The following is a 144,179-nucleotide window of genomic DNA, read 5'->3' on the forward strand; positions in this document are numbered from 1 at the left end:
TTATAACTGGCGTTGCTAAGTCCGTCACAGTCCTTGTCTATAAAATGGAGGTTATAATAGGATTTAAGCTGTTGTGCATGTGTGCTCAGATGCTTCAGTCATGTCTGACTCTTTGTTCATGAGATTATCCTGATAAGAATACTGGAGTGGGTTGCCATTTCCTCCTCTAGGGAAACTTCCCAACCCAGGGACTGAACCCATGTCTCCTGTAGCTCCTCATTGGCAGGCAGATTCTTTACTTCTGAGTTACCTGGACTTCCCTTTAAGCCATTGGGTTGTTTTAAATGAGAGTGCTTGAAAAGTTCTTATCACTTTGTCTTATAGTTACTTACGGTATTTCTTATATGCCTAAGTACTACCAACACTTTGTTTTTTAGTTTGTCTATGTGTATATGTGTGTGTATGTCTGCATATATTAGTCATTCAGTCATTTCTAACTCTTTGTGACCCCATGGACTGTAGTTCATCAAGCTCCTCTGTGTGGAATTTTCCAGGCAGGAATACTGGAGGGGTTTGCCATTTCTTTCTCCAGGGGATCTTCCTGACCCAGGGATCAAACCCACAACTCTTGTGGCTCTTGTATTGCAAGCAGGTTCTTTACCCAATGAGTAATCAGGGAAGCCCCTAATACCTACTAAGGTACCCCATGAATACTGTAACTAGTAATCACAAAAATTATATATGGAGAAATATAGTTATTATGATAGCTTTCCCTCATATATGACTGGAATCTTTTCTTCTTTTCAGATGGTACTATTTCTCCATTTTAGTAGAATACATATTTTCAAGTAATTTCTCTAAAAAAGTGCAATTTAAATTTCAGGATAGAGTCTTTTGTAGAGAGACAAATATACTCTTCCACTGCTATTCACAGGTGTAGATCTCTCAAGAATATTCAAATCAGTCAACCAGGACTCCTCGACTGAAAAGCTCAGTTTGTTTAATGTGCAAAACCTCAGAACTATTGTTAAAATTCCAAGCAAACTAGAAGTTATTTGAGCCAGAAATGACACAATTGTATACAGACCTCCAAACCAGTGGTTCTTCCCTAGAGCACTTTTAATCATTCTAAGAGAAAATAGTTTTATTTTAAAAAGCTTAAAACTTGGAACTGTACAGAGTGTTGGGAAAAGAGACTGACAAAGTGACCTTGCAAAGTGAACTCTTCGCCTGCAAGTGACCACCACGGGCAAAGCTTCCAGAAAGCTTTTAAGTCTATAAATGGAAAAATCTGGAATCATAGGTACCAGAAATATGCAGTGGCTTAAGTAAAGATCAGTTTTATATGATTATTATTTTTGAATTTGAATCAGAAAAGCCTCTGTTTTTTAGTAGTTAGGAACTTCAAGAACTGAGATGTGAATACTCAGTCTGACCATCTTAGTTTAAGTATCTTATAATAAAAAGAGGCACAAGATCCCAATAAAAGTGCTAAAAGAAATTTTTTCTCAGCAACTTGAAAATTTTATTCTAAAGCTTTTACAGAAGAATAAACAATAAACAATAGTATCCAGGGAAACTTAGACAAAGAACAATAGAGGATTGACAGAACTAGGTACTAAGATATACCACAAAATATTCGAAAGAAAAATGATATTGTACTCAATATGAATAACCAGGTAGACCAAAAGAATAAAAATTCCAGAACTAGACTCAAATACATATGGGAAATAAAAATATGATAAATCAGGCTTTTCATATCAATAAGCTTCTGATGCACTTTTAAATAATTGGTTTTGGAACAACTGAATAGCCACTTGGAGAAAGATAAGGCTGGACTGATCCCTCACTATATATTCCAAGAAAAACTCCAACAAAGAATACATATATATATATATATTTAAAAGAAAACCATATAAAATATGATATGAAAACATGAGTGAATTGTCTTATTACTTTCAACTAGGGAAGACTTTGCTAAATATATAAATTCCAAAAGCCATAAGAGAGAAGACTGACAAAGGAAAACACATGATATTAAACACTTATACATGTCAAGAATTGGGGAAAAATAGTATAAGAAGATTGCAAGACAAATAACACATTAAAAAAAAACTTGCAACAACTATCAAAGACCAAAGTAAATTTTCCTGATATGTGAAGAGCGACTAGAAAGTGAAAAAAGACCAAAAATTCCTGACCGAGCTATGAGGGAAAGATTTGAACAAAGAGTACACAGGAGGAAAAAAATGCCCCTTAAACACACTAAATGATGCTCAACCTCACTCATATTAAGAAATGTAAAGTAAAACTATAGCAACGTACCATTTCTTATTTACCAACTTGGCAGAAAAAAGGTCATATCATTGGTGGGAAATAGAATGATGCTACTCCTACGCAGAAGAGTTTCACCACCTCTAACAAAATTCCAGATATTACCTTCAGTTGGGGAAAACCCAGTTCCAATAATTTATTCTACTGATATGTCTTCACAAGTATGAAATCACATATACACGAGGGTATTCACTGCAACATTGTTAGTAAGAGCAAAAGCTTGGGAAAAAAGCCCCAAGTCTCTAGCAATAAAAAAAAAATTAGTTGAATAAACTCTGATATAGCCACTCAGTGCAATACCAAGCAGTTTTTAAAAAGGAAGATCTGCATGCACTGATGTGGAGACATTGCCCCCATATATCCTTAAGCAAATATATGCAAGTACAGAGGAGTATCTATCTTATGCTATATTTTGTATAAGAAGGAAGAAAAATGCAATGAGTATTTGCAAAATAAAACAATGAAAAGGTAAACAAGAAACTAATAAAATTGTATATCTGTAGGGAAAAGGTCACAGAGTAAGATGGAAAGGGTTAAGTAAGTAAAAGAAAGAAATTAATCAACATATAGTTGAGTATTTAGCAAAGTCGGCATCAGGGGTGCCACCCTCTATGCAGTCAAAAATCCACATATAACTTACAGTTGGCCCTCCTGATGCACAGGGCTTTCCAGGTGGCACTAGTGGTAAAGAATCTGCCTGCCAATACACAAGATGAAAGAGATGTGGATTCCATCCCTGAGTTAGAACGGCATGGCAACCCACTCCAGTATTCTTGCCTGGAAAATTCCAAGGGCAGAGGCGTCTGGCAGGCTATAGTCCATTGGGTCACAAAGAGTTGGACACAACTGAAGTGACTTAGCATGTTTGGTATCATCGTTTCTTATATCCTTGGTTCTGTGGTATTTGCAGATTCACCCAACAGTGATCATGCAGTATACTACTGTAGTATTCACTACTGAAAAAAATCTGTACATAAGTGAACCTATGTAATTTCAACCAGTGTGGTTCAAAAATTAATTGTAGAGGGCAAGGGAATAAAAATGCAAGGAGCAGGGATGAAAGCAAAACACTGTGTATATATATGTCTATACAATTTTAACTTTTGAATCATGAAAATGCATTATTACTTGAAAAATTTTAAACTAATTATAAAACAACTCCCTAAAACTGAAATTAATTGTCTATTGATAGTCTAAAAGCAATGTCAGCTGAATGAGTACCCAAAGCATCCAGATTTTAAACTCTTTTTTCATCCTCGAAAAGATCAGATTTTTTTGGAAAATTTCAATTTTAAAATTGGGATAAAGAATAAAGAAGGCCTTATGTGAGCCTGGAACACATTTTTTGTGTGTCAGAAATAAAGAAGCTTTCCAAAATCGGGGGTTATGGGGGAGGTCACACTGAGTGAAGCTAAAGAGGAGCTAGTCTGAAAGTGTCACACCAGCCAAAACTGTGGGTAAAACAAGTAAAACAAAAGACGATTGGTAGCAGGGTAACTATGGAGGCCTTCACAAAAAAAAAGCTGACTTTTGAGCGAAGATCTATAAGAGGAAACTTGTACATTAATATCTGAGAGAAGAATACTCTAAACCCAGAGAGACAACATCAAGGGCTCTAAGCTAGGCAGGTAAATGGAGTCTTGGAAAGCCAGTGTGGCTGGAGTACAAGCAGCCGTGGGGAGGCTGGGGAGAGACGGCATCAGGAGCAGCAGTCAGTGCAGGTCACAGGAGGCGCATACAGCGCTGGCTTAAGGGCCGACTGACAGTGACGCCTGTTGGACACTGGGAAGACCGAGGCGCTTGCTATTCTGCGGCCAACCATCTCAGAACTGACACGTCTATTACTTGGAAAGCCAATCAACTACCTTTGAATCTTTGGTTCAAAGGTGAGAAAGTTAGAAAAATGTTAAAAGTGTGGTTGATTTTTACTCGATGCAGGTAGCAATATTTCAGAAGAAAGAATAAGCGCGGGCAAGAACTGGCTGTTTAGAAGCAGCAATTAAAGGAAATAGAGGTTTGAGGCCTCAGAATGCTAGCAAAGCTCATAGCTACCAACTCAAAACAGAGGAAATACAAATAAAAAGTCCTTAAACAACACAGCCCCATTAAGATTCAACTCTGTGGCAATGATCAGATTAAGGGAACGGTCTTCTCCCTTAAACTAATGGCTTCAGATCTGGTGACACTGTGTGGAGAGAGTGGCCTAGAAGCAAGGAAGTAGACACTGGGCTTGACCAATATGTCTAGGGAAGTTTGTGGGTAAACTAATGATAACAAATCAACCCAACGCCTACTAAGTTTTCAAGGGAATTGTAATGACAAAATAAAACAAACCTCAACTGAAAAGCACTTTGAGTTTTAGGGCCAAAAAACAATTCTTGGGGTTCCAACTGTGTGCCAGGATGGAGTGGGTTACAAAAGTTTTACAGCCCCAGAATTGACAGTCCCTTAAATCCACTTCAGTTGTGGCCATGGAGGATAATAGGCAAGGACAAACCACCCAGAAAGTGGAACCAGAGTTCACAAAGAACAATGAACAAAAGCATTCCTACCAGAGAGCAAACTAGGTCTAAGAGAGGAACTCCATTCACCAGGGGTCACAGCACTGACAATGCTCACCCCTCAGGCTTTCATCATGGTTGTGAATCTCTCTTTTCAAAGCACAAATTTGAATTGTAATTATCTTGTCCCTGCTTAGACATTGTGTTGTGTGTATGTGTGTTTGTGCCAGAAGATGAATTGGAAGGGTAGGGGCCATAAATCTGTCTTTAGCCTATAGGCCTCTAGAGCTATGTTTAGACCTAATGAATAGTACTATGCAGCACCTACAGATCCAGACCTTTGCAATGGATGCAGTAAATGAATGGGACTTTGGGTTATTCCCTCCTGGAGAGGATGAGTGTATGGGGAAAACAAAAAAAGAGAGCAAGTTGGTGCCAGAGCAAAGACTGAGACTAGTTAGCTATTCACTAACTAATTACCTTCTTCCTGGGTACTCTCCACTAGACTTAGTCTTAGTCTCCCTTCCCACCTCAGAAAAACATTTTTCATGATCCTATTCTCTCTTTGCTGTCTGCCACTAGGACACTGACCTCAACAGTGTCCTTAGAAATCATATGGTGAAGATAGAAGAGCATACATTGCCCTGAATCTGTGAATGACCACACAGAGCAGAGTCTCCCTCTTCACCACCATCTCGAAATTAACTCTGAATAAAAATAATCCACTGAGATTATTGGATGGGGGTCTGTGAAAAAGAAATCTAGGAAAAAACCCATGCAACCTGCAGGCCTAATGATGTGAGATGCATGAAAAGAAAATGTCCATCCTTGGAGAGATCCCACTCTTGGAGGGCACACACAGAACCTTGTGCACATCAGGACCCAGGAGAAAGGAACGGTGACCCCACAAGAGACTGACTAAGACTTGCCTGTGAGAGTCCAGGAGTCTCCGGCAGAAGTGTGGGCTAGCAGTGGCCTGCTGCAGGGTTGGGGGAACTGACATAGCAGTGTATGCATTGGTCCTTTTGAAGGAGGTCAACATTATCTTCATTACCTCCACCATAGTTGGGCCTCAGGTCAAATAACAGGGAGGGAACACAGCCCCACCCATCGACAGAAAATTGATTAAAGATTTACTGAGAATGGCCCCGCCTATCACAACAAGACCCAGTTTCTCCCTCAGTCAGTCTCTCCCATCAGGAAGCTTCCATAAGCTTCTTATCCTTCTCCATCAGACTGAAAATCACAATCACAAAAAACTAATCACACTGATCACATGGACCACAGTTCAGTTCAGTTCAGTTCAGTCACTCACTCGTGTCCGACTCTGAGACTCCATGAATCGCAGCACGCCAGGCCTCCCTGTCCATCACCAACTCCCGGAGTTTACCCAAACTCATGTCCATCGAGTTGCTGATGCCATCCACTCATCTCATCCTCTGTCATCCCCTTCTACTCCTGCTCCCAATCCCTCCAAAAATCAGGGTGTTTTCCAATGAGTCAACTCTTCCCATCAGGTGGCCAAGGTACTGGAGTTTCAGCTTCAGCATCAGTCCTTCCAATGAACACCCAAGGACTGATCTCCTTTAGGATAGACTGGTTGGATCTCCTTGCAGTCCAAGGGACTCTCAAGAGTCTTCTCCAACACCATAGTTCAAAAGCATCAATTTTTCGGTGCTCAGCTTTCTTCACAGTCCAACTCTCACATCCATACATGGCCACTGGAAAAACCACAGCCTTTACCAGACGGACCTTTGTTGGCAAAGTAATGTCTCTGCTTTTTAATATGCAATCTAAGTTGGTCATAACTTTACTTCCAAGGAGTAAGCATCTTTTAATTTCATGGCTGCAGTCACCATCTGAAGTGATACTGGAGCCCAAAAAAATAAAGTCTGACACTGGTTCCACTGTTTCCCCATCTATTTCCCATGAAATGATGGGACCAGATGCCATGATCTTAGTTTTCTGAATGTTAAGCTTTAAACCAACTTCTTCACTCTCCTCTTTCACTTTCATCAAGAGGCTCTTTAGTTCCTCTTCACTTTCTGCCATAAGGGTGGTGTCATCTGCATATCTGAGGTTCTTGATATTTCTCCTGGCAATCTTGATTCCAGCTTGTGCTTCTTCCAGCCCAGTGTTTCTCATGATGTACTCTGCATATAAGTTAAATAAGCAGGGTGACAATATACAGCGTTGATGGACTCCTTTTCCTATTTGGAACCAGTCTGTTGTTCCAGGGCAGTTCTAACTGTTGCTTCCTGATCTGCATACAAGTTTTTCAAGAGGCAGGTCAGGTGGTCTGGTATTCCCATCTCCTTCAGAATTTTTCACAGTTTATTGTGATCCACACAGTCGAAGGCTTTGGTATAGTCAATAAAGCAGAAATAGATGTTTTTTCTGGAACTCTCTTGCTTTTTTGATGATCCAGTAGATATTGGCAATTTGATCTCTGGTTCCTCTGCCTTTTCTAAAACCAGCTTGAACATCTGGAAGCTCTTGGTTCACATATTGCTGAATACCCCTCGTCCAAGGTAAGGAGCAGTAGCTGCGCTTTGCTGGAGCAGCCGTGAAGAGATACCCCACGTCCGAGGTAAGAGAAACCCAGGTAAAACAGTGGGTGTTGCCAGAGAGCATCAGAGGGCAGACACACTAGAACCATAATCACAGAAAACTAGCCAATCTGATCACAGGACCAGTCGTGTCTAACTCAATGAAACTAAGCCATGCCGTGTGGGGCCACCCAAGACGGTCAGGTCATGGTGGAGAGTTCTGACAGAATGTGGCCCACTGGAGAAGGGAATGGCAAACCACTTCAGTATTCTTGCCTTGAGAACCCCATGAACAGTATGAGAAAGCAAAATGATAGGATACTGAAAGAGGAACTCCCTAGGTCGGTAGGTGCCCAATATGCTAATGGAGGTCAATGGAAAAATAACTCCAGAAAGAATGAAGGGATGGAGCCAAGGCAAAAACAATACCCAGTTATGGATGTGACTGGTGATAGAAGCAAGGTCCCATGCTGTAAAGAGCAATATTGCACAGGAATCTGGAATGTTAGGTCCATGAATCAAGGCACATTGGAAGTGGTCAAACAGAAAATGGCAAGAGTGAATGTCGACATTCTAGGACTCAGCGAACTAAAATGGACTGGAATGGGTGAATTTAACTCAGATAACCATTATATCTACTACTGTGGGCAGGAATCCCTTAGAAGAAATGGAGTAGCCATCATGGTCAACAAAAGAGTCTGAAATGTAGTACTTGGATGCAATCTCAAAAACAACAGAATGATCTCTGTTCATTTCCAAGACAAACAATTCAATATCACAGTAATCCAAGCCTATGCCCCATCCAGTAATGCTGAAGAAGCTGAAGTTGAACGGTTCTATGAAGACCTACAAGACCTTTTAGAACTAACACCCAAAAAAGATGTACTTTTCATTATAGGGGACTGGAATGCAAAGTAGGAAGTCAAGAAACACCTGGAGTAACAGGCAAATTTGGCCTTGGAGTATGGAATGAAGCAGGGCAAAGGCTAATAGAGTTTTGCCAAGAGAACGCACTGGTCATAGCAAACACCCTCTTCCAACAACACAAGAGAAGACTACACATGGACATCACCAGATGGTCAACACTGAAATCAGACTGATTATATTCTTTGCAGTCAAAGAAGGAGAAGCTCTATACAGACAGCAAAAACAAGACTGGGAGCTGACTGTGGCTCAGATCATAAACTCCTTATTGCCAAGTTAAGACTTAAACTTAAGAAAGTAGGGAAAATCACTAGACCATTCAGGTATGACCTAAATCAAATCCATTATGACTATACAGTGGAAGTGAGAAATAGATTCAAGGGACTAGATCTGATAGACAGTCTGATGAACTATGGATGGAGGTTCGTGACATTGTACAGGAGACAGGAATCAAGACCATCCCTATGGAAAATAAATGCAAAAAGTCAAAATGGTTGTCTGAGGAGGCCTTACAAATAGCTGTGAAAAGAAGATAAGCGAAAAGTAAAGGAGAAAAGGAAAGGTATTCCCATTTCAATGCAGAGTTCCAAAGAACAGCCAGAAGAGATGAGAAAGCCTTCCTCAGTGATCAATGCAAAGAAATAGAGGAAAACAACAGAATAGGAAAGACTAGAGAGCTCTTCAAGAAAATTAGAGATATCAAAGGAACATTTCAGGCAAAGAGGGGTTCAATAAAGGACAGAAATGGTATGGACCTAACAGAAGCAGAAGATATTAAGAAGAGATGGCAAGAATACACAGAAGAACTGTACAAAAAAGATCTTCATGAACCAGATAATCACAATGGTGTGATCACTCACCTAGAGCCAGACATCCTGGAATGTGAAGTCAAGTGGGCCTTAGAAAGCATCACTACGAAAAATGCTAGTGGATGTGTTGGAATTCCAGTTGAGTTATTTCAAATCCTGAAAGATGATGCTGTGAAAGTGCTGCACTCAATATGCCAACAAATTTGGAAGACTCAGCAGTGGCCACAGGACTGGAAAAGGTCAGTTTTCATTCCAATCCCTAAGAAAGGCAATTCCAAAGAATGCTCAAACATGGACCACAGTTTTATCTAGTTCAATGAAACTATGAGCCATACTTTGTAGGGCCACCCAAGATAGATGGGTCATAGTGGAGAGTTCTGACAAAACGTGGTCCACTGGAGTAGGAAATGGCAAACCACTTCAGTATTCTTGCCTTGAGAATCCCATGAACAGTATGGAAAGGTAAAAAGATAGGATACTGAAAGATGAACTCCCCAAGTTGGTAGGTACCCAATATGCTACTGAAGAAGTGTGGAGAAATAACTCCAGAAAGAATGAAGAGACAGAGCCAAGGCAAAAACAACACCCAGTTGTGGATGTGACTGGTGATGGCAGTAAAGACCAATGCTGCAATGAGCAATACTGCATCAGAACCTGGAATGTTATGTCCATGAATCAAGGCAAATTGGAAGTGGTCAAACAGGAGATGGCAAGAGTTAAAATAGACATTTTAGGAATCAGCCAACTAAAATGGACTGGAATGGGTGAATTTAACTCAGATGACCATTATATTTACTACTGTGGGCAAGAATCCTTTAGAAGAAACGGAATAGCCCTCATAGTCAACAAAAAGAGCCTGAAATGCAGTACTTAGATGCAATATCAAAAATGACAGAATGATCTCTGTTCGTTTCCAAGGCAAACTACTCAGTATCACAGTAATCCAAGTCTATGCCCCGACTAGTAATGCTAAAGAAGCTGATGTTGAACAATTCTATGAAGACCTACAAGACCTTCTAGAACTAACACCCAAAAAAGATGTCCTTTTCATCACAGGGGACTGGAATGCAAAAATAGGAAGTCAACAGATACCTGGAGTAACAGGCAAATTTGAGCTTGGAATACAGAATGAAGCAGGGCAAAGGCTAACACAGAATTGCCAGAGAACACACTGGTCATAGCAAACACCCTCTTCCAATAACACAAGAGAAGACTCTACACATGGACATCACCAGATGTTCAATACGAAAATCAGACTGATTATATTCTTTGCAGCCAAAAATGGAGAAGCTCTATACAGTCAACAAAAACAAGACTGGGAGCTGACTGGCTCAGATCATGAACTCCTTATTGCCATATTCAGACTTAAATTGAAGAAAGTAGGGAAAACCACTAGACCATTAGGTATGACCTAAATCAAATCCCTTACGATTATACAGTGGAAGTGACAAATAGATTCAAGGGATTAGATCTGAATGACAGAGTGCCTGAAGAAGTATGGACGCAGGTTCCTGACACTGTACAGGAGGCAGGGATCAAGACCATCCCCAAGAAAAAGAAATGCAAAAAGGCAAAATCGTTGTCTTAGGAGGCCTTACAAATAGATGTGAAGAGAAGCAAAAGGCAAAGGAGAAAAGGAAAGATATACACATTTGATTACAGAGTTCCAAAGAATAGCAAGAAGACATAACGAAGCCCTCCTCAGTGACCAGTGCAAAGAAATAGAGGAAAACAACAGAATGGGAAAGACTAGAGATTTCTTTAAGAAAATTAGAGATATCAAGGGAACATTTCATGCAAAGAGGAGTACAATAAAGGACAGAAATGGTATGGACCTAACAGAAGCAGAAGATATTAAGAAGAAGTGGCAAGAATACACAGAAAAACCATAGAAAAAAGATCTTCATGACCCAGATAAACAACATGGTGTGATCACTCACCTAGAGCCAGACATCCTGGAATGTGAAGTCAGGTGGGCCTTAGGAAGCATCACTATGAACAAAGCTAGTAGAGGTGATGGAATTCCAGTTGAGCTATTTCAAATCCTGAAAGATGACGCTGTGAAAGTGCTGCACTCAATATGCCAGCAAATCTGGAAAACTCAGCAGTGGCCACAGGACTGGAAAAGGTCAGTTTTCATTCCAATCCCAAAGAAATGCTATGTCAAAGAATGCTCAAACTACTGCACAATTGCACTCATCTCACATGCTAGTAAAGTTTGAGCTAGCAAAGCTAGCTCAAATTTCTCCAAGCCAGGCTTCAACAGCACGTAAACCATGAACTTCCAGATGCTCAAGCTGGATTTAGAAAAGGCAGAGGAACCAGAGATCAAATTGCCAACATCCACTGGATCATCTAAAAAGCAAGAGAGTTTCAGAGAAACATCTACTTTTGCTTTATTGACTATGCCAAAGCCTCTAACTGTGTGGATCACAACAAAATGTGGAACATTCTTAAAGAGATGGGAATACCAGACCACCTGACCTGCCCCCTGAGAAATTTGTATGCAGGTCAAGAAGCAACAGTTAGAACTGGACATGGGACAACAGACTGGTTCCTAATTGGGAAAGGAGTCTGTCAAGGCTGTATATTGTCATCCTGCTTATTTAACTTATATTCAGAGTACATCATGAGAAATGCTGGGCTGGAGGAAGCACAAGCTGGAATCAAGATTGCCGGGAGAAATATCAATAACTTCAGATATGCAGATAACTTATGGCAGAAGAAAGTGAAGAAGAACTAAAGAGCCTCCTGATGAAAATGAAAGAGGAGAGTGAAAAAGTTGGCTTAAAATTCAACTAAGATAATGGCATCTGGTCCCATCACTTCATAGCAAATAGATGGGGAAACAGTGGAAACAATGAGAGACTTTATTTTGGGGGGCTCCAAAATCACTGCAGATGGTGACTGTAGTCATGAAACTAAAAGACGATTGCTCCGTGGAAGAAAGTTATGACCCACCTAGACAGCATATTAAAAAGCAGAGACATTACTTTGCCAACAACGGTCCATCTAGTCAAAGCTATGGCTTTTCCAGTAGTCATGTATGGATGTGAGAGTTGGACTATAAAGAAAGCTGAGCACCAAAGCATTGACACTTTTGAACTGTGGTGTTGGAGAAGACACTTGAAAATCCTTTGGACTGCAAGGAGATCCAACCGGTCAATCCTAAGGAAATCAATCCTGAATATTCATTGTTAGGACTGATGCTGAAGTGGAAACTCCAATATTTTGGCAACCTGATGCAAAGAACTGACTCATTTGAAAAGACCCTGATGCTGAGAAAGATTGAAGGTGGGAGGAAAAGGGGACGACAGAGGATGAGATGGTTGGATGGCATTGCCGACTCAATGAACATGAGTTTGAGTAAACTCTGGGAGTTGGTAATGGACAGGGAGGCCTGGCGTGTTGCAGTCCATGGGGCTGCAAAGAGTCAGACACGACTGAGCAACTGAACTGAACTGAAGAAACTGGAGGATCTGGAACTGAAGATCCCAAGGCAGAGAGGCTGTGGTTGCTCTAGAAACTGCTAGTGTTGAGAGGCAGCAGCAGGTTAGTTCTTCCCAATGACTCCTGCTGATGGAGATCTGGAGTCAAATCAAGTGTAGTCTTACTTAAAAGTGATGCAGTGATAGCCTAAAGAGGGGAGGTCTTACTTCAGGTCTTATAGAGGCTTGATTTTACTCCAGTCACTCTCGTCTCTTCCTAGGATAAACTCTAAATCTATTCTTTGAGTGTTCTCTAGGTTTCCCTAGAAATTTCATCCTCCATATTAAAAGTGTTAGTCATGTCTGACTATTTGTGACCTCATGGACTGTAGTCCACCCTCCAGGATCCTCTGTCCATGGGATTTTCCAGGCAAGAATACTGGAGTGGGTCACCCTTCCCATCTCTAGGATCCATATTAAAGTTGTATATTAATGTTTATCCTTGCATATTATAAAGTTAGGCAATGTTTTACCTTCTTCTCAAAGAGTAAAATGGATCTCAAAAAACGCTTTAACCAACCCCATCTCCTCATTTGTAATTATATGCTGTTGATATCCAGTGTTTTATTCCATGCTACTTAAGAAGTTATTTTTATATTCTTAAATAGTCAACATTTGTTTAAATCTACACTCTTGTGTACCATTTTTGTTGTTGTTGTTCATCTTTCCTTTCTGGATTTCAGACCTTTCTTCTGGGATCACTTATTTTCCCTTAAGTACAATTTTTAGAAGGATTTTTAACAGTCATTGGACTATCAGAGTTTGTTTGTTTATTCTTTGTTTGATTAAAGATATCTTTGCTTGGCACATTTCTAGAAACACCTCTTTTGCACGATTTCAGATGAATTGTTATTTGCTTTTATAACTTTGAATAATTATTCTGTTTTATTCCACTACTGCTGTTGAGAAGTCAGTATCTGTTACTCTCTTGTATTTTTAAATTTTATTCATAAAATAGTCATCTAGTATTTGCCACATGCTAGATTCTAAGTACTTAAAAAGTAATAACTTATTTATTCCTCATAACAACTCTGTGAGTTTGATGCAGATACTCTAATTGTTATACCTATTTTCTTTTGTTATTTTTAAGCATAGAGAGTTCACCCTTTTGCCTAATGTTACCCAGTTAGTGAGGGTCTGAGGCAACATGTGAACGTAGGCTTCTTGATTCCAGAGTTGTTGTTCTTTTTTTTTTTTAATTTTTAATTTTTTTTTAATTTTTCAGTGGGTTTTGTCATACATTGATATGAATCAGCCATAGAGTTACACGTATTCCCCATCCCGATCCCCCCTCCCACCTCCCTCTCCACCCGATTACTCTGGGTCTTCCCAGCCCACCAGGCCCGAGCACTTGACTCATGCATCCCACCTGGGCTGGTGATCTGTTTCACCATAGATAATATACATGCTGTTCTTTCGAAACATCCCACCCTCATCTTCTCCCACAGAGTTCAAAAGTCTGTTCTGTACTTCTGTGTCTCTTTTTCTGTTTTGCATATAGGGTTATCATGACCATCTTTCTAAATTCCATATATATGTGTTAGTATACTGTAATGGTCTTTATCTTTCTGGCTTACTTCACTCTGTATAATGGGCTCCAGTTTCATCCATCTCATTAGAACTGATTCAAATGAATTCTTTTTAACGGCTGAGTAATATTCCATGGTGTATATGTACCACAGCTTCCTTATCCATTCATCTGCTGATGGGCATCTAGGTTGCTTCCATGTCCTGGCTATTATAAACAGTGCTGCGATGAACATTGGGGTGCACGTGTCTCTTTCAGATCTGGTTTCCTCAGTGTGTATGCCCAGAAGTGGTATTGCTGGGTCATATGGCAGTTCTATTTCCAGTTTTTTAAGAAATCTCCACACTGTTTTCCATAGTGGCTGTACTAGTTTGCATTCCCACCAACAGTGTAAGAGGGTTCCCTTTTCTCCACACCCTCTCCAGCATTTCTTGCTTGTAGACTTTTGGATAGCAGCCATCCTGACTGGCGTGTAATGGTACCTCATTGTGGTTTTGATTTGCATTTCTCTAATAATGAGTGATGTTGAGCATCTTTTCATGTGTTTGTTAGCCATCTGTATGTCTTCTTTGGAGAAATGTCTGTTTAGTTCTTTGGCCCATTTTTTGATTGGGTCATTTATTTTTCTGGAATTGAGCTTCAGGAGTTGCTTGTATATTTTTGAGATTAATCCTTTGTTGCTTCATTTACTATTATTTTCTCCCAATCTGAGGGCTGTCTTTTCACCTTACTTATAGTTTCCTTTGTTGTGCAAAAGCTTTTAATTTTCATTAGGTCCCATTTGTTTATTTTTGCTTTTATTTCCAATATTCTGGGAGGTGGGTCATAGAAGATCTTGCTGTGATTTATGTCGGAGAGTGTTTTGCCTATGTTCTCCTCTAGGAGTTTTATAGTTTCTGGTCTTACATTTAGATCTTTAATCCATTTTGAGTTTATTTTTGTGTATGGTGTTAGAAAGTGTTCGAGTTTCATTCTTTTACAAGTGGTTGACCAGTTTTCCCAGCACCACTTGTTAAAGAGATTGTTGTTGTTCTTTAAGTGCTACTCAGAAATGCCTTTCTTCCTTTCCTTTTTGTCTGCTTTAAAAATTCCTTTGCCTGTGGTATTCGGCATTTTAACGAGACCACGTACACATTGTTTCTGTCTTTAGTCACTTTTATTTAAGACTCGGGCTTCCCGAATCCATGTATTGGTTGGTATCTTTCATTAATTCTGGATATTTTTTCAGTTACTTTTAAAGACAGTTGCCACTCACTCATTCTTTCTGGTTGTTCCTTCACTTGATTATATGTACATTGAATTTTCTTTCTCTATCCATCATGTCTCTTAATGATTCTTTGATACCTTTTCTGTCTTCTTCCTGTCTGGACTATATTTTTTATACTTTCTTCATATAGGTCTTTCAGTTGATTATTGAGCTGTGTCAAATCTGCTGTTTAGTTATTCCAAAGGGTTTTTATAATTTAAACTATTTCATTTTTAGAAATTTTATCTAATTAATTTTAATCTCTTGTTTTTAAATTATATTTTAAATGTCTTCATTCATGCAAACATAGTGAGCATACATTCAGAGAAGGCAATGGCACCCCACTCACTCCAGTACTCTTGCCTGGAAAATCCCATGGATGGAGAAGCCGGGTAGGCTGCAGTCCATGGGGTCGTGAAGAGTCGGACACGACTGAGTGACTTCACTTTCAGTTTTCACTTTCTTGCATTGGAGAAGGAAATGGCAACCCACTCCAGTGTTCTTGCCTGGAGAATCCCAGGGACAGGGGAGCCTGATGGGCTGCCGTCTATGGTGTCGCACAGAGTCGGACACAACTGCAGCGACTTAGCAGCAGCAGCAGCAGAGCATACATTATATCATAGTTTTAATCTCAAGTATCATGGTTCTTGCAAATTGGACTCTGTGCTTTACTGTTTCCATGACTCTCACTCGTAAAATTTGTTTCTTGTGAATGAGTGTTTTTTTAATGGTGAGATAATGTAATTGTGAACCGCAGTCTGGGAGAACTCTTTGAAGTGTGGGTTTGAAATTTATTCTCTCTCCAAAGAGTGAACATTTGCTTCTGGCAGATGCCTAGGAGGACTATCAGTCTAGAGCTACTTTAAATAATGTTTTCAAGTGTTTTTTTTTAAGTGTCACACCAGGCAAGTATGAATTCTGACTTCCAACCTGAATGGGTGCAGAATAGGGATGATAAATTCTCTGGGGGTTGTTTTCCATATTCTGCCATAAGCAGAACTAAGGTATATATTGTCACTTTCCACCTCCATGGGTGTGGGTTTTGTTTCATTGTTTCTTGGGGTCTTTCGTTTACCACGAGGAACGTCTCAGTGATCAGTGAAGATGTTATCTTTCAGAGGACTGTTCTTACATGGAAATCTTTTACTTAATCTCCAGTCTGGCTTTGACTTCAGCCTTTGTCTATGTCCAGTTTTCACATTTGGCCCATTATAACTCACATTCTAGGCTTTAGAAAATGGGCATGTCATTTGAGGAGAAAAAGGGATCTTCTAAACTTCCTTAATTTTTTTCCATGTGAATCATGCATTGAAGATTTTCTTTAATAATTTATGTATTATGCAATAGTATCAAATGAATTATGCATAGTATTCTCAAATGTTTATCATTGTTTGATGTGACTTGAATATCAGCATCACCAACATTCAGTAACAGCAAGAATTCTATGAGTTCTTACTGTGTGCTAGGCACTGTGCTGGATACTGTGAGATACAGAAGGAAACCAAACTAAGTGAAAACAAAAGTGCTGTGACCTCATGGAGCTTACAGTATTGCTAGGGAAAAAAAGAGCGTTAAAAAAAGTAATTAACTGTTGGTGGGAAAGTTAGTTGGTGCAGTCACTATAGAAAATAGTATGGAGGTTACTCAGAAACCTAAAAATAGAATTATCATATGATTCAGCAATCCCTCTCCTGGGCACATATCTGGACAAAACTAAAAATTAAAAAGATATATGCACCCCGATGTTCATAGCAGCAGTATTCACAATAGCCAGGACCAGGAAGCAACCTAAATGTCTATTGACAGGTGAATGGCTAAAGAAGATCCGGTACATATATTTAATGGAATACACTACTCAGACATAAAAAAAACAACAAAATAATGCTATTTTCAGCAATCTGGATGCAACTAGAAATTATCATACTAAGTGAAGTAAGTCAGAAAGACAAATACCATGATATCACTTACATGTGCAATCTAAAATGTGACAGAAATGAACCTTTCAATGAAATGGAAGCAGAATCATGGATATAGAGAACAGACTGGTGGTTGCCTGGGCGGGGGAGGGGGCTGAGGGAGGGATGAAGTGAGAGATTGGGTTATTGGAACTAAGCTTTCAAATATAGAATGGATAAACAACAAGGTCCCACTGTATAGCAAAGAGACCTATCTATATTCAATGTCCTATGATAAATCTTATGGAAAAGAACATACTAAAAAAAGAATGTATATACACATATGACTGAATCACTTTGCTTTACTGAAATAATTGACACATTATAAATCAACTATACTTCAATAAGATCAATGACAAAAAGTAATTAAACCACACTATGATTAGTGTGGTGAGTTTTATGACCCTTGTATTTTGACTGACTTTAAATAGTTGTATCATGTCATTGATCTAAAGGCCTTTATACTCAGTAAATATGTACATGTAAATACCCAAGGAGCTAACTGGAACCAAATGCAAATTGTGAATCCAGAAAATACTGGTGAGACTAGAATGGCCTCTAAGATATCCTAATGCACGTGTGCTAAGTTGCTTTAGTCATGTCCGACTCTGTGCAACCCAATGGACTGCCTGCCAGGCTCCTCTGTCCATGGGATTCTCTAGGCAAGAATCCTGGAGTGCGTTGCCATGCCCTCATCCAGGGAAGGGCCTAATACATACCTTTAAAAGAAAAAATGTTGCATTTAAGGGGAAAGGGAGGCATCAAAAGGAAGAGAAATTCAGAGTGTTTTATTTTTTAGAATTATCTGAGCTGGTTCAATGTGACAAATGTAAAATGGGAGGAGATGCAATAAACAAAAACAACACTGGAAACTAGGAAGAAATGCAGAGGCCCCAAGGAAGATGACACTAATTATCAAAGGAGAATGTATCTCACCTGTTTAGTGCCAGCAAGGAAAAAAGCAAGACCATAAAGAGCCTGTAAAGGAATCCTGTGGAATTGTAGTTGAAACTCCTCTGGCAACTGCTTCAGGCCAAAAGTTGGCATTACCAGATGTCTGCCTTCTAAAGGAGAAATTTGTGTGTCGGGCACCAGGGGTTTCCCACCACTGATGTTTGAACTTAGTTTATATAATTCTATCAAAGGACTCTCAAACATCCAGGATGTCTCCATTTCTTTTTTACCTTTTCCTAAATTATTCTAAATATATAACAATATTTTGACAATTAGCTAAATATATGACAGGGTTTTTAAAAAGTGTAGTTAATTCATTGCAAGAACAAATCTAAGGGGTTTTTATCCCTCTTTTGGTCCTGCCGTGTGGTGATTCTGCTCCTTTTCAGATTATTTTGGAATCTTAGAAGTGGAAGGAAATAAGTAAAACACTTCACAGGTTGAAAAATAATTCTATATAAAATATATAAAGAATTCTATATATTCAAATCTACATAGATTTGAATAAAGAACAGATATAAAGTACAAGAGGTACTTTTTTTTTTTTAAGTATCATTAAACATTCCTTGAATTCCAAAAGCAATCTAAGCAAAAGGTATACTTTCTGATGACACGGTTTACAATAAGATTAAAATTAAACAAAGCAAATCTGAAAAAGTATGGAACATATGAGTTGGTTAGGGCAAGTTTAGGTAACTGTAGCTGCAATGAGATCATTACTTGAAAAAAATTATTCACAGTGAGAACATGACATTAAAAAAACATTATCTAGAATAAGGATAATACTGTTGGAATAAATTCTCAAATAACACGCTACATTTATAAGCTCTCAATTTAAAAGTTTTCAGAATTTGAAACTATTTAATGATCTAGCCCTATTCTATCCCCTTTGTTTTATGAATGAAAACACTCTCATTAAGTGACTTTTCAGAAGTTGCACTGAAATTCTGCAGCAAAGACTTTTTTCATATATACAAGCAATTCAGCCAAACATGGACAGGCTAGAATTTGAAGGAAACATTTGCTCACTTTATAGAAAATAAAAAGTTCTCTTCTTGATCAAGGGTTATTTGTTTACAGTGAAACATGGGCTTGAACAAGGACTGGTTTGGAGAACCTGATTGAAGGAGTCTTAGCACCAAAAAGGAACTCAGATAACAGTTTCAAACCCATGTTTAACATCCATCAATCCAAATGCAAGTATGTGAAGCCATAGGGACTGAATTCCAACTGGATATGTACCTAGGTTTAACGAAACAGAAAAAAATTGATCTCAGAATGAAAGAAAATAAAGGACCATGCTTATAGACCTCACAGATGTGGGTGTCTTTTCTTGCCAAGAACATGCCTTCCAACAACAGGATAAGGCTTGTGATGCCTGCTTTCATGGCATCACTCGGAATTAACTTATCAGCTGAGCCAATGAGAGGGATTAGATCAAACAAATTTTGATTTAGCCTTCATCAGATAGCGGAATCGCATCCAAAATGACACTATTATCTTTGTTTGCCAAGGGCTCATTGAAGAAATTAAAGTATAATTAAGAACTTGCATTCTGTAATCATTTTCTTAGTGAAAGAAATATCAAAAATATAAATATTACATTCGCAACTCATGATGGGAATTTAAGTTGTGGGTACTATCAAAAACACGGACAAAGTCTTTCCAATTTCTATCACTGAACTCCTTTCCAGACCACTTGAAAGGAACAACATGGGTGAAAAGTATTCTAATTTTCCTCTTTTTTTCCTTTTATCTATGCCATGTGTATTTCCCTTTTGGAGACTCTAAGATCCCTATCAGCTAAAAACCAAAAATGTCTTTAAAACATGATTCATACTTAAAAATAAAAAGAAGTATCTTGATTTGTGATGGATGGATTACTGGATACATTTTCTGAGTTTTAAGAATAATCACAAAGAAACACATCTGAGACAGTCATCGTAGAGCCCATCATTTGAATCTTGAAATTATTTACTGAAATGTACTTTTTATGTCCTAAAGTTACCAAATACCTGTTACATTATATTAACAGAAAAGATATTTATTTGGGGATTATGCTTCATTATTTGTAATAATAGGGAAGGCAGCCCATCACAAATAAAAGAAACAGAAAATCAAAACCGTATGTTGGTCATTTGTCCCTACAGTCTTCCACTATAATTATGCCAAGATCTAAAATTATCCTTCTCTCCTCCTTTTGCCTTCCTACTAGCCATTCCTAGAAGTCATGACATGCCTAGCCATGTTGTAGTGGTGCTCTGCTGGGAAAAGCTTGATACATGACTCATGATGACACAGACATAATCCGAAGAGGAACGACAGTCCAGAGTCTGGTCTGGAATTCAGAGCACAGCTGTTTTAAAACATGGAGAGATGCTGGGAGCTCTCTTCAGCGGAGCACCCAAAGAGCCCCTATGTCACAGCTGTTCGTAGGCCATGTCTTCCCCAGACTGTAAAGACACGCCCATCAGCTGAAGGCCATCCTTCTTTCACCCCCGCCCCCAATTCTTTCCTAGACAGTGTTTGGATGACAGTGCTGACTGCTACACATCAGCCTGTTTCCTAAATTTCATTTGCTTCTGCCTCAAGATTATTTGAAAGTTCCACAGTCTTACCCCAATCAGTAGCCCAGTTTTCCTCCACTCCTGCCTTTGTCCAGAGGTTGACCTTGAACTGAACTGACTCTGCGACAACCAGTGAGCCCATGCACAACAACTCAATCCATGCACCACAACTTCTGAAGCCCAGGTGCCCCAGAGCCCGTACACAGCAACAAAGGGAGCCACACCAATGAGAAGTCCACACTCACAGCAACTAAAGAAAAGCCCACACAGCATCAAAGATCCAGCACAGGAAAGATAAATAAGTAAAGTTTTTTCAAAGTACACAGCTTAATCCTGTTTTTCAGAATAATGTAGCCACTGTATACTCTTTTCTATGCTAATCTTTCAGGAAATTAAACATGTACTTCTGCACTAACCATGAATGCATGACAGTATTAACATACTAATGGTCTGAATTAATTAAAATAATCTTGAAAGAATTTATAAAGAGAAGGGAAACATAAAACTAAGACAAATATTCTCAGCTACAGAAGGATATAAATATCTCTCCTAAATACATACTTTTCAAAAAGGACCTTGCAGGAGATCTGTTGATTTTGCATTTTCAAAAATTTCGGTAGGAAATAACAAAACTTAAACCATTGCTACCTGCTAAAAGAAAGGTACACCTTTCCAGGGAAACTTATAAATGTGTGTTTGAGGAATTTACCAAACAGGTAAGGAGAGCCAGAAAGACGTATAAAAGGTAAACCTGCAAGTTGTCATCCTGGGTAGATATGTAACAGAATGGCTTTGTTTTGATCACTATCATCAATTCATCCCCAAAAGAAAAAAATGGCATTTTCCCATTTTTCTTCTTTCTAGATGGCCCCTTTTATCATCTACCTTTGGCCACAGGTAGAACAGAGATATGTTTTGGAGAATGGCTTGATGCAAGTAGGATACCTGCTCAAAGATGCCATAGGTAGGCATGATTTCTGTGAACATTTATGTCAATCATAAGAATTCATTCAACTATTAAAATAAATGTATTGAGTTCTACTAAGACTAGGCACTACTCTGAGAGCAAATACCATACTTAAAAGTATTGCTAACAGGGGAGAATCCTTTAGATAAATAAACAAAGATGAAAACAAGCAGGGTCCAAGATAGAGAAAGGGGAGGGGCCTTTTGTTTACTCTATTTCACCATGAAAGCCTCACTGAGAAGAAGATATTTAAGCTAATTCTTGAGGAGGAATTAACTATTTAACAACAAAAACCAAAATAAGCAGAAAAACAGAAAACCAAAAGAAGAGATAAGAAATAATTTAGCAATGAACAGATAATAATGATAATAGCAATAGCTAGTATTAGTAAATATTACACATTCTGATATGGACATCACTTATATTATCTCATTTAACCTTCCCAATAATTCTCTAAGAGAATTATTATCATTCTAATTTTACATAAATTTGTTTCAATTAAGTAAACTATCTAAGATCACAGAAGACATAAGTGGTGGGAGCAGGAAAGATCTGAGCCTTTATCTGTCTACCTGCAAACATTGCTCAGAATATGTGATTTGAATATCTGATGAAATCTCTAGTCATTTACCCTTGAAAACACTATACATTTTCATTCCCTAGTACCACCTCCTCTTCCTCCATATTTACCTAATCCTATTCATCTTCTAAGCTTAGTTTAGGTACAACCTTCTCCTCTGCACCTTAACAATAATAATACATTAGCTGCAATTTCCAGACGTCATTATTAAACATCCTGAACAGTCAGTCTTCATAACAACACACAACAAGGATCCTGAGAAAGGGTTTAAGTTGTGGTTCTCAAACTTCATTGTGTGTCAGTATCCCTTGGATGGTGTGTTAAGATAAAAACTGTCCCTACCCTCAGAGTTTCTAACTCAATAGATATAGAGTAGGGCCTGGGAACTTGCATTTCTAAGCTGTAGGAAAGCTGATGCTACTGGTATGGAGACTCTTTGAGAACCACTAAGCTAAATAACCCAGGTGGCACTAGTGGTAAAGAAAAAATCCGCCTGACAGTGCAGGAGAAACCTGTGATGTGGGTTCAATCCCTAGGTCGGGAAGATCCCCTGGAGGAGGGCATGCCAACCCACTTCAGTATTCTCGCCCGGAGAATCCCATGGACAGAGGAGCCTGGCAGGCTACAGTCCATAGGGTCACAAAGAGTCTTACATGATTGAATTTACTTAGCATGCACATACAAGCTAAATAACTGTCCAAATTTACTGAGTCAACAAATGGCAGTGTCAGGTAGGATTTGTATTCAGATACACCCAAAGCTTGCATTCTTACCTAGTACTCTAGTGCTAAAATGATCCTTTCCAATTGGGTTTTTGGTGAGCATTATATATTTGGAACTTAGTGTATTTCATACTGTTTATTATTTTCCATCCCTCCAATCAGAGCACATATAGAATAAGCTCCCCTTGGCATCCCCTGTCCACAGCAGAGCTCTGCACGATCATGAGCTCTGTAAAGGTTGGTTTGTTGACAGTCACCTCCCTCTCTGCTTGGTTTAGGTTATTTTGACTGCAAGAATTTATGACTAGGCTAGCTTTTGCAATGGGAGTTGATTAAAATACGTGTGACAGCAGGAGAAGAGGAAGTTTGGCAGGAATCTAAACCCAGTTTCATGGATACTGAATCTGATGATCTTGCTAGCTCTATCAGCTCCATTACCATTTCATAGCTATTTTGGATGTGTGTGTCTCCCTCTATAGCAATCTACTTTTATTCCTATTGCTATCTAGTTGATTCTTTTCATGCTCCCTGGTCAAACCCTTGAAAGAAAGGACATTTGATAGGTCTAGGTAATTACTGCTGTCCTTATTTGGACTAAGCTATTTATGCTTGACAAAGGAAAGGATTTCTTCCCCATCTATGGATTAGTAACCCTTATGTCTGGTGCCTATGCCTGGTCCAATCAGTTGTTGTCATTGAGAAGGGCCCCAGGCTCCAGAATGCAGCTTGCCATAGCTGCACTTTCATTTCATGAGAGTGGGCACATTCCATGTGATTGACATGTCTGGTACAAAAATTCCTTTTTATAAAGTTTCCTTGTATTATTTCTAATCATATAAAGTATTTAGTAAATGACATGAAGACTTTATAAATATATTCTGAGGTTCATAGAGTTTTCCTTTCTTACATCTTTTTGTTCATTAATTCTTCGATGCAATTTCTGCTGTAGTTTTACATGTAATGCTATATTCTCAATGGAGCATAGTAATAGAGCTATAAAGAATGAGAAACAACAGTGGAGAACTATTAATCCCTTATCCCAGAATGTGAGAATAGGATCTTAATCCCATATCTCAGAGGGTGAGAATAGATATGGGAGGAAAGTTCTGTTTTAAGTAAAACGACACTGACAGTCTCATAAATTCAACTGTCTGCTTGTGTTTGCTCTCTTGGCAGAGTAAGAGTGTAATAATTGAAACCTTTTATTCTTCAAACATAACCTATATTTTCAGAAAAACTTGGACAGAGATTTTGTTTTACCTTGGATAGTTTATACATTCTTCTAATTTTTTTCTTCGTTTTTTTTTTTGCAAATAGAATACTATATATTAAGTTTCCATAGTCTGTTAGGCAAACATATAAAATCTAAACCAACTGTACATTTCTAAAAGATTTTTATCTTAAAAATTGCTACCATTATTAACCCACTAAAAAATCCAGACTTCTTCAAAGCAAGGGTCCCAGCTGTGATTTCATTTGCTATTTGGTGCCCTGAAATTCATGAAGACCTATCTCAAATTTCAGAATTTCATTCAGCCATAAAATACTGGTTCAGAATTACTTGTGCCCTAAAATCAGCTACTACACTAATATACTTTATTGACTTTCCTTTTCAAATTTCTCTTCTAAATTAGAAGCATTCTGCTTTGGGATGTAACTCTCTATCCTACCCTCTTTATTTTCTGGGGGTTATTAGTTTATTCAGTCATCTTTCTTTTAACTTATTAGGCTTGAATTTCTACAGGGTAGTCTGGGTGTTTTACCTTGGAAACAGTGATAAGAATTTTCTCTGTTAAACTATATCTGTGTTTTATTTTAACTTTTCAGGTATAGGGCAAGATCCACTTGCTCACTCAGTTGTATTCAGTGGGGATAAGATCATAAGGGAAAACAGTTTATGGTGCCAGAGAATTACTAAATGTATGTGGGTTTTATGAACACTCTTCTTTCTTGCCAGAAGCATGTTTCATAAATAAATTTCTTAAATATGTGCTTTGAAGTTGGAAAAAAAAAATTCTAGGAGAAAGTAGCCTGTTATAACTCTGAGACATAATTGTCTGAAATTAGTCAAGAAAAAAAATAATCTCCACACAGTTAAATTAAATCACATTGAATAAAACTGCATCCTACCACCTAAAGTTTTGGTGATCATCCTGGTGTCTACCTTCCTCTCAGAGAGCAGCATAACAGAATAGTGTGTCTGTGTGACTAATCAGAGGCACAGAAGGACAGACTTGAAATGAATCATCTCAAATATAACTAATTCTTAAATGACATCATATTGAAAATGGTGCACCTATGAGAACACACAGAATCTAGTCAGAGAAGGTAAGAAGTCAGCCTTGAAAGAGAAGATTTTCCTGTGCTACTTCAAAGAAGATGTTGAAAGTTAATTTAATATTACCTTAGAAGTAAAAAAGTTTCCTCTCTTTTAGGAGGCACATTATGGCCAGCAAGATATTCCGTGAAAACCTTTATGTGAGGTAAGGGGCAGGGTGAACATCTGGATTCCCTCTGTATCATGAAAAGACCCAGGGTTTGGCCTCTTAGGAACTTATTTATTCATTTTCCCAGTCAACCATGAGATTAAAGAAAGGCAGGTGAATAAGGGGTGAGAAAAAGAACTTTGACATGACTAAAACTTCTTTCTAGGACTTCCTTGGTGGTCTAGTGGCTAAGAATCCATCTTGCAACACAGGGGGCACTGGCTCGATCCCTGGTCTGGGAAGACCCCACAGGCCGCGGGGCAACCAAGCCCGTGCGCCATAACTAACCAGCCTGTGCTCTGGAGCCCATAGCCACAGCCACTGAACCCACGCGCCCTAGAGCCCAATCTCCCGACGAGAGAAGCACCACAATGAGAAGCCCCTGCTGGCCGCTAGAGAAACCAGAGCAAAGCCCGCGCGTAGCAACAAAGACCCAGCAGTCAAAAATTTAAAAATAAACAGCAAAAACAAATAAACAAGACTTCTTTATGATAAGAATGAATAATTATGACCAAGTGAAAATAAAGATAAAACGAGGAAGCAATATCAGAAAGTTATAGAAAACAGTTAACAAGCTCTGTTCCTTCAATCATACACCAAAGTCGCCTTTTGGCCTTTATTTGTTTAGACACATACATGAATCTGAACAGAATACAAGAATCTTTTTATTTACAAAGAACTGATGTTCTCCATCTGGACCCAGCTACTCCTCATTGGACCTGAAACAAGAACTCTAAGAAAAGACAACTTGTTTTAAACTGGAAAGAATTAATTGTATCATATTACCTTATTTGTGACCCGGTGAACTTTAATTATTCAGTTCTGCAATTCTCAAAGTTGACATGTAGAATAATACACTATAGAGAGCGGGAAACATTTCCTAGGAGTCTCCTCGTCTAAGCTTGCACTATCTAATTTAGCCTCAATTAACTTCAGGGGGATAACGGAATAGAAGAGGCAAGCTCTGTAATTTCCAGTACAGTTTCAAAATAAAGATCACATTCAGAAAAGCTTTCTAATAGTTTTGCCTCCTCCTGAAACTGCCAAGCTGGTACTGGTCATGTTTTGCTGTTTTCTCCATAACAATATTGAGACTATCTGAGACCTAAAGAAGATCAACTTTGCCTTCCCTGCCACTGATATGACAGAGACAACAGGAATAACTTTGGGGATGGTAACTCAGGATTACGATGAATCAGAGTGGAAGTGGATGAAACTTTTGTATTGGTATGACTCTCTTCTACAGAAGAGTATGCATTAAGCATCTGCCATTTTAGGTATAATAGAAATGTGTTATTACTTTTTAATCAAAATCTCTTTAGGACCTATAATTCAGACCTGAACACTAAAAAACATAATAGCCATAATAGTTATCACTGATGAGTATGGCCTCGGTGTTGCAGAAATTGTATCAGGCACTTTACAGGACTCTCAGAACTGCAACCTGTGCATTACTGACTCTTTACAGAATAGGACACTAAGGCTGAGGAATGAAGGAATTTTTCCATCACCAAACTTGTAGCAGCACTGAGGGCCATACCTACTTCATTACAAAGCTGAACTGTTTGCCTGTTCTTGCTTCAAAAATCATTAGCATATGACATCAATAACCAAATAAGAGTAATTTACATTGGTGGTTAAGCCAATCTTGATGGGGCTGGGGGTTAGAGTTTCCATTCACTTTCAAACCATGTGGAATAATACAACCTTTATTTTCCTAATATAGTCCTTGCAGGAGATTAGATTATATCCTCCTTACTAGAGGTTAAACCTGCTTTTAGGAAAAATGCAATTCACTCTTGAAAAACTCTAAAGCATAGCAGGGAAATTTAAGCTTTGCTTTCAAAGCCCCATTAAACTACGCATATACAATTTAGGTTTACATATTTGACATCCTTCTCTTTCCAATCTATCTCTAAAACTCTCCTTTACCCTAACCCCTCATCTCCCTTCACCATATTTTAGAAACAGCTTAGACTTTTAGGCAAATTAAATTTCCTTTAGATTACAAAAAACTTTCATTATTGTACTGTCCATAACAAGAATAGAACAGCAGGAATTTAACTCCCTTTCATTTTGGCCCAGGTCCAGGTTGGTGATATTTTCCTCCCGTCCTTTTCCCTGTTGTTAAATACACTGGGCTCTTACAGAGCCAGACTTTGGCGGGACAGCACCACTTTCAATCTGAAACAGCTGGAGAAATGTTCAGAAAATTCTGTGTCTAATGATTAATAGCAAATTTCAAAAAGGACAAAAGATTAGCCAACAAATCCCCAGGATTTCTTTGGATCCCTCAAATTCAACATTATCAGAATTCTGTGTTTTCTCCTAATAGTCTTCTAAGTATATGTGTTATAAACAAAACATAACAATAAATTATGTTCTCTTTTAACCTTTGTTAAATCTTTCATGACTTATTTATAATTTATAAAGCTATAGATAATAGGACTTTGACTTTTACTGATGAAAACACACCCACAATTGTTATGTAGAAACTTTCAGTGGCTAGAACCTTAATAGTCTATCATCCTTGAAACGAGCCATTTGTTTCAGCCTGTCTTTCTGTGAAAGAATCTAAATGAATCTATTAGTATTAACTCATCAAGAAAGAAGAGAATGCATTGTATTCATTTCCATTTTAATTCACTAAATTTACAGAGAAATCTTTCTGGTGATGTGTATACCTTGATTAGTAAGACAAAAGAGCAGTATGTAACACAATTAACATTTAGATATAATGTAATACCATACAGGGATCACTAAAATATACCAAGATCTCTTAAATTCTATTTAGTAAAAGAATTTCATTAAGTAGAGACTGTTTAAGAACCTTGTGCCTCTAAATTAACACAAGTGGAATTTGAGATTTAGAGAGTTTAAATAATTTACTTAAGGTCACAGAGCCACTAAGTAATGGACCCAGAATCTGAACCCTGTTCTATCTGACTCCAAATCCATGCCTTTAATGTCTGAGTCAAGGCATTCACATAACTAACTATAACAGGAGACAGAAAAATAAACATCATAAGAGAGGCATGCAAATCAGTAAAGGAAAAGGTCATATTAAATTGGAAAGTATAATGGACATAGTAGGTCATGAGCTGGACCATGTAGGATGGAGAGGATTATGAACTTATGAGAGGAGTCTGTGTCTACAGTAATCCAAAGCAATGGCATTTAAAAATGCGTAAAAGAAAAATGAACATGGGTGATGCTTGGGAACAAAGAATTCTTGCTAAGTGTCCTGCTTTCCCAATAGTGGGTGCTAGAGAGAGAGAGAGAGACTGTGAGGCTGCATGAGGGAAGGCATTTTTTGTTCCTGATTGCTTTCTCTTCTTGTCAGGGTAACCCCAAGAATGTTTCCTCAGTCTGGAGGCAGCTGTTTGGTTCTGGAGGAGCAGTTTGTTGTTTGCCACAGTACCGGAACCAACTTCATTATGTGTATATGTGCTCAGTTACGCGGTGGTGTCTGACTCTGTGCAATCCTACAGACTGTAGCCCGCCAGGCTCCTCTGTCCGTGGGATTCTCCAGGCAAGAATACTGGAGTGGGTAGCCATGCCCTCCTCCAGGGGATCTTCCTGACTCAGGGATCGAACCCACATCACAGGTGTCTCCTGCATTGGCAGGCGGGTTCTTTAACACTAAGCCACCTGGAAAGCCCCAACTTCATTATAATCCTTTGAATATAGGTATCTGGGACCTCACTCCATGGGGCCCCATCTTTGCACATCTAAATTTAATAATTTCAACTTTTTCTCTTTGCTTCTTCCTGCAGTTATTTCTTATACAATACTTGAGTATTCTACTTTTGCCTCTTCAGTTCTCCAATCCTGATTAGTCAGTATGTTAAATCTCTCTGTTGTAATAACAGATATAGTTTCTGCCTCCTGAATATACCCTTACTGATACCTATTATTCCTGTGCTAATGCCAAAAGCAACCACTGGTGAGAAAAACAGAATTACCATAATGTTTATTATTATTAACAAATTTATAATAAATAATAAAAATTTTTACTGTTAATAAAAATTCAACTTTGCACATAGAGAAAGACTCATGAAGTATGTGTGAAACAGTATCTGAATAAATTTTGTGGAGGAGATTTCTATCAGTAAAGAGGAAGAGGGGAAGAGCTGTCAGGGAGACGAGTAACAGTGGCAGACAAGGAAGATTAGTAGGAAACAGCTAGATGAGGGAAGGGAGAAGAACATTCTAGGAAAGAAAATGAGTTGTATGTGGGAGGGACTCAAACTGGGAGGGACTGAGATTTATTCAAGAAACTGAGGGAAGTAGAGTGTGGCTGGACTGGTGAAAAGAACAGGGAAAGGGAAATCAGATGAGTCTAATGAGATTAGATTCAAGAAAGAAAGAGTTTAGGTGGTCTGGGGAGTGGAATCCAGAGTTCAGAAAATTAATAGTGAAATTTACAGAAATAGGGATGCTAAGAAAAGAAAAGTAAGATTCATGGCATATCGAATACAAGGGGTTTGGCTGCAGGAGCACGTGACTTTAAACTTGATACGAGAAATCTTGACCCAGATCCTTATCTTCATGGCAATGAAGAAGCCACAAGAATAATGCAATAATAATGTAAAGAGAAGAGAGAAACTACCATCAAACTTTGGAGAGAATTTTAGGTATGTGAGAAAGGATGTTGTGATCAGAGTAAGGAGTAACAGATAAGACTGAACATTTCTCAAGAATAACTAGGTCAAAGACAAATATTACCTGCCAAAGGCTAAAGAAAACTGGAGATAAATTAAACAGAATTAAGGGGGGTTGGATGGGCTTCCCAGGTGATGATACTGGTAAAGAAATCCCCCTGCCAATGCAGGAGATCCAAGGGATGTGGTTTCAGACCCTGGATGGGGAAGATACCCTGGAGAAGGAAATGGAAACTCACGCCAGTATTCTTGCCTGGAGAATCCCATGGACAGAGGAACCTGGTGGGTTATACTTCATGGGGTCCCGAAGAGTTGGACACGCCAAAACAAAATCAAGGCTGTTGGATAGTCATGAGGCAGAGTGCCAGAGAGGTCAAGAATCTGGATGCTGAAGTCATGAAATAATGAACAATCTGTGATGGGAAGGATCAAGGGGTATACAGTTCACCCCTAATATGTAAGATTAACTGACCAGTAGTTTGAAAGAGCACATAGTTCATTGTGACTCAAGTCTAAAGAGTAGCAATCATTTGGGAACTGAAACAATGGATATTTAGATGAATGCTGCAACTGGAGATTTTACTGAGGGTTTAATACTTAGTTCAATAGTACTTCTTTTCGTGTTTGTTCTTTATGGGTTTTTAATAGTGTTTTGGTTATCTCGTTGTTGTTCAGTCACTCAGTCATGTCCTACTCCATGACCTCATGGACTGCAGCACACCAGGCTTCTCTGTCCTTTACTATCTCCCAGAGTTTGCTCAAATTCATGACCATTGAGTCCATGATGCCATCCAACCATCTCATCTTTTGTTGTCCCCTTCTTCTCCTGCCCTCAATCTTTCCCAGCCTCAGGGTCTTTTCCAGTGAGTCAGCTCTTCACACCAGGTGGTCAAAGTATGGGAGCTTCAACACCACTCCTTCCAGTGAATATCCATGGTTGATTTCCTTTAGGATTGACTGGTTTTATCTTCTTGCTGTCCAAGGGACTCTCAGGAGTCTTCTCCAGCATCAAATTTCAAAAGCATCAATTCTTCAGCACTCAACCTTCTTTATGGTCCAACTCTCATATCCATACATGACTACTGGAAAAACCATAACTTTGACTATACAGACCTTTGTTGGCCAAGTGATGTCTCCCCTTTTTAATATGCTGTTTAGGTTTGTTGTAGCTTTTCTTCCCAGGAGCAAGTGTCTTTTAATTTAATGGCTGTAGTCACCATCTGCAGTGATTTTGGAGCCCAAGAAAATAAAATCTGTCATTGCTTCCATTTTTTCCCCACCTGTTTGCCATGAAGTAATCGGACTTTTGTTGCATAACAACTATCCCAAAACTTAGTGGCTATAACAACAATTTTACCATATTTCATTATTTTTTGTGACAGAATTCTAAGCAGAACTCAACTGTTGATTCTTTGTCACCATCTGACATCATCAGCTGACAGAAATGAGGAAGTTGCTTCCAGCTTCCTGGGCTTGGCTGGGCATTTCTCCCTCTTTATTCCTTCTTAGGATCTCGCCACATGGTCTTTTTCAGAATGGTCTAACTTCTTTCATGGTGATTCCAAGTGCTGAGAATGCTTGTTGCGGAAGTCAGGCAGAAGCTGTAACCTGGCATTGGAATGTGATTTCTACCCCACTGATTGGTTAAGAAGTCGTGAAGGCCAGCCCAGAAACAAAGATGGTGAAGGAATATATTCTACCTCCTTACAGGAGGAATAGAAAACAATTGGTGACCATCTTTAATCTCCCACACCAAGATAAGTTTTTAATGCCTCATTTCTTTTAACCAGGCAACAAACCTTCACTTACTCTCAGAGTTGTATGATTTATTCAAGGAAAAAGCAGCATGAGATGGAACTGACACCAAGGAACCAAAGAGATATTTTTGGCTCTATTATGAGCTATTTGCTTTAAGCAAATCATTTAACTTTTCTATGCCTTTTACCTCATTTTTTAGTAAATGTAATATATCTACTTCTTTCTTATAAGGATCATATGACCATCTATATAGAAGGTATTGACAATAATGAACTCATGTTTTGCAAAGTGTAATCATTATTTGTTGGTGGCACTGAAATAAAAACAAATCTTGATGGCTTAATCCTGCAAACAGGATTAAGATGTACAAAACATTTTTTTACACATGTTTTTCAGTCATGATATCTATCACCTGTTTTAAGAAGACATGAATAGAGAAAGGTGAGAGTAAAAAAAGGGAAATATATGGAAAGATGCTGTCCGCCTCAGAAGCCATTTGAGGATAACTCTGAGACTCATAATTTCCTAAATCCGAAATAGGATGAATCTTGGGGTAACTACAGATTTGTCATCAAGGGTTCCAGATCTTCTAATATTTTGCTAACAATTAAAGACAGTCTCTCAGAGTCCACTGACAAAATCTGCAGACATAACCTTTGCTCCTCTAAAGTTACCACCCAAATGAAAGTTACATGTTGGGAAGGAACTACATTTCAGCTTTCCTCTACAGAAGCCTAATGTATCTCTCCACATGGACAACACTTTCCAAGGTTAATGTTGCAAAGACTTAGGCCCAAGCTCAGGTCATTTGCTAGCAGAGACATTAAATCAGTTAGTTGCTCCCCTTTTGACAGAGAAGTTGGTTTAAAGTTGAAATACTGTAGCAATACAGATACTATAGATGATCATTATTAAGTAAAAATAATGGCACACCATATAACATTACTCTTGAAGTTGATTTTTATTAATGGCTTAGATCATGTTGTAGACGGTTTAATTTCTGACTATCCAAAGAGCCTTATTTTATGAAGGTCTCTATGATGAGGTAGTTTCTTTTCTAAGCACAATGTACAGTCTGGGGTATCACCTAAGAAGCGAGTTAAAGAGTTATCATTACAGCCTGTATTCTTCAGAGTCAGAATCAGTGGGTCAGGGAGGAACACAGGCAACGGGAACTTTTTACTGGAATGTAAGGTAGAAGTGTAATGTAAGACACCGAAATCAGATTGATTATATTCTCTGCAGCCAAAGATGGAGAAGCTCTACACAGTCAGCAAAAATAAGACCAGGAGCTGACTGTGGCTCGGATCATGAACTCCTCATTGCAAAATACAGACTGAAACTGAAGAAAGTGGAGAAAACCACTAGACCATTCAGGCATGACCTAAATCAAAGCCCTTATGATTATACAGTGGAAGTGAGAAATAGATATAAAGGACTAGATCTGATAGACAGAGTGCCTGAAGAACTATGGACGGAGGTTCGTGACATTGTACAGGAATCAAGATCATCCCCAAGAAAAAGAAATGGATAAAAGCAAAATGGCTGTCTGAGGAGGCCTTACAAATAGCTATTAAGAGAAGGGAAGCAAAAAGCAAAGGAGAAAAGGAAAGATATACCCATTTGAATGCAGAGTTCCAAAGAATAGCAAGGAGAGATAAGAAAGCCTCCTCAGCTATCAATGCAAAGAAATAGAGGAAAACAAAAGAATGGGAAAGACTAGAGAGCTCTTCAAGAAAATTAGAGATACTAAGGGAACATTTCATGAAAAGATGGGCTCAATAAAGGACAGAAATGGTAGGGACCTAACAGAAGCAGAAGATATTAAGAAGAGGTGGCAAGAATACACAGAACTGTACAAAAAAGATCTTCATGACCCAGATAATCATGATAGTGTGATCACTCACCTAGAGCCAGACATCCTGGAATGTGAAGTCAACTTGGCCTTAGGAAGCATCACTATGAACAAAGCTAGTGGAGGTGACGGAATTCCAGTTGAGCTATTTCAAATCCTGAAAGATGACACTGTTAAAGTGCTGCACTCAATATGCCAGCAAATTTGGAAAACTCAGCAGTGGCCACAGGACTGGAAAAGGTCAGTTTTCATTCCAATCCCAAAGAAAGGCAATGCCAAAGAATGCTCAAACTACCGCACAATTGCACTCATCTCACATGCTAGTAAAGTGATGCTTAAAATTCTCCAAGCCAGGCTTCAGCAATATATGAACCGTGAACTTTAAGATGTTCAAGTTGGTTTTACAGAAGGCAGAGGAACCAGAGATCAAATTGCCAACATCTGCTGGATCATTGAAAAAGCAAGAGAGTTCCAGAAGAACATCTATTTCTGCTTTATTGACTATGCCAAAGGCTTTGACTGTGTGGATCACAATAAACTGTGGAAAATTCTGAAAGAGATGGGAATACTAGAGCACCTGACCTGCCTCTTGAGAAACCTGTATGCAGGTCAGGAAGCAACAGTTAGAACTGGACATGGAACAACAGACTGGTTCCAAATAGGAAAAGGAGTATGTCAAGGCTGTATATTGTCACTCTGCTTATTTAACTTATATGCAGAGTACATCATGAGAAACACTGGGCTGGAGGAAGCACATGCTGGAATTAAGTTTGCAGGGATAAATATCAATAACCTCAGATATGCAGATGACACCACCCTTATGGCAGAAAGTGAAGAAGAACTAAAGAGCCTCTTGATGAAAGTGAAAGAGGAGAGTGAAAAAGTTGGCTTAAAGCTTAACATTCAGAAAACTAAGATCAGGGCATCTGGTCCCATCACCTCATGGGAAATAAATGGGGAAACAGTGGAAACAGTGGCTGACTTTATTTTTCTGGGCTCCAAAATCACTGCGGATGGTGACTGCAGTCATGAAATTAAAAGACACTTACTCCTTGGAAGAAAAGTTATGACCAACCTAGACAGCATATTAAAAAGCAGAAACATTACTTTGCCAAGAAAGGTCCGTCTAGTCAAGGCTACGGTTTTTCCAGTGGTCATATACAGATGTGAGAGTTGGACTATAAAGAAAGCTGAGCTCAAAGAATTGATGCTTTTGAACTGTGGTGTTGGAGAAGGGGATGACAGAGGGTGAGATAGTTGGATGGTATCACCGACTCGATGGACATGGGTTTGGGTGGACTCTGGGAGTTGGTAATGGACTGGGGAGGCCTGGAGTGCTGTGGTTCAAGGGGTTTGCAAAGAATTGGACATAACTGAGCAACTGAATTGAACTGAACTGAAGATGGAAATGACACAGGGGTTCTACATGAGAAAAAGACAGTGTCAAGATAGGGTGAAAGGGATGGTTTACACTTGGGTTAAAAAAAAAAGCTAAAGATACAGAGTGATAATGTTAAAATGAGTCCTTAACTTTCTGCTGATAGTAACTCAAGGCAAAGAGGTATGACTGTTTTCTCTGAGACTTCTCCCTAATTAACTAGGGTATAATGGGCTACTGGTAGGGGCCTCTGTATTCATTTTAAAGAGGAAACATCCTCCCCAGTTCATGTCCTTCATGTTTCCGAAAACATCTCATACTCTTCACTGTCATAGCACCTTTTACACTGTGTATTAACTGGCCACTTTCGACTGTCTCTTCCACTAGACCATAATCACCTCAGTATTTTGGACACGCTCTCCTTCATTATTGTTTTTGATCAAGATCTGACACTGTTTCAGGCATTTAAGAGGTGTTTAACATATGGTTGGGTGGATAAAAATAATTAAGACCAGAGAACTAAAACGTGTTGTCTATGGATCTAGTCTCCCAGTTTGCAATCCAGTGTTCTTATAACTACATGTTTCTGTTCAGTGGCTTTCTCATATAATGCATAAAATAATGCCTGGCGCATTGTAAATGTTCACTAGCATATTGTCTGTCTTATTTTATTTTTATGTGAAATAAAAGAGAATAGTTTAACAGAACAGCAATTAACAGCTTAGAGTCTGAAATCAAAAAATCTGGCTTTGATGTTCAGCACAGAGATACCAACTCCCTTACTCTCTTGTTATGAGACTTTGAGAAAATCATTCAGTAATCTCTCTGCAACCCTTCCTCCTCACACAAAACTAAAATAGCATCTTTCTCATAGAATTGATCATATACTAAAGGAATCAACATAAGTAAAGCATTCATAGCAGTGCCTTTTACATACTAAGTGTTCAAAAAATTATTATTACAATTTTAAATATTTTGCATGAGAAGAACGTTAGTACAACTCTGCACTATTCCTCATTATGCAAGTGGGAAAGATGTACTAAATTATTCTAAGCTAGTTATAAGTTTTGATCCATCCTAAAAGGAGGAAAATCAGTGTGGCAGATGCTAAATATTTGAAAATAATTTCCAAAATACCAGTTTTTGTACCAACACATCTTTTTTACACATTTTTTCAGTCATGATATCTATCACCTGTTTTAAGAAGACATGAATATAGAAAGGTGAGAGGTAAAGGGAAATATATGGAATGATGCTGTCTTACTCAGAAACCATCTGAGGATAACTCTGAGACCCACACTGCCTAAAACATTCATTCTAGCCTTATTCAGAAATTCAACAGATATGTATTAAGCCTGTACTGTGTACATTTCTAGGCAGTCTGAAAACAGAAATAAAACAGGCAAAATTTTCTGATTTCATGGCGCTTAGATTCCAGCAGGGAGCAACAGACAGATAAACAAATTAGTAGATTACATATTCTTCCAGATTTGCACAGTGAATCAGAGAAAGGGATAAATAGTTGTCTAAGATTCAAGTTGAACAAAGGTCAGCGTTTATCCAGTCCAATATGACAAAGACTGGGAAGGGCAAGAGAACTGAGGACATAGTCAAGGAAGTGAATATAATCTTGTACCATGGAATCTAAAATGACTAAGAAGAAAAATGAGAATATGAAAAAATGCACTGAGCGATAGAGACATTGAGGCAAGGACTTGAGTGCAGGCAATTCCAGGACACAAGTAAAGAAATGAGAAAGTGGGGAAGTAAGACAAGGAAAAAAGTAAATTCAGTAAAGCTGAGCAACAAGAATTTGGTCTTAGAGGGGACTATCTGAAAACCACGTAGGATGTGCCTCAGAATTGTCCTACCAAAGATAGGAAGACTGTGATCTTATCCACTGACTCTATCCCTAATGGCTGATGATTTTCCATGGGACTGTTAAGTGCCACTTCCCTACTTCTGGGGTGTGCCTACACATACTGGGAGAACTTCCTGTGACATCAATTGTCCTTCTCTGAGAAAGCCTTCAGAAAAGAAGAGAACAGAGAGAAGAAGATAGGCACAGGTGATTGAGATGGAGTGCTGTCAGTATGCTGGGAAATCTGAACTCGGGTGAACACAGTTGGACCAAGGGGACATATGGAACATAAGTAGTCTTTGCTTCAGGTTCTTGGAGGAAATAAAGGAGAAAGGAAAAATAAGGGGGTGGGGGATGAGATGCTTTAAAGTGATATCATGAAACTTATTACATGCGTGCAAACTAAGTCACTTCAGTCGTGCCCAACTGTGTGTAACCCCATGGACTGTAGCCTGCCAGTCTCCTCTGTCCATGGATTCTCCAGGCAAGAATACCAGAGTGGGTTGCCATACTCTCCTCCAGGGGATATTCCCGACCCAGGGATTGAATCCAGGTCTCCTGTGTCTCCTGCATTGGCAGGAGGGTTTTTACCACTACCACCACCTGCAAAGCCCATGAAACTTATTACTAATAACAAGATCAAGGATATGACCAAAGGATTAAGAGCCAAGGCATGGCTGATGACAAGATGAGTTGAGGAGAGAGATGAGGAAATATAACAGTGCAGAACTTTGGAAAGAATATCTATGAGGATATTTATTTCACAAGAAATTTTGATGAGTGGTGTTGGGAAAAGTGGCAATGAGTCAAGAGCCAAAACTTTTTGAACACTGAAAGAGTGACCAAGGGAACTGTAGATGAAATCAACAGAGGGATAATGTCTGATATAGTTTAAAGATATGAGAAGCAAAGTGATTTTAAGAAGCAATGTGAAAAGAATGATGAAATATCAGTAAAGATGCAAGGAGACAATTAACCAACACTGGGCCCAGTCATAAAGGAATGTGAAAGAGAGAATAGAGAGGTTTAGGCAATAATCTGCAGGAAAAGAAAATCTTCACTTTACAAGGTTTACACAGGAAAAGAATTTTATTGATGACTAATCTTAGTATTCAGGGAGTCCAGAAAGCAGATTTATAAAAAATTTTTATCAAATAATTATGAAAATGAAATATATCAAAGCTTTTGTGATACATCTAAAGCAGTCCTTCGGAGATAATACATGGCCTAAGATGTCAATATCAAAATTAATAATAATTAAAATTAATGACCAAAGCATAAAGCTAAACATATAGGTCATGTATGCAAAATATAAAAAATATAAACATAAAGATAGAAAAAAGGATATGATAAAAAGAATCCAAATTAATGAAAAGAAAGGCAAATATATAAACATAAAGCCAAAAATTTTTTCTTTGAAAACAACTGTTGACAAAATATTGTGAGATTATTTAAAGACCAGTAAAAAGAGGAATAAATAAATATATTTAATATATTTAATATATTAAATAAATATATTTAATAATAAGATTCTTAAAGATATACATGCTGCATACAGGTAATAAAAAGAATGTTATGAACACCTTAGTAATAAATTTGAAAACACAGTTGAAGTGGGAAATTCTTGGGGAAAATATAACTTGAAAAAATTAATTCAAGGAGAAACAGAAAGCCTGAGCAGTCTTATAATCATTAAATAAAATGAATCAATAGTTTACACTTTTCCTACAAAGATGGGAAATGACTCTCAGTAAATTTTACCAAAAATCTAAGGAACAAATTTAATTTTTACACAAACCTTTTCAGAGACTAGAAAAAGGGAACTTTAAGAAGATAACATTGAAGAATACAACAATAATTTTAGGGCAGGGAAAGCATCTCAAGCAACAAGGAAAGCATTATTTTCAAAGAAAACATTGACAAATACGACCACATTAAGATCAAGATTTTTAAATTGATTTTTAAATCAATGTACACCATAAAGAGAGTGAAAATAATACAAGGTACTGATTTGTTTCGTTTTGCTGTACTTAAAACTGACAAACAACTCATTTCACAGATACAAAAAGAACTTCCCTACATCAAAATGGAAAAGAAAAAGATGCCTCCCCAAACAGATAAAACATTTGAACAGACACATCTAAAAGAGAATGTTTAAATAGAAAATAGATACAGGGAAAGTATCCAGCCTCTTTTGCCGTTCAGTCACTAAGTGGTGGTCAACTTTTTGGGACTCCATGGACCGGAGCACACCAGGCTTCCCTGTCTTTTACTGTCTCCTAGTTTGCTCAAATTGCTTTTCATTGAGTCAGTGATGCTATCTCATCCTGTCTCCCTCTTCTCCTTTTGCCCTCAATCTATCCCAGCATCAGGGTCTTTTCCAATGAGTCAGCTCCTCACATCAGGCGGCCAAAGTATTGGAGTTTCAGCTTCAGCATCAGTCCTTCCAGTGAATATTCAGTGTCGATCTCCTTTAGGAGAGGCTGGCTGGATCTCCCCAAGGAGATCCTTGAGTCCAAGGGACTCTCAAGAGTCTTCTCCAACACCACAGTTCAAAGACATCAATTCTTCGGTGCACAGCCTTCTTCATGGTCCAAATCTCATATCCCATACATGACAACTGGAAAAACCATAACTTTGACTATATGGACCTTTATTGGCATAGTGATGGCTCTGTTTTTTAATATGATGTCTAGGTTTGTCATAGCTCTCCTTCCAAGAAGTGTCTTTTAATTTCATGGCTGCAGTCACCATCTACAGCAATTTTGGAGCCCAAGAAAATAAAGTCTTGTCACTGCTTCTACTTTTTCCCTTTCTATTTGCCATGAAGTGATGGGACCAGATGCCATGATCTTAGCTTTTTGAACACTGAGCTCTAAGCCAGCTTTTTCACTCTCCTCTCACTTTCATCAAGAGGCTCTGTAGTTCCTCCTCACTTTCTGCCATTAGAGTGGTGTCATCTGCATATCTGAGGTTGTTGACATTTCTCCTGGAAATCATGATTCATCCAACCTGGCATTTCACAGGGTGTATGAATAACTTGTACTCTTCATAGAAGTTAAATATAGGTGATAATATACAGCCTGTCTTACTCCTTTCCCAATTTTGAACCAGTCAGTTGTTCCATGTAAGGTTCTAACTGTTGCTTCTTGACCTGCATACAGGTTTCTCAGGAGGCAGGTAAGGTGGTCTGATTTACCCATCTCTCTCTCTCTTTTTTTTTTTTTCATTTATTTTTATTAGTTGGAGGCTAATTACTTTACAATATTGTATTGGTTTTTGTCATACACTGACATGAATCAGCCATGGATTTACATATATTCCCCATCCCTATTCCCCCCTCCCACCTCCCTCTCTACCCGCTCCCTCTGGGTCTTCCCAGTGCACAAGGCCCGAGTACTTGTCTCATGCATCCCACCTGGGCTGGTGATCTGTTTCACCCTAGATAATATACATGTTTCAATGTTGTTCTCTCGAAACATCCCACCCTCGCCTTCTCCCATAGAGTCCAAAAGTCTGTTCTGTACATCTGTGTCTCTTTTTCTGTTTTGCATATAGGGTTATCATTACCATCTTTCTAAATTCCATATATATGTGTTAGTATACTGTAATGGTCTTTATCTTTCTGGTTTACCTCACTCTGTATAAAGGGCTCCAGTTTCATCCATCTCATTAGAACTGATTCAAATGAATTCTTTTTAATGGCTGAGTAATATTCCATGGTGTATATGTACCACAGCTTCCTTATCCATTCATCTGCTGATGGGCATCTAGGTTGCTTCCATGTCCTGGCTATTATAAACAGTGCTGCGATGAACATTGGGGTGCACGTGTCTCTTTCAGATCTGGTTTCCTTGGTGTGTATGCCCAGAAGTGGGATTGCTGGGTCATATGGCAGTTCTATTTCCAGTTTTTTAAGAAATCTCCACACTGTTTTCCATAGTGGCTGTACTAGTTTGCATTCCCACCAACAGTGTAAGAGGGTTCCCTTGTCTCCACACCCCCTCCAGCATTTATGTCTTGTAGACTTTTGGATAGCAGCCATCCTAATTGGCGTGTAATGGTACCTCATTGTGGTTTTGATTTGCATTTCTCTGATAATGAGTGATGTTGAGCATCTTTTCATGTGTTTGTTAGCCATCTGTATGTCTTCTTTGGAGAAATGTCTGTTTAGATCTTTGGCCCATTTTTTGATTGGGTCATTTATTTTTCTGGAGTTGAGCTTCAGGAGTTGCTTGTATATTTTTGAGATTAATCCTTTGTCTGTTTCTTCATTTGCTATTATTTTCTCCCAATCTGAGGGCTGTCTTTTCACCTTGCTTATAGTTTCCTTTGTTGTGCAAAAGCTTTTAAGTTTCATTAGGTCCCATTTGTTTATTTTTGCTTTTGTTTCTAATATTCTGAGAGGTGGGTCATAGAGGATCCTGCTGTGATTTATGTTGGAGAGTGTTTTGCCTATGTTCTCCTCTAGGAGTTTTATAGTTTCTGGTCTTACATTTAGATCTTTAATTCATTTTGAGTTTATTTTTGTGTATGGTGTTAGAAAGTGTTCTAGTTTCATTCTTTTACAAGTGGTTGACCAGTTTTCCCAGCACCACTCGTTAAAGACGTTGTCTTTTTTCCATTGTATATGCTTGCCTACTTTGTCGAAGATAAGGTGTCCATAGGTTCATTGATTTACCCATCTCTTTAAGAATTTTCTACAGTTTGTTGTGATCCACACAATCAAAGATCTTCTAGTAGTCAATGAAACAGATGTTTTCTGGAATTCTCTTGCTTTCTGTATGACCTGACAAATGTTGGCAATTTGATCTCTGGTTCCTCTGCCTTCTCTAAACTCAATTTGTACATTTGGAAGTTGTTCGTTCCATACTGCTGAAGCCTAACTTAAAGGATTTTGAGCATAATCTTACTAGCATGAGAAGTGAGCACAATTGTCTGGTAGTTTGAACATTCTTTGGCATTGCCTTTCTTTAGGACTGCAATGAAAACTGACCTTTTCCAGTTCTGTGGCCACTGCTGAGTTTTCCAAATTTGCTGACAGAGTGAGTGTAGTACTTTGACAGCATTATCATTTAGGATTTTTAAAAGCTCAGCTGAAATCCCATCACTTCCACTAGCTTCATTCGTAATAAGGCTTGCTATGGTCCACTTGACCTCACACTCCAGGCTGTCTGGCTCTAGGTGAGTGATCACATAATCGTGGTTATCCAGGTCATTAAGACCTTTTTGGTATAGCTCTTCTGTGTATTCTTGCCACCTCTTCTCAATCTCTTCTGCTTCTGTTAGGTCCTTACCATTTCTGTCCTTTATCATGCCCGTTCTTGCATGAAATGTTCCCTTGATAACTCCAATTTTCTTGAGGAGATTGCTAGTCCATCCCATTCTATTGTTTTCCTCTACTTCTTTGCATTGTTTATTTAAGAAGGCCTTCTTATCTGTCCTTGCTCTTCTCTGGATCTCTGCATTGAATTGGGTATATCTTTTCCTTTTTCCCTTGCTTTTTGCTTCTCTTCTTTCCTCAGCTATTTGTAAAGCCTCCTCAAATAATGATTTTGCGTTCCTGCATGGCAAAGTACTCAGGTTCATAAAAACAAGTTGCAAGCTCTGCCCATATTTATTTTCATATGCTTTGGAGATACTACCTAAGTGTTACTAGCAAAGCAGCAATATCAACTAAAATTTCTCTTAAATTACCAACTCTCATATCATTTTGATCACACTGAAAGTTTAAAATTTCTCTATATTATAATCACAGGTTAATTATCTCCTGATGAATTGCAAAACATTTTCTTTGGGGAAATTGGGTAGCTATCAGAAGAATTTACTATTGAGATCAATCATTTAATTTCTGACCCTGACGAGTCCTTAAATAGCAAAGGAAAATATAAATATCATCTTTATACTCATTTGTATATTTTAAACTAGCCCCTCCTCAATTTGTGGTTTTATCTTATCAAACAACTGCACACTTTAAAAGTTATGGCTAAAACAGTCATATATGACTGTTTTAAATGATCTAAATTAGCCAGTCATTCTGAGTACTTTGTTCCTACAAAATAATTTAGTTCAGTCTCTGGAAAAAAAGTCCTTTATTCCTGAAGGTCTTTGGGTTTTTAATACATAGCTGTCTTAGATGATGTGCTTGTGTTTTAAGCTTTATTTATTGCAAGTGCTTAGTAACCCAAGCCACAAAATTGCAAATACCTTATTCTTTTATTTTCCCAGTTTCTCTTTCTTCTCTTATTGGTGCCAGCAACAAAAGGAAATGTAACTTTATCCCTTCTGGTTGCTAATACTTTACCTTGTAGACTCTGGAATGACAAATTCTATAATTGCTGTTATTTTTCGTGGTTCCATTTCTCTTTGTGCTATGAAGTGGCTAGTACATGCTTCCAAATTAAATTTTAAATAAAGTTCCTTAAATTTAACAGAGGTTAAAGAAATACACAAGCCAAATGTTTTGGACTCTGGACTTTTAAACAGAATTTGGTTTTGCAGCTCTTTTATAAAAAGGTCACTTCAAAATTTCCAGGTTTTCTTCTCTGTGGTTTTTGTATGAAAAACACTTCTTTTGTTCTTTGAAAATATTTGTCATCATTGTTTTATGTGTAAATTTAGAAGAAGTCAATTAACAATTTCATTTAACATATACTGAAGGCAGATAAACTTCAGATTCAGTCAGTTCAGTTCAGTTGCTCAATCATGTCCGACTCTTTGTGACCCCATGGACAGCAGCACACCAGGCCTCCCTGTCCATCACCAACTCCCAGAGTTTACTCAAACTCATGTCCATTGAGTCGGTGATGCCATGCAAACATCTCATCCTCTGTCATCCCCTTCTCCTCCTGCCTTCAATCTTCCCCAGCATCAGGGTCTTTTCCAATGAGTCAGTTCTTCACATCAGGGGGCCAAAGTATTGGAGTTTCAGCTTTAGCATCAGTCCTTCCAATGAATATTCAGGACTGATTTCCTTTAGGATGGACTGGATGGATCTCCTTGCAGTCCAAGGGACTCTCAAGAGTCTTCTCCAACACCACAGTTCAAAAGCATCAATTCTTCGATGCTCAGCTTTCTTTATAGTCCAACTCTCACATCCATACGTGACTACTGGAAAAACCATGGCTTTGACTAGACAGACCTTTGTTGGCAAAGTAATGTCTCTGCTTTTTAATATGCTATCTAGGTCGGTCATAACTTTTTTTTCAAGGAGCAAGCGTCTTTTAATTTCATGGCTGGAGTCACCATCTGCAGTGATTTTGGAGCCCCAATAAATAAAGTCAGCCACTGTTTCCACTTTTTCCCCATCTATTTGCCATGAAGTGATGGAACCAGATGCCTTGATCTTAGTTTTCTGAATGCTCAGATTACCAATGGAGTAATACAGCAAAAAAGCTCAACTGAAAATTATCATTAAGGTGGAAGGAAAAAAGGCAGAAATCACTGGTTCTGACCCTTTAATAAGCGTTCTTAGCAATTCAACATGAAACAAAAAATTTGGATTACTTCACTGCTTTTTGATATACAATGGATCCATGCATTCTCTCTCTTTTCTTCTGTCATCAATTTTGGGAAAGGAAGGAATGTTTTCTCTAATTCATTGGAGCTATATTACATGACTTTCCATATCCATGATGGAGAGAGAGATGATACTAGAAATGATCACTGTCCCCAACACTGACAAAAATTTAAGAAATATTTCATGGTTCTTCAACAAATGACAGCTCCCACATGACAGAGAATTAAGAAGACAGTGATTTTATATACAAAAAAAAATTTTATATAGATTTTATATACAGAAAACTTTCATAGTATAAACAACAAGGTTTTTCACTACTTTAGTCTCTCTCCTTGGACACTGTAGTTGATCTGTGTTCCAATTAAAAATGTGACATCATGTCTTATACATATCGCATTGCATGATTTGACCTATGTAAAGGGGAACAGGTCTGCCATCATGCTTGCTTTCATGTAATACTTTTACCCATAAATTTTTCTCACACATGTTGCTTTTAACCCACATGTAATTCATCTTAAATTTGTGCAGTGAGATTGGAGTGCTACATTACTCCTATTCACTATAAGCTTGACAGTATATAATGCCAGCCAATCAAGTTTGGACATTGATTCTATCATCTGATATACTATTCTGCTCTCACACCATCTACAACTTTATCAAGGTCACACTTAAAAATATTGAACAGAACAGGGCCAAGGATAACATAAATTAATTTTAATCAGTAATCTTTGCACATAGTTCCCCAAGAAGTTACAAATCCATCTAACTGTACTATTTTCCAGCTCAAATTTCTCCATCTAGTACCTTGAGAATCTATCAAATGCTTTACCAAAATTAGGAAGAACTATGGCTATACTAGGGCCCTGGCTCATAGTCTAAAAAGAAAAGAAATCCAAAACTGGTTATACCTTTTTTATAAATTCAGTGATTATCATTTTTTTAAACTCACATAGCCAATCTTATAATTTGTTCTGGAATGTTTCTCAAGACCAGTAAAAAGTTTGAAGAATTTACTTTCTTGTGAATTTCAGAAAAAAAAGAACAATCTAATCTTCAAATGTCTATAAGTTTCTCATACCACTTTACAGGTTGTCAAGCAGAGGCTCAAAAATGCCAACCACACAAATTACAAACTTATAAAATTCTAGTTTGTAATTTTTTTGAAACTAGGAGAGTGAGATGCACTTGGAGCATTTAATATTTCAGAGAAAACTGTTCCAGGGGGAAAAAAAGAGAAGTACTTACTGAATTTAACAAATGAAAGAAAGGGACCTATGCTTGAATGTAGCTGAAATGAATTTGCCTAAGGAAGGTGGAAAAGTGGAAACAGTGTTCATTATAAAACTCTGCTAACACATATTTCCTTCTATTAAGTTCACTTCTTCTCCTCTTACCTAGACAACAAAACCTGCTTTGAGTCAAGGATCTGATATAACCAGATATTTTAGTGTGACTTTAAGTCAATGTGTTCTCTTTCAAAGGGAGTATTTGTGTTTTAATCCCCACTTCTCTTATCTTCAAGTGTGGAATTTAAATCGAGGTTTTTTATTAAGGGAATTTCAAGCACCAGAGAGCAGATGGAGGAAATCTGGGTAAGCGGGCAGGGGGAGAAGGGCTCCTAGTTATCCTGAGATCACATCACTTGAATGTTACCTTGTCCTTGGGCTTGTAATTGAAAACCGCCTAGACAAAAAATACCAACAATTCAAGAAAAATCAGATCTGTCCTATGTGTCAACCAAGTTCTGACCCTTTTGCATCTGAAATATGAGTTTGAAAATACAAGCCTGTGTTTATCTTCAGAAACATGAATGTTAAATTTCTGTCAACAATTCAGCACTCATTGCTAAAAGGCTGCAAGACAGATCTTGGAAATGAAAGCTGAAAGTCACCACAAGTTTGGCCTAAAGAACATATCAGAGACTGAGCTTCGTTCCCTGTATCCTCTCCTTCCCAAAATGATTAACCTGAATGGTGTCAGTTTGGAAGCTTACCAAAAATTTTCAGGTACACTTTTAACGTAATTCATATCAAGTAATAAATATAATGATCACTATATTCCTAACGAAAATTGACTTTTAGTCTTTCAAATAACTGTTCATGTATTATATCTCCTAGAATTCCAATGTGTTTAATAGCCTGTAGTGACCTTTCCTAACTCAATCCTTACACATATTTTTAGATGAAAAGATTTTACTTAAACTTATTTTACCAATAAATGTGGTATGTGGTATATTTTATTAACTGCTAATTCAATGCCACTTGTGTTTTAAATCCAAAGTGGATAAGGAAAACAAAAACAAAAATCTACCCAAGAGAATTACCCAAAGCACTAAGCAATGAGATATTCTGAAAGAATCATGGAACAAAAAAATAGGGTTCTACATGGATCCGAAATTCACTTCTTATATTTTGCTGAATTGATTTGCAATTCCAGAAATTTAGTTTACTGTAAATCTTTTATCTTTTGTTCCAACAGATACTTTAGAAATCAGAAAATCCTCTGAGGAATTACACAAAGTACTAGTGATACCTGAATACACCCTTGGAAAATAAGAAATCAGATTTGAATAATTATCATCTATGCCAGTTGTGAGTTACTGTAAAAACTCTGACACAATTTCTTCTAGGTTAAAAAAAACAATAATAAAGTTGACAATATTGGAATTTTGCTGTAATCTATTGGAATATATAGCAAGAGTTATAAAGGCAAAGTTATAAAATTCTAAATTTGCTACAACCCTTTGTATTTAAAGATAAAACAATGAAAGAGATATAGATATAGTGAATCAATATTTTCATAGACTATAATTCATTTAAAGTTATTACAAAATTCTGGCTATATTTCTCCCTGCTCTGCAATATAACCTTGTTGTTTATCTATTTTGTACATAGTAGTTTATATCTCTTAATCCCATACTCCTTTCTATCCCCTCTCTCTTTCCCTCTCCTCACAGGTAACCACTAATTTGTGCTCTATATCTGTGAGTCAGTTTCTGTTTTGTTATATTTACTTGCTTATTTTATTTTTTAGATTCCACATACAAGTGATAACATACAATATTCATCCTTCTCTGATTTATTTCACTAAACATAATATGCTCCAAGTACATCTATGTTGCTTCAAATGGTAAAATTTCATTCTTTTTATGACTAATATTCCATTGTATGACTAATATTTCACTCCATTCTATGTATATACACATACACACCACATCGTCTTTATCCACTCATCTGTTGGAGGACACTTACATTGCTTCCACATCTTGGCTATTGTAAATAATGCTGCTATGGACACATATGTGCATGTAATTTTTTAATTAATGTTTTTGTCTTCTTTGGATACATACCCAGGAGTTGAATTGCTGAATCATATAATGTTTCTAGTGATAGTTTTTTTAGAAACCTCCAGCAATATAAAGGATCATTTACCATGTTCAAGTGAGAGTTAACTCAGGGTCACAAGGATGGTTCAATAGTCACAAATCAATCAATGTGATATACCACATTAACAAAAGTAAAGATAAAGTTTACATAACCATCTCAAGAGATGTGGAAAAAGCATTTGATAAAACTCCACATCCATTCATGATAAAATATCTCATCTAAGTTTGTATAGCATAAACATATCCCAACATAATAAAGGCCATTTATGACAAACCTACAAATCATCAGTCAGTTCAGTTCAGTTCAGTCGCTCAGTCATGTTGGACTCTTTGCAACCCAATGAATCGCAGCACGCCAGGCCTCCTTGTCCATCACCAACTCCAAGAGTTTACTCAAACTCATGCCCATCGAGTCAGTGATGCCATCCAGCTATTTCATCCTCTGTGATCCCCTTCTCCTCCTGCCCCCAATCCCTCCCAGCATCAGGGTCTTTTCCAATGAGTCAACTCTCCACATGAGGTGGCCAAAGTATTGGATTTCAGCTTCAGCATCAGTCCTTCCAATGAACACCCAAGGACTGATCTCCTTTAGGATGGACTGGTTGGATCTCCTTGCAGTCCAAGGGACTCTCAAGAGTCTTCTCCAACACCACAGTTCAAAAGCATCAATTAATTCTTCGGCTCTCAGCTTTCTTCATAGTCCAACTCTCACATCCATACATGACCACTAGAAAAACCATAACCTTGACCAGACAGACCTTTGATGGCAAAGCAATGTCTCTGCTATTTAATATGCTATCTAGGTTGGTCATAAATTTCCTTCCAAGGAGTAAGCGCTTTTTAATTTCCTGGCTGCAGTCACCATCTGCAGTGATTTGAGGCCCCAAAAATAAAGTCTGACACTGTTTCCACTGTCTCCCCATCTATTTGCCATGAAGTGATGGGACCAGATGCCATGATCTTAGTTTTCTGAATGTTGAGCTTTAAGCCAACTTTTTTCACTCTCCTCTTTCACTTTCATCAAGAGGCTTTTTAGTTCCTCTTCACTTTCTGCCATAAGGGTGGTGTCATCTGCATATCTGAGGTTATTGATATTTATCCCGGCAATCTTGATTCCAGCTTGTGCTTCCTCCAGCCCAGCGTTTCTCATGAGGTACTCTGCATATAAGTTAAATAAGCAGAGTGACAATATACAGCCTTGACATACTCCTTTTCCTATTTGGAACCAGTCGGTTGTTCCATGTCCAGTTCTAACTGTTGCTTCCTGACCTGCATACAGGTTTCTCAAGAGGCAGGTCAGGTGCTCTGGTATTCCCATTTTCTTCAGAATTTACCACAGTTTATTGTGATCCACACAGTCGAAGGCTTTGGCATAGTCAAAGCAGAAATAGATGTTTTTTTGGAACTCTCTTGCTTTTTCAATGATCCAGCAGATATTTGCAATTTGATCTCTGGTTCCTCTGCCTTTTCTAAAACCAGCTTGAACATCTGGAAGTTCTCGGTTCACGTATTGCTGAAGCCTGGCTTGGAGAATTTTAAGCATCAGTTTACTAGCATGAGAGATGAGTGCAATTGTACAGTTGTTTGAGCATTCTTTGGCATTGCCTTTCTTTGGGATTGGAATGAAAACTGACCTTTTCCAGTTCTGTGGCCACTGCTGAGTTTTCCAAATTTGCTGGCATATTGAGTGCAGCACTTTCACAGCATTATCTTTCAGGATTTGAAATAGCTCAACTGGAATTCCGTCACCTCCACTAGCTTTGTTCATAGAGATGCTTTCTAAGGCCCAGTTGACTTCACATTCCAGGATGTCTGGCTCTAGGTGAGTGATCACACCATTGTGATTATCTGGATCATGAAGATCTTTTTTGTACAGTTCTTCTGTGTATTCTTGCCACCTCTTCTTAATATCTTCTGCTTCTCTTAGGTCCATACCATTTCTGTCCTTTATTGAACCCATCTTTGCCTGAAATGTTCCTTTGATATTTTTAATTTTCTTGAAGAGCTCTCTAGTCTTTCCCATTCTGTTGTTTTCCTCTATTTCTTTGCATTGATCGCTGAGGAAGGCTTTCTTATCTCTCCTGGCTATTCTTTGGAACTCTGCATTCAAATGCGAACATTTTTCCTTTTCTCCTTTGCTTTTCAATTCTGTTCTTTTCACAGCTATTTGTAAGGTCTCCTCAGACAGCCATTTTGACTTTTTGCATTTCTTTTCCAAGGGGATGGTCTTGATTCCTGTCTCCTGTACAATGTCACAAACCTTCGTCCATAGTTCATCAGGCTCTCTGTCTATCAGATCTAGTCCCTTGAATCTATTTCTCACTTCCACTGTATAGTCATAATGGATTTGATTTAGGTCATACCTGAATGGTCTAGTGGTTCTCCCTACTTTCTTAAGTCTGAATTTGGCAATAAGGAGTTTATGATCTGAGCCACAGTCAGCTCCTGGTCTTGTTTTTGCTGACTGTACAGAGCTTCTCCATCTTCAGCTGCAAAGAATATAATCAATCTGATTTTGGTGTTGACCATCTGGTGATGTCCATGTGTAGTCTTCTCTTGTGTTGTTGGAAGAGGGTGTTTGCTATGACCAGTGTGTTCTCTTGGCAAAACTCTATTAGCCTTTGCCCTGCTTCATTCCATACTCCAAGGTCAAATTTGCCTGTTACTCCAGGTGTTTCTTGACTTCCTACTTTGCATTCCAGCCCGTATAATGAAAAGTACATCTTTTTTGGGTGTTAGTCTAAAAGGTCTTGTAGGTCTTCATAGAACCGTTCAACTTCGGCTTCTTCAGCGTTACTGGTTGGGGCATAGGCTTGGATTACCATGATATTGAATGGTTTGCCTTGGAAACGAACAGAGATCATTCTGTCATTTTTGAGATTGCATCCAAGTACTGCATTTTGGATTCTTTTGTTGACCATGATGGCTACTCCATTTCTTCTAAGGGATTCCTGCCCACAGTAGTAGATATAATGATCATCTGAGTTAAATTCACCCATTCTAGTCGATTTTAGTTCGCTGATTCCCTGAATGTCGACATTCACTCTTTTTTTGTTGTTGTTGTTGTTGCAAATGGCAAAATTTTATTCTTTTTTTACAGTGGTGTTCCATTGTGTGTATATGAATATATGCACAACATATCTTTATTCATTCATCTTTTGATGGACACAGGAGCAGGTTTAAGTTTTTCAAAATTTGGTAATACATGACTAAAAAGTCAAAACATTTTGTGCAGAAGAATTCCAAATAATTTATGTAGATATTCCACCCCCAAGAGAATGGAGTATCATTCCCCACTCCTTAAGTGTGGGCTTCAGATAATGACAGTACAATATAGAAAAGCGGGGCAGAGTAACAGTACAGTGGAGAAACCTGAAACAAACACCACCTCAGCCAGGTGATCAAGTCATGTTTATAATAGGATATGTATCCTGGACATAATGTAAAGCTGCTAAGTCACTTCAGTCATGTCTGTCTCTGTGCGACCCCACAGATGGCAGCCCACCAGCTCCCCCGTCCCTGGGATTCTCCAGGCAAGAACAGTGGAGTGGGTTGCCATTTCCTTCTCCACGACATTCACTCTTGCCATCTCCTGTTTGACCACTTCCAATTTGCCTTGATTCATGGACCTAATATTCCAGATTCCTATGCAATATTGCTCTTTACAGCATGGGACCTTGCTTCTATCACCAGTCACATCCATAACTGGGTATTGTTTTTGCTTTGTCTCCATTCCTTCATTCTTTCTGGAGTTATTTCTCCACTGTACCCCAGTAGCATATTGAGCACCTACCAACCTGGGGAGTTCCTCTTTCAGTATCCTATCATTCTGCCTTTTCATACTGTTCATGGGGTTCTCAAGGCAAGCATACTGAAGTGGTTTGCCATTCCCTTCTCCAGCAGACCACATTCTGTCAGACCTCTCCACCATGACCTGAGCATCTTGGGTGGCCCCACATGGCATGGCTTAGTTTCATTGAGTTAGACACCACTGTGGGTGGTCCTGTGATCAGACTGGCTAGTTTTCTGTGATTATAGCTAACATCATACATAGTGGTAAAAAGCTGAAAGTTTTTCTTTTGAATTCAGAAACAAAACAAGGATGTTCAACTCTTGCCACTTCTATTTAATATAATTTCAAATGTCCCAGCTCTAGAAATCAGATAAGAAAAGGAAATAAAGGGCACTCAAATGGAGGGAAGAAGTAAAACTGTCCTTATTTGCAGATGACGTGATACTATATATAGAAAACCCTAAAGTTTCTACTAAAGAAAAAAAGTATAAGAACTAATCCATGAATTCTGTAAAGTTGCAGGATATAAGACTAGTATACACACCTTTGTTGCTCTACCCCAATAATGAACTATCAGCAAGACAAAGCAAAAGAAATGCCTAAAAAATCTGGTAATAAACTCAAGGAGGTGAGACAGCTATACTCTGAAAACTATAAAACAAAAATGTAGGAATTTGAAAGTGATACAAAAAAAGAAAAAAGGAAAGTTACCATGTGTGTTCTTATATTAGAAGAATTAATACTGTTAAAATAACCACATTATCCAAAGCAATCTATAGATTTAATTCAATCCCTATCAAAATACCCATGCCATTTTTTACAGAACTAGAAACCACAGCAGACTTTTTACCAACAATTAGTGCCTTTATTGTTAATACTTAGGAAAGATGAAATATACCAACAGTGCTTCCTCTATGGAACTGAAAGCTAGCTTTGATAGATTACATAAAAAGGACAAAAAGACAGCTAATATTAAATACACAGGAGGTAACAAAGATTCAAAAGGATAGGTGAAAAATTCAAAGTTAAGGAAAATTCTAAAAAGGTAGATAATATTAAAATAATAATTAATAGCTGAGAAAAGAAGAGAAGCTAAAACCAAAGGAGAAAAGGAAAGATATACCCATTTGAATGAAGAGTTCCAAAGAATAGCAAGGAAAGATGAGAAAGCCTTCCTCAGTGATCAGTGCAAAGAAATAGAGGAAGACAATAGAATGGGAAAGACTAGAGATCTCGTCAAAAAAATTAGAGATACCAAGGGAACATTTCATGAAAAGATGGGCACAATAAAGCACAGAAATGGTATGGACCTAACAGAAGCAGAAGATATTAAGAAGACGTGGCAAGAATACACAGAAGAACTATACAAAAAAGATCTTCACAACCCAGAAAATCATGATGGTGTGATCACTCACCTAGAGCCAGACATCCTGGAATTAGAAGTCAAGTGGGCCTGGAAAGCATCACTATGAACAAAGCTAGTGGAGGTGATGGAATTCCAGTTGAGCTATTTCAAATCCTGAAAGATGATGCTGTGAAAGTGTTGCACTCAATATGCCAGCAAATTTGGAAAACTCAGCAGTGGCCACAGGACTGGAAAAGGTCAGTTTTCATTCCAATCCCAAAGAAAGGCAATGCCAAAGAATGCTCAAACTACCGTACAATTGCACTCATCTCACATGCTAGTAAAGTAATGCTCAAAACTCTCCAAGCCAGGTTTCAACAGTACATGAACTACGAACTTCCAGATGTTCAAGCTGGATGTAGAAAGGGCAGAGGAACCAGAGACCAAATGCCCAACATTTATTCAACCATCAAAAAGGCAAGAAAGAGTTCCAGAAAAGTATCTACTTCTGCTTTATTGATTACACCAAAGCCTTCGACTGTGTGGATCACAACAAACTGTGGAAAATTCTTAAAGAGATGGAAACAGCAGACCACCTTACCTGCCTCCTGAGAAAACCACTGTTAGAACTAATAAATGATTTAAGTGAAGTTGAAGGATAAAAAAAATCTACACACAAAAATCAGTTGCATTTCTATACACTAACAATGAATTATATGAAAAAAGAAATATAGAAACAATCCCCTCTACAAGAGCATCAAAAAGAATAAGATACTTAAAACTTTACCAAGGAGGTAAAAGATTGTGTAATTAAAACTGCAATACATCAGTGAAGGAAATTAAAGAACACCCAAATAAATTGGAAAGACATACTGTGTTCATGAATTGGAAGATTTACTACTGTTAAAATAAGAATTTCCATATGATTTAGTCACAAAAAGTCCTGTAGTAGAGGTCAGGAATCATCTTCTAGCCATGCTTTGCCACCATCTATGTTTCAGATGGTGGCAAAGAGAAGAGATAATTTCAGAAGAGAATTCAGCCTTCCCAGTCCTCAGTTTCTTGGTCTGTAGAGGAGCAGGTGGGGCTAGAAGCATCTCTAAGCTCAGCCTGTAAATCTAAGCAATTTCTGAGCTGTATTTTGCAACTTCTATTATTTGAGAATAGCGACAGATGGAACATGTGAAAAGGGGAGATGATCTATAGTATTAACATTGATGGCTGTAGTCTAAACAAAATGACTATTATATACAAATAGTTTTTTAAATACATTTTCCTAAGTATTCACCAATTTTTTAAATTTATGGCAAATTGTTTTCATATACCCAATTTTAACTGCACAACTCAAAGCCTAAAGATTGTGCAATGAAAGAAGAGGTTTCAAAGGCAGGCAGAACTTTTGAATGTTGTGCCCTGACCCTTGCTAAGGGATTTACTTAATCTCTCTGAGCATCAGTTTCCTCAACTGTGGTCTAGGCTTACCTGTTTTAAGGATTATGATGAGTATTAAAAACATAAACAGTGTAAATCAGATAGCCCAGTGCTGGCTACACCCAGTGGATTAATGAGTAATTGAAATTAGTCTTATCATTTAAGCAGCAATCCATGCAGATTTAAAGACTGAGAGAAATAGACTAAGCAAGGGAGTGTTTTCCTGGCTTTGTGCAGGCAGTCTACAAAGTGGAAGTACACCAAAAAAAAAAAAAAAAAAAAATCTAGGAAGAGGTGGCTAACAAAAACACGAAAAATCGACATGAGAATACAGATAAATGTGGGAGAAAAAGGCTAAGTTAAGAGGAAAACTATTTTGATTCTGAGTCAAATATTTGACCGATAAAGCTGTGACCCTTCCCAGGCAGGGCAGATGGTGGTCTCCAAGTTTAAATGTGATCCCAAGAACATACTGACCTAGATTCTGACTTCTTAGTGCATCTGTATGTAAAGTTAATGGTAACTTTAAAATATGAGAAGACTTTTAGCTATAACAAGAAAACTGTTGCAAATAGTTTGTTGGTTTAAAATAAGAAATTTGTCCACTTGTTTTGCTTCCCACCAAAAGCAGACACCAAAGAAAGAGGCAAGCCCCTGGGCTCCCAAAGCCTTTGAACACATCCTATAGCGTCTATAGGTCATCGGGGGGTATCACAAGCTCTAAAGACGTCACTTTGTTCTTTAAAGATTAAAGGAAGCGTTTAGGGACAAATGACAGACTCTACATTGGAAATGCTCAGTGTTGAGAAATCCACACATGTAAATACTCACAGATCTATAACATAAACTGTACTTTCCCATCTTTCTGCTTTTGTTCCTGCTTTTCTCTGCCTGAAGAGTTTTGCTTTTCACAATTTCTAGTTTTCAAGCTCTAGCTACAATGGCATCAACTTTATAAAGATTTTCTCCAGAACCATAATTCAAGTGATTTCTTTCCACCTCTGGAGCCTCCACACCATCATCTGTACTTTCTCAAGTATAAATTTACCATATATTTTGCTTTACATCATACGGTTAGCTTTTTGCCTTTGTTTTCCTCATCAAGTTGTAAGCTCCTCTAGGACAGACAATTTGGTTTACTATATTTTGATCTTCACCGCTGCCAAGCACATATTTCCCATGTCGTATATAATAAGTAAATGCAATACTGTAACAATTTATTAGTGGTGTCCTATAGTTTTAGATGTCCTATAGTTTTAGACAAAAATGTATGAGCAGGCCTCCCTCCTATTGTATCTCTCTGGAAGGCACTAGCTCCAGAGGCAACACACCAAGACCACAGAAGCTACTAGGCTAGCAAATTCTGAGTCTTCAGTATAGTTGGTTTCACAAGGTTTTTTTAGGCCTCATGAGATTATTCTCTTTCTTTCTTTAAGCTGATGAGTCTTTTAAAACTGAAGTATACTTGGTGTACAATGTTGCATTAGTTCCTGTTACACAGCAAAGCAATTCAGTAGCTTTCCTAGTAGCTCCACTGGTAAAGAATCCACCTGCAATGCAGGAAGCCATGGTTTGATTCCTGGGTTGGGAAGTTGCCCTGGAGAGGGAATAGGCTACCCACTCCAGTATTCTTGGGCTTTTCTGGTGGCTCAGATGGTAATGAATCCACCTGCAATGTGGGAGACCTCAGTTCGATCCCTAGGTTGGGAAGATCCCCTGGAGGAGGGAATGGCAACCCACTCCAGTATTCTTGCCTGGAGAATGCCCATGACAGAGGAGCCTGGCGGGCTACAGTCCATGGGGTTGCAAAGAGTCAGACATGACTGAGCGTGGCACAGCATGTATGTATATTGCTGCTGCTGCTGCTAAGTCGCTTCAGTCGTGTCCGACTCTGTGCAACCCCATAGACGGCAGCCCACCAGGCTCCCCTGTCCCTGGGATTCTCCAGGCAAGAACACTGGAGTAGGTTGCCATTTTCTTCTCCAATGCCTGAAAGTGAAAATTGAAAGTGAAGTCGCTCAGTCCTGTCTGACTCTTTCTGACTACATGGACTGCAGCCCACCAGGCTCCTCCGTCCATGGGATTTTCCAGGCAAGAGTACTGGAGTGGGTTGCCATTGCCTTCTCTGGCATATATGTATACATATACATATATTCTTTTTCATTTTCTTTTCCATGATGGTCTATTACAAGATACTGAATATAATTCCCTGTGCTATACATTAGGACCTTGTTGTTTATCCATTCTATACATAATAGTTTGCATTCAGCTGATGAGGTTTAACACGAAGTCTTACACATTAAAGGTCTTGTGTGTTCATTAATTCCTTTATTTAATATATATATTGAACACTTCTCATAAGGTACACACTGAAGATGAAATATTAATAAACAGAAAGCCCTTGTTCTGAGCTCCTGAGGTGGCAAGAGAAACAATGCAACATGAGGCCAGGGACAATAGTGACCTTGCTCCCCGCTGTACCCTCATGACTGGACACAAGTCCTGACATGTTGGGGGCAGTCTGTATTTGTTAAATTTCAGATTTAATTAAAAGGGATGTGCTGGTGGTAAAGCACATGGAAGGAAGGAATTTGTTCCAAGTGAGGGAGCAGTGAAAGGGGTGACTTCAAACAAGCAAGAGTCACTACTAAATCTTGAATGATGAACAGAAATTAAGCTGAGAAAGAGATAAGAGCAGTGAGGCTGAGCAAACAACATGAAAGATGTAAAAGCATGTGGTGGGCCTTTTGGTATGACCAATTAGTCTTATTATTCTTTGTGGTGGAGACTATTTTGAGAATCTGATGATCACTTTGATCAAATTGCCCCAGGGAAAAAAAAAAAACACTGTAATATGTGCAAAAATCACTGTAATATGTGTCATAGGGTGTTTTTCTGCATAGTTTTAGCAAAGGCCCCAAAGTAGGTGTCACAGATCCCCATATTCTAGATTAAGGTCCTATATAGCACCTATGCAGGGATTGCAAAAACTAGTTTTGAAATCTTTCGCTCACCATGTGGCTTGAGGTCATATAAGAGTTTTGAGGGAGGAGGAGGAGGATGTTATCACAAGGGGGAAAACTGAGTGAGGCCATGGTATTTCCTTCATTGCTTCATGTTTGGACAGAGAGAGCAGAGGGAGGGGTAGAGTCAAGCGAAAGACTACAAGGGATCCACTTGTGATACGTGGGACAAACAGGAGCTGGGCTGTATCTCATGACTGAGAAATATAAAAACACTGAGTGACTTGAGGCAGAGAAAACAAACTTGGGATACACTCGGAGCGAGTGAAATTTCTCCAAAGAAATGGCACCACAGGAGAGAATTGGCCTAAGGTCCTTTCGAAAAGGACTCCACCCAAAGGTATCGTTTTGGGGAAAAGAAGTTGGTAAGCAAAAGTTCCAGATGGATTTCTGAGGCTTAGAGACTGAGGTGGCTGACTAGAGGAGGGAAAATGACATGGGTTATTTTCAGTGGTGGAACTTCCCAAGAACCTCACAAAAATATACAAAGGGAAAAAAAGGCCTAGATATCATCAATAACAAATCCTAATGATATCTGCTCGAATTCCCTTTTACAAATTCTGTCTCCCATGGGCAGGTCACAGTTTGATTACTTAGCTAGTAAGAGGTGAAGAGCTGACAAAGTAAGGAGAAAAGATGCCAACAGACCATCCAGATCTAAAGTAGTACTAAGCTGAGCAGAAGGAAGTTCTAAATTAGAGAAGAATTTGCAGTTTTGATTGTTACACTGCATTAGAACATCAAATTTTTAAAAACACAGATTTTGTAAGGAAAGACTTTATTCGAAATGACTATAGGAAAGTAAAGAAAGGACTACTGAAATAGGGAGAACACTCTGACCATGAAATCTGCAAGCATCTCAAGGTTTAGGCAGAGCTTTCCTGTTATGGGGAGGATTAAACAAGACTAGAAAGAACCAGGTGTTGGAAAGGGGGATAAAAGGGTGGTATGACTAGAGAACAGATCAGAGAATGTTTTACTTTGAAGTCAGCCTACTCTCAGGAGAGACTGTATAAGGCTCAAGCTGAGGATGGATCAAAATTCATGGACTTGGAGGAAGAACAGAAACTTAACCAAAGTTTGGTTAATAAAGGATTTTGTTTCTATTGATCAGTGGGGACAAGCAGTTCAGTCAATCATTTATGAGGCAAAGAAAGAGAATTTGCAGGATCTGTGTCTGGACTTGTCATAGGTAAACAAGGGGGCACCCATTTGTCTTCTCTATGTCACATAGGGACGGGTGGTAATTTGCAATAGGCTGTTTCCCAGAATACAAAGGAGTTGAGGGAATTTCTTAGACATCACTGCTTTCCAGTAGCAAAGGGTTCAAGTAAAATTTAGTATAGTCGGGACTTTTCAATTTCTGCAATAAAACTGTAGTAGCGAGGAAAGGACCTGAAAAATCTATGAAAGTTTCAAAAATTTTATCCAAGATCAAGAAAAACTAACCCACTGGACATATTTGGAAGAATCGTGGCTCATTAAATCCCTTTGAATTCAGTTCATTTAATCTAAGTTACACATGTAAACATACAATTTTATGTTCAATTTCAGAGCTTTCTCAGATCCCAGGCTGAGTGAAGATCCCCAAATGAGACGTTCTCAGCACAAACACTGACGGGAAACAGGAAGCAAAAGAGGCAGCATGCTTATCCAAGCAGCCACAATGGTTCTCTGAATTAAATAAGACATGATAGTTTGCTTTCTGGGATCTTATACTCAATAGGAACACAGAATAAAAGAGCATGATTTTTTCCCTGAGAACATCAGGAAAGGCTATATGACTGGAGAGCATAAAGTTGACCTTAGTCCAGTGTGGGATTAGAATATGGAGAGAGAGGGCATAGGGGAGGTGAACAGACCTGACAGGACCTATGTGAAGACTTGCAAGTAGCTGGAGCTGAAGACACCTGAAAAGAGGATGGGGAGAGAATGTTCTCTAGGAGGCAGCAAGCTGTGAATGCCATACACTAATGGAGTTTAATATGATTTTATTCTATGTGAAAGAATAAACCCTAGAAAATATTTGACAAGTAAATGGCATGGTCAAATCTGTGCTTTAAGAAATATAACTACATTAATGTGTAAAATAACTGAAGAGATAAAGATTGGAGTTAAGGTGGGTCAATGGCACACTTCACATGCAAATTCAATTACTTTTTTTTAGCAGCACTTCTCTTTTAATCACAAAATTATTTTTATTAATAACCATGAAATCAAGTAAGTAATTATAATATACAGAAAAGAAAAGCCACAATTAAGATTTTTCCTTAGCCTTGTGATATAATTATGGCATTAAAAAATTTAAAACAAAATCAATATTGTATCAATCATATACAAACTTGTTAATGTCTTTAAATGTATTTTTAGAAAAAGGGAATATCATATATATATGTATATATATATATATCACAATCATGAATATTAACCTTAAAGTTTCTGTTAAGAGTTTTATTTTTGCAACTTTATCAAAATTGAGATTTCTGCATATTCCTAGTCAATAACAAATTTAGCCAGATTTGTCAGTCTCTCTTCACTGAGTTGACTGAAGAACATATTTTATAAATTTTAAGTTTGAAAATGTTCTTTCACATGTGCATGCATGCTCAGTCATGTCCGACTCTTTGAGACCCCACGGACTATAGTCTGAAGCAATCAATATTCTATTGGTAGTTACAGCCTTAAACATAAAGATGTTTGGCAATTCACAAAAATTCTATATCACGATAATTTTAGAAAAGTTAAACACAAATAAATACTCCAAATGGAGTACTTGACTGAGTGGAACAAACTCAAATTCCATTTTTTACCTTTACAGATTTTGATCTATCATCGTATACTTCAGATCTACTGTTTAAATGCAAGAACATTTAATACCACAGGGTTGGGAGATCCAAATCATATCTGTAGCATCTTTAAGCTCTTACAACTGGCTATGAATGTACTAAGGGAACAAAGGTATATAGCTTAGTTTGCTTGTGTCAAGTAAAACAGGAAGTTCTCTTCATTAATGGCTCCATACAATTCAATGTTTATTAAAAGGTAATTAATACAAATATGCTGACTTGAAGCTACCATAACTTGAATTTACTGTTGAAATTCAATAGCAACAGCATCAATTCTTTAGAATACAAACCAAAAATGATTTTTAAAGGAAAAATATTCTATCACTGACATTGTTTAGAGTTACAAGTTTGATGTAATAACAAGTAAATGATCTTTTGGTCTTGACACTAGTGCTTTAAATTATCTACTATTTAAAATGCACTCCTTCATTATCTGTAACCAAGGCAACAGCTTCCACTGCCCTGCTCTTAAATCCTCCACAGGGAAGAGAAGGAAATGGAAACTGGCATTTCACTAAGTATCAACATTGTACCCAACAGTATGTTGTATTATTTTGTAGGAATAAGCCTTTGAGTAAACTTTTTTGTCATATTATGATGAAGACTATTAAGATTAATTGCCAAAGATTACTCAGCAAAGTCATGAAACTGGAATTCAAACCAAAATTTTTCTGACTCTAAAGCATATGCTATCTCTACCATACTTTTCTTGATGGAGGGTGGGAGAGAAGTAAGTTTGAAAGCTATGGCAAAATTTAGATGTCACTGGAGCTTGAGCTTGGCAGCATCAGGAGAATGGAGAAAAAAGGATGGTGGGGAGAGATAATACCACAAGGTCAAAATGATCCAAATCAGACAACATACTGGGTGTGGGAACAATACAGATCGTGAAATTCAAGTTTAAGAGCCTGGAAAGAGCAGAACCAGGTAATATCTGAGACATCAACATCTAGCGGTGGCCAATATCTGATCAAAATTACAGTGAGATGAAGAAACTATCAAGACTCCTAATAGGGAGAGATCTATATGTGGGGAATGAACATTTGGATAAGCTGCTTGGCATTGATAAGGGGCATTCTCTATAAAAACTAGTGGTCACAAATTGCCTTCTAAGAATGGGTAGTCTAGTTAATCCTATAAGTTCTGCTTGCTGAGTAGGAAATGCAAGTTTTGAGGCAGAGCTGAATTGCTCAAGATGGTAGAGAAGATAAGGTAGCTGCAATGTTCAGTGGCATGCATTTGGCCTATAATCTCGGCCTCCCTTTCAAATAAAAGATACTTTAAAAAATATTTAATGGCTTGAAGCATCACCCAAGTTACCAGGCTCCCAAGTTACCTATGTCAGGTCCTGCCACAAAGGTAGTATTATGTGAAAAATAGAGAGAGATTAATGACATCTTCCTAGACAACATACTTCTCAGGATCCCAGCATGGCTCTTTTCTGACATGTCGTTTTCTTTGTTTGTTTGCTTTGGCTGCATGGCTTGAGAATCTCAGCTACCTGACCAAAGATCGAATACCTGGGCCCTCAGCAGTGAAAGCACGAAGTCCTAACCACTGGACCACCAGGTAATTCCTATCTGTTTCTTTCCATATGTAGATAGAAACCTGTTCTTTTTCTTATCACCTAATTTCCCCAGTGGTCTTCACTAATAAGACTACAGTAGGTTGTTTACCTTTGTAGCAGTTTTACTTGAATAGCTGTATTCTCAAAGAGTCCCACTGTTCACCTGCAAGCAGGAACTGCACTGACATTAACTGCCACTATGGGGCAGCAAGAAGCTATTTCCTCTATAAACTCAAGAGCATCACTGGATTTCACAAGCTTAGGATGGAACATTTTCATTTGATACCTATTTATAATTCTTTTTAAAATGCTTTCATATTTAATTCTTTTATAATAAGCCTACTTTCTTCTTAAAGCTGCATAAAATTTTAGAAATCTTTTTCTATCATACAGATTAAAATTTTACATATCTTATATCTTAGTTTTTAATGGCATCCATAGTATGGCTAGATAGTTTAAATCAATCACCAGTGTTGGATTCTGAGAATCATTTAAATTTTGAAAAATTTGCTCTATACCACATCTTAAGAGTTACATTCTGCCTTTAGTCACTGAGAGTGAATATTTACTGAGCTCACATGTGACAAGCACAGTTAGAGTCTTTATATACACTGGCTTTTTTAATCTGCACAACCTTCTGAAGCAGCTTTCATTCTCAACTCTTTCCCAGATAAGACAACTAATGAGAAGCCAAAATATTTCAAAAGTTATAAAGCCAATAAGAAACACTCCATTTTACAATCAAGAAGTGTTGTCTGGCTCTAAACCTCACTCTCTGAACCAAGACTCTTGTTCATAAGCTGTAAGCAGGCCTTTAATAAGAGTATAATCTAACAACTGAAGTTTAATAAACACCACTGTTGCATCATAGAAACCTATGAACATTTTGATCACATGATAGGTCTACAAAAATCACAGGTTCTGAGACCCATCACTGAAATACAGAGCAAACTAGGAAAGAGCGGAAAGGAAAAACTACTTTGAAAGGGTTAAGGATTCCAGAAGGCTGTAATAGCAGGTTTGCAATCAAGGGCCACCATAAAGAAACAGCAGGAGAGGGAGAGGGAGGCAGTCTTGGTCATGCTGTGAGTGCACAAGTCTTTAGTTTAGAATTGTGTCAAACCACCCAGGAGCACAAGAGAAAGCTGTGTTTAACATTGTTCCATTTCAGAATGGACATGGTATGTTTTTTCTCTGAAGCCAGCAAACTGAAGATTAACTTAGCGCACTTGATTCAATAGTATCCATTTGAAAAACTGGACTGGGTTTTTGCTAACAGGGTTACTTAGGTTAAGCCCATTTTTCCATCATAATATAAAATAAAAATTACCCATACTATTTAGCAGCAAAAAGCTTTTGAACCCACCTCCCAAGTAAAACCACAACATTCTTCACTTCTGCTCTCTGGTAGGTCAATCAATCTGGACATCTAAGAAAACGATGAAGAAGAAATGCTTGTTTAAATATGTTGCTTTCAAGTTCCCCTGCCTAATCCCCCTTACCCATTTCGAAGAGAGATTCATTTAGTCCATCCATGCTTTTTCATTCACCTCTATGGGTATAACTTGGTTTTCTGAGGTGCAAAACAAAATCTTTCAGGAGCATCATGCAATTATATTTTTTCCAAGCAGGAAAGCCAAATCTTGAGGTTTGGAAGGGCTAAGTGAAAATGACGTTGGCAATAATTTCTATGGCAAATTGATCCAATCTGAAAATGGGCACTTTATTTTTGCATACACTACATCCTTTAACCACCCTTTCTGAATTCTGATTAATTCATGGAAACCAATGAAATCCAGGTTTTTCAGGATGAAGCATCAGAAATACTACTCAAGTGTTTAAGCTGACTGAAATGACACTGATTTTTTATAATTTTGTTCTTCTGAAGAATCTCGTCTATTAAACAGGAACCACCTGAGACTGAGAAAATGTAGAACTCTCCCTTTTTCTCCAAGAAATTCAACCTTCACTTTAAAAGCTACAACACTGCACACTGGTTTCCACAGAGGGCCAGCCCAAAGGAGAAATTAAGAGTTCTCTCCAAAATCAGACTCAGCTGCTATGAGAGGAGCAGGAGAGCATCTATTGAATCTATTGATTCAATAGAATCAATAATTTTTGTTTTTAAAGCAGCTAGATGATAGCACCAGCTCCCCTCTTTCTATCTGATATTAGTATATCTATTTAATACAAAGATACTCATTAAATGACTTAAGAAGAAATTAACTTTTATAAGCATATTTTCTAAATAACTTTTCCATCATGATGACCTGGAGCCTTTTTACAGATTTGTTTCAATGAACTCTACTTTGCATTCATCTGCTTATGAAAGTATTAATTCTCTTACTCATTCTGAATGTTGAATGGATCCAATAGTTCCCTAATTTCTCTCAGTCAAAGCTGGTTCTCTATAAGCCACAATGTTCAGACTGTCCCTATCTCCCCACAGATATTTTTCATGAGCACTCTGATTGTATTCACAAAGGGAATCACAACACAGTGTCCTGGCTGTTCTAGCTTGTTAAGTTCCCTCAATTTGGATGAAAGGCATTTATTTTATGACTGTGGTTGTAAAGAATCCAAATCTCTATTCTTTCTGATTAAATGTGTTTCTTCACTTATTTGCTAAATATTTTCAATCTTGGTGTGATTTTGCTCAAAGGGAAATCATGGAATTTCTGAAAATGATCAATGTTATTAAGGCAAGACTCCCAGATATTCTCTCATTTGAGATAAAAACAAAACTGCAAACCCAAATCCTTTGAAATAAAAGAATAGTTCTATTGTGTTAATTGTAAACACACAATAAAGTTCCAAAATAAATCAACAGTCAATGGTTCAACCACAAGAAAACAAAGACCAGAAAGAAAAAACATAAGAATTTAATGATTCCTGTGAAAACATCCTATGTGAAAATACTACCACCCACCATCATTTTTTTTTTCCTTTTGCTAACCACGGCACAGTTTTTCAAAGAATTTTTGGCATCTCCAGATGATAAATTATGTGAATTATTGTTGGATCAAAATTCCTTTGAAATAACTGCAGGTGTTCAAGATCCTGTCAGAGCAAATGTATTTTAAGTACCCTGAAGACTCTGACACTCAGCCATTTCTCAGGCCTCTTTGAGGTAGAGCTCCTGTTGGGAGTGGTTTTGTTTAAAATTGGAGACATATGGAGAGCTACACAGTGAAGACAGGAGGAAGCCTATCCAATTGGCACGGAATTAGAATCTAACTCCTGATTAAAGTCCTATTTGAGGATCTTTCCTTCTGCTGTGTTCTCCTCTTTAGTTCTTCTTAATCCATAGTAAAATGTTACAAGCGGGTATCTCATTGCTAGTTGGGAACGACAGCTTCTTAGCAACATAATTTGGTTGAACATAACGATATTAATTATAATGTGTTCTGCGCTGGACAAATCATTTGTATTCATATGACATTTTCTTTGAGGTTTCTCTATAGAAAAATGAGCTTAAAGATTCTGCTTTTTAATTTAAGAAGTAAAACCTAGCAGATTTTTCTGCTTTTTGAAAGAAAATATGGATGAAAGAATGAACGCTATCTTGTATTTTAAGGAAAAGGGAAGGTAACTATATATATACATATACACACACACACACATGCATATAAAATAAACTACAAGAAATGTTATAAGCATATTACATCTTATTAAATTCTTACATAATAGAAGGTAATTATTATTGTTCATGTTTATCTATAAGAAAATTGAGGGTCAAAAAGTCAGTTGTTGAATGTCACACAAATAACAAGTGACAAGAGAATTTTCCAGCTTTGTTCATTCATACTCACAGTCATTCTCTTTCTATTTTACTCATATTTCCACAGGGTCAACTTTAGGCTTTATAGTTTACCGTTTACTATCTCACCTGTATTTAGGTTAAACCATAATTGCTAGGATTCAACTATTCTTGACCAGCAAATATGTTAATTCCATATAAATCCAAAGCAATTTTTGTTTTCTATGTAATTTCCAGATTTCTTCATTGTTTTTCTTATTCTTTTCATTTATTCTGTTGTACTTCTAACTTTTAAAGTTTTAATATGTACCTCATTATTTTTTCTGTTCTTTTTCTATTATATACATGACTTATAAATTACAAGAATTTTGGCAATATTCCATTAATTTTGATAGAGGATTTCCATTATCACTTAGGTCCAAATATTAGTTCCAAATACTTTTTATTTTTGATTCCCCAATTTATAAGTTATTAAAAACTATGTTTTGAATTAATTAAATGTACTTAGGTAAATTTGTGGATTTCTAAAATTGTGCTGTGGTCAAATGTGGCCTTTGCAATACCACTTTCTTAATATCTTAAAATTTGCTTTATGAACCTAATCAACAGTTGATTTTTGTAAACATTCCATGTGTATTTAAGAAGAATGCATACATTCAAATTATCAGACGCAGGGTCCCATTGTTGATTATATTGCTAAAATCATCCACAACCGATCTGATTTTGTCTGCTTGATATTTGAAATACTGGGAGACAAGTGTATTATTAATATATCCCATTCTGATGAGAGAAAGAGAGCAATTGAGGTTTAAGAAATTGATTCACACACAACTGTGGGGAGAGTAAGTCCAAACTCTGTAGAGCAGGAAAGAAATTCAAGAGTTGATATGTCTTTGAGCCCAAATTTCACAGGGAAGTAGGCTAGAAATCCACTTAAAGTTTCTATATTGTAGTCTTGAGAATTGCTTTTCTTCCAGAGACTTCAGGTTTGCTCTTAAACCCTTCAACTGATTGAAAGAGGTGCAGAGTAATCATTTATTTACACAATTCAAATATAGCTATTCTACATTGTACATGAGATAATTTCATTGTTAGGAGTTCTTGTGTGAATGTTCTGCTTTGTTTTATTCTATTCTATTTTTAGTTACTCTTCTTTTTGTGCTTTATAATTGTGTATTGTGAACTCATGTTCAAATGTCTAGGTTTTTCATTTGGAAATCATGGTAGGTCTGAGTTAAAGAGTTTTCTTTCTTCTGTGAGATGCCCTTAGGCACTACCTTATTACTCTGGGGTAATGGATTAAATTTCTTGATTTGTAATTTCACTTAACTACTAAGTAGAAATATCTTGAACTTAAGATCTACATGAGAGCATATCTATGTTTTAAAAGTAGCACAAGAAAATTTGTATTATTTTCTACCCAGAGTCCAGGCTGAGATGAAAGATTGTTTTCACTGTCTCCCTTTGCTACCATGGATATTTTCCCCTAGTCTTCCTTTTCACAAAGAGTGTGGCCTTCCAGTGGTCTTGACTTAAATAGGAGTATAAAATTCAAACGTCTTACTTTACATAACTCAAGGCAATATCTCCTGTGATTAACAGAACCCAGGAATCTCAGCAGGATCAGCTACATAATTTGTGAAGCCCTTCACAAAGTGAAAATATGGGGATTCTTGTTCCAAAAGTAGAATAAAAGTTACCATTAAATTACTAAAATATAAAATATTTCCCTTTCTTTCAGAATCTCTCTTTTGTCAGATCATTGTGATCTTTGTTTGCTATTTAGTATCACAAATTTGCTATTCATTTGCTTTTTAGTATCAAGCATGGGAATGCTCACTGGGTGAATGCAGATGCTCACAGTCATCTGAGTCTGCCCTGTGGTTTGGCATATACAGCCTACACACTGCTGGGTTTCTCCTCCTGCTGGCCAGGGCTGGGAGGGTCAGTGCCCACTTGCCACCTTACACCTCACCAACCCATAAGAGATGAGCTCCATCTGTGGGAATGCAAGCTCTGTGCTAGAACACACAAGGATGAAGGATGGGTGAGTGGCTCACTCCTACTGAGTCATTCACTGAAACCCCACTGCCAGTTCAGGGTGTCGACAGCCAGGGCCATGTCCCCCCAAGTCACAGTCCTCCCTCATGTCCACACCCAGCCCCACTGTGCACAGAAGGCAACGACGGCTGCTGAGGTGGATGGAAAGGGGGGCTGTATGAGGCCCAGGGCGCCTTGCAGTTCGCTGCAGCAGGCAGTCACTGAGTGGGAAAGGGGGATGCCAAGTGAGGTCAGGGTCCTAGAAGTGGGGGACTGGGCAGCAGAGAACCTGGCCAGGTGTTCAGGCAGGTGGTGAGAGGCAGGACAATGCTTGAGTTAAGACTCTGCGGCCCTGCTACTTCTTCTATTGTCCCATCAAACTTCACTTATAAACCACAAATTCTAAGATAAAATTACCAAGAATTTCAAGAGGGCAACTACAGAGCATTAAACTCCAAGGAACTTCTGAGCATAACTACTGACTGTACACACCACCCTGACTCTCAGCTACTAAGACTGGCAAAAGCCTTCAGAACAGCTAAAGTAGTAGTCACTGGAGCTCAGAAAGATGTACGGTGAGAGATACTGGACAGAAGCTGAGGGCGTTAGAATAGAGACGCAGCCAAAATAGAATAGGGACATAGACACATATGCAAGGAGGTTCCAAGGAAATAAATACTTTGATCTCAGTTTCTTCTTCTCACTCTGATTGTCTATTTATATCTTTCATTAGACAAACCTAAGGGATCTCAAGGATATAGTATATAAAGGTCAACATTTTGAGGCACGGGACATGATGGAGAATGAACAGTGCTTCCAGGGAAGCACAGCTGCCAATTTTGTGCTAATGAGCTTTCTTACACCGTGGGTGTTTCTCTCTCTTTTTCCCCCACTCCCTCACTCTCTCTTTCCCCTCCTCGCCCCCTACCTGTTGCCAGCTGGTGAGTGTGTGTATGTGTGTGTGTGTTTAGGAGTATACAGTTCCTGGGAAAATGAATGGATTTGCTAAACTCCAGAGTTTGCCATAGTCCCTCATGGTAACAATCAGTGAGGTTGATTAGCAACTGCTGTGTTTAAATAGGGCTTAAACTCTCTTGTTGCCACAGCCTTCAAATTGCTCATTATTTATGTTAGCAGCCTGGCCTGATAGATTTAGGGTTACTGTTAGGGAATTTATTCAGAAAGTCTTATTATAACTCAGAAGGAAAGAAAGGAGCTTGACAAAGAGGAAAAGTTACGTTCAAGACTAATTTCGAAGGTAAAATTACAAGACAGCAACCAATTAAATTTGGCAGGTGAGTAAAAGGACAGGATTAGTATAAATTCTAAATTTATGGCATATGTACTAGTATATATTGTGGGTCTATAATACCATAAGAAGAACTAATTTGGAGAAATACATTTCAGATACATGGAACGTGAGGTTTTTGTGTGCCATCAACCTAAAAACACTATGTATCGTTTCTTCTCATCTGACCTCTGTTTTTGAAGTAACTGGTTTTGTAGGGATTCATTCCACAAATCATTCCACTTAAAAGACTTTTTAGCTAAACACAGATGCTCTTTTCCCCAAAATTTCAAGAACCAAGTAAAAATTTTCACTTTCCCTTTACTTCCATGTTCATGTAAATAGTCATTTATAGTTTTCATCTGGATAGAAATGATTCCTCTCTACCCCTAGAAAAGTAAACATTATATTAACATAAACATATATTAACCATGAACAACATGAAATGCTTAACTAATAATGAAATGTAAACTTAAACGGTTCTTAATAAAAGTATATAATAAAAACATAATTCAAAATGCCATTAGACTAGACTGTCAACAGCCACAAAGCACATATATTTCAAAATTTAGACACTCAAGATATTATTTTTTATGTATACACAGCCAATTCTTCTCAGTAATGAATAAAAATTCAAGATAAACACTAAGTGAAGCATAAAACATTTGGAATTGATTTGAATTTTTTGCCCAGCTCTTATAGGAGGGTCTCACAATTCTCTATAGAAATTCTGATCCATGAGCTATGTAAATTAGTCCTTCAACTGAGGTTTACAGTAGAGGAATATACACTGGAGACAGAGTTGTCCTCAAGGATAGAAATTCTATTCCAGACTATTTACTGAAAATTCACATAAATTTTTTTATTAATATGTATATGTTCCCCAGAGAAAATAAAATACTTCTTTCATTCATGCTTATCAGTTCCCTGTAGACAATAAAGAGACTGCTCTATCTGTATTTGAGAAAGCTGAGTTTAAAAGAGTTGACTGTGGACTTCCTTGATGTTTCAGTGATAAAGAATCTGGGAAGATCTCACATGCTGTGGAGCAGCTAAGCCCACACGCCACAACTACTGAGCCTCTGCTCTAGCGCCGGGAAGTCCACATGCCACAATTACTGAAGCCTACCCACCCTAGGGCCTGTGCTCTGCAACGAGAGAAGCCACTGCAATGAAAAGCCCATGCCCTACAACTAGAGAGCAGCCTCCACTCACTGCAACTAGAGAAAGCCCACATGCAGCAATGAAGACCCAGTGCAGCCAAGAATAAATAAATAAAAATAACATAAAAGACTTGATTCTATTGGTACATTTTTTCTATATTCTGGAGAAATTTTTATTTATAAATATCCAGGAATATCCTTATGTGGAATTATATATCTGATAAAAATTAAAGTTTAATGGAAGCCCCTATACATTAAAAAAAAAATCTACTAACTTTAATATCTAGAAAACATCAATAATTGTTCACTACGAATTTTTCCCTTTTATTTTCTTTATAGTACCTTTAGAAGAGCTGAGGTTCTTTAATTTTGTTGATGAACAATTTATCAATATTATTCTTGTGTGGTTTATGTTTTGGTTTCACTTTAAGAAAACTTTGCATAACCCTAGCCATGAATATTTTCCTATGTTTTCCTTTTTAAAGTTCTATAGCTTTTACATCATTCTAGTTGTCTATTACTGCATAACAAAACATACCACAATTTAGTGGCTTTGAACAACAATATTCATTTAGCTCATGAAACTACAATATGAACCAAGCCTGGTGAGAAGCGCTGATATCTGTTCTCCTCAGTGTCACTTGGGGCAGCATAAAGGCCAGGACTGAAAATCGTCTGGAGGCTTGTTCACTCAAATACCTGGTGGTTTATATTGTCTGTCAGTTGGGATCACAGCTGAGGTTATTGACCAAAACAGCTACATGTGGCCTGGACTTCCTCACAATATGGTGGCTGAGTTCAAACAGCATCATGAACAACATCAGAACAACAACATCCAGAAGGATGTCACACTTCTTATGACCTTGACTCCAAAGTCAGGTAGTCACCTACATTTTCTTCTTAAAGGAAGTTGCTAAGGCTTGTCATATTCAAAGCTGGCCTATATTTAAGAAGACTTAGCATTTTGAAGGGAGGTTAACTTCACAGATGTGTTTAAAACCACTATATACTTTTAAGAATAGATCCGTTCTGCATTATTTTTGAGTATGGAATGAAGGAAGGCATTGTTGTTGTTGTTCAGTAGCTAAGTCACGTCCATCTCTTTGCACTCCATGGACTGCAGTACTCCAGGATCCTCTGTGCTCCACTATCTCCTAGAGTTTTCCAAAATTCAAGTTCCATTGAGTTGGTATGGTATCTGACCATCTCACCCTCTGTATCCTCCTTCTGCTTCTGTCCTTAATTTTCCCAGCATCAGAGTCTTTTTCAGTGAGTCAGCACCTTGAATCAGGTGGCCAAAGTATTGGAGCTTCACTTCAGCATCAGTCCTTCCAAAGAATATTCAGGACTGATTCCCTTTAGGATTGACTGGTTTGATCTCCTTGCTATCCAAGGTACCCTCAAGAGTCTTCTCCAGCACCAAAATTCAAAAATATCAAGTTAAGGCTTACAGTTAATTATTCCTCCAAAATGGAAATTCAGATCATCATTAATTGAGAGGACCTTTTCACCCCCTTTGAATTACATTGGAATCTTACACGAAAATAAAATAAGCACATATGGGAAGATCCCTTTCTTAAATTACTCATCTATTCTACTGATCTATATGACTATTCTAATACCAACACCACTTTTCCTTGATAACTTCAGTTTTATAACGTCTTGAAATCATTCCTCCAATTTTGTACTTAATTTTCAAAATTGTTTTGGTTAATCTAGTCCTTTTACATTTTCACATAAAAGATAGAATGAGATTGTCAATTTCTAACAAAAACATTCTACTGGAATTTTGATCTATCAGCAAATTTGGAAAACTTGGCAGTGGCCACAGGCCTAGAAAAGGTCAGTTTTCCTTCCAATCTCAAAGAAAGGCAAAGCCAAAGACTCATCAAACTACCGTACAACTGTGCTCATTTCACATGCTAGCAAGGTTATGCTCAAAGTCCATCAAGCTAGGATTCAGCAGTACATAAACTGAGAACTTCCAGATGTACAAGCTGGGTTTAGAAAATGCAGAGGGACCAGAGATCAAATTGCCAAAATCCATTAGATCCCAGAGAAAGCAAGGGAACGCCAGAAAAAATATCTACTTCTGCTTCATTGACTATGCTAAAGCCTTTGATTGTGTGGATCACAACAAACTGTGGAAAATTCTTAAGGAGATGGGAATACCAGACCATCTCCTGAGAAACCTGTATGCAGGTCAAGAAGCAACAGGTATAAACAGACATGAAACAATAGACTGTCACAAAATTTGGAAAGGAGTACATCAAAGCTGTATATTGTTACTCTGCTTATCTAACTTCTATGCAAAGTATATCATGCGAAATGCTGGGCTGGATGAATCACAAGCTAGAATCAAGATTGCTAGGAGAAATAGCAACAACCTTAGATATGCAGATGATACCATTCTAATGGCCAAAAGTGAAGAGGAACTAAGGAGCCCCTTGAGGGTGAAAGAGAGTGAAAAAGCTGACTTGAAACTCAATATTAAAAAAGGCTGGATGCCTGAGACAAGTGCTCAAGCCTGGTGCACTGGGAAGACCCAGAGGGACTGGGTAGACAGGGAGGTGGGAGGGGGGATCAGGATGGGGAATACATGTAAATCTATGGCTGATTCATATCAATGTATGACAAAACCCACTGAAATGTTGTGAAGTAATTAGCCTCCAACTAATAAAAATAAATGAAACTAAACAAAACAAAACTAAAATCATGGTATCTAGTCCCATCATTTCAGTGCAAATGGAAGGGGGAAAGTGGAAGCAGTGACAGATTTTATTTTCTTTGGGCTCCAAAATCACTGCAGACAGTAACTGCAGCCATGAAATCAAATGATGCTTAGTCTTTAGAAGGAAAGCTATGACAAACCTAGACAGCATATCAAAAAGCAGAGACATCACTTTGCTGACAAAGGTTTCTATAGTCAAGTAAAGTGAAGTGAAGAGAAGTCTGCTCAGTTGTGTCCAACTCTTTGCTACCCCGCGGACTGTAGCCTACCAGGCTCCTTCATCCATGAGATTCTCCAGGCAAGAATACTGGAGTGGGTTGCCATTTCCTTCTCCAGGGGATCTTCCTGAACCAGGGATTAAACCCGGGTCTCCCACATTGAGAGCAGATGCTTTCACCTCTGAGCCACCAGGGAAAGCTATGGTTTTGCCAGTAGTCATGTACAGATGTGAGAGCTTGGGCCATAAAGAAGGCTGAGCACTAAAGAATTGATGCTCTCAAATTGTGGTGCTGAAGAAAACTCTTGAGAATCTCTGCACAGCAAGGAGATCAAACCAGTCCATCCTAAAGGAAATTAAATCTGAATATTCATTGGAAGGACTTCTGCGGAAGCTGAAGCTCCAATACTTTGGCCACCTGACCCGAAGAGCAAACTCATTAGAAAAGAACCTGATGCTGAGAAAGATAGAAGGCAAAAGAGAAGAGGGCAGCAGAGGATGAGACGGTCAGAGAGCATCACTGACTCTATGCACATGAAACTGAGCAAACTCCGAGAAATAATGGAGGACAGAGGAGCCTGTTGTGCTGCAGTCCTTTGGGTGGCAAAGAGTCAGATGAGACTTAGCGATTGAACAGCAACACATAAAATCTATAGATCAATTTAAAGAAAACTAACATTTTATCAACTGAATCTTCCAAATCATGAACATTTCAGTTCAGTTCAGTTCAGTCGCTCAGTCGTGTCCAACTCTTTGCAACACCATGAACCGCAGCACGCCAGGCCTCCTTGTCCATCACCAACTCCCGGAGTTTACCCAAACCCATGTCCATCAAGTCGATGATGCTATCCAATCATCTCATCCTCTGTCGTCCCATTCTCCCCCTACCCTCAATCTTTCCCAGCATCAGGATCTTTTCCAATAAGTCAGCTCTTCACATCAGGTGGCCAAAGTATTGGACTTTCAGCTTCAACATCACTCCTTCCAATGAACACCCAGGACTGATCTCCTTTAGGATGGACTGGTTGGATCTCCTTGCAGTCCAAGGGACTCTCAAGAGTCTTCTCCAACACCACAGTTCAAAAGCATCAATTCTTCAGTGTTCAGCTTTCTTTATTGTCCAACTCTCACATCTGTACATGACCACTGGAAAAACCATAGCCTTGACTAGACGGACCTTTCTTGGCAAAGTAATGTCTCTGCTTTTTAATATGCTGTCTAGGTTGGTCATCACTTTCCTTCCAAAGAGTAAGCGTCTTTTAATTTCATGGCTGCAATCACCATCTGCAGTGATTTTGGAGCCCCCAAAAATAAAGTCAGCCACTGTTTCCACTGTTTCCCCATCTATTTGCCATGAAGTGATGGGATACCATGATCTTAGTTTTGTGAATGTTGAGCTTAAAGTCAACTTTTTCACTCTCCTCTTTCACTTTCATCAAGAGACTCTTTAGTTCTTCTTCGTTTTCTGCCATCAGGGTGGTGTCATCTGCATATCTGAGGTTATTGACATTTCTCCCGACAATCTTGATTCCAGCTTGTGTTCCATCCAGCCCAGCATTTTGCAAGATGAACTCTGCATATAAGTTAAATAAGCAGGGTGACAATATACAGCCTTGACATACTCCTTTTCCTATTTGGAACCAGTCTGTTGTTCCATGTCCAGTTCTAACTGTTGCTTCCTGACCTGCATACAGGTTTCTCAAGAGGCAGGTCAGATGGTCTGGTGTTCTCATCCCTTTCAGAATTTTCCACAGTTTATTGTGATCTACACAGTCAAAGGCTTTGGCATAGTCAATAAAGCAGAAATAGATGTTTTTCTGGAACTCTCTCGCTTTTTTGATAATCCAGCAAATTTGGCAATTTGATCTCTGGTTCCTCTGCCTTTTCTAAAACCAGCTTGAACATCTGGAAGTTCATGGTTCATGTATTGCTGAAACCTGGCTTGGAGAATTTTGAGCATTGCTTTACTAGCATGTGAGATGAGTGCAATTGTGCAGTAGTCTGAGCTTTCTTTGGCATTGCCTATCTTTGAGACTGGAAGGAAAACTGACCTTTCCAGTCCTGTGGCCACTGCTGAGTTTTCCAAATTTGCTGACATATTGAGTGCAGCACTTTCACAGCATCATCTCTTAGGATTTGAAATAGCTCAACTGGAATTCTATCACCTCCACTAGCTTTGTTCGTAGTGATGCTTCCTAAGGCCCACGTGTATTTAGGTGTTCAAAAGGTTCTCTAAGGGGTTTTTTTTGCATATTCTCCATTATGCAGGTTTGCGCATATGCTCTTATGTTTTTCCTTAAATATTTTATAGCTTAAATTCTTTTATTTTTAAATTTTCATTTCCGTTTTTTCATTGCTAGCATCTGGGAATACGCTGATTTTTTACAATTTGAGTTTATATTCCACAACTCTGCCAAATGCACTGGATATATAGTAGCTCCTTTTTTTTTTTCTTGGTAGATTCCTCTGGGTTATCTATGTAATCTTCCTTTCCAATCTGTATGCCTGTTGCTTATTTGTCCTACTTTAATTACATTGGCTAGAATCGACAGTAAAACATGAGCTGATGTCTTATGAACAAACCTACTTGCCATTTCCTGATCTTACGGAAAAACTTTCAGTTTCTTACTAAAAAATGTGATGTTAGCTTTAAGTTTTTCTTAGGTGAGATAGATGAGGTAGTTCCTTTTATGATAGAAAAGGATATAAGCTTTTAATATAAACAGCTTTTATAAATCCAAATGACAAATATGAATAACTCAATAGAAACAAAATAAAACATCTGAGGAGACATTTCACAGAAAGAAACGCAAATGGCCAATATATATAAAAAACTGTGACACTATCATAAATTTTAAAAATTAAAATGAGATACACCTTCTACCTATTAGCCTGATAGATTTAAATACATAGATATAGATATACATTAAGAAAATCTGCATATATTTAAGGAGTACATTATGATTTGATATACATATACAGTAAAATCATTACTATGGTCAAGCTAATTAACATATCATCTCACATACTTAAAGGAACCTCCTTTCTATCCTCAGTCTGCTCAGAGTTTTTAATGTGAACAAGTACTGAATTTTGTCAAATATACTTCCAAGTAGAATTTGTTGACATGATCATGACTTTTTCCTTAATGTTCTTAATATGATGAATTATATTGATTGAAAGCTAAATTAATCTGGGGTTCCTGGGATACACTCTACATGACCATTATATTAATATATTGTTCTTTATATCTGGTATACTTTGCTTTCATTAAGCATATTTATACCTAAGTTCAGGAGAGATATTTGTCTAATGTTTTCTGTTCTTTTAATAATATCTAGTTTTGGACACAGAGTAATGTTGAACTCGTAAAATGAGTTGGGAAGTACTCCCAACTTCTTTATTGCTTCACACAGCCCTAATAGGATTGGTACAGTTTCTTTTTAAATATTTGGTAGAATTAACTAGTGAAGTCATCTTTCCTAGAGTTATGTGTATGCATGCTGGAAAATTTTGAGTTATGAATTCTATATTTTAGATAAATACCAAAATGTTTAGATTTCCTATTTCTCTTATATTAGTTTTTGTAACTGGATTAATATAAGAATTTTTTTCCATTTCATCTAAGTTGTTCCATTTGTTGTATAAAGTTGTGTATGGTACTGCTGCATTTTTTTAAATTTTTTTTTTAGTGAATGTAAGATACATCTTGATGTCTCCTTTTTCATGTATGCTACTGGTATTTGTGTCTTTTCTCTTTCTTGTTTGGTCTAGCAGTTTATCACCTTCACTGATTTTATCAAAGAACCAGCTTTGGATTTCATTTACTTTCTCTACTTTTCTCAATTTCTACTTCATTGATTTTTCATTACTTTTAAATTTACTTTTGATTTAATTTTCCCTTTTCTTGTGCTTTTTAAGGTGGAAGTTTAGATGACAGATTTTAGCTATATCTCCTTTGCTAAGCATTTAAAACTATATTTTTTCTAACTAATGTAATCCATAAATTTTCATGTTGCATTTTAATTTTCATTCAGCTCAAAATACTTTTTAATTTCCTTTGTAACTTCTTCTTTGCTCAAAAGCTTATTTAAAGGTGTGTTGTTTATTTTTCAAATATTTGAGAATTTTCCAAATTCTTTCGTTATTGATTTCTAACAATTCTGCTTTGATTAGAAATTTTCTCTTTATGGTTTCAGTTCTAAATCTGTTGAGACTTGCTTCATAATGCATCACATTGACTATCTTGATGAATGGTCAGTGTGTACTTGAAAATAACGTGTAGTCTACTGTTATTCAGTGAGTTGTTTTATAAATATCAGTGTCTAGGTCAAGTTGGGTGAAGTCTTCTACACACTAATTTTTCATCTATTATATTAATTGATAAGAAAGACTTAAAATTTCCAACTAAAATAATGTATTTATCTATTTCTGCTTACAGTTCTATCCATTTTTGCATATCAAATATTGAAACTTTTAGATGCATAAATATTGGGGATTTTTACATCCTCTTGATGAATTTACTCCCTTATTACTACAAAATGATCTTCTTTATTTAAAAAATAAAAGTCTTCGTAATTTAGGTGGTTTAGAATAATGCGTGAGGGCAGAAGAGGCAAATATAGAATGAAAAAAAACAAAGGTTAGCAATAGAAGTCTGCAGAATACCAGCATTTAAGGAGGTGGCCAAAGAAAAGGAGCCCATGATAAGAGACTAAAATGGAACAAAGGTCAAAGGAAAAGTATTGGTACAGAAAAAAAAAGATAGAGAATTATAAGGAAAGTATGTTTAATAGTATCAAATTCTTCTAAGCCACTATTTAAGATTCAGTCTAAAAACTGACAATAGAAGACAGCTTTGAGGAGATAATGAATAACCCTAGCCAAGAGCACTGCAATAATGAGTCAGATTCATAATGGATATGAAAGGAAGGGGAAAGAGCTTGAAGACTTATTAAGGGGAGTGTCATATGATGGGAAAGATTAAATCATGCTTATATACTAACATAAAAAGAATCTGAAGGTACAGAAGAAAGTGGAGATCATGATTACAGTGAGAAGGGATTAAGTCTTGTAGGTATAAGTTGATTGTAACAAAAAATATAACATAATGCCAGTGTTAATTTACATAAATCATAAAAATAGCACATTATCACCCCTAAACATGTTACAATAATCTGTTTATAACCTAACCTTATTTTCTCCCCAATTGTCATCACTAGAGAAATACTAACCACTTTGGATACATCCGGCTTATAACAGAAACACTTGTGATTTATCAATTATTTTCCTTTGGTTTCATCAGTTTTCTCTGTGCAATGCTATGCCTCTCTAAACAAGTTTTCCCCTTAAGCTAATGTATACAACATGAAGAAAATATGTCTCCCAGTAACATGCTGCACATAAATTACATATTTTCCATCACTTCTAATTTGGAACAAAGTTTCTTTTTGGTTGACATAATCTAAATCTAAAATTTGAAGAGAACCATAACTGTAACAAATTACAAAACACTATTGGTATAAATAAGAGTAGAAACAAACCACGCATTTTTCTTATACACATCAACGTGTAATTTGCACTCACATTACACATTCTTTAAACACTCTAGTTGATGTACTTGATTTTTTGTTTAAGGGGTGATTCTTTGCTAGTTATTAAAATGCTCTGTATTAGTGTTTTTCATTTTTAAGTGACAGAAAAGCTGGAAAACCTGATAGAAATTAGGTTCCATGATCCCAGAAGAAATGTATATACCTATATATACATATAATTTTGCATTTGCTTTTAGAGTTAAAAAAAGCACCTGATATAGAGGAATATAAACTTTTTCCCATAATGTCAAAGGAAATATAAAAAACACAGTATAGGTAGCATAGCACCATAATTCAGAAGTATGAGTTTTAGTTTTGGAGCTAATTAAATTTGGATTCAAGCCTGATACTTAGTATTTAGTGGGCACTAATTAGCTGGATGCTTTTGAACTGTGTTTGGAGAAGACTCTTGAGAGTCCCTTGGACAGCAAGGAGATCAAACCAATCAATCCTAAAGGAAATCAATCCTGTATATTCATTGGAAGGACTGATGTTGAAGCTGAAGCTCCAGTACTTTGGCCACCTGATGCAAAGAATTGACTCACTGGAAAAGACCCTGATGGTGGGAAAGATTGAAGGCAGGAAAAGGGGACAACAGAGGATGAGATGGTTGGATGGCATCACCGACTCGATGAACACGAGTTTGAGCAAGCTCCGGGAGTTGGTGATGGACAGGGAAACCCAGCGTGCTGCTGTCCATGGGGTTGCAAAGAGTTGGACATGACTGAGTGACTGAACTGAATTAGCTGGATGTTCTCTGCAAAGGTACTTAACAACTCTTAGCTTAAGGACACTCATAGGTAAAATGGGGTTGGAGTAATGGCTAAATCAGGTAACAGGTAAAGTACATGACCAGTACTTTGAGTGATTATGGATAACCAGTATTGTTTTAAATATCAGGGAAACAACTTAAACGTAATGTTTCTTAATGGCATAAAAGTTTTTCATTTAGATTTTGCTTTTCATGTTTGTATCTGTTAGGCTTGTATTAAGAACCAGAAACAAAAAGTTTATTTCTGGCTCCAACTTTCTAATTGCAGAGTTGAAAGGTTAGAGCTTCACTGTGTCAGATACACACTGCTCATGAAGAACTCCACTCTGGGGGGTGGGGAGGGCCTTCTAGGGATTACTCATGGTCACCAAGTGACAGGACACAATTAATGTCAAGGGATACGATTAACATCTTTAGTATCTCAAGTATCCCATAGAGTGATGTGTTTTACAAGGCTGATTCCAGTATTAGTGAATTAAAAAGTAATAAGCTGAAAAGATGTTTATATTACCAGAAAAAAGATACACACACACACGAACAATATAGAACAACTTCCCAGGTAGCACTGGTGGTAAAGAACCTGCTTGCCAATGTAGGAAACGTTAAAGAGACACGGTTCAATCCCTGGGTCAAGAAGATCCCCTGGAGAAGGGCATAGCAGGCCACTTCAGTATTCTTGCCTAGAGAGTCCCATGGACAGAGGAGCCTGGTAGACTATATACAGTCCATGGGGTCACAAAGAGTCAGATACCACCGAAGTGACTTAGCATACACGCACACATAGAATAACTAATATAATTTTGTCAAGTGACCTGAGTCATCCTCCTATGTTTTAATCATAAAAGCTAAATATATATATATTAGATTTTAAAATGTATTACAAGGTAATATTAGGAAGGTAATCCTGGTCACAAAGGCAGTCCATTTTGGCTTATATAGATGTATTTGGCCTCTTACAGGGGTGTTCTTCCCAAAAACCCTGTAGGCTGAGGCACAGCCTCCTTAAAGAGGGTGAGGCTTTAATTTTAATTTCCTCGTCTCTTCTCTGATTTCAACCAGCAAAAGTTTTCTAACACTGTGTGCTGACCTTGGAACATAAGTCTAGACAGAACACTAAAAATTGCCTTTAAAAGGTGCCATGAACAGTATCCAAAATATCATCCCTTGAATAGGTTAGACAGTTTATTGTGCCAAAATCCTTCTATGTGTGGTTGTACCCAAAGCAGGTGCTTCTATGGAAAATATATCCAAGATCATTTCTGTCTCAGTTTACTTTGAGCAAGTCCAGCTTTTAATTTTAAAAGTACATGCTTAGATGTCTCTAAGATGTTTTACTGACTTAGCATCCAAGTAACTTCTCACTGAGGCTAAGACAAGGTATCTTTCTCAAGAATCCTTATCATTTTAAATGTTTTGGGAAAACTCCACCCTTCTGAAATGGAGTTTTGTTCAGGATATGAAGATTTTAAAGACATCTGCCTCCTTGCCTACATTATTATACCACAATTTTTTATTTAAATTACAGATTTTTTTTTTTTTTGTCTCTTTCTCCATGAGAGGCTGGCACCAGATCATTCCCTGAGTAGAGCAGACATTCCAAAGGATGTACTGCCAGCAATAATGGAAAGCTGGATACAACTGAATGGTATAAAATGGTACCTGAGATGCTTAGAAAATTGTAAAGTTTAATACTGCACACCCAGAGCAGATGCCAATGACCACAGCTACTGATTATACATTAAAAAAATATAAGTGTATCTGTTATGCTTTTAAATTCATGGCTTCTTATTTTTTTATTTTCTGCTTATGACTCTCTGGACATTAGTCTTTTAAGATGTCTTGTTTATAGGGTCAACAATTTCTGCCTAATGAGATGGGCCAAAAGACCTTTAATCACTCACAGGCTCACAAGGAAAATGACAACGTGTCCCAAATAAAAGATTGAGTGGAATTATTGCTAAAATATCTTAAATGTTCTCCAATAACATTTGCCAAGCATAATTTATAACACTGACTGGACTTTTTGTCCTCTTAGGAGTTGTACACTCATTTGAAGTAAATGTATATCATCAAAGCTTCTTGAAGTTCCAAAATGTAAAGCTGCCTTTATTGTAAAAATGTTAACAAGGAAAAACACTAAGAAGCAATTTCCTTAATTTAAACAAATGGCGTGATGCCTTCACTGGACAGCCAACCCACTGTAAATAACTGAGACCACTGAAGGATACATGATTCAGGAGATGGAGCAAAATTCTACTTTCCCAGAAAATCTGTGTTTCACATAAGACACTTAATTGTTCTGGAAGATTTGGTCTTTGCACCTTCAAAGGTGATCTGATTATTCATTAAGCAGTAGTGCCCTAAATCACAGGACTATGGTGAAGAGTAACTTTAAAACATTGACAATGTAAACATCTAAGGCCTTGAAGACAAATCAATTTAACGTAATTTCATAAGGAAAGGAGGGTACATAGGGACATATCAGGCCAAAAAAAAAAATTGTAAAGAAACAGTAACATGAATTGATATTATATTTTGGGAAGTTATCCTTCTTAAATAAGACTTTGAATTGGGAACAAAGACCCTGATACTAGAGGACCAACTTTAGTGTAGCTGATTTAAAGCACCAGGGGTTTAAACAGTCACAATATATTATTTTCGGTAAGTACACTTCTGGAATGTTTCAGTTTGGATTAAGCATCCTGAAACATGGATTTAATTAAAGGATCCCTTCAGATAATTATGGGACTGATTTTCAAAGGCATGCTAGATGATTCAGATTCCTAGTAACATTTTGAGCTGCATCATTTAAAGCCTGGTCTGGAAGGGCTATCCTCTGAGAATTTACCATTTTCCAAGAATTAAAGAAATTTCCTGGCTGAATGTCTAGAAGTCAAAAATTGGGATTTTTGAGCATCTTTATCTTAAATATTATCAAGCTTGAGCAACTTTCAGGAGTCTCTCAGGTAGGCCTCAAAAGACACAACTGGAATTTAATACGACAAGGCAACATACGATGGTCTGTCCAAAAATCAGCTAAGAATTGTGGGACCCTTTTCAAGATTCTAAACAGTGCAGAGACTCCTAAGGTCACTCAGAGCACTAAAACTTCTCTGCTCAAAGAAAGATAAAAATAGTGTTCTTCAAAAGGGAAGTTTGTGGACTAACCCCACCACCTTCCCCCAGACCAGGAATGGGGAAACAAGCCACTGGGGTCTGGAAAGAAAACAACACAACTTCTACTTACATTTACTTTTTAACTCATTAAAAAACCTTTTTATGTATACATTTAGTACACACCTAGAATAGAAGAGTAGCATATGGATGTAATGTGTAAATGAATAGATAATACATATGTTTGGAAACATGATTAATAATGTTTGTTTAAATGGATATCCCAAATTCTGAGGCAGCCCCCTATTCTGGGACCTCTCAGCCATCTCTGTATGTGGGATACTGAGTCAGTGGACCTACTGCCTGCCACTCCCAAATGGCAAGCTAGGGCTGTCAGCTGTTCTGCTGAAGAAAAATCTGGTGGGTTGTGAATGTACTCATTCATTCAACAAATATTTACCAAACATCCATGAGATCTAGGGATGAAAGGGTGAACAAAGAATGCACACTTTTAGCTTGTATAGAGTTTATAGTCTAATAGAAAGATAAACAAGCAAGGAAGTGTGGAAAACCAGGCAGCATCACATCCTCCGTGGTTGAGACAGAGGTATTTATTGGTGTGATTCCTTGTTACTGTTGTTGTTTAGTCACTAAGTCATGTCCAACTCTTTTGTGACCTCATAGACTGTAGCTTGCCAGGCTCCTCTGTCCATAGGATTCCCCAGGCAAGAATACTGGAATCAGTAACCATTTCTTTCTCCAGGGGATCTTCCCCATCCAGGGATTAAACCTGGATCTCCTGCATTGGCAGGTGGATTCTTTAATGTTGAGTCACCCAGAAAGCCCCACCAATGTGATATTTGTGCCAAAACTCTTGAACTGGATCCTAATTGTGAGAAAATAATTAAATACATTAAAATTAAAGGATATTTTCAAAATTCTTAATAAAATGAAAGACAAAAAGAAGCTGGGGAACTGTTCTAGATTAAAGATGAATAAAGGATATAATAAAATGTAATGTGTGATTGTTGCCAGGACCATAGATCGAAGAAAAAAACAGATATAAATAAAGCTATTGGGACAACTGAGTAATTTAAATACAGACTAGTGATTAGATAATAGCAATGGACCAATATAATTTTTCTCGTTCGGTTGCTAAGTCATGTCCGACACTTTTATGACCCCATGGACTATAGCCTGCCAGGTTCCTCTGTCCAGGGGATTTTCCTGGCAAGAATATTGGAGTTGGTAGCTATTTCCTTCTCCAGGGGATCTTCCCTATGCAGAGATTAAACTTGCACGATTAAGAGAATGATTGTGATCCTGGGAAATGCACACAGTATAAGGTATTGAATGACTCTTCTTGCAGCTTTTCTATAATCTTCAAGGTTTTCAAAGTGAAATACTGTAGCATAATAAGAATGTATGTGTGTATGTGCGTGTGTGTACAGAAAAATAAAGGAATAAAGAGTAATGAGAATGGAGGTAAGCGTATTGTTTTATGTCTGTGATGAGAGAGATCCTAATACGTTAATATTTGAGCAAAGATGAGGTGGCAGGAAGAAGTGAAGAAGCAGACCATGCAGCTACCTGAGAAGCAGGAGTTCCATGCAGCATACCTGCCATACTTGAGGAACAGAAAAGATGTCAATAGGATTGAAGCACAGTGAGTGAGATAGATGCCATCAGAGACGTAGCTGGAAATAAGATCACTGCTGAGCTTTACAAAGCATGATAAGCACACTGGAATTTTACTCTATGAATGGAAAGAAACTGATAAAGGTTTCTGAACTGAAATATGACACGCTCATATTTTGATTCTGCTACAAATGGCATTGTCTTCTTTTTTAAAATTTATTTATTTATTTTAATTGGAGGCTAATTCCTTTACAATACTGGGGTGGGTTTTGCCATGCATCAACATGAATCAGCCATGGTGCACATGTGTTCCTCCATCCTGGACCCCCCGCCCCCTCCCTCCCCACCCCATCTCTCTGGGTTGTCACAGAGCACCGGCTTTGAGTGCCCTGCTTCATGCATCGAACTTGCACTCATCATTTATTTTACATATGGTAATGGACATGTTTCAATTTTATTCTCTCAAATCATCCCACCCTCACCTTCTCCCACAGAGTTCAAAAGTCTGCTCTTTACATCTGAGTCTCTACTGCTGTCTGGCATATAGGGTCATCATTACCATCTTTCTAAATTCCATATTATGTGTTAATATACTGTACTGGTGTTTCTCTTTCTGACTTACTTCACAGCCTATTTGTATAATAGGCTCCAGTTTCATCCACCTTGTTAGAACTGACTCAAATGCATTCTTTTTATAGCTGAGTAATATTCCATTGTGTGTATGTACCACAACTTCCTTGTCCATTCATCTGGTAATGGGCATCTAGGTTGCTTCCATGTCCTAGTTCTTGCGAACAGTGCTGCAGTGAACATTGGGGTACATATGTCTCTTTCTGGTCTGGTTTCCCTGGTGTGTATGCCCAGCAGTGGGATTGCTGGGTCATATGGCAGTTCTATTTCCAGCTTTTTAAGGAATCTCAACACTGTTCTCCATAATGGCCATACTAGTTTGCATTCCCACCAATAGTGTAAGAGGGTTCCCTTTCTCCACACCCTCTCCAGCATTTACTGTTTGTAGGCTTTTTGATGGCAGCCATTCTGACCAATGTGAGATGGTACCTCATTGTGGTTTTAATTTGCATTTCTCTGATAATGAGTGATACTGGGCATATTTTCATGTGCTTGTTAGCCATCTGTAAGTCTTCTCTGGAGAAATGTCTGTTTAGTTCTTTGGCCCAGTTTCTGATTGGGTCATTTATTTTTCTGGTATTGAGTTGCATAAGCTGCTTGTATATTTTGGAGATTAATTCTTTGTCAGTTGTTTCATTTGCTATCATTTTCTCCCATTCTGAAGGCTGCCTTTTCACCTTGCTTATAGTTTCCTTTGTTGTGCAAAAGCGTTTAAGTGTAATTAGGTACCATTTGTTTATTTTTGTTTTCATTTCCATTACTCTGGGAGGTGGATCATAAGAGTAACTTCCTGTGATTTATGTCATAGAGTGTACTGCCTATGTTTTCCTCTAAGAGTTTTATAATTTCTGGTCTTACATTTAGATTTTTAATTCATTTTTAGTTTATTTTTGTATATGGTGTTAGAAAGTGTTCTAGTTTCATTCTTTTACAAGTGGTTGACCAGCTTTCCCAGCACCATTGTAAAAGAGATTGTCTTCTCGCCACTGCATATTTTTGCCTCCTTTGTCAAAGATAAGGTGTCCATAGGTGCCTGGATTTATCTATGGTGTTTCTATTTTGTTACATTGATCTATATGTCTGTCTTTGTGCCAGTACCATACTGTCTCAATGATTGTGGTTTTGTAGTATAGCCTGAAGCCAGGCAGGTTGATTCCTCCAGTTCCATTCTTCTTTCTCAAGATTGCTTTGGCTATTAGAAGTTCTTTACACTTCCATACAAATTGTGAAATTATTTGTTCTAGTTCTCCAAAAAATACCATTGGTAGCTTGATAGAGATTGTGTTTAATCTATAGATTGCTTTGGATAGTATACTCATTTTCACTATATTGATTCTTACAATCCACGAACATGGTATTTTTTTCCATTTGTATCATCTCTGATTTTTGTCATCAGTGTTTTATAGTTTTCTATATATAGGTCTTCTGTTTCTTTAGGTAAATTTATTCCTAAGTACTGGAATTGTTTTCTTAATTTAATTTTAGGATTCTTTATTGCCAGTATGTAGAAATACAATTGATTTTTTGTATACTGATCTTGTATTCTGCAAGCTTACTGAACTCATTTATTCATTCTAGTAGTTTTTAAAACAGAATTTTTGAGGTATAAGATTATGGTATTTGCGAATAGAGCTTTATTTCTTCCTTTTCAATCTGAATGACTTAGGTGTTTTTCTTGCTTAACTGCACCAGCTAGAATCTCCAATATAATGTTGAAATGAAGTGGTGACTGGGAACATCTCTGTATATTCCCAATCTCAGAGGGAAAGCATTCAGTATTTCACCATTAAATATGAAGTAGGTTTTTTATAAATGTATTTTTTCTGCTTAAGGAAGTTCTCTTCTGTTTGTTGAAAGTTTTTATTATGAATGATGATTTGCTTTGTCAAATGTTTTCTTTACATCTATCAATTTTTTTGTCAACTAGAATCTATTTTAAGAGGTCTACTTTTATGGCTTTTAGGGAAGGGTGGGCAAAGTAAATGGACCACAACCTTGTCTAACTCAATGAAACTATGAGCCATGCCGTGTAGGGCCACCTGAGATGGATGGGTCATGGTGGAGAGTTCTGATGAAATGTGGCCCACTGGAGAAGGGAATGGCAAACTATTTCAGTATTCTTGCCTTGAGAACCCCATGAACAGTATGAAAAGGCAAAAAGATAGGACAGGAAGGCCTGGCGTGTTGCAGTCAGTGGGGTCACAAAGAGTCGGACACGACTGAGCAACTGAATGGAACTGAACTGAACTGGGCAAAGTAAAACAGCAAGACCTTTTAGAAAATATTTTTATAATAATCCACACAACAGATTGTGGTGGGTTGGACTGTGATGGTAACAGTGCAGGTGGTGAGAAGTACATGGATTTTCAGTAAATCTTAAATATGGAGTCAATGGAATTTGCTGATGAATAAGATATGGTATATGAATAGAATAGACATCAAAATCAATCTGGAGCTAGGGGTCCCAGGTTTTTTGGTTGTGATTTCTTGAGCAATCACAAGAATGGAAATGGAATTTCCACTTACTAAAATGAGAAGTCATTTTAAATATAATTTTTTTTTAGAGCAATTTTAGGTTCATAGCAAAGCTGAGAGAAGAGAACAGATAATTCTTATATGCCCATTTCCACATTTATAGCCCTCACGACTATTAATATCTGCTCACCTGAGTGGTACATTTATTACAATAGATAAACCAACCTTGATACCACAGTCAGTAAACTCCATAGTTTAAATTAGGGTTCAGTTCTGGTGTTATAGTTCTATGGGTTTTGCGAAAAGCACAGTGATGTGTATCCACCATTACAGAGTCATACAAAATACTTTCACTGCCCCCTAAATCCTCTGAGCTCCACCTAGTCATCCATTCCACACCTCTAACCCCTGGAAACCACTGATACTTCTACTGTTTCCACAATTATTCCTTTTCTAGAATGTCACATATTTGAAATCATAGTGTATGTTGGTTTTAAGAAAGGTTTCCTTCATTTAGTAATATGTATTTAAGATTACTCTATCTACCTTTTATGTTACTTTTCTAGACTTACGTACTTCACCTTCTCTGTACAAATTCTGAGTCCAACCTACTTAGAGAAAACAGTGTACTTTAGATCCTTCACCTAGTAATAAAAAGAAAATGGAACTTTGAAGTCAGTGATAAAATAATAGGGAATTATTTTATCAAGAATAATAACAGCAATTTATTCTGTTATTAAGGAAATAAAAGAAATTGCCATCTGAACAAACATAAGAAACATACTGTGATAAGAAAATTTTTAATGAAGATGTAATTAATGGGCTTAAAGATGAGGTTGTTTAAGTACTGGGATTTATTACTAGGAAAATAGAGAGGCAATTACCATGAATAGCCTCTGGGAAATTACAAAATAATAAATAAATAAATAGCCAGCAAGTAACTGTGAATGAGAAGATGCAGATGTTTCATAAAATAAAACACTGTCTTAATGCTGTTGTGATTGTACTTAAACATAATAAGTGTACACAGTGACAGATTATCCTAAGACACTAATGGAAAAAAAGGTTATCATTATGAGATTTTTATGGTAGTAAAGTTCTGCCTCAGTGTCTAATTGAAATACAGGAGATGATACATGCTCAGCAGATATAATCATACTAAAAATGGGACTCAAAGAAATATGATACTACTAGAGGTGAAGAAGGTGGGTTTTATGAAGAGATTAAAAAATTTTGGATTAGAAATGAAAAACAAACCAGTTATTTTAGATATTAGTGGCTGACAGTTTTATCTTATTCATTTAGGCTATTTGGCTAGTATTCAACTTATTCTGTACATAACATTAATGAGTTAATATTTGAACTTTTAAGAAAGTAACATGACAATTAAACTTTGAAAATATAAATAGATTAACATAGGTTTATTCCTGTGATACATTTCTAAGTATATATCATTTTTATGAGCAGTTTAATGTATCTGATTATTGAAAACCAGCATTAATGCTATATTGTGTAAAGTTATATTCCATAAGTTGAAACACAACTTATTCTGGGGATATAATATTAAAACACTGTTTTGTCTCCAACTATCTCTTAATTTTATTTGATGGGGCTAGATTTTCCCTGTCCTTGGATGTAATAGTCCCAAAAGAAATGTTAAAATGTCCAGAACCTTTTAATAATTAAAACTCTGAGGTTATTTTACAGTTAAGCCATCTTCTATCCTTTCTGTAGTCCTTTCTGAGCTCAAGGAAATATAACAGTAACTTCAGCTTCCTCCTGCAAAAATCTTTATCCCTCAGTCTAGGCTGCCTGCCTTCATAGGACCTTCTTCGTGTTGACTTTCATCTCCACACCTGATTCATGGATAATATTTCCTAGCCCTGAGAAAATCTGAAAGTGAGCCCTTAAATGAAGTCATTCTCCTTTGCTAACTGCCAGGATGATGCATGGTATCACTCATTCTAGAGATTTCACAGGTAAGAGTAAGACCTCACTCTTAGAACGATCTCATTAAAACCTCCTCTCTACATGTGAGACTTAAGAGGTAATGCAACTCCATTCCTACACCTTTGAGAGGAGAGATTGCTATTCACAGCACTCTGTGTTCTCTCTTATGAAATTTTCTCCTGGTATCTTCTCCTTAAAGACCATTTTCCCAAGCATAACATTAAGAAGTAGCAGACTCTCTCCAACAGTGGTCTGCTGAATACTCACTGCTACAAAGTCAATCTCTGCCATGGCCACCCAATTTGGCTACCACCACATGGGTAGTTACCAAGACTCAATCATTCTGCTATAAAACTTAATATCCTTGTGACTGTGAAAACAAGTTTTTGTCAAATGTTATGTAAACCAATGAAAAATTAATGCAAAAAATCATTTTTTTCTGATAGTTAAGTAATTTTTGATAATGGCAAGTCACTATAAAAAGACATTGTTAATTTAAGCATAAGTGATAAAATGGAATACGACTGGAACAAAAATGCAGAAAGATTCTGCACTCTGATTTCATTGCAACCCTCTTTAAGTTCTTGCCCCTCTTTAAAGAAACTAAACCTGGAACTTAATATGCTAGGGGGCAAAATATCCTGATTATTTAAGGAATACCTAGAAAATGTTCACTTTTCTTGCTCTGCTCTGGTTGCTCTGAGAATCAAATGGCATTCTAAAAGCACTGTTTCATCTTCTCTGAACCACAAGCAGACAGTGGATTTAGGCTAATATTCCTCTGCACACAACTTAGTAAAAAAAATAAGACTTTTTTTTTTTTTTTACTATCAATTTAACTGAGTTTCTTATTTTCTTAAATAATTTTTGGTATTGGTTTAGATCTAGTATATAGTTTCTATATTTTAAAATGTTTACTGACTTCGAAAGATGAAAAACATTTTTACATGTCTAAGTTTACCAGCTTTCACTTGGAAGGAGAAAACCAAACTGCCCACAGCCATATAAAACCCAATTTCCTTAACTTCAATGTAAGTTTACTGAAAAAATAAAATTTGAGATTTCAGAACTTCATATCAGAGATTCTAATCCTTGGCTCTAAGCTGTATTAGCTAAGGTAAGTAAATCAACTAGCAAATAAATCCTCAAATCTCAGTGGCATACACATTATAAGTTCGACTGTCACTCTTACAAAGTCTGAGTTCTTGCTCGGCATCATTCAGGAACCAAAGTTTTTCCTATTACTTGGCTCAATCTTTCCTTAAGGCCTGGGAATCCCTTGCTCACTTTTCTGAATACATCTAGGAAACTGACGCAAAGAGTAACAATTGGAAACAGTGCAAAAGTTTTCAGTGGACCAGGCCTAAAAGGCACATCAATTCTACCCATGTGGCATTAGAGAGATTTCAGTTGCCTGGAGACATCAAACTGCAAAGAACACTAAAATATATAGGACATCTGTGTGTCCTGGAGGAAGAAGCAAGTATGAGTGAGTATATGGCAGCCTCCACAACAGAAGTTCTCTATTGCAGATAATGTTCCCAACACATAATGACAAACTTGCCCTGTGTCATGATATTTAGAAGTAAACATGAGGAGGTAAGGGCTTCCCAGGTGGTGCTAGTAGTACAGAACCCACCTGCCAACGCAGGAGATATAAGAGATGTGGGTTCGATACCTGGGTCAGGAAGATCCCCCAGAGGAGGGCACAGCAACCCCCTCCAGTATTCTTGCCTGGAGAATTCCATGGACAGAAGATCCTGGCGGGCTACGGTCCACAGGGTCGCAAAAAGTCGGACACAACTGAAACAACTTGGCACGCACATGAAAAGGTAAGAGGAAAATTTTCTCCCTTCCAAACTATGCTGCCCTCTTTAACATAAAGAATTAAGCTGAATTTTTCCTGTAATGTACTATAATATATTCTAGATTATTGCCATCCATAAGCAAGCTATTCCATTGCTATGATATGCATTGATACTTGCCTTCCATAGTATTATACATTAGATATAGGAATATAGATATTACTTATATAGTAGTTTTTTTTTAATACATAGAAAATATGACCTCTTAGGAAAGTAAGCCCTGAGTAAAGATGATTTTCAAAGCAAATTTCATTGTTATTACTGATTTTCAATTGAAGAAAAGTAAGTTGTTTGATTGACTTATTTGATATTTTTAAATGAATGAAAAATAAAAAGGCTTTTATTACACAAAGATAATTACAAACTATAGAAACACAATGTTTGTTTTGGACTCTAGAAGGCTGTATGAAAACCAAATGTGATATGAAAATAATAGAATAATAATTAAAAATATGAAGAATATACTTCATAGAGGTTCATCCCAAGGGAAACTAAGATAGAATTGCATAAATTAGAGCTCTAAAAACATTCTTTTTAATTTATAATCTGGAGTGAAATAACCAAATCCAATTTGATGAAAATATTCAAAATAATTAATCTAAGATGTTTCAAAAAAAAAAAAATGTTTCACTGAAAATTCTTTAAGTGTCCTAAGAGAACATGATGTTTTAAACCATAATCCTGAAAAACTTTAAACTATGAAACAAAATACCTCAATTGTATATTTCTAATATTTGTAACTAATATACAGTAAGAGAACATTTTACATCAAACAGCTTTAAAGGACTCTCTTTATGGAACACCCCTGCTGCAGTCTCTTTAGAAGAAAGATAATCTGTTTGTCTTTCTGTCTGCTTAGAATGACCTCTTGAGAAAAAAAAGAAAATTATGCCTCCTTGGCTGCATTTAAAAATCATTTTCCAGTCAGTAGTTCTTAATTCCCCTCATCCATTTATTCATCCCAGCACAAACCAAGAATATTCTGGCATATTTCAGAACTAGAGGGTTGGATGGGGAGTATCTGATTGTTCTTTGGAACTGTTATCATCTCTGGAGGAATAATGATTCTTTTGACCAGAAAGGTTGGAGAACAAACTGTTGAGGCCTGGGAATCAGAACTGAATTCAACCAAAACAGTGTAGTGAGATTTATTTCTAGCATTCCTGATTGTTTCCCTTTCATTATTTAACCTCAGTGTGAGTCCCTCACTGTGAGGCTCAGCTTGCATATAACTTCAGACTGTGCACCACAATCTGGACCTTTTCTTCCTTTGTTCTTTCATCTTGAGTTCCATTTCCTCCAGCCCTCCTTGTTACCCTAGATGACATGTATTGATATAATAAATTAATATGTGGTAATATATTAGTGTACATCAGTGCCTTGGTGTGTCACTCCATTCACAACTATTAGTATTTTAACACAGACCTATAGGATATGAAAACTTTCATTTCTCTGCTAGCAGCTGATAGAGAATTCTGAAGTCATTATGTAAAGGATGACAACTCTATAGCCTTCAAATGTGAACCATATCTGTACCACAGTTGTGGCTTTCTTCTTCCATAAGGGGCCATTATTTTTATTTCCTCCTTAATGTATAATGGGATAGTGGGTTTGTATGAAGGGAACAATCTCCTATTAGATATTAATTCACGTCATAAGAAGACTGGTTATTTTGTTATTTTACATTACTCATTACATTAGATGATCTGCTTAAGGTGATGGTCACAATCTCAAATGTCCACAAAAGCTAGACAGGTGAAGTGAATGTGTAATTCTTGCAGTACACACTCCTACTTAGAAGTACTTAAATTCAACTGTCTTAAACAAGCTGACTAAATGAAACATGCTTACATTGTCTGTTTAAAGGCCTGTAACAACAAAGTCACACTTCTGTGGTAAGAAATAGGAGGCTTAACAGGTGGATGCAGTGATGTTTTAGACTCTCAACTTAAGGTTATAAAATTGAGATCCCAAGGGAAGCAGAAGGTACTCTATCTCTCTTGATCTTAACAATGGAAGAAAGATCAAGCTATCTAATCTGTAATTAAGAGAAGAGAGCTAATATCCAAATATTCTATATTTTAAAAATATATCCATGTATAAAGTAAACAGATGGTGAGATTATGAGATTTTTAATTTTCTTCCTTATAATTTAACCTATTTTCAAGTTTTACACAATAAAAAATACTGTTTTTTAAAGCCTAAAACACTGATTGATTCATTAAGATCAATACGTTTACATGACAAATGTTTATCTCTATAGGGTCATGCCCAAATGGCAAGGCATTAGGATAATGGTGACCACAGGGATGTGAGAAAAGTAGAGACTTTCCTGAAAACTATGGGTGCCTGCACTTGACTCCAGACAGGATGCAAAGTGGAGTGAGTACTCTGTAGTGAACAACTCAGAACTGTGTGCTTTGCACAGCAAAATGGTGATGTTGCTTATACTATCTATATATTTTTCATTTTTCCCCAAGACATTTTGAAACTCCAGCCTGTGTAAACTGCACATGGAAAGACAAGGAGCTTCTGTCCATATCTGAGAAGAAAGGTAGAGAAGACCAGTCCCCTGGAAATCTAGCTTGGAAACCACAGCTGTGACTGAAGGCCACAGAAAAGGTAAAGTGAAAGTTGAAAGGTAGCAAAGCTCCTTTTTTCATGTAAAGTAATGTATTCATAATTGTGCAATTTCATCATATTCATAGGTTCCAAGGGTTAAGAAAATGAAATCTTTGGTATTTTAGGATTCTGCTTACCTAAGGCCCTAACCAATATTCCCAGCTGAATCAAGACAAGTCCTTACTGCAAACCACCCTCATAGTATCCTGACTATGTACCTTTTCATACCTAATCTTTTCTGCCTGTAATAAATCTTTCTCTTTCCACTCCACTGTCCAATCTCACCTACCTAGATCTTGCTAATGCTTCAACGTCATCGTCAAAGGGGTATTGCATCAGGAATCCCTCTAAGGGTGACCCAGTTCCTTCGGTTACTACCCACACAGCTTAAGGTTTACCTCTCTTTTGACCCTAATTACAACTTTTCTCACTAGCTATACACAATTTATATTTATTCGTTTATACTAAAGTCCAGCATGAGTTTTCCCGGTGGGGAGAGACATTCTATACGGTCTCTCAGAACTTCAGGTTCAATCCTCACGTGTTTGTGGGTCCTCGCTAATCACCTAGCAGAAAGGTAGACAGAGAATATGGAATATAACCCACAGAGGGTCTGTTTAGGGGAACCCTGTACAGGCATGGCTCCCACTACATTTTTAATTAAAGTATAGTTGATTTATAATGCTATAACTTTTTTAAGGTATACACCATAAGGATTTTATATTTTTACAAATTATTCTCCATTTAAAGTCATTATTAAATATTCACTATATTTCTTGGGCTGTACAATATATCCTTGTTGCTTATTTATTTTATACATAGTAGTTTGCATCTCTTAATCGCCTACTCCTGTCTTGGCCTTCCCTCCTTCCGTCTCCCCACTAGTAACTACTGGTCTGTTCTCTATATCTATGAGTCTGTTTCTGTTTTGTTATATTCATTTATTTTACTTTTTAGATTCCACATGTAAATGATAATATATAGTATTCATCCTCCTCTGTCTGAGCTATTTCACTAGGTATAACATGCTTCAGGCCTATCCATGTTTTTGCAAATGGCAAATTTTCATTTTTTTTATAGTTGATAGCTCAGCTGGAAAAAATCCGCTTGCAATGCAGGAGACCTGGGTTTGATCCCTGGGTTGGGAAGATCCCCTGGAGAAGGGAAAAGCTACCCACTCCAGTATTCTGGCCTGGAGAATTGCATGGACTGTATAGTCCATGGACTCGCAAACAGTTGGACATGACTGACTGACCTTCACTTCACTTAATATACTTAAATATATACATCATATGTCATAAATATAAACCTTAATATATCATAAATATATACCTTTAGGGTTTCCTTTAGGAAATCAATCCTAAAGGAAAGCAACCCTGCATATTTATTGGAAAAACTGATGCTGAAGCTCCAATACTTTCACCACCTGATGTGAAGAGCTGACTCACTGGAAAAGATCTTGATGCTGGGAAAGATTAGAGGCAAAAGGAGAAGGGGGCAGCAGAGGATGAGATGGCTCGATAGCATCACCAACTCAATGGATATGAATTTGAGCAACCTCCAGGAGATGGTGGAGGACAGAGGAGCCTAGCGTACTGCAGTTAACAGGGTTGCAAAGAGTAAGACACAACTTAGTGACTGAACAACAACAACATATATAGTCATCACATCTTTTTCCGTTCATCTACTGACACTTAGGTTGCCTCCACATCTTGACTATTATTACTATAAATAATGCTGCTGTGAACATGAGGGAGTATGTATCTTGTTGAATTAGTGTCTTTGTTTTCTTTGGATACACATTCAGGAGTGAAACTGCTGGATCATTGGAAAGTCCTACTTTTAGCTTGTGAGAAACCTCCATGCTGCTGCTGCTACTGCTAAGTCACTTCAGTCGTGTCTGACTCTGTGTGACCCCATCCCTGGGATTCTCCACTGTTTTCCATAGTAGCCACACCAATATACATTCCCACTGACAGTGTAGGAGGGTTCCCTTTTCTCCACATCCTTGCCAATATTTGTTATTTTTGGCCCTTTTGATGATAGCCATTCTGACAGATGTGAAACAATATCTCATTGTGGCTTTGGTTTGCATTCCTCTGATGATTAGCAATGCTAAGCATCTTTTCGTGTATCCATTGGTCATTTGTATGTCTTCTTTGGAGAAATGTCTGTTGAGGTCTTCTGCTCATTTTAAAATTGGGTTTACTTTTTTTATATTGAGTTGTATGAGCTATTTATATACTTTGATATTAACCCCTTTTTGGATCATATCATTTGCAAATATTTTCTCCCATTCAGTAGACTGTCTTTTCATTTTTGTCAGTGGTTTCTTTGGTTGTGCAAAAGCTTTTAAATTTACATAGGTCACATTTGTTCATTTTTGTTCTTGGTTCCATTTCCTGAGGAGACTGACCCAAAAAATATGGCTGTGATTTACATCAAAGAGTGTTCTTCCTATGTTTTCTTCTAAGATCTATCAGGTTTCCAGTCTTACATTTAGGTCTTCAATCCACTTTGAGTTTATTTTTGTATGTAGTATGAGAAAATGTTCTACTTTCATTCTTTATATGTAGCTGTCCAGCATTCCCAGCACCACTTATTGAAGACACAGTCTTTTACCCATTGTACACTTTTGCCTCCTCTGCCATAAATTAATTGGCCATATGTGTCGGGTTTATTTCTGGGCTCTCCAGTCTCTTCTAATGATATTTGTATCTATTTTTATGCCAGCATCATGCTGTTTTGATGACTGTAGGTTTGTCCCATATTCTGAATTCAGGGAACATGATACCTCCAACTTTGTTCTTTTTTCTCAGGACGGGTTTGGCTGGTCAGGCTTTCCCGGGTGGCTCAGTAGTAAGGAAACTGCCTGTGATGCAGGAGATGCAGGAGAAGCAAATTCAATCCCTGGATTGAGAAGCTCCCCGTGGAGGAGGACATGGCATTCTACTCCAGTATTCTTTTGGGGAAAAACCTATGAACAGAGGTGCCTGGTAGGCTATAGTCCACATGGTTGCAAAGCGTCAAACACAACTGAAGCAACTGAGCACACAAATTACATTTTACATTTAATTTTCTCTTGCTTTTTGTTTAGTCCTTGATAGTGTAAATTGATACAAATGCCAGGAAGGCTGTGACTGTGTTCTCATCACCTTTGAGTGTCTCTACCATTCAGCCCCTTGTCACTAGCTGAGTTATCACATGTTTAATATGATATGTACTAAAAAGAAAGAGCTTATTTTTTTTCTCCAAGGAACCAATGGCTTGAGCCTACATGTAGGACCCTTCTGATGTGCTCTGTGTGTGTTACTATCACCAGCTTTCCTAGGACTTACCACACTGAAAGGACCATATTTCTTTACATTGCTACCTCTAATATGAAATCCCTTGAGGACAGGGACAGCACTTCAGTCATTTATTCCTTCACTAGGCACAGGTTATTAAGTGCCTCCTAGCTAGTGTCAGGCCTTAGACCATTCATAGAGATACCACGATGAACAAAATAGACCTCATGGAACATACAGTCTGATGGGAAAGGCAGCCAAGGACAGAAACACATGTATACTTATAAAGTAAAGTAAGAAATCTGAAAAAAAAAAAAAAGGGAAAGATGCTATTAGGAAGAATATCAGGGGACATTACCGAGGTGGAAGGGCAAGTAGTGGCCTCCTTGAAGAAGTACCATTTAATCTGAAACCTGAAAGAAGGATAGGAATTTTTCATAAATAGAAATTGGTAAGGATGATCCAGGCAATATAAGCAGAGGAAATGGGTGAAATGAAGCTAGAGAGTAGAGAGCCAGGTCACTCAGGGGCATACTGAGGATTTTGATTTTAGCTTCAGTACCATTACTACTATTAAAATTAAAGTTTTAGGTAAAAAAAAGCAATATGGCTAGACTGAATTGTCCAAAACAATACAGATAATAGTGTCAGTCAGTCAGTTCAGTCAGTTTAGTCACTTAGTTGTGTCCGACTGCAGGACGTCAGGCTTCCCTGTCCGTCACCAACTTCTGCAATTTACTCAAACTCATGTCCATTGAGCTGGTGATGCCATCCAACCATCTCACCCTCTGTCGTCCCCTTCTCCTCCCACCTTCAACCTTTCCCAGCATCGGGGTCTTTTCCAATGAGTCAGTTCTTCCCGTCAGATGGCCAAAGTACTGGAGTTTCACCTTCAGCATCAGTTCTTCCAATGAATATTCAGGACTGAATTCCTTTAGGATGGACTGGTTGGATCTCCTTGCAGTCCAAGGGACTCTCAAGAGTCTTCTCCAGTACGACAGTTCAAAAGCATCAATTCTTCGGTGCTCAGCTTTCTTTATAGTCGAACTCTCACATCCATATATGACTATTGGAAAAACCATAGCTTTGACTAGACAGAACTTAGTCAGCAAAGTAATGTCTCTGCTTTGTAATATGCTGTCTAGGTTGGTCATAATTTTCTTCCAAAGAGCAAACGTCTTTTAATTTCATGGCTGCAGTCACCATCAGCAGTGATTTTGAAGCCCCCAAAAATAAAGTCTCTCACTGTTTCCACTGTTTCCCCATCTACTTGCCATAAAGTGATGGGACCAGATGCCATGATCTTAGTTTTCTGAATGTTTAGTTTTAAACCAACTTTTTCACTCTCCTCTTTTACCTTCCTAAAGAGGCTCTTTAGTTCCTCTTCACTTTCTGACATAAGGGTGGTATCATCTGCATATCTGAGGTTATTGATATTTCTCCCAACAATCTTGATTCCAGCTTGTGCTTCCTCCAGTCCAGCATTTCTCATGATGTACTCTGCATAGAAATTAAATAAGCAGGGTGACAATATACAGCCTTGATGTATTTCTTTCCCAATTAGGAACCAGTTCATTGTTCCATGTCCAGTCCTAACTGCTGCTTCCTGACCTGCATACAGGTTTCTCAGGAGGTAGGTCAGGTGGTCTGGTATTCTCATCTCTTTCAGAATTTTCCAGTTTGTTGTGATCCACACAGTCAAAGGCTTTGGCATAGTCAATAAAGCAGAAGTAGATGTTTTTCTGGAATTCTCCTGCTTTTTCGATGATCCAACAGATGTTGGCAATTTGATCTCTGGTTTCTCTGCCTTTTCTAAATCCAGCTTGAACATCTGGGAGTTCATGGTTCTTCTACTGTTGAAGCCTGGCTTACGTAATTTTGAGCATTACTTTGCTAGCGTGTGAGATGAGTGCAATTGTGCAGTAGTTTGAGCATTCTTTGGCATTGCTTTTCTTTGGGATTGGAATGAAAACTGACCTTTTCTAGTCCTGTGGCCACTGCTGAGTTTTCCAAATTTGCTGGCATATTGAGTACAGCACTTTCACAGTACTAATAGTGTAGTGAGAGAATGGAGGAACCACCCAGGAAAGCAGAGAGAACAACAGGGAGACCACTACAGTCAACCAGGGCACTCGCCATCCTCAAGTGTCCCTGGAAATTTAGTCTTTCTACTGAATAGTATAGCTGGATTACTTGGCTTCCACTGGGCAGAGAGATTTCTACATTAAATATTTACTTTACTTTGGTTATAAAGACCTTAAAATGCTATCCAATAATATTTTTCTGGAAGCACAAGACATGTTTCTCTCAGTTCAGATAATCTGACTAGTAATGTTATTGTGATTCAATTAAATACAATTTGTAAAATATCAAACACATCAACTGACCTGTGTAAGTGATCAAAAAATAATAACTCCTTGCACTTCCTCTTTATATGATCTTCTGTGTACCATGGTATATTGGTATTACTTCATTTAAACCATGATTTCCTCTCAGAAATACAATATAGTCCAATATTCAAATGTTTTAAGTTTTTACGAATTCTATTATCAAATAAAAATTTCAAAGTACATCAAAGTCATATACTATTCATCTATGCACTCAAGTGTATTATAATCATCAATAAAAGTCATCATACAATCACTATCAACATGATTCCTGAAAAGGGTAAAGCCCTAGTGAACATTCTTCTGAACTGGCTCCATACCCCACTGCACTGAGTTCAAAGTCAGTAAGACAGAAGTGATAAATGAGTTAGCATGACCCAATATCAATAAATACTCTGTCTGCATGGATTTTATCCAAGACAGTTCAAAAATCTGGAGGACTGAAAAATAGGCCAGTGGCAGAGTTCCTGGAAAACTAGGATATTTTGGGAAAGTTCTGAAAGACCTATAATCAGAATAACATCCAAAGAGAATAAAATAGGTGAAATTAGAAAGACTGAACTACAAAATGTGAAGAAAATTGGTATGACTGACACAATGAATAAATTCCTGTTGAAATAAGGGTGTAAAAATTTTACTGATAATTACACATGGGCTTCCCTGGTGTCTCAGATGGTAAAGAATCTTCTTGTAATACGGGAGACCTGGGTTTGGTCCCTGGGTTGGGAAGATCCCCTGGAGAAGGCAATGGCAACCCACTCCAGTATCCTTGCCTGGAGAATTCCATGGATAGACCATGGGGTCGGACATGACTGAGTGACTAACACTTTCAACTTTCAACACATGTGAAGCATTAGACATTTCAGTTGATTTACAAATTGATGTAGTTATTGACTAATCTTGAATTACAGCTCAGTTCTGATATTCCAGAAGTCTTTGACTGCAGTCCTCCTCCAAATTGACTCTCTATCCTTCTCCACCTTGCTCACTATCTAGGGAAACTGAATTGCATGGATTATACCAATAGGCTCCTAAATCCTATGACCTCCAGTTTGGTTTAGCCAGAAGGATACAGAGAATGGGAGGAAACCAAAGTCAGAGTATTTGTTTTCCTAACTGCTACTCTGTTATAATGGCAACCCACTCGAGTACTTCTGCCTGGAAAATTCCATGGATGGAGGAGCCTGGTAGGCTACAGTCCATGGGGTTGCAAAGAGTCCGACACGACTGGGCAACTTCACTTATTTCACCTTGCACATCCTGTGTCCCTTGACAGAAGGTCACTTTTCCACTCTAGGTGGCTGCTACATGAGATATTCTCTCATAGATTCTGGTAATATCTCCTTCCCGTTGTCCATTCAGCTCTGGGGATGTTGAAAGCTTGCTTCTGTTAGCTCCAGGTTTCTGCCTTTCTTTCCCTCTTGTTTACCCACCAGTACACCTTGGTAATCAGTCTCTTTTATAAATAAACTCTTTTCAAATTATTCTAATTTGAGTATGATAGCTTTTTCCTTTGAGGTCCTGCCTGATACACATAATTCCTGACAAGCTATTTCTACTAGACCTGCATTTCTAAAATTTCCGCTGTTCGTGTAAGGACTCTGTCGTCAGATAAGTCTAAGAAACTTATCTTCTTTCTTGTGCCATAGCACTGAGTTCAGAAACGTCCTTGAACCAGATTTGAGCAGCCTAAGCTAGGGAGAAGGTAGCAGATGGGGGTTGTGTTCCTGCCCTGAGCGCTTTGTACCAAAATGTGCTCTACAGTCATATTATTCATGTACAATCTTGAGAGACTGATGAGCTGTACCTAGCACCTCATGACGAGGGAATGTCCAGCACGTAGCCAAGCAGCCCACCTATAAATAACTCCAGCCTTCCATATTTAAGGTAGACCTAGAGGAGACAGACTAGCTTCAGAAGCTCTGATGTGATTCATGTTACCACTTGAAACTGTCTGACACCCTGATAAGATTCTGAGGTCTAGGAGCGCGCATATATACCTAAGAAATGTTGCTTTTCTTCCTGTTCTTAATTGTGGCTTCTCTGGCTTCATTCTCCACTCTTGGGCTATATCAGCTTTATATAACATATCCGGATATCTCTGCATTTGCTTTCACAATCAATGCAAACCTACTCTTTACATTTGTCAAGACAATAGTCATGTGGCTTACTGTCTTCATGATTTACACCTGATTGGCATACTTTTCAATCAATCTTAAATTCACTCTTTATTTTAATGAATACTAAAAGTGAAAAGTGTTAGTCACTCAGTCATGTCCAACTCTTCATGACCCCACGGACTGTAGCCCGCCAAGCTCCTCTGTCCATGGAATTCTCCAGGGAAGAATACTGGAGTGTGTTGTCATTCCTTTTTCCAGGGGATCTTCCCAAACCAGGGATTGATCCCAAGTCTCCCATATTGCAGGCATATTCTTTACCATCTGAGCCACCAGGGAATTAATATTATACTATATTAAAAAATCAGTAAAACCACAGATTTGACATGCTAGTTAAATGACTTCTTATACATGTTAAGATAAATATATAACACTGTTGAGTTTCTGTTAACATAGCAAGCTCTGGATCACCCTTTCTTTGAAATCAACTGAAAGTCTTAGATTAAAACTCAAATAATCCTCATAAAAGCAAAGACGAGCTGTCAGTAAACAGTTCCCTGATGCTGCCCCAAACTTAGATTTTCACAATCTTATGTAGGCAAGAGTAAGAGATAAGGATAAGCTTCAAAGCCTAATCAAAAAGGAGACTCTAAGGAGAGAAAATTTCCTCTGCTTATAAAACTTGACTCTCAAGTTATCAACTGCTCAAACATGAGTAGAAATAAACTCTCCTCTAAAACTCTAAAACTCTGTCTCTATATAGACACTGAAAAGGGAGGAATAGTTATTATTGAAAATCTGGGTCTATAAAGTAGCCTTTTTCAACCTAAACCTATACTACCCAGGGAGACCAAAATTACTCAATTCATAAATGTAACTCAGAATGATCTAAGAAATATAAGGTGCCCAAGCTCAGCTGAAGCAAAAACAGCCCTATCTGGAGGAATCACCTAGATCCTACCAGGACCAGACAAACAGGAACACTCTTATATTCAAGAGAAAGATCACTCTTCTCTTAAAGTTTCTGAGAATTAAAATAGTAGAAAGATCCTAAAATCATTTAATAAGATGAATATAGTCTCAAATATCATAATCTGACAAGGGTACTACAAAAACAGAAAATTATAGGCCAATCTTACTTAGGAACATAGATTTTAAAAACCCTAATATAACATTAGCAAATTGATTCCAACCATATATACAATGCAATATACCACAACCAAGTAAGCTTCATCACTGAAATGCAAACCTGATTTAATATAAAACCTACTACTGTAGTTTACCAGTATAATAGATTAAATGAGAAATATATGATTATCCCAGCAAATACAGAAATGGTTGATATTGTTTAGTTGCTAAATTGTGTGTGACCTTTTTGGACTCCATGGACTGTAGTTCGCCAGGCTCCTCTGTCCATGGGAATGCCCAAGCAAGAATACTGGCACCGTTTCCTATAGCAGGGGATCTATCCAACCCAGGGATTAAGCCCAGGTCTCCTGCCTTGGCAGGTGGATTCTTTACGACTGAGCAACCATGGAAGCCCCCAAAACAGAAAGAGCTCTTGATAAAACACAAAACCATTCAAAAACAAAACCCTTGAAGAAGAAATAAAAGAGAATTTCCTTAACTTGTTAACGCTTATATACCAAAAACCTACACCAAATAAGACACCTAACAGCGAAAAAGCAGAAGGAATTTTGCCACCACTCTACCTAAATTCTTCCATCAGTCACCATTTCTCAGTCCATGAAACCACTCTTGCTGCTACCTCTTAGTTAAATGTCCAAGGCAAGTTTCAAATGGGTATGTGTAGTATTGTAGAGGGTGGTTAATGACTTTTCCCTTTAAGAAACTACCCTCAGTTTTCCATAATTTATTATTATCCTCACAGCAGAACACTCTCCCTCCTTTCCTGGCCCAGAATCTTAGCCCTGCTCTCAGCAGCACCTCTGTGTGTTTTTACCCTAGGACTCAGACCAACAGCTTCCCACTCTCCAAGAACAGCTTTTGTTTTTGTGGAAATTCAAAGTGCAAATAGAGTTCTTAGAGTTTACCTTCTATATCTCTTCTGTAATCTAAAAATCCTAGAGAAAGTCATGTCATAAGCAAATAGTAAAAAGGCTGCATTTGCTTTCTCTTCTTTCCTTTATCGTCTTTTAACCACAAAGAGGTTTTTAGGCATTCTTTATGATTCTTCTAACTCACTCTCATTACTCTCTCCTAATGAACCCAGAAGCCACAATGCCTTCTGATAGTTGGTTTCATCTCAGACCAACAGTTTACCAACAAGGGGAAAAATACGGATTCAAAAAAATCTTCTTTGAGGGTTCTAGTGAGTTGCTGGAACAATGTGTGCTACAGAACATGCTCAGCAATCCTGGATGTGGACCCACAAGTAGTGGGAACAAGTCTAGGCAGCCATAAAGGTTAATACAACAGTTAATGTTCAGTCCATGAGATCACCAAGAGTCGGACACAACTGAGCAGCTGTCAGGCATGTCAACAACTACACGCCCAACATGGCCCTACTGTTCTAGCTCCTTTATTCCTGAAAACCACCCTCTGGCACGGGTACTACTGTTGATCTCATTGTATAGATAAAACAACCAAGTAATAGAAAGGCTAAGTCACTTGTCCAAGGTCACACTGAACCTAAATGGCAGAGGTACATCTTGAACCTATGAAGCAATTTAGAGTTTCCACTCTGAACCACTGAGCTCAGTTTTAAGAACTAGCACAGTATTAAAATTCTCTTTAAAGAAACTTATATCGCTTTCTGGATCCTCAGATGGAAGGAAATGTCATCTTAGTCATACTAGAGTACCTAATCAAATGTTTGCAGTTCCATGGGTTGTGACTCATCTTGAGTGCAGTCCCAGATGGACTGTTGTGTACAGTAGACCAGAATTTTACCTTAAAATGTCACATTAGTTGTTATTGTTCAGTTGCAAAGTTGTGTTGGACTCTTTGCAACCCCATGGACCATACAGCACCAGGCTCCTCCATCCTCCATTACTTCCTGGAGTTTGTTCACATTCATGTCCATTGAGTCAGTGATGCTATCTAACCATCACATCCTCTGCCACCCCCTTCTCCTTTGGCCTTCAATCTTTTCCAGCATCAGGGTCTTTTCCAATGAGTCCACTCTTCATATCAGTACCAAGATGGAGTACCACAGAACTTGGTACCCAGCCTCAGAGGAAGCCACCCATCTAGTCCCCTAGAAGCCGCAACAGTCCCTGGAGTCCTGGGAAACCACAGGGTGCAGAAGGCCTCAGACAACTTTCTCCACATCCAGTCCTAGGAGAAGCTCCTCCCCAGCTCCACCCAGTTCCTGGAGGTCCTTCTCCACTTAGACAATCTGACTTCACTGCTCCGTGAATCCACCCTTAACAAAAACTCTCAACAGGTATATTGTTTTTTTTGTCTGGCAACTTTTACTTCTGGCTCTGCCACACAAGTCATTATTAACTTCCTAAGGTAAAGGAACAAAGACTTGGCCACTATCTTAGAAAATGAAAGAAGAAAAGAAGGTTACATTAAATATTTCAAAAATGTAAAAAAAAAGAAATTGCCTACAGCAAAGGACAAAAGAAAAGTTGTTATTTCAATAAATTATCTAACACGTTATATATCTTTTCTTAAAACAGTCATAATAGATATAGTCTAAAATATTAATAGTGTGTTTCTGGGTTTCTGAGTTTTAAGTTGCTTTTTATTTCTTTCAGTCATATTTTTCAGGTTTTTTATAATGAACGAGTATTTATGATTTTTTCAAATGCTGATTTTTCATTTAAAAGTGTGCACCTGGGTTTGTTGTTAACTAATTCAAAAGTTAAATGCTTCCTTTATTTAAGAATGTCAAGAAGATTTTATAATTTGAAATCAGGCAAATATATCTCTGTAGTATAAATGGTATGTGATTTTTAGTCAATAGTGACTGCACACATAGGTTCTATTTTAACTTAAAAAAAAAAACTTTAGAAAAGAATAAAAATACTGTTCAGTTTCTGGGGGAAAAGAGGAGGAAATGACCACCCACTAACAGAGAAGTGGGAAAATGAAAGTTGCATCCATTGGGTCCCTGTTAATATAAAAAAATGGACCACTTCAATTTGTCCTATCTTACCTCGGTCATTTTCTTAGAGAAAAACTTTTCTTCATAATTCAAAAAATTGGTAGAATTCAGAAACAATGAACATTTTATTGTGGCAGACCTAGTACATTTTATATCACTCCCAATGATATCAAGCACAAGCCATGGTTTGACTAGTGAGATTAAAATTTATCTCACAGCTACTCAACCCCAGCACAATTGGGGTTTTATAACCAATTTTCCAAAGTAGATTATCCCTCCTGATGCTGAAGGTTAGACAGTTTTGAGTGTGTGTATGTATGTGTATTTTTACAGAAGAGGAAAACAGACCACCCCTGAAGTTAGGGTATTTCTAATATATTTGAAGGTACAAATAGTTTTTCCAGGAGAGGAGTAAAATTTCTAAAATGCTGGGATTTTCCATATTCTAGTGGTTTTTCTAGAAGAATAGAAAAATAAGTTTCTTAAGTGATTATTTTGTGTTCCTAAGAAAAGTGTTGAATCTACTGACTTCCATACATAAGATTAGCAGTGAGACAAGAATTAGAATTCTCACGCATTTTTCAGGATGGCTTGTTACTACTGTATCCTTGATAGTGAGCTGGTCAGCGTAATCACTTGCTTCTACCCTTGGTTTTTAACTATAATTTACTATTAATTTAAATTCAATACCACCAATTTAGTTTTTTAAAGACTGTGGTGACAATATATTTGAATCCACAGTGTTAGTTTTGGTGGGGAAAAGGGGAGGTTAGGATTATCCATGAAGTTATATGTGAAATTATATATAGTACATGTACTCAGTCACTTCAGTTATGTCCAATTCTGTGCAGCCCTGTGCCTGTCAGGCTTCTCCTTCCACGGGATGCATTTCAATATAAATCACTCACACCCTATTGGTAAAGAAGATGTACTCAGCATTCACTATCTCTACCATTAACCATCACCACTGTAAAACATAATGTGCTTAAACAGTGATATCCACAATTACTAAGATCCTTTATCATTGTATAGGAAAAGTATGGCTTTTTTAAAAGTAAAAGGCTTTAAGAAAGAACTTTGATTCACACCACTCTATAATTTCAAGCTTTAAAGTTAATTTAAACAGTGGAGTCAAATCAACCACTGTCAAGTAAACTCCTTCCAAATATCCTTAACGTTTTCAAGGTAAAACGTAAAAACACCAAAACGAAAAACCAAGATGTTATATTTTCTTAAATATATATATATAATTGAATGCTGATATAATTTAAGATGTCAGTAAAAGGAAAAAGGGAAAAATTAGGACCTCTTCCTTATCTCTTATATTAACTTAATGGATTTTTTTTTTTTTTGCTTTTAAATTATATTTGTTTTAAAACAGGTTTGTTTTTTTTAACTTTCATTCAAACATTGCATCAGTTCAGTTCAATCGCTCAGTCATGTCCGACTCTTTGTGACCCCATGGACTGCAGCACACCAGACTTCCCTGTCCATCACCAACTGCTATAGCTTGCTCAAACTCATGTACATCAAGTTGGTGATGCCATCTAACCATCTCACCCTCTATCATCCCCTTCTCCTCCTGCCTCAATCTTTTCCAGCATCAGGGTCTTTTCCAATGAGTCAGTTCTTCCCATCAGGTGGCTAAAGTATTGGAATTTCCGCTTCAGCATCAGTCTTTCCAATGAATATTCAGAACTGATTTCCTTTAGGATAGACTGGTTGGATTTCCTTGCAGTCCAACAGTTCAAAAGCATCAATTCTTTGGCGCTCAGCTTTCTTTATATTCCAACTGTCACAACCATACATGACCACTGGAAAAATCATAGCTTTGACTAGACGGACCTTTGTTGGCAAAGTAATGTCTCTGCTTTTTAATATGCTGTCTAGGTTGGTCATAACTTTTCTTCCAAGGAGCAAGTGTCTTTTAATTTCACGGCTGCAGTCACCATCAGCAGTGATTTTGGAGCCCCAAAAAATAAAGTTTCTCACTATTTCCATTGTTTTTCCCCTTATTTGCCATGAAGTGCTGGGTTCAGATGCCATGATCATAGTTTTTTGAATGTTGAGTTTTAAACCAGCTTTCTCACTCTCCTCTTTCACTTTCATCACGAGGCTCTTTAGTTCTTCTTCGCTTTCTGCCATAAGGGTGGTGCCATCTGCATATCTGAGGTTATTGATATTTCTCTCAGCAATCTTGATTCCAGCTTGTGCTTCATCCAGCCTGGCATTTCTCAGAATGTACTCTGCACATAAGTTAAATAAGCAGGGTGACTATACAGCCTTGACATACTCCTTTCCTGATTTGGAACCAGTCTGTTGTCCCATTTCCAGTTCTGTTGCTTCTTGACTTGCATACAGGGCTTCCCTGATAGCTCAAACATTGCATAGAGACCAAAAAATAAGAAACAAACTTTTAGAAGATTATAAAATTAGCATTGTAGAAGGAATCACAAATGAACCATCAAGGAAAAAAGAAACAGCTACACAAACAGAGAATGAGAGCAAGGAACACTTAAGGGCGGCTGTAGTAAACTTCAAACGCCCTCAGTGAAGCACACATCCCAAGAGTCTCTCCCCTGTCTAACTCTGGTCTTGCGCGTGACTAGCCTTGGTAAACGGGTCACTGGCACCCGTAATGTAAGCAAAAGCTTGTGTGCTTGTACTGTAGGACTTACTCTCTTGAAATGCTCCATCTTGGAAATCAATTCTGGGAATGTCTAAGAAGCCGTGCAGGGAGGCCCAAGTATAGATCAACTGTGGCCCCAGCTAGGCTTCCAGCAAGGGGGCCAGTACCAGTTGCTATTCATGTGAAAGAGACTATTTTGAACTTTCTAACCTATCCAGTGCCCCAACCAATCCTATATTAAGCAGAAGAAATTTCCCAGTCACACCACAGATTTATGAGAAATAATAAGTTCTTATTGTATTAAGCCACTATGTTTTGGGACAGTTTATTTCATAAGCAATAGACAGCTTTTTAAAAAGAATGAAGCTTAGGGAATTTAAATAAATTCCCCAAGGTCACATAGGTAAATTTTGGATCAGGGTTCAAAACAAGGTCTCTACGACTTAGAGCCCACTTCTTGGCCCCATGTTGCCCACTGTTAATATTTAAATATAGGGAAAATAAGAAGTCTTATTCTTTCCTCAACAGGAAAGATCATATAGTAAGTAAGAGTACACACAAATGCTTTTATCTTATGCCTGGTGCTAGACACCCTACCTGGATCCCATCTCAGAGGTCTGTACACAACTCCAGGAAGGCCTAACTTATCCTCCAAATAAGCAGTATCCTTTGGGTGGCAACCCCTAATTCATACCTGAGATATTGAACAGATAGAAATTGAGACCCATATGAGTGTTTGATATATTTCTCAATGGAAAAAAATAATGTGCTATTTTTGAAAAATCAAAGTTACACCATTTCCTACAGAAAGATTAGAGTTCACATCAGTAAAAACGTGATTATGTGGGACAAAAATTTTCTGTCCACTTAATTTTGTGATATAGAGTTTGAAGGAGAATTAGGGGATGCATGTTAAGACAGTATAATGCATGGACAATTCAATTCAGTAAAGTAAAAATTGAATGGTCTTCTTCAAAAAGGAAATAAGTTAATGATCAAAAAGCACATGAAAATGTATTCATTAGACATCTGGAAAATGCAAATTAAAATAATGAGATCAATTATACATCTACGATATGGCTAAAGTTAAAAACACTAAATGTTAATCAATATATGGAGCAACTAGAATTCTCATACATTATTGATAAGAGTGAAAAATTATACAGCCACTTTGGGGAAAACTCTGACAATCTTATAAAAATAAACATACACCTCAGGTTGTAATCTAATAATTCCATACCTAGGTAGTAATTTATAATAGAGAAATTAAGATGTATGCCTACAGGAAGAACTGTTTAACAGTATTGACAGAAACTTTATTCCCATAGCCAAAACTTTGAAAGAGTCAGTTTCTGTCACTAGAATGATAAATAAACAAATTGTGTTATATTCATACAAAGGAATAGTATCATGGTGGTCGTGAATAGATACCACTCAGATCTGCTGGGGTAGGCATAATTCAACTAATGCAACTCTAGATTGACTCCTATGTTTCTCATGGCTGCTCTCAGCAGATGCCGAGACATGGTAGGTGTAATAATTGAGAATGTGGGACTCCTTTAATAAGCGACTCTGGCTTGAGGACTCCCCATTTGGCCTGGCCTGCCTGAAACTCTCAGAGATACTCTGCAGCCTTCCTACCCATTGCTCCTTCTAGCCTCCTCTCCATCCCAAGCGACAATCTGAAGGCTCTCCCTACCTATTCTGAATCCCTTCCCTTTATCCTTTACAAGTATTTCCCACAAAAACTCTTTTGCATATCTAATCCCGTCTTTCAGAGGACCAAAACTAACATAATTACTTCATGATAAAAGGCAATGCAGAATACCATGGATGAGACATAAAAACATGCAAATCAAAAAAAAAGAAAAGAAAAACTCAATCCAACTCAAAAGAATAAATACTACATGATTTCACTTACATGAAGAACTAGAGCAGATAAAGGCAATCTATGATGAGAAAAAAAAAGGTCACCTCAAGGAATAGGGATAGGCATTGACTGGGAAGAGATATAACAGAACTTTCTAAGTTGTTGATAATGTTCTATACTTTGATAGTGGTTTGGATTGCACAAGACTCATCTAATGGTAGACTTAAGATTTGAGTACTTTATCACATGAAAATTTTACCACAAAACAAAAACTGTAAACAAATATTGAACTTTAGTTGATGTGTATGCTGAAATACTTAAAGAGAAGTATACTAATTTCTTTAACTTCCTTAGATTCACCAAAAAATGAGTGGACAGAAACATGACTGGACTTCCCAGATGACACTAGAGGTAAAGAACCTGCCTGCCAATTCAGGAGACATAAGAGATGCAGGTTCATCAATCCCAGGGTCAGGAAGATCCCTTGGAGGAAAGCAAGGCAACCCATTCCAGTGTTCTTGGCTGGAGAGTCCCATGGACAGAGAAGCCTGGTGGGCCACAGTCCACAGTTGAAGAGTCAGACACAACTGAAGTAAGTTAACATACACACAGAAGCATGACTAGATAGACAGATATGTTATAAAGACAGTAAGTGGAAAATGCTTATGGTAGATCCAAGTGATAATATACAAACATTTACTGTAAAATTCTTTCAACTTTACTATACAGTTAAAAATTTTCATAAAAAATCCCAGACACTGCTGATTTTTTAAACATCCTATTGACTTCAAGAGGCTAGACACAAAAAGAATAGGAAAAAAAAAATAATAGCATCAGACTAGAATCTAGAAGATAATGTAAGGGTAGAATAAAGGTAATTTGGGGTTAATGATCTCAGAAAATTTGCCTATAAAGATCTCTTCTCAGTAGGCTATGCTCTACTAATACAAAAGAGTAAATTGAGAAAAAGGAAGACACGGCATCCAGGAAATGAAATTCAGTATAAGGGCAATGTAAGAAGTCTTAGCTTAATTGTAACAAGAAGCCTCAGGACACCAAATGTGCACTTGGTCTAGATAATAAACACTGCAAAACAGACAGTTCAAAAAGGGATGTCACTCATGGGAAAAAAAAAAAGTGAGATTGATGGCTTATCTGTTGTACTTGATTTATGATTTTATTGTGAGGAGTTCCACAAAGCTGAAGATTGCTAGCAATGAGTGAATACAAAATAAACAAAAATGTTAAAAGAATTCATTACCAACTCCAAGAAAAACAAAGAGTTTTACCAAACAGTAAAATATCTCTACACTATAAGCTTAGTTGATAATAACATTAATATAGTCAAAGGAATGTAGACCTTCAATATTGATATAACCAAAAATTATGCTATAACTACATTGGGAAGTGATGGATAGTATCTATAACTGAAAGTCAGGAAAATTCCAAATAACTTAAATAAGCAGACTATTTAGAAATATAGCAGAAGAAAGAACTAATAGCTGATAATCCTCGTCCCTGAAAGCAGAAATGGGGGAAGGGGTATGCGAGAGGGGCTGCTGTCTATTGTCATAGGCCTTATTTTCTTCCTTCATGTTTAAAAGTGTGTACATTCACTTGCTTTTATAAAATTTATAATTTAATTAAAAAGTGTTTCTATCTATTGCAATTACAGGTATAGTGAGGGTTTATTTTTCCATATCCTATCCGCTGAAATACCAGACATTCCTTGGTACGTCAAAAAGGAAGGAATGCAAATACTTCAGAAAATAGGGAGACCATAGTGGATTTACCATGTGTGAGCTGTCTAATTCACTCTCTACATTCCCTGAGAGGGCCCAGAACTCACTTTTTTCACCAAGGAGATATATATTAGTGAAAATAGCACCAACATTTTAGAAAGGTATTTTCATAATAGTTCTCTTGGGGATGTTACTGGGAGAAGTGTCCAATGAATCAGATTCCTTGGTTTTAGTAAGATGTCCATTATATGGCATTTAATCCTCTGAGGGAAAGAAAGCATAGTTACTATAGCAATCAGAATGTTCCAGCTTAGATAGTCTGGCAATGATAAATCAACTCTGGAGTTTCTGGAGTTGAAACAGAAGGACAACCCACTAAAGTCTTACTTGACTTACATAATTGAAAAACTTTGGGGTCTGGTTAAAAAAAAAAAAAAAAAAACTACCAAAATAGATATTAAATTTTTGACGTCTCTCTCAGTTCCTAGAACAAAGTTATTTCACAGACCCAAGCCTCTATCAATAAAGAAGAGCCTAGTGATCTTGAAAGATAATAAACTTGCAAGTAACAAATTTCAGCGAAGAGATGCATTGCACAGAGATAAGAGCCTGTATTTGAGAGTCAATCTACCTGAATTCAAATTCTGGCTCCATCTCTTACCAACTGCGGGATTTGGGATATTTACCATGTTAACTGTGTTACAGAGAAAGAAAAAATTCAAATATTTAGAGAAATATAAGACATTGTCTGAGAGCCAAAAGGCTTCCTAGGTGGTGCTAGTGGTAAAGAACCCACCTGTCAATGTAAGAGACAGACAATGTGGGTTTAATCCGTGGGTCAAGAAGATCCCCTGGAGGAGGGCATGACAACCCACTCCAGTATTCTTGACTGGAGCATCCCATGGACAGAGGAGCCTGGCGGGCTACAGTCCACAGGGTCACAAAGAATTGGACGCAACTGAAGTGACTTAGCACGCATGCACACTGAGAGCCATCACTGATTCCTAAGAACCTAGGATTCTGGTGCTATCCACCTCTATCCACAAAATGAAAACTAATGGGCATTTGTTCACATCAAGGTGAACTGGGTCTTGGCCTCCTACACAACATTGCTTCTGACCAAGGTTTTTACTTTACATTAAACAAGAACAGTGGATACGTTGGTTTTATCATGTACATCTAGAGTCAAAATAGTTAGAATAGGCTAGTGGAGATTGATTTAAGTCATCATGTAGGAGAAATACCTTGAAAATTAATGGCATGGTTCCTCAGATGGGGTACCTATTTTGAACCAGCAAGAAGTAGTGGATTCTGTTTTTCTCAAAGCCAAGTTGCATTAATCCAGGAATCAAGGACTGGAAAGAGGGTGCTATTCACAGTTAGTGTGGAAGTGGAAGTGTTAGTCACTCAGTTGTGTACGACTCTTTGCGACCCCATGGACTATAGCCCACCAGGCTCCTGTATCCATAGAATTCTCCACGCAAGAATACTGGGGTAGGTTGCCATTACTAATTACACTTCACAAAATTTCTCTTTCCATTCCATCATCTTCAGGCTCTACTACTGGTGTGGAAATAATAGAAAATAGAGGAATGCTTTCAACATTTAATGGAAGTGACTTCCACTGGGCCATTTTACACTCCTCATGGCATTATGAAGAAAGACAAAAAAAAAAGAGAGAGTATTTTAGCCTTCCTTGTTTGATTCTAGTTCTAGGAAAAATAGGATTGCTGTTATACAATGGAAGCAGGGAGGAGAATAAACAGAACACCTTCTCATATTACCAAGTCCAGTGCTAAAAGTTAATCAAAGACTCTGGCAATCTATTCAGGCAGAACCACCAAAAGCTTAGATCCCTCAGGAGTGAAGGTTTGAGTGACCCCACTGGGTAATGAATTCCGGCCAGCTGAGGTGCTAGCAGAGAGCAAAGCAAACAGAAACACTTGGTGGAGGAAGAAAGTTATAAATACCAGCTACTGCCTTGCGGCCAGTTGCAGAAACAAAGACGAATGCCGCTATTTTTCCTTCCTTGTTGAGTCATGGCTTTATCTACACATTTTAATAAAGTTTCCTTTTCTGGAGGAGGTTTGCTGGTAGTAATTATTGATGTAATGCATGCCACGAATGGCAGAATTCTGAAGCGGGATTGCACCAAAACTAGAGAAAATAGACATCACCCAGACATTATGGACTTGGACCCTGACTCACTTTGGGCTCTCTGCCTTTGGAGAAGGAAGAAACACATTTTAAGTTGTATGTGGAATAGTTACATTATCTTGGGTGAAGGTATTTTTAACGTAAATGTGTGCAGAACAAATAGAGGTAGACAAAAGAATAAATTAGGGTGGGTATTTGTCCTTTGTTGGCTACATAAACCCCTTCTAGCTGGGAGGAGTCCTGATTGCCTGAGTCCGGGACAGAGACGTGGCTCACGTCCTAATACACAGGAGGCCAAGTGTGCCCTCCTCCTCGTGCCTCAGCACCAGCAACAGGTGCGTGTGCCTAGTCTCATACGTGGAGCTCTCCTCCCGTTTCCGCACCTTCAGAGAGTGACGCAGAGATGAAACTTCATGATGTACTGTCAGTAGCAGGGATGGGTAGCGATAACAGCTTTACTCTCAATAGCAAATAGTAAACTGACAGTGATAGTACCCTGTTAATAGCACAGGCAGCACCCTAACCATAGCATTTCAGAGGCAAGACCCTGCCTCTCCTCATCTCCTACCTCTTATCCTTCCAATAAATCCCTTCTCCTTAAATCAGACAGAGTTGTTTTCCATTACTCGGAAGAGCCAAGTGAGACAAAACTGCTTCACTACTCTAGAAGAGGCGGCCACTTCATCAGGGCTAATCCATCTGAAAGCAGGAAGGGGAGAATATATGGCTTTGTTAAGAGACACTTTCTGCCTACAGCCAGAAACCAAATACGTCAGAAAGTCAGATAATACGGAGCCAAAATCTCTGCCTTGAGCTAATATAAATGAGAGAAAGAAGAAAGGAGGAAACATCACAGGATTTACACCTGAGACCTGGAAAAGCCTGACCCTATGCTTGTCCAAGCACCATCTCTAATACACTATCTACTTGACAAAGGTTTCAACTACCTATGCATACACTTTGTATACAATTTCAGAAATTCAGGGTCCCAAAAGACCTTCCCTGTCCTAGATGTCCAAAAACAGAGTAATTCAGCAGATAAGAAGTAATTAAGTGCAAAGATGCTGCCATAATGGAACCTCCAAATTAGGTATGACTAATTAAACTACTGATTAATTTTTTGAATCAGCACAGAATTGAGAATTATATTCAGCAAGACAATGGAGGGGAAAAAGTCTACAAAGTGAACTTCTGTAAGTCAAGGCAGAAACTCAAAAACTATATAAACTTTCCACATAAATAACTTTTCTTTACAATTTAATGACTACACATAAAACAGAGTTTTGCTACAGAGTGTAATACTGGTATTAACTCCTCTTTACTTAGTCAATTTTGAAATATCTTCTTTCCTTTTACAATATCCAAATGAAGTTTTTGTCTTTTCCTCTTCCAGGTTTTTTGTTCCAAATGGACTACAGTCCAACACTGCTGAAGGGAGAATTTCTCCTCTGCAGTCAGGGGCTTTCATAGAGGCCAATAATTCAAGTTTCCTCTGTTAATCTAAATCTAGCACCGGAAATAAAGATTTGGTCCTGGCCAGCTATCCCCTTTCAGCCAGATACAGCTGAATTTATTTGAAGGTATAGCAAGGCAGCGTAATGCCCAAATGCAATCTCTATTTCAGACGTTCCTGGTGAGCCCCAGACTTCCCATGCACTCCCTCTCTCAACACAATCATCCAGATTCCTCAAAGCAAATAAATGGAATTGACTTAGAGGCCTACCTCTCCTCTCCTCACCAGTCTTCTCAAAGCTGTCCACTTCTCTACCACTCCCTTGGGCAGACCCTTCTGATATCACACATGAATTACAAGCAGTAGAAGGCCTCTAGAACTTTAACCTCCTCTGCTCCACCTGCAATAGTATGCCTGTTGACTACACAGCACACCAAAATGACTTTGTTAAAACAAATCTTTTCTCTGCTTAAAATTATTCAATGGCCACTCACTGCCTTAGGAAGAAGTCTAAGCCCCTTAGCGTATCTTCAGTATGCTAAGTAGCCTCCATTGCCAATTGAGTGTAATTTTTAACACTTCTTGCCTTGTAGTTTTACTTGCATTTCCCTAAATATATCATGTTTTCTTGTCCTGAGGCTTTGCCTGAGGAGCTTTGAATGTCTTTTTCTCCACACACTTATTCCCCTAGCTAAATTTGCTCCTTCTAACTGCAGTTCAGCTATTGCCTCAGCCAGAAGCCTCGCTGATCGCTCAAACCTTAACATTGTGTCTGAAGCTCTGGAAAGGCTATCACCAAGTTGTCATTGCCTATTTGTCAGTATCCCTAGGGCAACCAACTGTGTGCTCTTCAATGGCAGTCTATCTACTACCCAGTAAGCAATAAAAAGTCTCTGAATAAATCAATGATTCATAAACTTGGGTGCTTTCTGTCATTAATTTCCACTCCATAGGTAATTTACACACTTTGTAGGCAATAAGATATTCTTCAGTTTTGTTTTCTAGAGTCTCACCCCTGTCCCTATGACCTTTAAGTTCTACGTCTATACTAAAGCAATCCTTTATTTATTTATTATGTAAGCCAGAAGTAGCCAAGCAGACTGATGAAGATAAAACATTGCTGAATACAGAAGACAGGATTATTACATTTTGAAACTGCACTTTGTCATTTGATATTAAAGAAATAAGAACCTACCACTTTGAAAAGAATGGCACTTGTTTGACCTAGTGAGAGTTAACACACACTGTCACACCCAGGGGTTACAACTCGTGAACTTTATAAAAAACATTCAGCCTATTTTTTGTAGGAAAATTCCTTGCTTTCTGGAAACCTGAAATTCATGTTGGCCCCTGGCTGACCATACATTTCATCTTTTTATTCTACTCTTTTTTGTTGTTGTTTAAAATTGAGGCCTGAAATCATACACTATTGTAAAAGAGAAATGTACATTTGTACTGAAAATGCAAAGACCTCCAAACTTGTCTTCTCTAAAAATTCTTCTGAAATTCAAGTAAAAATAAAAGTTTTAGTGGCTGTTGTATGTTTTTTCTGAAGCCCGAGTAGGAAAATTACTGTACAATTGACAAACATGAAACATTTGCAAATATGTGACAAAATTCCATTTTACAACACAGCCACTTTCACTGACAATCCTGATCACATTTCTTACAGTCAAGTATATCATCAATATATCTAATTTGGGAAACTACATTTAGAATTGTCAATTCTTCCATATGCTTTACCTTAAAAGATATGGAAGAGAAAGGATATTAATGATGCTGGGTTAATTCATTCCTAAAACAGATATTGCAGAAGTTAGAGATGCAATAAGACTTGTAATTTTGGATTCACATCATTTATTAAAAAGATGAGATATGTAGCCTCCAACTAATAAATAAATAAATAAAAGATAAGATATGAAGGGCCTGAAATTCTCTTTTAGGATTATTATAAAACATTACAGTAAAATAATTCTACTATTATGTATATATTTTAATAATTTTCTCTCTTTTGCATTTTGTGAACTATGCAGAAATAAGTGAAAACTTTGAGTACCTGTAAGACTAGGTATCCATATGATCCTTCTGACATCTTAATTTTGTAAAATTTTTAGCAACTAAGATATGTTCCTAGGAAAAGCATAGGGTGTTAATTTTTCCATTTTAATATAAAAGACTGATGGACATGACTGAGCAACTGAGCACATGAACTGATGAAAGTTGGGAAATCATGAATGAGAACATTTGAACCACAATAATGTGATTATGGTCAAATCTCATAGCTGGAACTTTGAATTTCAAAAAAAAAGGTGTTTAAAGGTTCCATTTGTTTTCAAAGTCCAGTAGTTGCATAACTTTCCATAAGTGTTAATATGAGTTAAGAACAGATCCTGAAAAAAAGTTTCCTAAAGTATTTTTATTATTTATATTTCATTTGAGACTAGAGGGAAAGTAATACTCCCCATGAGCCAATGAGCAATGGTTAAAGTGTTCAATGGAATATGGGAAATCCATTACTCGTTAACAAAAAGGAGTCCTAAATTTGAATTTCTGCCTTATCTCTTTGTTATGATCCTATTATTCAAACCTGGGAAGGGGGTTTGATTGAAAGAAGCCTTTATGAAATTGTCAAGCCATAGTAAGCTGATTGTGAGGACATGCTATAATTTCCTTCATGCCCTGCATTATGATTCATTATTAAAATGCCAGATTGGTATCAAATGTGAGAATGCAGTTGCATCTGATGCTTATGAATCTTGATACCATTAGTGCATTAAAAGACACTTCCCCCATCTGAGGGAAGTTAACAATTCATACAGAAGTTTCATATTACACATCTTCAATTGATCACCCTTAGGGGACTCAGTAAGTGCTGAAGTCTTCATAAAAGATCTGAGCTTCCTGGAGTTGAACCTAAAGAGACTTTTCAAAGACTACTGCCATATTTGGTCCCTTGACAAACCCTTTTTAAAAGAGAAGACAAAGGTAATCATTCAGATTTCATTGTTCTGTTCAGCCTAACTGGAAAAAAAATAGTTGTTACTCTGTTTCAGGTATTGTCTCAACAATGAAGTGAGGGTTGTTAATCTTGTGTGAAGTAATATTGTATAACAGTTTGACATTCTCACACACAGACAAAATATTCGTGCCAATGATAAGACACAGAATCTTCACAGTGTTTATTCTACAACACTATAAAACTAGTGCTTTAACCATAGAAAAATTTCAATACCATAAAAACAAATCCTTTTACCTTCCAAGTATCTGATCAGTTCAGTTCAGTTCAGTTACTCAATCATGTCCAACTCTTTGCGACCCCATGGACTGCAGCCTGCCAGGCTTCTGTGTCCATCACTGACTCCCGGAGCTTACTCAAACTCATGTCTGATAAGTTAGGCCATTTCTTTCACTCTTGTGTAGCACTAAAGAGAAACACACAGGATCTATGAATTTTCATGTTGTATTGGTACATGCTGCTCACTCTGAGATCTAAGGAAAGCTTCTACTACATTTTACTTTCAGTACTACAGCTCCTGAGCATTAGCTTCCATCTCACCATTTCCCTGATTACTCAGCACTGGAATATCAATGAAAGAGAATATTTATTCCAAGTCCACCATGGTAAATCCATCTTAATACCTGAAGCAAACATCATTTTATTAACTACATAGATCTAGACTGATGTAATGAGGTGGACAAAGGACCTATGGCAGGCAATACGGTAAAGCAGAAGGAGCAAAGACCTCATGCTACTTTGGCTTCAATTTTCAGTTGCGTGAAAAAGAAGGGTTATTACTAATTGATTGGTAGTCATTTTACCAATCCATTGTGTTGCCAATCTCCCAAAGCTAAGTATAAAGTTTTAACCATTTATCAGTATCCTCAAGCTTATCATTCTTCTACCACTCTTTGACTCTCAATGCATTACAAAATCCTTAATTACTGGAAAAAAAAAAAAAAAAAAAAAACAGATGCACTGGAATGACCTTAAAAGATTTTTAGTAGACTTCCAATTGTGCCTGTAACTTTTCCCTACATATCTCATAGTACATTATATGTGTATATGGAGGTAAGTGGTGGAGTAATGGGTTCACAGCTTCCTGGAATATTAGTTTATACTAAAATGTGTGGAAATGAAAAGATGTGAATTATTGAATTTATAAAAGTTGCACAAACACACGGAAATAATATTAGCAAACTGTGGCTTTTCCATGGTGGCCAATCTTATATTTCTTTCTGTGTACCTGAAGAGTAGAAAGTTTTCATTAGTAGTATGTAATTGAATAATCTGGTTTATAATATTTAAATTATTATAATTGATGAAGATTTTTTAAACTGTAAAATCATGTGAGAAATGCAACAACTTTTCTAAAATATATATCCTCTGAGATAAACATATCATCTCAACTAGCCCCCAACCACCATAATTGGGCTTTAATAAATATAGGAATGAAAATACCTCTGGGTTGCCAAGTCCAGGTGGTGACTGAAGTACAGTATACATCTTTATCACCAGGGGTAAATTCAACATAGTTAATGAATGAACAGTAGAGTACAGGTACCAGGAATCAAAATGGACACTGGCCACTACAAGGTTCCAGTGTGTACTAGTGGAATGTCATCCCTGGTTTTCATATCAAAAATAGAGTCAATATGACCATGCTAGTTCCAAGAATGCCAGACCCACAGAGACCTCTAGCTGAAGTGTGTTAATCGTGGAACCACAGAAGTAGCAATGATAGGCAGTAAGATTTTACTAGCTCTGTAAAACCAAAAACATTCTAGAGACCAACTTGAGCTATCCACTACAGTCACGGCCTCTGGGCCAGTTTTTCAAACTTAGAGGTCCTTGAGTAAAGACAAAAATCACACTTTAAAGAAGGATTTACTGTAACACCATACATATGTTCTCTAGCCCTTTCTCGCAGTCTTCCCCAAAGAAACTTACGATGCTTTGCACTGTGAAAATTAAAGAAAGGTGGTATTTTATGTGTTTACCACCAAAACATTTTAGGTGGTATTGTATTGGGTTATGAGCTAACCTTAGTTCCAGAAACCCATTAAATCATTGTGGTCTGACAGTGAGAGTAAGGCTAATAGGATAAGTTCCAAACTGGAGTACTTGCCCAAGGCCAGTGGAACAACAAACCTATTCAATGATTATTTTCTTAGCTTAATGATGTATATTTGAATGGCTATCTTTAGCCACTGGTTGAATCCCTATACTAACTCACTGACCTAGAGTAAAAGTTTATGGTAAGAAGGGCCAAATGCAAGATATTAGTGTTCCTCAATCCAGAGCCTAATATATTAACTTTCATAATACATACAAATTTCAGGCATTTAACTCAAAAGCAGTAAATTTCTTTGTCATGCGAAACTCCAGTATGAGTGTTCTTGGACAGTGGCATTCATTCAGAGATTCAGCATCTTTGCCTCTTAAGTCTCTGTGATAACCAAATGTTCCAACCAGTGTTCTAAGAAGAACATTGTTATCCTCCACATCTACTTGATCACATGGGGTCTGTAAGACTGCAAAAGAAGCACAAGACTTCTTAAATGCCTTCCCCTGAAAATGGTAGCTTACATTTCATTGGCCAGAACACAGTCACATAATCACACCTCACTAACTACAAAGGGAGCTGCTAGACATAACCTAGAAATAATTCTGGGAAGAATAAAAGAACAATGATTTTGGTGAATAGCCAGCAGTCTGCCACATGTGAGAATTTCAAAGATTTGTATTATGTCAAACATTTCAAAGATGTACTTCTCCCTAAACCTATATCAATAGATTTATTAGCAGTTCCTTTTGATTGAATGAAAACTGGTTTGATTTTCAAATGGTTCTCCAACAGTCTTCACCAACAGCTAGTATAATCTTCTATTGATTTACAGTCCTACTTATTTGTGGCCCTGAAAGACAGTGGAGAAAGACAATCTTTCCAATGGGCAGTCTTTGGAACTGCACCTCTTCTTATCTGCTATTTTTAAAAGAAAGATAACATAAGAAGAGTCTCTAGACTGATATATGGACATTGACCAATAGTTTTCCCCAGTGGAACTCTCAGAATAGACCAGGACTAAAAATATTTATGCACTACGTGACTGTTCATCAGAAGGTCATCACTGTCTAAAAGGTGTTTAGAAAAACAATACAATGACAACAACAATATAAACAAAGCATTGTGAATGAAAGACATAAAAGGCTGGGGTAAGGCTTTATCACTAGCTGCAGAAACAAGGATGGTGTATAATCCAGAGATTCCAGACAAAGCTGAATACACTAAATGGTTATCATTTAGTTAGTCTGCTCTACAGTTCTGAGAGCACTTTCTATTTGAGATAGATTCACTATGTCAGCTAAAGGGATTTTTAAAAGTTTACATGGCAAATAGAAGGGGAAAAAGTGGAAGCAGAGACAGATTTTACTTTCTTGGGCTCCAAAAGCACTACAGATGGTGACTGCAGCCATGAAATTAAAAGATGCTTGTTCCTTGGAAGAAAAGCTATGACAAACCTAGATAGCGTATTAAAAAACAGAGACATCACTTTGCCAACAAAAGTCCATATCACCAAGCTATGGATGTGAGAGTTGGACCATAAAGAAGACTGAGTGCCAAATAACTGATGCTTTCAAACTGCGGTGCTGGAGAAGACTCTTGAGAGTCCCTTGGACTGCAAGGAGATCAAACCAGTCCATCCTAAAGGAAATCAACCCTTAATACCCATTGGAAGGACTGATGCTGAAGCTGAAACTTTAATACTTTGGCCACCTGATGCGAAGAGCCACATCATTGGAAAAGACCTTGATGTTAGGAAAGATTGAAGGCAAAAGGAGAAGAGGGTAGCAGAGGATGAGACGGTTAGATAGCATTACTGACTCAGTGGACATGAATCTGAGGAGACAGTGAAGGACAGGGGAGCCTGATGTGCCGCAGTACATGGAGTCACAAAGAGTCCAACACAATTTAGCTACAGAACAACAACAACATGTGGAGGAAAATATATCCCTGTGTGTGTGTGTAAGAACTGGTATGTATGTAGTATGTATTAGTCACTCAGTTGTGTCTGACTCTTTATGATCCAATGGATTGTAGCCCACCAGGCTCCTCTGTCCATGAAATTCTCCAGGCAAGAATACTGGAGCAGTTTGCCATTTCCTTCTCCAGGGGATCTTCCCAACCCAGGAATCAAACCCAGTACTCCTGCATTGCAGGCAGATTCTTTACCATCTGAGCCACAAGGGAAGGCATTGATAAAATTTGGTGGGCGTCTGCTGTTTTTCCTTGAGAAAGTAAGAAACTTTCTCATTTTTATAGTCAATAAAAAACCTACTTTGGGAAACTGTATCCTGTTTAAAGTCATCACTAAAGTGTAGGAGTAAAGTTTATGCCAATTAGATATCTCTCCTTGGAATCTGAAACTGATGCAGAGGTAGACAAGAATTAAGCCAACAAGAACCACAACACAGATAAAAAGATGGTCCTGGATTGCTCACTACCAGGAACCTCGGCAGTCCTCACTGTCACCCTCAGACTGGTTGGTTAGGCCATTCTTTGATGAAATAACTGATATACAGCTTTTTTTTTTCCCAATAAATTATCGGTTTTGGCTTAAGTGATTAGAACTTAATTATTTTCTTGAAATCAAACGTAATAGGCATAGTCTTGTCAATCTACAGAAGTAGATTACAATTTTTTTTATTAGTTGTGCTGTCACAAATGAGATCTTATGTGAAATCCAAATGCACCTATTCCTCCTGTAATGGCCTTAACTTATTCTCCAAAATAATGCCACTAAGTGAAAAGTTGGTAAGTATAAAAATATGGGATGTGTCCATACCAGTCTAATACACCCAACCTTTTCTCAGACAGATAGTACATCAACTGAATAATAAAAACATGTTTACGGGGCTTCCCTGGTGGTCCATTGATTAAGAATACACCTGCCAATGCAGGGGACACAGTTTCGATCCCTGACCAGGGAAGATTCCATATGCTGTGAAGCAATTTATCCCATCACAACCTCTGAGCCAGGGCTCTAGAGCCCATGAGCCGCAACTACTGAAGCCCATGTGCCTAAAGCCTGTGTGCCACAACAGGAGAAAAGGCCACAATGAGAAGCCTGCAGACCACAACGAAGGGTAGCTCCCACTCACTGCAAATAGAGAAAGCTGGTGCACAGCAGCAAAGACCCAGAGCAGCCAAAAAAGAGAAAAGAAACAAATAAATCTTTTAAAAATGCTTATAAAAATAATCAATGTAACAGTGAATAAATGCTGTTTGTACATATAAATTGATGTAATGAAGTTTTATAATATTCCCCAAGGAGGATGATTTATTATGGCTGGAAGAAGAGTGGTAAAACATCATTCTTTAAAAGTTAGAGGAAAGTCACTTGTTTGAATATTGGGCAAACATTTAATATAAGTATCGTATGAACTTGAGAATTCTCTTCCTCTTAAAACTTTAAAATAAATACCTGAAATGGAAGGCTTTGACATAAATAGAAAAGACTGGAATCTTTGGGTAGAAAAGTAAGCACTTTCAGACATGAGGAAATCACATACATGCACAAGAATGACGAGTAGCAAAGAGGATACATATTAATTTCTCTTGCTTGGCATCCATAGGCAAAACACAACATTACGGTTCATCCAAATGTAGCATGTATTTCAAATTTGCTCCAAGTAATATTCTTTGCTTAGTAACTGTTGTATAAGATAAATGTGTGAGTGTACCTTTGTTTGAAACAGTAACGTTGAAATATAACTTTTCATCCAATTTCTATTCAGTGGATTTCAGGGGGAAAACCCATTATATTGGAAAACAAGGAGTCATTGTCTAAAAGTGGTATAAGTTTTCAAGAGCTGTTAAGGTAAAAAATTCTTTAAGGAAAAAAGTGATATGTGAAGTTAAAATGCAAAGAGAACCAATAAAAACCGAACTGGGAAGGTAAAGTGAACTATAATCCTTTCTCTCCTCTCAGTTGCCACCCAGGCAGTCACTTGCAAAGCTTTGACCGATTTACCTTCTCAGTCATATAAGCTATAAGTTCTTTTCTCAATTCCCATCATACACCATTTGATCGACACTACTTGCTGATTCATGAATATGCTATGAATTTTCAGGCCTTCAGGAAATTGTTTATGTTCCTCCCTTTCAGTAAATTACTTCACTTTCTTCTCAAAATTTAAAAAAAAAACTACTTATTTTTGAATTCCCAGCATATACATCACCATCCTTAAGCCCCACCTAAAGTAAAAAGAAATACTTTATTATGAATATTCTCATAGGGTATGATTATACTTCCATTTCAGTATTTATTAAATTTCATTGTAATTAGTTAATTATGCAGCTAATTCCTTAATAAGTTCTTCAGAGCAAAGAATTCTGCCTAATTTCTTTTCGTTTCCCTTGAATTTAGCAGTGTCTTATTCATCAGAAAGATGATCAACAAAGATATGTTGAGCCTTGGTAAATACAATAAGGGGATAAGAGTTTTAAGAAACAGTTGGTAGTTATACCTGATCAAAAAATGGGCAGAAGAACTAAATAGACATTTCTCCAAAGAAGACATACAGACATCCAAAAGACACATGAAAAGGCTTAATATTACTAATAATTAGGGTCATGCAAATCAAAATTACCATAAGGTATAACTTCACACCAGTCAGAATGACCATCATGAAAAAGCCTGAAAATAACAAATGCTGGAGGGGATGTGGAGGAAAGGGAAACCTCTTACACTGTTGGTGGGAATATAAAATTGGTTCAGCCACTCTGGAAAACAACATGCAAGTTTCTTAAAAAACTAAAAATAGAGTCGCTATCTGTCCAGAAATCCCACTCCTCAGCATATATCCAGAGAAAACTAAGTTGAAAAGATACACCTACCCCTATGTTCTACAATACAGCAGCCCTATTTACTGTAACAAAGACATGGGAGCAACCTAATAAATGTCCATTGACAGATGAGTGGATAAAGATGTGGAACATATATACAGTGGAATAATATTCAGTCATAAAAAGAAATAATGTTATTTGTAGCAACAAGGATACAACTAGAGGTTATCATACTAAATGAAGTGACAAAGACAAATACCACATGATATCACTTATATGTAGAATCTAAAATATGACACGAATGAACTTACCTGTGAAACAGAAACAAACCCACAGACTTAGAGAACAGACTTACGGTTATCAAAGAGCAGGAAAGGGGGGAGAGGGATGGATTGAGGGTTTGAGGTTAGCAAATGCAAACAGTTATATATAGATAAACAACAGAGTCCTACTGCATAGCATTATCCAGTATATTCAATATCCTATACTGAATTATATTCAATATCTTATGATAAACCATAAAAGAAACAATATGAAAAAGCACATATATAATTGAATCACATTACTATACAGCAAATTAACACAACACTGTAAATCAACTAAACTTCAATCAAATATTTTTTAAAAGAAATATCTGGTGGTTATAGTGAAAAATGATGATACAAGTAGTTCTAAAGTTCACATTTTGAGGATGCTCTCTATTCAAACTTGTAACAATTAAGATTAAAATAAAAGAGAAAAAAATTTAAAGACAACCATGTTCAAAAAATGTAACAGAACCAAAACAAAACAAAATTTGATGTGGCAAGTGTAGCTGAAGGCACACAACTTCCAGGTTTCAAGTTATCAGCAAGTACATATGATCAGTTTAGATCACACAGAATATCTCCTCTCCGCATGAGGAGAGAGACTGAGGCATAAAAAACTCATTTAGCGATGGTGTCACTACAAACTGGTACTGTAACTCTAAAAGCAGTAAAATGCTCACATGTGGTCTGGGTTATAAGTTACTTCAGTCATGTCCGACTCTGCGTGACACTATGGACTGGCTCCAGGCAAGAATACTGGAGTGTGTTGCCAGGCCCTCTTCCAGGTAATCTTCCCCACCCAGGGATCCGCCTGCATGCTTCTCACATCTCCCAGGGATCCGCCTGCCTGTCTCTTACATCTCCTACATTGGCAGGTAGGTTCTTTAAGATAGCGCCACCTGGGAAGGCCACGCTCACAGGTGTAATCCAACAATTTCATTTCTGCGTTTGTAATCTAGAACACCTTGCACATGTGCATAGAGATTTTTTCAAGGCAGTTAAAGGTACATGTTGGGGAATCAAGACTTTTGGGTTCAAATCTCTTGTCTGTTGCCTTCAGTTACACACCATGGATAATTACTTAACCTTTCTGTGCCTAGGTTTCCTTATTTCAAAAATAGAAATAATAAAAATACCCACCTCTTGGGGATTGTTGTGAGGATAAAAACGTATTAAACATTTGTATAACTCTTAGAATAATAAAGACTCAAATTTTAGCCGTAATCATAATTGCGGCAGCTTTGGTTCTGTTTAAAAAAAAAAAGACAAGCCCCAAGTGAAGTCACTTAATCTAAGCCCCACACAACCAAACCAAGACTTTAATTAGTTGCAGCTCTCTCAGAAACAGAATCTTAAACCAATCCATCAGCAGTAGGAAGGTAATCTCCCCGAAACACCCCTGCCATCCCCTACGGAAAGTAACTACGCAATTATATTACCAACCTGCTTCTTTGGGGGTTTTGCCTCAATAAGGTCCACCTTCCTGCTCCCCTCTACCTATAAAAGCCTCTGTGTACATCTCTTCAGAGCACCTTTTATATCTGTTAGATTGGATGCTGCCAGATTCAAATTGATTTTTATTGAGATAAACTCTTAAAAATGTTCAGGTATCTCAATTTCTTTTCTGGGAGTTTTGGCGTCAGAAGAGGAAACTGAAGGCGGCCCGGCCCTCAGGAGCACCGCAAAGACGGAGGTACCTGTGGAGCGCCTTGAGCTTCTTGCTCTCTCGATGCCCCAGGAGGTCGGGCGGAAGTTCTTCGCGGACTCTGGCTTCGCTGCTTGTGTTATTTATGAGCTTTCAGACTTTGAGTATGTCTTTTTCCACAGGAGTTCGAGAAACTAGCGTGAAGCGACTGGGTCTGACTTAGGAACCCGACTGCATCTGGGGACGGACTGGGTCCTGCCTGGAAATCGGACCGGGTGGGGAGATGAGCTGGGTCCGACTTAGGCTGAGCTGTGATCCAACTGTTGTTTTTAAGCTGAATAAGCAGGCTAACCTTACCAAAAAGAATCTTGAATTATAGTGGTCACAGTAGAGAATTCTTAACCATTTATGCGGCATCTTAGAGAAAAAGGAGTCTCAGCCAAGCACTCACCATAAAGTGTGAGTGAAGTGAAAGTCACTCAGTCGTGTCTGATTCTTTGCGACCCCAAGGTCTATACAGTCCACGGGATTCTCCAGGCCAAAATATTGGAGTGGTTAGCCTTTCCCTTCTCCAAGGGATCTTCTCGACCCAGGAATCGAACCGGGGTCTCCTGCATTGCAGGCGGATTCTTTACCCACTAAGCTATGAGGGAAACCCCAACCATAACGTGTGGAGGGATAATTATTTTTCTCTCCTCTTCAGTTTCTGGTGACCAGGATGAGACCCACTGGGACACTGCTCACTCCACAGCCTGCAGATGGTCTCCTGGGAAAACTAATGGAGGTTGAAAGGTGAGAATTCTCAAAGACAGGTCTCCCAGATCTCTCTCTGTGGTGCCTGGTCAAAAGAGGAATGCAAAACTTCACATTATTCCTTCCTTTCAGATTGCAGGCAAAAAATTAAAAAAAAAAAAAAAGTAAGAAACTTAACCTTTTGGCCAACCCAATGGATCTTTGAATTGTGACTTGGGAACTTGCTATTGGGTACCCATTAATTGTCTATCTCCATGCTATCTAGTCTCCAAACATTTGGGATTTTCCAGCTAATTTTTTGTTACTGAATTCTAATAAATTTCTATTGCAATCTGAGAAAAAAAACTTGGAATAATGTATATCCTTTTAAAGAATATGAACTACCTTGATGAATTGTCCATGTAAGACTGAGAAAAAAAGTGTCCAATATTTTGTTATTGGGTGTTGTGTTCTATAAATGTCAGTCAGATCTAGTCAATAAACGATACTTTTCAGTTTGACTGTATCCTTCCTGATTTACTGGTTGTTGGAAAGGAAGAGGGTTGAAATCTCCAACTAGAATGTGGATTTATCTGTATCTTCTTGCAGTTCTATCAGCTTTTGCCTATTTTGATATTCCGTGACCCTGGAAACATGATGGTAAGATGTGGGAACTTGAAAGGTTCAATAATTTAAAATAATATCTCATTCTTTGAATGGGCCTAAGTCCTTGGACTGTGACCTTCAAAAATGTTTTGTAGCCTTCCCCGCCCCCCACCCCCAAAAAAGCTAAAACAGGAGAACTAGAGGGAACTGATTTGGCTAAATGCCCTTCCCCAGGTCAGAAAAGATCTGATTAAGTCCTTTCCTGTGGTTAGTAGGCCTTTGCTACAGAGAGCATTGTGGGCATAATTCCAAATGGCTGCTTTTCTCCTCTTTCTGCCAGAAACATGAGAGGATTTTTCTTAGATCTTCACCTTGAGAACAGGGTAATAACCACGAAAGTATTGGATCCCCACCAAGACTGGGTCCACATGAGTTTCTCTCTCTATCTCTCTCAAGCTACTTCATAGTTGGCCTCCACCAATTCCTCAAAATGTTCCTTGCTAGTTTGAGAAAAATAGAAATTGTTGTTGGGTGATATATCTAGGAAGGTGCATTACCCCCAAAGTCTTCCTACCAGTTTATGGCTCTAGTGGCTTCTGCTCCAAATAGTAAGGTATTGTGACTGTGAATTTCTGTGTTCACCTTGACTCTCCATATTTCACAGTATTAGTCTTCCCTGCAACCCCAGTTTTCTGATGTATCTCAGTCATTGGTTTTCTATTTGTTTAGTATTTTTCTTCTTTGAGAGCAGAAATACCCCCTTCCAAGCTCTTTGCATGTCAGAGCTGAAATGCATTGCCTCTGTGTATTTTTAAAAGCCAAATCAATTATTTGGAGGTGAAGTAATCTGACTATAACTTGGTCAGATTATGAGGACTGTCTTCTATTTTCTCTGGGTACAAGGGACTTGTGTAAATGATAGGGTAAACCTGAGGCTTTGAGTCCCTCAGTCAGGAGGACCTGATGGAGTTATTGGTTTTTAAGGGTGCTTAGGAAAAACTGATAAAGATGAAAATATGGGATGATGTTTTAGGGATGAGAGCCCTCACGGGTGGATCCAAGGAGATACTCCATCGAAGGTCTGGTGAGATCTGAATAAAATTAGCATGTGTATGAAGTCATGATTGTTATCCTCCAGAGACTATGATTTCTCAAGAAATATACTTTGTTGCCCTTGAAGAAATGAACAAGTGATCAAAACTCTTCCTGTTCTATGGAATCTCCTAAAGGAAACCAACACCTTCTAAAACAGATTAAATGGGCCCTCTCATCTCCTGAGTAGCCCTTCTTAATGTCCTATCTTCTGCTTATCCTTGACCCTCACAATAAAAAAAAAGGGAAGTAGAGAAATCCTAGGCACCTTTAGAGGATTTCCCTGTGAACTTTCTGGTTTGGAAACTTACCACCTGGAAAGACACATAAAAAGGAGCTAGACTCTGTTGGGAAGATGTTCTGTATCTTGCCCCATGCTTAGACCAGCACCCAAACTGTGCTGTCTGTGCCTCCCCGCCCCCACAGTTCCTCCTGCAAATTCTTAGTTTATAGATACAGAGAAGGTGGGTTTTTTAAACTCACACCTTCTCATAGAAGGAAAGACTAGGGGAAGTATCAAAAAGAAACGCTCTCCCAGGACTCATGTGAGGCACCTGCAAAACCAGAACCAGATGGGTGAGTGTCAGTTATTCTCACTGCAAAAACAGTAAATAATACCATACCGGATCTACTAAACCTCAACAATTGTTGATTATACTGACAGGAGGAATGAGAAGGGAAGAAAAGCACTGCAAAGATTTAGATCATCACTCAAAAATTAGGACACCCAGGTGCATAGTATAATATGTTTTATGCAATTAAAACACACAGAATAACACATTTTCTTGAGTCTAAAATGTAACAACCAATTTAAAAACAGCCTTTATTGGGGGAGAGAAACCCTAGGACCCTTACCACATTAATCATATATATCTATTGGAAAATAATAAAAATTCTACGTTTTTAATGGCAATACAAATGTTTAAATGTTTATATTTGACCATCTTATGTTTGTGGAAACACAATGTTTTATAGTCTCAACTAAGTTACATCATTCTGAAATAAAACATAACAGTGAGGGTCTCAGTTTCCTTTGATGTAAATGGATCAGATTAATGAAATTGAAAAGTATGTACAAACGAAATTTTGACTTATCCACTTCCCCAACATTAAGAATTCATTAAAAATTTCTCTGAAAATGTTACAACATTGCACATAAAAGAGCATAGATGCTTCTAGAGATGAGCTTATGAACACTAACAGGTATTATTAAGGCAGTAAGTACAAGTGATACCACAAAAACACAATTAATAACATCATCTGGTAAGTTAGTCTCAGGAACAATGAACTCTGGACATGCTTGAAAAATTAGTCCTTAGACAAAGACATATGAAATTTTTATGGTTCATGAAGAAAAGAGGAAGGACGTTTATAGATTGTCTATGTTCGCCTAAGTTGATTTATTGCTTCATAAAGCATTTGACACATATACAACAGGAGAATGAATTCTTCAGTGTTTAGATCAGTTTTTAGAACACCATCAAATAAATTGGCAAAGATATAGAGACATCTGTATTGATGATGAAAAGGCAATGGCAGGAAGGAACGCAGGAGTAGTGGAAAAGCTGTTGCCGTTGGATGTTCACAGACACTGTTTCATCAGCAAGGACTGAGTTGTTGAGAAAGTATAACATCATTGAAAACAGTTGTAAATAAAGATAAACTGTCAGTCTACTCAGATATAATACCTATGTAACAGAATTTTCGGAGTGTAGTGTAATGATGACATGGGCAGTAAAATCAGACTCCACAACAAAGTCCTTACAAAGCTTCCTCCTTTGCAGTCCTCTCTGGTACACATTGAAATGGCCCCTTCTTTTAAGGTACATAGTGAGTTTGCAAGGGTGCTGTTTGTCCACAGTAGGGTGGTAGGCGGCTAGATTCTTAGTGCAGCTCAGAAGGAAAGCCACACAGGAATGAGACACGTTTTCTTGGACTTACACAGTTCCAGCAGGGCTACCCCTCTCCTGTCTGTCTGTTTCTGGCTGGAGTTATGGTGGCTGACTACCACAGGCCTCCATGCCTGCCCAACTCTCCTGTTTCCACATGATGAAGCAGGAAACTTAAGAAGGAAAAATCAAAAGAAAGGAGGTGATTTGCTTCTGGAAAGGGCAAATCACCATTTACTTCCCACTGGCTTCCTATGTCAGAAGCAGGCACTAGCTTGAATCAAGCTCTCAATCTATTTATTCATTCATGCATTTGTTTATTTCAGTAAAAAGAAAATGGGTCCCTGTTCTGTGCCATGCACTATTTTAGGTGCAGATGGTTTTCCCTATAGCAAAGTCCTTTAACAAAGAATGCCTGATCTTAGCTGTCTTTAGATATTGGTTGATTAATTAATGATTATTAAGAAATCTCCATATCCACCAGAGAACTATTGGAATACAAATCAAGACTAAATTCAGAGACTCAGGTCCTATTCCTGCCACTTACTTGCCAAGTATTTCTAACCAGTTTCTTAACCATTCCCAGCCTCCATTTTACTCTTCAAAAAAGGAGAAAGTGAGAGTGAAGTCGCTCAGTCGTGTTCAACTCTTTGCGACCCATGTAGCCTACCAGGCTCCTCCGTCCATGGCGTTTTCCAGGCAAGAATACTGGAGTGGGTTGCCATTTGAGAGTACCGGACTAAATCAGGGATGACAATTCATGTGCCATTTCTGTTTGAATAGTAATGGCTAACCACAGTGCTGTATTGAAAAAGATTCTATAGTCAAGTTCAAACTCTTTGGGGAAGGAGATTATGAGAGGAGAAGGGTCAGTACTCATACCACGTATTTGCCCCTCCTGGACTAGATGATCTCTAATTCCCCATTTGAAGCAAAATCATGGCAGACATTAAAACTTTCTCCTGTGTCTGACCATTGGTCCATTGATCTCTAAATAGGCCTATTATCTAAAGAGCCATTTTGGATGTATTGGTCTGGAGAATACAGAAATACCAGTCAAGGATTCCAGGTGAGTGCTATCTTAGTCACTGTATATTTCCTTCAGGGAGGTCAGTACCCCTGTTAATATCTGTGGTGTATAATTATATCAATTCTCCAAAGGTGAACATGCCCACATGATAACTATATTATTTATCATGGAATAATAGAAATGGATATCAGTTTTCCCAATCAACTGTTTCCCTCAATCACTCTTTAAAAATACAGTTTACATTTCTACATGCTGAAATATGGAAGCTGACATCTGGAAAAGAGTTGTGCATAGGTTTTAATTAAAATTAATCCCCAAAATATATAAACATCTCATATACCTCAATATCCAAAACAAAACAACCCAAGAAAACATGGACCGAAGATCTAAATAGATATTTCTCCAAAGAAAACATACAGGTGGCCAACAGGCACATGAAAAGATGCTCAGCATTGCTAATTATTAAAGAAATGTAAATCAAAACCACAATGAGATAGCACCTCACACCAGTCAGAATGGTTATCGTCAAAAAGTCTACAAATAATAAATTCTGGAGGAGCTATGGAGAAGAGCACACATACATATATATGTGTGTGCTCAGCCACTTCATTCGCGTCTGACACTTTGTGACCCAGTGGACTGTGGCCTTCCAGGCTCCCCAGGCCATGGGGTTCTCCAGGCAAGAAAACTGGAGTGGGTGGCCATGCCCTCCTCCAGGGGATTTTCCTGACCCAGAGATAAACCTGAGTCTCCTGCATCTCCTGCATTGCAGGAAGATTCTTTACCACTGGGCCACCAGGGAAGCCTATATATATATATATATACATATATGTATGTATATATGTATGTGTATGTATATATATATATATATATACATACACACATACATACATATGGCTGAGTAATATTCCATTGTTCCATTGTGTATATATATGAATGTATATATACATATACAGGTTTATATGTGTGTATATATACACACACACACATATAAAACACATCTTCTTTATCCATTCATCTGTCCATGGACATTTAGGTGGTCTCCATGACTTCGCTATTGTAAATAGAGCTGCTGTGAACACTGAGGGTGCATGTATCTTTTTGAGTTAAGAGTTTTCTGTGGATAAGTTTTCAGGAGTGGGATTGCTGGATCATACAGTAGCTCTATTTTTAGTTTTTTAAGGGAACTTCACACCGTTCCCCATAATAGCTATATCAATTTACATTCCCTTCAACAGTGTAGAAGGGTTCCCTTTTCTCCACAGCCTCTCCAGAATTTATTATTTGTAGACCTTTTGATGATGGCCATTCTGACTGGTGTGAAATGATATCTCATACACACACACACACACACACACACACACACACACACACACACACATATACATATAAGCCTGTATGTATATATATACACATTCACATATACACAATGGAATATTACTCAGCCATATATATAATGTATGGTATACATACATATATAATGGAATATTACTCAGCCATAAAAAGAATGGAATAATTCCATTTGCCATGACATGGGTGGGCCTAGAGATCATCAAATTCAGTGACGGAAGTCAAAGACAAATATCACATGATGTAACTTATGTATGGAATCTTAAAAAAAAGATACAAATGAACTTATTTAGACAACAGAAACAGACTCACAGATACAGAAAACAAACAGGGGAAAGTGGGTGGGGGGAAAATCAGTAGTTTGGAGATGAACAGATACACATTACTATAGATAAAATAAATAAAGGACAAAGACCTACTATATAGCACAGGCAACTACATTCAATATCTTGTAATAACCATTAATGGAAAAGAATCTGAAAAAGAATAGATATATATATATGTATAACTGAATCACTAAAAAGGAATACAAACCACACTTTATACATTGAAATACAGGGACTGATATCTGCAAAAGAATTGTATATAGGTTTTAAACACACTTGTTCTTTTATGTTTACTGTAAAATACTAAGCCCAAAGTAACTACTTCTTAATTTTGGCCTTTTTATCTTTTCTGTTAGTAAAACATATGTACAATATGTGAAATATTTTACCCAAGGCTGTAAAGGGGAAGGGTGTAACTAACATTTCCTTTTCAGTCTGAAAATTTACAGGAATGTACTAGCACATCTGTATGGAATTAGCAGAGCTGATTCTATACATTCATGTGACCCACCAGTTCCAGTTTATGTGCTTCTGAGATCAGTCTTTTTTCACTATAATAAAAATATGACTTGTCTACATTATGGGTAACATAATTAACCTAGGATAATACAAACTAGTTTAAATATAAACTCCAAACCATCAAGTTGCTTCATATGTTTGCATTCACTTGTAACATATGATCTCCTGAGATATCTTTCATTGGGCTTACACCAAAACAAGCAAATGGATATCAAAAAATAAAAGGACAGCATTATGGGATTTCAAAGTTGACAAATTGAGCGTTCCTATGTAATAATGTGATTTCATCTTGGAATCTTCTTTTGTGATTTAATTTATGGACTCTATGTGATCCAAGATTACATTTCACAAAAGTGTAAATATATTTAAGACAGATTATGCTTGCTTCATTAATCATGATATCAGACATTCAATCCTAAACTGAAGGTCTTTTTTATGTGACTGCATTGGGAAATCACTCATGGTGTTGATGTATTTGACTCCTAAGAGCTTGTTTACTTCAGTTTTTTACTTTTTTAAAAAATAGAGTTCCAACTTATTAGAGCAACTTATTTGTCTGCATAAGCCATTGAAAAGACATAAAACTTAGAAAACAGTAGCAGAATATTGTACGTAATATCAGACATCTTAATAAAGAATGCTTGCTTTTTTAAAATTTTAAATACCAAGCCCTTGGTCCAAAATGACAGGTGATCTCTCATCAGTTAAAAAATGATTATATAAACACACACATGAGAAGCATGCTACAAGCAAGTACAAACTAATTACAGTTCTATGGAAGAATTTTATGTCTAAGTCTTTAGCATAGTGAGAAAATATGCACTAGAGGAATTAGTAAAGATACTGCGGAGTGGATACATTTTAAAAATACAGTTTGCTAAAAAAAAAAAAAAAGCTATATTCTATGTAAAGTAACACATGCAGAAGTTTGGAAACAATAACATGACTGTAAAGATCCACCTCAGTGATCAATATGATCATATTGATCACATCAATATAGTGATAAAAATAACTATGATTGGGTAATAACATGTGGGACAAGAGACAAATCTCACTTGTTTCACAGAAGTAGAAAATCCAGGACTTTCCTGGTGGCTCGGTGGTAAAGAATCCATCTGCTAATGTAGGAGACACAGGTTCAATCCCTGGTCCAGGAAGATCCCATGTGCCCCAGAGCAGCTCAGACCACGCACCATAGCTATTGACCCTATGTTCTAGAACCTGGGAATCTCAGCTACTGAGGCCACAAGCTACAGCTACTGAAGCCTACACTCCCTAGCACTGGTGCTCCACAGGAGAAGCCCAGGTACCACAACTAGAGAGTCATCCCTGCTCTCCGCAACTAGGGAAAAAGTCTGCACCACAACGAAGACTCAGAACAGCCAAAAATAAATAAAATTACATATATAAAATCCAGGCCAAGGGTATTACCAAGCATGAGATATGGTAGTTGATATCTTGGAATACATTCTAAATCAGGATTTCATTTTAGAATCTGTAAATAGGGGATATAGTGTGTTTGAGGTGGGAGTGAGGAAGATGACTTGTTCAGTCTACTTCTATGCAAAAATGTGTCTATATAAAGAGGGGTTTACTGTGACATGAAAGTTGCTAAGAAGGCTAAGTAGCATCTAGTTTGGGGCAAAAGTGAGTTTGAAACAAGGTCATAAAAATGGAGTGTTAAGAAACTGGAAACTCTGCAAAGCAAAATTCAGGCTGGAGAGAAAAAAAATAGAGAAGCACTAAGGTGGTGACCCTAGGAGAACCAATAATGGTCTGTTTTTATGTCCAATCCAAGATCATCTTAAAAAACCATTACATTAAAGAAGGTAAAAATGTTTCAGTATAATTTTTTTGAATGGAAAAAAAAAAATCTAGTCTAACATTAAAGGTAGCCAAGTCTATGTTATTCTTTTGAAACACTAAGAGAATTAAACTTTAAAAATTCTTCAGTAAAACTTTTCAAATATCAACTTAATGATAAAGTCACTAAAGATGTATTGATACAAATGAAAGAAAAATTATAGAAAAATAATTTTACTTGATTTATATATTGAGAAAGATATTTAAAGTAGGCTTAGGATAAGTATCTTAAGAATGAACATCCTTTAACACACTAGCTTAAATTTCTCTTCATATGAGCAAGGAGCCATTCTATATTTGAACAGGAAAATCTTATTTACAAAGGGTTTCCTCATCCAAGAATCTTAAATGTGCTATTTCAATTGGCTTGAAAAATCCACTCCATGAATTGCCTAATATAGTTTAAAGATGGGAAATTTGAAACTGTAAGGCTCCACTTTAATAAGAAACTTTCATAATTCCAGAGAGATGAAGGGAAGGGGGACAGAAGTAAAAGGAATAGGAGTGTGTAAAAGAAATTCAGAAAAATCCGTAAGAAATTCAAAAAAATTTAAAATTAAACATATAAGTCTATTAGCAAGTCTATCACTTGCATCTATTTTAAGTTTTCCTAAGGAAATACTCTTAATTAAATTAACTGAGAAATTCCTTTGGTTGATGGGGGAGGAAAAAGCAAAAACTTGATTATTCTTTCTTTTAAAGTAGATAGATTTTTTATTGACTATATTTTAAAAGTTTCAGAAAAAATTAAATCAATTTCCTGCAATTGTGCCAACAAACTAGCCAAAAACTATTTTGGAAAAGGCAAACAAAAGTAAATATAACATGAAAGTAAATGTAATATTTTAAAGTTCTTTTTAAAATAAAAGATTTGATTTCTTCAATAAATTAAGTGACTTGGAAATTATGCATTTTCAAGATGAATATTTTAGTAATACAAAAATTAAAACTGTAACATATGCCAATATTATAGAATATTAATGTGTCCCTAACCTTGTTTCTACATCAGGAAGAGTCTCAAATAGATATTTCATATGTTCTCTTTTAAAGTTTTAAAAATAAGAATTCAATGGGTAAATATTTAAAGAGTAATAACAATGACTAGATGTGATGAAATGACTCAAATTCTTGTTGGAAGGTTATTCCATATTAGAATAGAAAGTGACTCTTCCTATAAGATTTATCAAATAGGTAACATTTAAAATATTATCTCTTTTAATTCACTGATAGAAACTTATTTTAAAGTACTCAATAAAAATATAAGAACACATCTTTTATATAATAAAGAGTGTCAGCCAATTTTAACATTTTTGTAATGGTGAAAAAGTAGAAGTGATATTAATTTAATTTTGCATCAGTGTAATTAAATACATGACAAAACTTTGATAGCTGATGTATATCATTCTCATGATTAGTACCATCTTAACTATATGAAAGAAAAAAATTTTATTTTTTAGAAATAAAAGCACAGTATGGTTTTTTGCAATACCAATAGAAATTAAATGTAAATTTTATTCCACAATGCCAGAATTTCTAATAAATAAGATTTATAAAATTACTTATATATAATTTAAAATTACTTAATTTAATAAACATAAATTGATAATATTCATACATATTAAAAAGAAAGTATTTTTAGAAGTTGGCTTTACAATAACAGCAAAATAAAAACTACTGTAGTTCCCACTTACTCGCAGGGGACACATGGAGTCCTGAAACCACAGATGGTATCAAATCCTATATATACTACTGCTTTTTCCTATATATGCATACTGATGATAAACGTCTAGGCACAGTTAGTGATTAAAAACAGTAAAATCAAACAATTATAACAATACAATATAATAAAGCTTATTTGATCTCTGTCAAAATATTTTATTGTACTGTAACTCACCCTTCTCCTGTTGATGTGAGATGATAAAATGCCTACATGATGGGATGAAGTGAGGTGAGTTACATAAGCGTTGTGACAGCGTGGGGCTCTTATCTTCTATTGTTGAAGAAGGATTATCTGCTTCTGGCAACTTCTTTTTCCTTCTTCAGAATTGCACGAATAGAAAACTCCTTGCCAGACATATGGCAACCTCAGCCAATGATTTTTCTTTTCTTATTAAATCGAGAACTTTCACCTTTTCACTTCAAGGAAGCACTTTACAATTTCCCCTTGGCATAGCTGAATTGCTGGCATCACTACTGTTGCACTTTGGAGCTATTACTAGGTGAAATAAGCATTACTTGAACACAAGCGTGGCGCTACTGCGACAGTAGATCTGATGACCAAATGGACAGGAAGTGACTAATGAGTGGGATATGCTGGAGGAAGGGATGGCCCACATCAGGGGTGGAACAGAGCAAGATGGCACGAGATTTCATCATACCATTAAGAACAGCATGCAATTTAAAATTTACAAGTTGTTTATTTCTGGAATTTTTCATCTACTATTTTGGACTGACATTGACTGCAGGTAACTGAAATTGAAACCACAGATAAGGAGGGCTACAGTACCTGGCAAAAGTCTTGCTAGGAAGTACATGTGAAGGATAGTATAAACTTTTATGAGCAATAAACAATAACAACTTGAGTAAAGATAGATCCCTCATTCTTGAATGAGAAGAATAAATTTTATAAAGATGATCATCCTTCTAAAATTACTAACTGGATTCATACAATTTCTATAGAAGTCAATACAGTTCTCAAGTTCATCTAGAATTATAATTAGATAGAGTGAGTGCAAATGGATGTTTACCCTGTGGAGTCAACCAGCATTCATTTCCTCTTTATTGTTTTCCTGTGTTCACTCCTTCCACAAATGGCCTATGTGCCTCACACAGGCCAGTGATGGCCTAAGACTGACTTAAACCAATTAGCTACTCCCAATTGCTTATCAGACAGTGTATCAAGAAAAGCTCTATGATTAAGTGTAGAAGGATGCATATTTTACTGAAAGCTTCAGAGAAACCAAAACAAACAAACAAAAAACCCTTCCTCCTGATTAGAAGTTACTTGAGACACTCGGATCTAACTTCTTATTAGGCAGAGGCCATACCCTAGAATACTGCCTGACACCAACCTGACATTCAAAAGATTGACTTACTAATTAGAGCCCTTCTAGTGAAGCTACTAGGAGAAAAGCTCCTTGGAAGAAAAGCAATGACAAACCTAGACAGTGTTTTAAAAAGCAGAGACATTACTTTGCCAACAAAGGTCCGTATAGTCAAAGCTATGGTTTTCCAGTAGTCATGTATGGATGTGACAGTTGAACCATAAAGAAGGCTGAGTGCCGAAGAATTGATGTTTTTGAACTGTGGTGTTGGAGAAGACTCTTGAGAGTCCCTTCCACTGCAAAGAGATCAAACCAGTCAATCCTAAAGGAAATCAATCCTGGATATTCACTGGAAGGACTGATGCTGAAGCAGAAGCTCCAATACTTTGGCCACCTGATGCAAAGAAGTGATTCATTGGAAAGGACTCTGATGCTGGGAAAGATTGAAGGCAGGATGAGAAGGGGTGACAGAGGATAGATGGTTAAATGGCATCACCAACTCAATGAACATGAGTTTGAGCTCAAAGGTCAGGATTGAATAAAGTAAAATTATTAAATGAGTGTGAGTCAAATGAACATGGAATCATATCCAATGGAATTAGTAACTTAGTATTCATTTGGCAACATTTCAAAAAAGGAGCCATTTCTGTATGTGTGATCAAGAAAAACCATTAAGTGGCCTTTGTTTAAGAATTATTAGGGTGCCCCAATGTAGTTGCAGTTTCAACAAATCTCCAGTTCCACCCCTCCTTCCTACTCACCACTCCCTCTTCGGAAGAACAAGTGGATTCGGAAGCTGCACTGAACTGTAATCTCTAAGGAACAATACTTGGGGAAACAAATTGAAATTACCCTAACCAACAGCAACATAAAATCCCTGGAGGAGCTCTGTGCTGGCTTTATTTAGACATGCAAAAGAAAACAGCCTCAAAATTAAGAACCTCAAACTCCTAAGCCTACAACACTCAGGATCACTACAAGAAAAATTCCTTGTGTTGAAACATTCTAGGAGTTGGTATTCTTCTCCAGATCATAATTCTCAAATGACTCATTGACTTGAGCAGTCCTTCAGAGATTAAGCAGATTACTTCTGTCAGTATTGAGTCAAGAGTAGAGATTGCAGTCACCACTGCAGGTGCTTGAATCAACTGTTTCAATAAATTGGTTGCGTGTACATGCATGCTCAGTTGTTCCAACTTGTTATGACCCCATGGACCCCAGTCGTGTCTGCAGTCAGCCAGGGTCCTCTGTCCATGGAATTTTCCAGACAAGAATACTGGTAGTGGGTTGCCATTTCCTCTCCAGGGGATCTTCCTGATCTGGGGATGGAACCCGAATCTCCTGCATCTCCTGAATTGGCAGGCAGATTCTTTACCACTGAACCACCTGGGAAGCCAAAAAAATTGGTTATCAGTTGCTAAATAAACAAATAGAGATAAGGAAGCAGGGACAGCAGTGAAGCATAGAAAAATACAACATCTAGCATGAGGTGCAGAGACAAAGGAGATATTTTTTAAGAAGTGGTAACAAGAATACTGAAATGCTGATGCTGAACAGAGGGAGGAGCTGGAAGAGTGAAGTATTTCTTGAGCCTGGAGAAGAGTTCCAATGCTTTAAGTGGAGGAATTACCTCTGGGTAGAAAATGGACACTTTTTTCCAGTATAGAGAGAAGTGAGGCAAACAAGTTTAGATGAAGTTAGCTGAGTAGATTTGGTAGTGAGAAAATGAAGGGGTTCCCATCTTATTTATTTTAGCATCTCAATGAAGCATAAATGAAATCATCAACTGATAGATGGAGAAATATGGAGAGCTGCAGATGGTTTAAGAGAATGCAGAAAGCATTAAAAGTTTGTGTTGAAAGCAGGAAAATAAACTTACATAGAGAACATTTTCATCATTGCACTATTGACACTGTTTCAGAGAAATATTCCATTTTTTGAAGCAGGTGCAAGATGTAGAGTTTAATCAAGAATAAGTTTTTGCTAGATGAGAGGCAAAGGAGTTGCGGGTATTTGCATGGAAGATACGTGGAATATAAACTGCTTAAGAAAAGAAGTGAAGTAAAAGAGTACAGAGAAAAATATAAAGGGTGGATAATGAATCAGTAATTTCAATAATGTTGACTTGTTCCAGTGGGGTATTAAGAGTAAGCTGGCATAGCAAGTGAAGATCAGAGAATAATAGGAAGTCTGAAACAATTATTTCAAAGATGATAGAGTTACTGGTAATAAGCTTTAATGTGTGACCATGGAAGTGAGTATCTGGGGTCAGATCTAATGTTGATTGAAAATAAGGAAATCCAGAGCCTGGGAAACTGGAGTGCTGAAAATACTATTAACATGCATGTTGATCCATGAGAATTATGACAGTAGTGGAACAGAACAGGAAAAGATTAATGTAGGAGTTCAAGACTTCAGTAAATGACAACAAATGATAAGGAATTGGAAGAGGACACTGAGGAAGAGCAGAGAAAGATAAAGTCAAATGGTACCAGCATCAAAGGAGCTGAGGATTCTGAAGATGGAAGAAGATATTCTGATAACAGCAATGAGGAACAAGAACTACAAAATTAAAAACCTCCTTGAGGAACAAGGAGTACATTTACTTACACACTGCCTTTTTTTCTCATGAGGTTGGAAAAGAAAATCTTCCTTTAAAGAAGGTTGCAAGAGAACTGGTGTTCATGAAAGCCCCCTGGTTTCTGATAAAACTAAAGGAATTAAAGCAGTGTAGTACTGTTACAGGCTTCCCTGTTAGCTCAGTTGGTAAAGAATCTTCTGGAAATGCAAGAGACTCTGGTTCAATTCCTGGGTCAGGAAGATCCCCTGGAGAAGGGAATGGCTACCCACTCCAGTATTCTGGCCTAGAGAATTCCATGGATACTGTAGTCCATGGGGTCACAAAGAGTCAGATATGACTGATGACTTTTCACTTACTCAGTACTGTTTTAAAAGGAGACAGAGGAATGAGACAGATCCATAAAAGGAAGTAGGCTCAAATACATATAACATATATTTGGAAAAACAGAAATCATTAAGAAGAGGTGTTGTATTTAATACTTAGAGCTAGGCACTCAGCTCACCAAGTATTAGAAAACACAAGAAAAGTAAAACAATAATCAAATTTCTTTTTTTCTTTTATTCAAATTTCTATTTATGGAAGTGCTTTCTAAGTTTTGAAGAAATGCATGGCAGAAAAAAATTTTAATTGACACATTTAAAAACTGTTGTAAATAAAAAGAAAACAATTATAAGGTAAAAGATAGTCAAACAGGAAAAATGTTTTCAATAAATACTGAACAAGGGAAGGGATTATTAATGCATAGAGACCTTCTTTACAGGAAGATCAAAAATAAGAAGTTACTCTCACCCCTCTGCTGACTTGATCAAAAAAAAAAAAAAAGTGCAAAAAGGAGTAAACTTACAACAGTGAAAAGGACAGAAAGAGAGGCTTACCCATAGAGGGGAAGCTTCAATAAATTTAAATAGAGACTCTTTAGAAGGTACAATCTTTGACTACTAGGTATTTCAGAAAAGCGGAACAGAAGAGATGAGGGAAATAAATAACTGTAGAATATCATCATTCTTGAAGTCAATGGGGTCCATGAAATATTTAATATTGAATGAAAAAGAAACCCCTCCTATAAAATTTTTGAACCTCAAATAAAAATAAAGATTACCACATTTTCTAGAAAGAAAGGAACAACAAAAATTCAATTCACTTGCAAAGGCAGGAGAATTCAACTGGCCTTAATCCTTATCAGCACCCTGACTGATAGAAAACACCAGAGCAGTAAAAAGACAGGAAGAGATGTAGGGGGCAACAAACAAATGCGCTATCTCGCCCAGGATAAAAAAAACAACAACAAATTACATATCACAGTAAGTATATTTTTAGGACTTCAGGGCAACGCGCTGTTATTTAAATTTGTGTATGGTTGTTTTCTCTTGGCTGAATATTATTCAATCTGTGACACTTGGGGGAGTATCCCCTATTGTGTGCAATATTGGTGGGGTGTAGTTACATGCCTTCAACTACGACAGACAAATAGGTACATGTTCCCCTGGAAGCCATGTGGGCCAGTGCTTAAACTCAGCACTGAACACTCATTTCCAAGACTCTGAAGCAGAAGTGAAAGATACTAAGATGAAGAGGCAGATATAAATCCTTAAGCATAGCTGCAATAATATCTAGTGGTGATCAAAGGCCTATTCCTGCTAAAATAGTAGAGGTTATACTTCCTCTTCCTTCTTGAGTCTGCTTATATCTTGAGCCTCACTGAATAACTCATCCAATTTGTGAGCTATTCAAGTTTCTTCTAATAGATTTCTTTCCTCTTTAAGATAGTAAGTTTCTTCGGCTTGCAACCAAG

This window comes from Muntiacus reevesi, chromosome 1, assembly GCF_963930625.1.
Source record: "Muntiacus reevesi chromosome 1, mMunRee1.1, whole genome shotgun sequence".
In the NCBI taxonomy this organism is placed as follows: domain Eukaryota; kingdom Metazoa; phylum Chordata; class Mammalia; order Artiodactyla; family Cervidae; genus Muntiacus; species Muntiacus reevesi.